This window comes from Rissa tridactyla, chromosome 1, assembly GCF_028500815.1.
Source record: "Rissa tridactyla isolate bRisTri1 chromosome 1, bRisTri1.patW.cur.20221130, whole genome shotgun sequence".
Taxonomy (NCBI): domain Eukaryota; kingdom Metazoa; phylum Chordata; class Aves; order Charadriiformes; family Laridae; genus Rissa; species Rissa tridactyla.
Window position 1 is genome coordinate 203,027,137 of NC_071466.1, and position 124,449 is coordinate 203,151,585.

At 39.4% G+C, this 124,449-nt stretch overlaps 2 protein-coding genes across 5 annotated transcripts; one reads left to right on the forward strand and one right to left on the reverse strand.

Annotated features, from left to right (window-relative positions):
- The first annotated feature begins 11,831 nt into the window (after positions 1-11,831).
- On the forward strand, positions 11,832-80,697 carry LRRK2 (leucine rich repeat kinase 2). The gene is made up of 51 exons (XM_054213252.1): positions 11,832-12,223; positions 12,316-12,401; positions 16,695-16,801; positions 21,234-21,322; positions 23,270-23,404; positions 25,074-25,208; positions 28,613-28,744; positions 31,251-31,370; positions 32,551-32,675; positions 33,205-33,284; positions 34,143-34,249; positions 35,885-36,014; positions 37,167-37,291; positions 38,253-38,383; positions 38,860-39,004; positions 39,310-39,449; positions 40,807-40,935; positions 41,022-41,192; positions 42,750-43,005; positions 43,213-43,401; positions 44,778-44,899; positions 45,675-45,744; positions 46,210-46,430; positions 46,946-47,196; positions 48,467-48,615; positions 50,459-50,552; positions 52,433-52,619; positions 53,015-53,196; positions 53,726-53,955; positions 54,953-55,080; positions 56,172-56,390; positions 57,446-57,647; positions 58,268-58,356; positions 59,328-59,515; positions 60,447-60,601; positions 61,617-61,763; positions 61,917-62,108; positions 62,875-63,021; positions 63,349-63,449; positions 63,626-63,816; positions 64,490-64,650; positions 65,457-65,627; positions 67,524-67,624; positions 68,274-68,468; positions 69,474-69,667; positions 69,952-70,024; positions 70,843-71,027; positions 72,412-72,564; positions 73,292-73,500; positions 76,747-76,821; positions 78,715-80,697. Exons 1-51 carry the CDS (start codon positions 12,061-12,063, stop codon positions 78,834-78,836), a joined length of 7,599 nt encoding a protein of 2,532 aa, XP_054069227.1. The 5' UTR covers positions 11,832-12,060; the 3' UTR covers positions 78,837-80,697.
- An 8,390-nt stretch (positions 80,698-89,087) lies between these two features.
- On the reverse strand, positions 89,088-113,956 carry ERGIC2 (ERGIC and golgi 2). 4 transcript variants are annotated; one of them, XM_054214888.1, is made up of 16 exons: positions 113,783-113,956; positions 112,494-112,649; positions 111,793-111,872; positions 111,253-111,398; positions 108,187-108,295; positions 106,186-106,232; positions 104,917-104,987; positions 103,340-103,380; positions 102,508-102,609; positions 100,936-101,031; positions 99,119-99,174; positions 98,037-98,135; positions 96,693-96,790; positions 92,927-93,089; positions 91,969-92,048; positions 89,088-91,182 (listed from the first exon to the last, which is right to left on the reverse strand). In XM_054214888.1, exons 4-16 carry the CDS (start codon positions 111,356-111,358, stop codon positions 91,117-91,119), a joined length of 1,134 nt encoding a protein of 377 aa, XP_054070863.1. In that variant the 5' UTR covers positions 111,359-111,398; positions 111,793-111,872; positions 112,494-112,649; positions 113,783-113,956; the 3' UTR covers positions 89,088-91,116. The 4 variants fall into 4 exon arrangements, with proteins under 4 accessions (XP_054070863.1, XP_054070873.1, XP_054070856.1 ...); XM_054214898.1 differs by lacking the exon at positions 111,793-111,872; XM_054214881.1 differs by lacking the exons at positions 111,793-111,872; positions 112,494-112,649.
- Positions 113,957-124,449: the final 10,493 nt, after the last annotated feature.

Sequence of the window (124,449 nt, forward strand, 5' to 3'; positions counted from 1 at the left end):
ATCAGAGAAAGGTTAGTAAAAACATACAACCTTCATAACATTTTTTTTTCCACATAAAGGTCAGGATCAGGTTATGTAAACTTAAAACACAGAAGTGAAAGTAACACCTCAACTGTCACAAGCAGTCAGGTCACAACATTCACAGTTCTGTCGGATAAAACGTGCCAATACGAGCAGTTGCCTTCACTGACCGCCTCACAGATTTCACAAGAACAGTCACATTCATAATAAAGATTAGCAACAGAAGGGCAGTATACTTCTCCCAACCCCGCTCCCAGTCCTATCTGTGTAAAGGCAAGAGCAACCTGTGCTGACAACTGCACACAGGAGCAGTTCTATTCTATGTATTCCAAGGCTGGTCAGGCCTTTATCCAGTCAAGTTACCAACGTCTACCAAGACACAGACCTAACAGCTTCTCCAGGCAACCTGCTGTACTGTCTGACTTGTCTCATGGCAAAACAGTTTTTCCTTGTATCCAGACTGAACCTTTCAGTTCAGTTTATGCCTGTTGTCCCTCATCCTCCCACCATGCACCACAGAGCCTAGCTCCATCTCCTCAAAGGTACTGGCAGGCTGCTTGTTAGGTCCTCCCACAGCTGTCTTCTCTGGTCTGAAGAAATTTCTTCAGCCTCTCCAAACTGGGCAGGTCCTCCTAGTCCTTAACCATGTGGTGGCCCAGTGATGAAAACGTATTCCACTTACATGGACATGCTCAGTAAGTTTCCACTATGTGTTCAACAACCTACATGTAATACAAACAGAGAGAACTATTTCATACAGTAAAGGTATGATAACCAAATAATAAGAGGATCCAAGCAAACATCACAATTTCTATTCCAGATGTATAAGAGGAATAGATTATATGGGAACAGGCATATGCAATTGACAGAAAATAAATAATAGCTCATTTAGCCACATTTGTAAGGAGCAGGAATCAAAAAAAAAATCAAATTAGATGCATTATGCAGACAACAGCTTTTTGGCCTCATGTCCTTATAGATCTTTGCTTCTGGATATCACAAAATGGGACTTGAGATTTTTGGGGCTGTACTTTGCCATTTAGGACTCCAGGGTAATTCTTCCTTATTCATAACCTATAACCCCCAGAATATCTGAGAGGGCATTTTGTCATGCTTCGACCAAGTTTGTGTTGCTCACAAACAGTATTCAATAGGAATTTACTTTAGTATGAGCAAGCCACCAGCTGAGAATGAGATATTGAAACCACTGACTGCTTTGGTTGGATCTGCCAGCCTGCTATATGCATCATTTTCCAGAGGAAAAACAACTTTAGTCTAGGAAGATCTCCTCATGTATGCTAAGTATAACTAATGCTCAGTGAATACCTACTGGTAATCTCCAGTAAGATTAAAAAAATAAAATGTTGCATTCTCAATAGTTAAACTCAGCTATCAGTCTCATAAGAAAAATGTTGCAAAGTTACTGCCTCTTCACAGAAGACAAAATGAAAGAAAACCAAAGGTCAAGGAATAACGGAATTGTCAGCAACGCTCTGCTTGGTGAGATGGGGAGCTTACTCGGAATTGTGGCTTCCAGAGGGCTTAAGAGTAGCTGATCATGGCAAACCGCTATAGAAGAAAAGTAAAACACAGTATCACTTAGATTAAAATTTCTTGAGACTCCCACTGCACACATACAGTCAGAACCAAAAGTGCTGAATGAAATCCATATCATATGTGAATCAGCTTCAGAAAGGGTCAGGTCACCCTTGACCATATAGGCAGCTTATTGAAGATTTCCAAGTAGTCAGCTACTGTAAGCATACAGGTTAGTTCATGCAGACAGGTTAGTCAACACTACTTCTGTCTGAAAGAGAAATACTATAGGAAAACATGGGAACTACTATTCCTTCTAGGTCTGATGGCAAAGGACCAAGATCATACACAACTCTCCTGAAAATGCTAAATCAACGTAAAATAGTGTCACAGTCAAATCAATGAAATTGTTTGTAAGATTATTAGGCTACTGTTGATGAATATGCTGAGCAGAGCACATTGCTCCTGTTAGCTTCTACATCTGAGGACAGTAAGGAGGCACAATTCAGAGCAGAAATCAGGTAGTCCCATGATCTGCACTCCCTCATTCCACAGCCCATATACTGCCTTGCTATCACCCCATGCTCTCATGTGCAGGCAGCACTGATGAACTTTCTGCATGTTTTCTGAATTCCTATCCAAATCAACTACTACACAAAGTTAAAAGAAAATTCAATTACAGAAGACTCAAATCTATCATTGCATTCACTTAGGAAGTTTCTATATAGTTCAATGCATCCTTCATTCATGCATAACATTACACTAATTCTGAGAAAGCATAACCATATTCATTATTCATTGGATGATGAGGCCACGGAAATTGTTATATTTAATCAGAAGGCTGGCTGATCTGGACTTACAGCCTGTGTCCAACAATAAATGCTTCGGAGAAAAAGAACAAAAAGCCTTGAGCAAGACTTAGGAAAAACTGACTTAAGATTTATTCCACAAAGCACAAATGTTTAGACTCCAGAAGAAGCTTAACCACTTTAGCTCTCAGAATTCTGAGGAATATCGAGTGCTCCTTTAACTCTGCTACACATTTTCACTGTAAGGCAATGAGTTCTACAGACCCGTTAGGGTATTGTGAAGCCATTATTTCTTTATCATTCATATCACATATCTTGCCTTTCATCGTAGGGCTAGGGTAATGGCTGTGCTTAAGCAAATGAAAATAGGTCACATGCAGAGAAATAGAAGAGTGTCCTGCAGGAGCTGTTGTGTGGCAACAGCACAGGCCACGCTGTTGGAAAAAGTGACAGGAGATCAGAAAAAAAGAAATCGGAGCACTTCTGAGTCACTGTGTGGGTAGGTACTGAGCTAAAGAACTTATGCAAAGAAAGTAATCATTCAATGTTCAGAATCAGGTAACAGTGATTACATGCTATTTACTATTACAATCTGGAAGAATATATGTATTTTTGCTTAGTAGATTCAAGATTGATTGCAAAAGTATTTGTATACCTTCATCTTTGCTAGCACTCTTAGAGGGTTTTTTTGCTCTACACTTTGACTGCTCTCTCACAAGACACTGCCCAAGAGTATGAGTCCAATAAACCATCATGGTAAGAAAATTCCTTGCTGCTTTGCTAAGGCAGATGCTATGTTACTGTTTATGACACTGCCACCGTCAATGCCTAAGCCACACCCCAGTCTGCACTGACTCAGTGCACAAAATGCACAGATGATTCTGGCCACCGTTTTAGCTTCAGTTTAGATGTTTGCATCATTATTATTCAGGTATCACACTGCCCTTAGGAAATACATTGTCCTTTTCAGGGGAGCTCATCTCCAATTCCTTGGGTATCTCTACCAGGTCACTGCAAGGTGTGCACCAGTTCCGCAGAGTGCCTACTTGGGGTACATTTATCAGTACCCTGTGAAAGGAAACAGCTCTGAGGATAAGATGACGCACACAGGTCACAGCCCCAACAAGCACTTTGCATGTAACCACATCAGAGGGGCAGCCACACTACAGCTTGCTCCAGTCCTCCAAACGAATCATGGACTACCTCAAGCCCCACCATACCTTCCTGACACACTGTGGCCAGGCACCACACACGTGCCCACAAAACTGCAAAACATTAGTGACAACCCAGACAAAACAGCAACCAGAAGTTATCTGCAGCCAGTGACCCATGTAAACCTCTGCAGATTCATGACTGATGCGCAAATTAGAATATTCTTGAAGGCGATTTCATTGTGGCTGTCCAAAACCAGTTAGTTGTTTTTCTGAGGAAAAGTTGAACTAATTAAGGACATTCACATTTGCTGAACAACAAGTCAGACTGAAACCTTTGCGTACACCCTAATAAAATTGTTCAAATAGACTAAGATTTGGTTGCCTTTTTTTTTTTTTAGAACACTCAGAACACTCTGCACAAAATTCAAGTCACACCAAAGCATAAGTGCTAAGAGTAACAAAACCCACAGGGATAATTTCTTGCTGCTATTAGGCCTCACACCAACTGTATCACATAAACTGTAACACAATACTAAAGCATCAAATGGCAAAGCACTTCAACTACAGGTGTCCCTAACTGTATAGTACAGTATCAGAGTGCACTGAAGATATTTATTCACGAAAAAGAAAGTTTTAAGTATAGACTTAAAAAAATAGCCTAATCTAAGTGTGATTTTACACTCAAATGAAAGCTAGCTTTGCTAGTCTTTGTCCAGAGTTCATCTGCTGTATTTGTGGTACCACTTCCACAAGCTTTGTACTGATGGGGAAAAGTACTATTATATTCCACACCAGACAAAAAATTCTCATTTTAGGGAAATTGTTAAATGGCCTTAGTGATGCCATTTTCTTTTAGCCTGCTTTGGATGTTATGTTTTCCTCCCATTTAGTTTCCGCAAGATGCCTCTCAAATTCATTCAATTATCAACTCCATCTTTCAAGACTCAGGATACACAGCTGCTACCATTGCTTCCGCTGACACCTACGAAATACAAGATCCAGGAAATCACAAGGTCTTTTGAGCATTTGCAATGAAGTGTATTGACTAGTCAGGCTACAATGAAAACCAATACGCAGGGTACAGGTTACACAATGCTCTGCCTACACAGGCCCATACCTTCTGGGAAGCTACCTGACATAGTCCAGAAGTTGCAACCACCACCATACACATTGGCAGAAAAGTCATATCAGATACAAATAATATTTCCTGGTACTTCCATTCCCCACAGTCCCCTCTCTAGAGAGTGAGGGGGTCTAGTAGCAAGCTACTGAGGAGGAAGTGCAGCAGCAGGCTCTTGGAAGGTATAGATAAGACCGGGCATGACATGCAGGTAGAAGTCATGGCCAAAGAACAGGCCCAGAGGAACACAAGACAGGCCTGGCAGAGGGACAAGACTTACCAGAAGTGGGTTGACACTTCCTGAGCCCGGCTTAGTGGCTGAGCACTCAGGGCCTAATCTTTCCTGTCACACAAACACAGAATGAGGAAGAAACAGAAACCAGAGTTTCCCCACGTTATACACGTAACAACTTAGACTTAACAGTCCAGGAGTATGGCCCCAACATGAACAATTACGGTTTGGTCCATGACAGCCCATTTTACAAGAAAAATGAAATTCAAGCTCACAGGCAAAAAAAAAAAAATCTCTCAACCAATCTAGTCTTCCCTGACTGTTTCAGTTCTGGCCACATCTACAAAAAGAATAGGGAAATGACTACTTGCTTCTTACAGGAAGTTACCCATTCAATAAAGAAGAGACAACAAATATTTCTTGTGTTTTTTTCTGTTACATTTAGAAGGATTTACATCTGCAGGGGTTAAGCTCTTTTCAGCAACAGGCCAGCTGCACCTCAGGCATCCTGTTGCATGGCCCCACTTCAAGTTCTGGATTAGCCTTTCAGCCACATCCATGCATCACCAAGAAGGGAATCTGCTTGACAGATGCCTGGATTCAATGTGAACAAACTCTTACCAGATGCACTACTAATATGATTACTCTCATCCCCATTCCTAAAGATTCACAGACTCCCAAAGCCAGGTGCAATCAGTCCAAAAAGGTAGAGGAGGTCACCAGCTACAACAAAAGCTGCGGGAAGTCAGAGTAGAAAGAGTGGAGTTCAAACACACCAGTTGGAAAATGCAGTCCCACAGCCTGAGACAGACTTCCTAACTATGGCTGTCCCTGAGAACTTGGCCTGACAGCCCTGTCAGCTTTCAGGAGCAACTCAGTCCGGAAACCCCAGAAGCTATAAAAGGGCAGAAGCTAGCAGAATTTGTCTTGCTGACCATTGAGTGAAAACTGCAGGACACCTACCAACTTCAGGAAGCCCCAACTCACCAAGGATCCTTTGGCCCAGCCAGCCAACCTCCTCAGGCTGGTACAAGAGGACCACATGTGTACATGCATGTCTTCCCTCTGAATGTTGTGTATTTTTCCCTTCTACATCAGTCAGCTCAACCAATCAACAAAGCTCAACTGAACATAGATTGTACCTGACCAGTTACTACTTTGGGCAAGAACACTATTAAAAGCCAGAAGCTACATAACTGCAGCTGACCACTCCAAAAACTGAAAAGCACATCTGTTCATAATTCAACATGCCAAGAAGCAGCACAGCCCCTTGGGGGTAGTGTTCAATTTGGTGCGGCCACCAACTCTGTTTCCTCTGGGTTCTTAGACAAAAGAGGCTCATTGCCAACTAATTGAACTAATCTTGCATGCAGCCAAAACTCTTAGTCCTCACCTGTAATTGAAGGAACTCATTGAGTCAATTACTATTAAGACTGGAGTTTAAACAAATAAGATCAAACATTACCACAGACTCACTATTCTACCAGTTAGAGGACATCAGCAGTGGATTCCACTATGGGCAAAACAGATCCACCACCCTAGCCTTTGCTGGTGGTCCAGTCCTGAGAAGCGACTTATGGTAATATATATATGAGGACCTCTCTCACAGAAGCTTCCTGTGACAACACTGGTTCACAAACCTACAGGGAGAAGTGTCTTGAAGTCTTCCATCAAAGCCAGCCATAATGCCTACACAGTCAATAATAGCAGTCCTTGGATGGTGTCCAACATTCTCAGTATGAGCATCCAGGCAACTTTAAAAAATATACCTAACTAAAAATTGATCTGTGAGTAGCAACTGCTAAACCAGAACTACTGACAAAACTGGAATCTCAGCTTTCTCGTATTAGAAAAGCTCTGTTAGATCCTCTCCAAAAGCTCACAATTGTATGCATCTTCACAATCTCAAGGCTTGTATACCTAGCAGATGGAAGATCCATACCTTTGAAGTCTGAATATTAACATTAAAAGCGCTGCTAAAGGATGGCTATACTTCCTGGCCTTTACAGAAAACAGCTTATTTTACAGCAGTACAAAGGGCTGCAACATAGGAGTTACCCACCTCAAAAGCTGACTGTGAATATATAAGTACACTGATTACAAAGAATTTCATACACACAGGATACCATCGTCCTGAGAAACGACTGTGGAGGCATGCAAAGAAATAGTGACAGATTACAAATAGTCATTGGAGTTAGTGAAGAGACAAACATTACAAGAACAACAGCCCTAGAAGTGCGAGCTACCATAGGCACTAATGGGGTCAAGTGAACAATGTAACAGAAGACCTCCACAGTCTTCTAACAGTCAAGTTATATTTCCAAATTTCAGGAAGGAGGAGTTTAAGAGATGGACCTGTTTGAAAGCTAGGGCTGTGGAGTAAAGCACTTTGAGAAGACCCTACCAATAATAACTGGCTAAAGAACCATCAATATCTGTCAGATATGCCTGTTAACAGCTATTCATCTTAGGGCAAATGGTTACACAGTTAAGAGGATTTCCAGGGAGTGGCAGATACAACACAAAGAACTGTAGACATCGCTCAGCCAACAGAGATCTGGGCATGTGTTTTTTCAAAGCATGCGCATAAAACAAGACAACAAGCTATGTCTGATAAAGGGCAGAAGAAGTGGAAGAAACACAATGACGCCCAACAGAGAGAAAGAGAACACATTGTTTAGACTAGTTAAAGATGAGGTGACCCTTTGTTGCGGTCTTCATGGTTAGGCAAGACAAGCCATCCACACTCACTGATGCAGCATTAGAGAGAGTGCAGAAATATAATAAACTTCCAGAACTGAAAAATATTGAAGCCGTGCTCCAGAGGTAAATTCCTTTGCCACTTTTCCCATGGTCTGATAAGAAAGCCATCCAGACAATTACACTTCACTATCAGAGCTCAACCTCTCTACCAGTAATCAATACAAGACTGCTCAGTCTACAACCCCTAATCACTTCTACAAATATTATTGGTATCTTCACCAGATTTTCCCAGGAAAATCTAGGAAAACCGTACTCACCAGGACTGTCTTGTTCTTTCCATTCTCCTGTGGTCTAACTAATTAACACACTACAGAAGACTGTTGGCAAACTCCCAGACTCATGGAGACTTAGCAAAAATCAGCAACCCCTCCAACCAGCCCTCCAGGGAACTACCACCTGCAAAGGAATGAAGCTTGAGAGCCATGTTGCAAGTTTTGGGCTTGAGATGCCTGGATCTCAGGAAGCTGGTTCCTTCATTTACTCAGCCACCTTCTAAACACTAATATCTTTTTTTGTTCTTTACCAACACAAGTGGAAAGAGGAGGAAACATTAACCCAGGCCCCAAGCTGTCTAGCTCAGGAACCTACAATTACTACAAATTATTTACTCAAGGAGCTACAAATGATCCGGCACCATGCCAGCTGTATACAATAGTACGGAACAGGCAGGGAGACTGCAACATTTACTACAAAGGTGGGTAGAAGATACGCGCTGAAGATTTCAGACATCTGTAGTTTCAGGCAGGACTTATCATCATGGTTTTTGTTTACAGTACTGTCTAAGCTGATGCATTAGTATAATTTGTTTTCCCTGTCCTTTGTGCCTTCCACAGGGACACCTGTCATGCATCTGGAAAACAAAAAATAAGATACTATTTGGTATTGACTACCAGCCAAAAAAAAATTCAACAGCTGCGGAATCTTGAAGCAATAAATATAGATTTGACTGCTCAATTTTTATATTGCATAATGCTGCCGAAAGCAGCCCATTGCATACATATGTGATGAAACCAGGCGTAATGCAGAAGTGATTGCACCGAGTACGTGGTCAGACATCAACATTCATACAGTCATTAATATATATAGTGAATCCTAATGATGTTCTGAACATTAAAATTCAGCTTTTATAAAGTGTGTTCAACAGTAGCCTCATTCCAAGTTCTGTACAAGAAAAATGCTCAGTGTGATCAGGCTGCCACTTTTTCACTGAAATTAGGTGACAAATAAGAACAAAGACTTCCTGATGTATGTGGGTTAAAATTACAGTGATCAAGGCAAAAGTCAAACATTCAGGTTGCTTTCTATTCTTTCTACACACCAAATCTCAGTCTTGAAGTTATGTTTAGTATTCCATATAGCTTCACATTACCTCAAGGTGTTCATAAGCTACAGCAGGAAAGCTGTAGTGGCCTAAAACAGTAGGTATCCCATTGATGATGCCACCACCAAGCAGTAAGGACTCAGTTCACTTGAAAAAATGTGTCAGAACTCCAGGGATCTCTGATATTGCGCAATTTTCCAGTTGTGATACGGGAATGCAAAAGCTGGGGGTAGACATATGTTCTTATACATTACCAGACAGAACAATTTATTAGTCTCTGCTATGCTAGCATGTCATGGTATGTCTTTATGTCTGTCCAGATGGCCACACACTACAAATTCCATATTACTTAATGGCTATTAGTAGTCACATCTGAATCTAAGAGGATAAATACAGAATAGTCCAAACTGGGTAGTTAGCTACAGCACCCATTAAAACCAAAAACGGGAAATAACTCTTTTACGCCCAGCCTCAAGAACAAACCAGCTGCTACATGAATCTTGCAGATTTCATGAAAAACATTAAAAGGAAACCTCAAGTGAACACAAGTGCTTGGAAGTGAAAGTCATCTGGAATTTAAAGAGCAACAAGTGAGGTGGAATGACAACAAAATCCCTTGAATACGTAAGTAGGATGTGCTGAAGAAGTTGCAGTTGAGATCTCTTACGAGACTGAAAAGAAATCTTTTGGGAGTATAAATCAAGGTTACGTTTTAGCTCTGATCTTTACTTTCATTTTCCACTTATCTATGTAATATCCTGGCCTTAAGTTTGCTAAGCAGCTGACAGTTGTTTGTGACCGAGTTGACCAGAAACGAACTGAAAGAACACAGAAAAGGCTCTAAAAGCAGCAAGACAGAAACTATTACATGCACATAATCACAAGTAGTCTGCATCCAGCACACAGTTAAAGAACTCAACATATTTCAGTAGAAAGGCCTGGTCTCAAATTTTCTTTAAAGAAATCCACAACTTTTTTACACTTACATTCACTGAAAACTCTAATGCATAACTTGTACTTGTGCTTGTGCTTTCTTATATAAGCCACAATGCCAGGAATTCAAGAGCAACAGTACAGCTGCTGTGCTAAATGCATGAAGCAGCCACAAATTCAGTTTAAGATGAGGATTTCAAAGTTGGTTTAGTATGACTTTATCAATATCACTAGTTGTAACCTACAGCTGACATTTCTGTTCTGTATAAAATATGAAGATTGACCTTTAGAATCTCTCACTGAAGTCTGGTAATGGCTATAGCTTTGCAGATACTGGAGAAAGCTGATTACTGATATAACCTGAAAGACTGTATTTGCATTCACACCATTTGCAAGATAAAAGAATCTTGTCAAAACTGCAGAAAGCAAGCAATGAGGCTTTAAATCTAAAAGTTAAATTTTTAAGTTTTTCTTTGTGCTTGAATTACTGCTTCTGTAAAAAGGAAAAATATCTTTCAAGTGAAACTAATCCATTTAATTCAACGAATTTTTGGTTTAGTCCAGATGTAATGCATTCCACACATCTCAAACTATGAGTCACTATTTCATAAAGCTATTACATTCATATTTGTTTTCCAGTGCTTCAGAGAGAGTGAAACTAGCTCACCATTTAACAAGTGCAGTCCTAGTTAACAGGCTATAATTGGGATGCCAAGACAATAGTTTCTTTGTGCACAAAAACCTAAGAAACACTGAATGATGATGAGAGCTACATACAAGTTTTGAGACCAAAACACCAACAAACCACAGTCAGTTTATGCACGAGCACATGGCTTTAGAGGCATTACTAAACAATGTTTCTTAAAATTTATTTTCATAAATAAATAAATTACCTGTTAGTCAGGTATTTAATGAACATTATGCATGTCTGTCAACCAAACATTGTAATCTAATCAAAACCTTCAAGTATGTCCATGATCCTCCAAAACATCAGACATTTGTCTAACAAAAGTCCAATTCAACTGAAGAGCTTACTCCCTTAAACAATACTTTTATACTTAAGAGGTATATGCAAGTTCTTCATGTAACATATTCCACTGATACTACCTTTCTAACCAATGGTTATTGTAAAAAGTGATTACTAGTCTTTTACCCACACAATGCTGTTTTCGAGGGGCAATGGAGACACGAGAAACATCACCAGACCTCAGAAAGATTGCATCAACCACAAATGAAGCAATGCACACCCACAGCAAGAGAATCTTCTTATCTCCAACCAGCAATCTCTCCCCACAAGGCTCAGAAGGAAATTTGACCTCCAAGTACAACAAAGCACTGTTCTGGTTTTTTTTAAACAAACCCACACACTCAAGTCCACGAGGCCAAAACACTCACCACCCTCAGGGAAAGTGACCTAGAGCTTCACTTCAGCTACCACACAGCACCCTTAAGAGCTCAGCTCCCCCCACATCTTCCCTGGCCCCTCACACACCCACCACACGGGGAAAAGCTGACAGCCCCAAACACCACATGAGGCATGGAGGCAGCTCATCAGCTGAGGACCTAGTCCCTGCCCAGGGAGCTGCACAATGGGTACGTACATCAGCTACAGTTGTTTCCCCTCACCTGCCATAACCAGTAGGGCACTATAAAGCTACATTTCCTTCTTCAGCAACTCAGAAAACACAAGGCAGACTACAAGCTTCCCTCCATCACGCGCGCGCGCACCCACCACCACCCTCACCTCAGGGGGCAGGTCAACCTCCGGGCCCTTTTATAGCACAGGAGTCGACGGGGCGGAACCTAGGCTCCAGTTCCGGCAACTATTGGACAGCTGTGCTGTCAATCACGTGAAACGGGGGAGGGGCCAGCGTGCTTGGCCCCCTTCGCCGAGTGGCGTGTGCGCCCCCTAGGGGTGGCGGCGGGGCGCCCACCCGCCCGTGAGGGCTAGTCAGTCGCGGCGGCCGGGTCCCCGGCGCAGCGAGGCGGGAGGGGCCGGCGGCAGTGGGAAGGGTGACTGGAAGCGGCCGGGTGACGCCGGGCGGGCGGGCGGCTGTGGCAGCGCGGCGCAGCGGCGGGACGGGCCTGCACAGCTCAGTCCTCGTCCCCGCGGGCCGTGCTGGCCGGCGGATGGGGTGAGGCGTTCGCCGCAGAGGGGCAGCGGGTCGGCCATGGCCAGCGCCGGCCCTAAGGAGGGGGAGGCGGCGGCGGCGAGGGAGGAAGAAGCCCTGAGGAAGCTGGTCGTCCGGCTGCAAAACGTCCAGGAGAGGAAGCGCCTGGAGACGCTGGTGCAGACGCTGAGTGACCTGCTGGAGCTGGCGGCCCGGCAGAGCGGTAAGGAGCGGGCGGCCCGGCCGCCTGGCCCGGCCCTGCCCTGCCCCGCCCGCCGCCGGTCGCTAACGCGGCCTGTCTCTGTCCCCTCACAGCTCCCCGGCTCTTCAGCGGCAAAAACGTCCATGTGCCCTTGCTGCTGGTGGTGGACCTGTACCCGGGCGCGGCGGGCGTGCAGCAGGTGAGGCGGCGGCGCTGAGGGGCCGGCTGAGGGCTGCGGCTCCCGAGGGTGAGCCCGGCACCGCGGCCCTTTCACGCAACAAAAGTTACCGCTCAGCTTGCTTATTTCTTTTTAACTTGCCCTCTTCTGGGACGCTGCATGAAGTACTACTGTTGATCTGGAAAAGGGCGCTGTATCCGCTTGCGTTTAAAGGGACAAGTTTTCCAGCTTTTTGCAGATACCACTCGTTACATCTCTGAACGGCAAAAGGCGGCCATGTAGAAAATATAAATTATCCAATGTGAACACAGCATGGTATAGCCTCCTGAGTTACAAATAATGCTATGTAATATATTTTGACGTGTCGATACTAAATTTTGCCGTGGTTAGACAAACTTCTGAAAAGCAGAATTGTATAATATGAGTTCATACATGTGTGTATCCCTATCGTAGAAGGATAGTTGTACTAGCCCAGTTTTTTAAGGGTGAAGAAAAAAACATTTTAGCTAAGAGAAGGTTCTTCAATTTAAGGTTCTGCTTGGCTGCTCTTGTAACAGCATTGGCTCATTTAGACGAGGTGTGGCACTTGCACAATGTGATGTTGTACTTATGGTACAGCTGCCAGACTTGTCATATGAAACAGCTCCTTCCTGGCAGGCATATATTACATTTCTGACTATGTTATGCTTAAAGGATATCTATAAGCTCCAGATTTCTGTGCAATTCACTTGATTATTATTAAGCCCATTTGTATGGTTACAGTATTTTTGGCATCTTTTTACTTTTTTCAATTCAACTGGAAGGCAAAGCATAAATTAAATTGCAAATGTCTCTTAAATAAAAGTATATTTTACAAGATTTTTTGATCCGGTAGACCTTAGCAAGAGGTCAAAGGCATAAAACTCAGATTAAAATATTAATTTGTGTAGTGATTAATCTGGAGTAACAGTGATCTCAGGTTTTCTATGAAGATTAAATACTTGTGCAGAGTCTGAAATTTTAACTTATTTTAGTATTCAATTGTCAAGTCATTAAGAAATACATAAGGATAAATCAGCAGTTATTTTCAGGATAAAGCATATTGTGTGTATAACAATTTACAAAACCACTGCCCAGAAGTTTAGACTAGGAAGTTAAAAATATGAAATCCAACCACAACCAGAAGTAGGTCTGAAGTGACAACACAAGACTCTCAGAAGTGCGTAAGGAAGATAGTGATTATTTAATTTTCATTTTAACCATGTTAAAACACCTCACTCTGGTTTAATACAGAATTTTAAAATCAGTTTTCTCTCTGCCTACATTTGCAGTCTTACAGTGTTTTGGCTTAGAAGTTTTGGAGCTGCTTTGCATTACTACTTTTCATTAAAGTGTGAAATTCATAGCCAGTTCAAAGCTCAAATCCTGTTCCTCGTAAAATGTCATAGGCAGCTCTTCCTTCACATTCAGTTACGATATTTACAAACATCCACAATATGTTAGTAGGGCTCTGTCTTCTTGCTTCATTCACTGTGTTTTGTTTACAGTCTTTGTGAATACATAATTCTCGCTTTATGGCAGTGATGAAGTAATGTAGTCCTGATTTCAGTGCAGTCTCTTTACACTACTAATGAATCTTCACTGAATAAATGGATTAATCAACCTCTTTTGCTTTTGTCATTGTAATAAAATTGACTCATATAAGAGAACAGACACAGTAAGAGACATAGCTAAAGTAAGGATTTGATTTTCTTTCCTTCCCTTCATTAACTGGTTAAAAACCATCATGTTGTGCTGCTGTTCCACTGGCTTGTATGGAGTAAATCTGCTTAATAGATAAATATTGACAGTACCAGTGCAAACTGGACTACAGGCATAAAGCCTGCAAACTTCTTGAGAGGTAGGAAGGTACTGGGCTGGAAAGTCAATAGTGCCTTAAAGTAAAATAGATGTCTTTAATATGATAGTTTCTTTCTGCAGTTACTGGCTGGCAATGATTGGACCAGCTTAGAAACTCTAGAGCAAAATATGTTACACTTGAGTGAAGAGCAGTCAGCAGAGCTTTATTGTCTCACATAGAAGGTGTGACCTAATGTAATATAAATTCATTGCATGCTAGAAATGAAAAGGGTCTGATTTAAAAATAACAGAGTTTCAGTGCTGCCACCAACTGTTTCTGTGTACAGGGACCCCTTTAAGTGTTCATAAGAATGTCTTTGTTTACTCCTTTTTTTTTTTTTCTTTCCCTTTGACCTTTAGGATTTCTGTTATTTAAAAGACCCTTACTTTCTTATGTAATTATTAAACAGATAATAAGCTCTCTGTTATCTCAAGTTGTGATTTTAATATTGTAAAACAGACCACATGTGAGCAGGTCAGATGTTTCCTTCGGTCTTCTCTGGATCCACAGTTCTCGTAAATGTTTTGACAATACTTGGGAGTCAGAACAATCCAAATAAAAATGTTTAATGGAAATATAAATTTAATCAGAAACAGTTTCTATATGAAAAGGAATTGCATACTGTTAAGCTAATTTTCATCAGGTTCTAAATTTTACAAGAACAGTTAGGATGTCATGAAGTGGGACTTTTAAAATCTTTTCTAAGCAACGCACAGTGTATGAATTCATTGTCATCTCTACAGTGTCTTTGCCATGTAGGCTTGAAATTTGTACCTGATTGATTGTCACTGATAAACTCTGTTTTGCTTGGGATATGGAAAATTAGGTAATTAACATATCCTCATGCTCAGGAAGACTGGTGATTGCTAAGACTATTCTGTGTACTTATGTTTAGTCAGGACTCAGTTACAGAGACCGATCTAACCTTCCTGAATGTCCATAGTAATTGGTTTGCAGTCTTATGCAGAGGGAACCAGCTTGCTATCCAAGCAAGAGAAGAGAATGGAAATTGGCTCATGGTCAAGCTCAATCTGGTTGTAATTGTAATTGGCTTAAAACATTTGGGTCTGCAAATCTAAACCAAAACAGAAAAAACCCTACTGCAGATAGCGTGAACTATATAGCCCGTGTAACCAAGTATATGAAAAGTAAAAGCAGAATTCCAGTTCCTAGGGAGCTACATCACTTTTTTCATACTCACCAAAGCCGTCATGAAAGCTGTCTAGATTCAAGCCTATGCTGTTCCTATGGGTGTCTCTACACTACCAGACTTGCAATTTCATGTCTCTAGTCTTGCAGGCTGTAGGGTTACACTTTCCATGAACTTTGCAGTTAAACTCTTCAGAGGTAGCCATTTACATTCCTGTTTTTGGCTGTCCTGTCTTGACCCCTTTGCTTTACATAATACTTCTGCCGAAAACTGATCCAGTTATGCTTATAACTTTTGAGCCATACTTAGATTATCTTCTGTTTTGACCCTATTCTTAAAGCACACAGGCCTACTTCATTATTATTTTTTTTTATATGACCGAGGAAACTTTTATGCCTTGTTTTAATTCCTTTTTGTGAAATCTGCTTCATCTTGACTTTTGACATTTCTCAGTTCACTTCTCTTTCAATACAGCAGGGTTTTCGTGCTCATCAGTTAATTCTTTGTACAGATTTTGCTTACTGCATCCTCACTAAAGCCCATTCAGTCATATCAGCCTGCAGACATTCATAAAAGAGCAGATTTCTCCAATACGGAGACCAAAGAGGAATATTTTTCAGTTTTGGCATCATTTAGAGATGTTTGAAAGTCAAAGAATTTGCACAGGATAGAGCCGGTAGTTATTGAGAACAAATGCATTGTCTTTAATTAATCTTTTATTCCGTGTGATCCCAGAGCTTTCACTGCCTTCATTACCTTTTGAAAGCACACAGTATTGAGGATTGATGTGAGAATATGAAATATATAGTATTGTTTAGGTATCTCATCTCTATTTAAAACATTGAACACCTTTAAAAACCTGTCCTTTCTCCTTACAATTTGCAATTAAATGACAAACTCTTGTGGAAACAGCTGTTCTTCAATAAAGCTGGACTACGTGTAATAGTGCAGTGGTCTTCCCTGGGCCATGATGACATACTATGGATCACATCATATTTTTCTCTCTGTCATCATCTCTTTTAACTGTGTGTCCTTTATCCTCAAGCAGTGCTGAAGGACATTGAGAGTGATGTGTTCCTACAAGCAATGCATTCAGAATCATTAATGTATCTCTTTTACCTCCATCTTTTAACTTTTTATGTCATTTGTCTTGTGTTAATTAATTTTCCCTTATTGATTTAACTAGATAAGTTTTCAGAACATCCGTCTTCCGAAAGCCAAGAATATTAGATGTAAGTTCCAAACAGAATACCTGTTCTAAAATAGCTGCATTTTTGTTTTACAGATGGGCTGGTCACTTCTTTGTAAATTAATAGAAATTTGTCCAAGTACTCTGCAGAACATAGCTCCTAAGGATGTTGGGAAGGACTGGGAAGTACTGGGTGTTCACCAGTAAGTATGTTGTATGCAAAGAGTCTTCCGTAATGCTTGCTTATCATGGCAGCATAGATATGCAATGAAATATAGTTATGTAAAGTTATTACATCAGCTTCTAAATGGTTGAATATTCTTTTGGGTTTCTTCAGCCTTCAGAATGGGAGGCTCACACAAGCAGGGATCTTATCTGTGTGTATAAATACCTGATGGAGAAAGTAAAGGAGATTGAGACAGGCTTTTCTCAGTGGCGCACAGCAACAGGACGAGAAGGAATGGGCACAAATTGAAATATAGGAAATTCCACTTAAACATGAAGAAAAAAACAAGCAAACTTTTGTTTTGAGGTTGATCAAACATGAACAAGTTGCCCGGAGTGGTCGTGAAGTCTGAAGCCTTAGAACTATTCAGAACCTGACTGGACATAGCTCTGAGCAATCAGCTGTAGTTGACCCTGCGGGGGTCAACCTTGAGCAGGGGAGTTGGAATAGGAGACCTCCAGCCGTCCCTGCCAGGCACAGCAATGCTGGGATTCTGTGGTTACCAAGGTCTTCCATTTTAATAGACAGATGCAGTGTTACCTGTATGGTTGTGTGTGTGTGTGTGTTCTTTCCAAATGTGAGGAATTATATCTACAAGCCTAAAGTAGTGTAAAGCAAGAGGAGGGGGTTTTGTCACACCCAATCTTATCATCTAAAAATTAAATGGTGACCCCAGCTACCCGTTGAGGTTGAGTTAATGGACACAATTACCTTCAGAGAGGGTGGTTCATTCTATCTTTTTAGTAAGTTATCCTGGAGCAAATTGTGGTTTGGACTGGCTCGTATCTGTCCATTAACCATCAAGGGAGCCTAAGCAACTGTTTTCTGGATGGCTGTGGTTAGGTGGGATGAAAACCCACATAGGTTAGCTCTATGGTTGTTCCATAGCACAAACGCTAATTGTAGATGTAGGCATGATACAAGTAGGGGTGGTGTTCTCTCACTTGGACAGATTGCCTCATTCAGAGTTGAGAATGACCGCAAGAAGCCACAGCCTTATAACTGCCCTAGTGAATCTGCTTCTGACTTCATAGTCTTCACCATACCCTTCCTTAGAAAGGTTGCTATTGTAAGATCATTTGCATGAAGATGCAGTTTGGTTTTGTGGGGTTTTGTTTGTTTTACAGTGGCTAGAGTACATGGTCAGTGGGTGAATGAACTCCCTTGAAAGAAGCGTTGACAATTTTTGTTAGAAAGCGAAAGTGATTTTGGTTGCTTTTCAGGAGCAAAACATAACTCAGCTGAAGCTGTACAAGCTAGCTGCAATATCTTTGGCAGCTTAAAGGCTTGTGAATCGACTGAGAGTTATTCTGAGAGCTAGAGATATTGCTGTTCATTCTTGGGTCCCAGAAAACTTACTCTTTGGTGCTGAGCTTTCCCAAAACCCTCCCAGAGCCCACACAGTGTGTGCAGTTGAACAAAGCATCCTTTTCAAACTCAAATTTTACTAAAGATCTGTTGATAACATTACTGTACATGATTCCTTCCCACTACCGATATTTTAGCCAGCTGTGTATCCCTGTCAGTTTTCCTTGCTGTGGAAACTTGTTCTTAGTATGGGAGTGGGCTCAGACATTTCTGTCAGTGCCAAAGGCAGAGCAAGCCAGCTAAATTATATCTCAGGTTCCTTGTAGGTGGATTGGACTAGTATTGCAGTGCATCAACACCATAATGAATACATGCTGTTTGCAACAAGGCAGGAAACAGTTATGGTAGATAAGAAAAGATCGGGTTTTTGCAAGAGATTTTCACTTTTGTGTAACTATTTTAGGAGAACAGAAAACTTAAGCTAGAAAAAGCATTTGTTTCTGTCTCTCAACAGTGAGCCAACTTGACCACAATACAGTTGTGTTTACAAACAGTAGTTTGATATTGATATAGGTGTCCTTGACAGACAATGCGATAAATAATTAAATAGTCGCTGTCACTGTGAGGAGAAAGGAAGGAAATGCCTTCAATGTATTTGCATCCTTTCTACAAGCTCAAAGAGACTTCATGAGATGTTTAGTAATCTCTTACATTAAACTCTCAGAGAGTAGATGAGGTTTAAAAAATTTTACATCCTCACTCTTTATTATACTTGAAATGGGAGGGTATATGCAGGGCATTTTCTCCTTGTATTAGACATGCTTTAGTGTGTGATTATTTTACTCTGCAGTATACCGAGCCAGCCCATGTCTTTATGTATCAGCACTTGCCTGAAACAGATCACCCTTTATAAAATGCCCTTTTCCAAAGCAGAGTTACTTCCCCACAGCAGAAATCATGAGCCATTGGTAGACAAGGGAGAGATGTTTAATGGCTTCAGAGTGTTTGATAACTCAGTGAGGTTTTCCATTTATGCAGGGTGTAAGAAGGTCTAAGCCACAGCTACTTATGGGACAAGGAGGTGAAGGAATCTTCACCCCATGTACAGTTTCTGCACATGTATGTACATGCACACACACCTGTAACCACACAATAAAATGCATTAGGAATTCTTAAGACTAGAACACTTTAATCAGGAGGTTAAAGTGGATTTAAGGGTGTCTGTTTAGCTACTCTACCAGCTTGGTTAGGGTGGCTCTGTGTTTTGCTTGATTTGTCACCCTACTACTCAGTCCATACACGTAGGCTGTACGCTGGGTCAAGAATTTACTGCAGGATTGAAAACCCAAATGTCAGCATCTATCCTTGTCTGTGGACTTGTAAGTCCAAAGTGTGCATACAGAAGTTTCAGTGAGGTATCTATACTCAGTTTAAGAAAAAAACCTCTGCATTTAGCTGGATTTTATTTCCCATTCTTAAGACCATCCCACAGAGTATTCTGACTAACCTTAGACTTCAGTAGCGGTTTTGTGTTTATGAGAGTGCAAGTGTGTAAGCAAGTCATGGTTTGTCTGAACAGAAAATATATCTTTTATTGGACTGATACTGTTATAATTTCCTATCTTGCAAAAGGTAATGGATATTATATCTCCCATCAGACTTTGACTGTTATGTGTACTTTGATCATCGTAGCTACAACACTAGCGCTACAACAGAGGAGAAAGAAACTAGCAACATCATAGTACGAGGGGAAAAGAAATAAAACACCGATACATTCATTCTACTTTATAAAGTTTGACTTTAGCAAGGCAAACAACATCATTGCTAGAGCTGGGGAATGAAATTTGGATAAAACTTCAAGTGCTGCTTTTTGTTTTTCAAGACAAGAAAAGTATCTGCTAACATACTGCAACTACTATACAGTCCATTTGTATTAGATATTATATATACAAAGACTGAGATATATTATATATACACGCTTTGAAGATCGTTAAGATTGCAGAGTCAAATTCTCCACAATCATGAAAATAAAAAAAAAGAAGGTTTCTTTAGGGTTTTTTTGTGTTACCCTGTTCATTTTTATTTTGTTTTTAATTACACAGTCTGGGTTTTTTCCTCCTTTTGAGATGTGCTTCATTCAGTGCAAAATCAATGCATATTTATTTTCTGTCGTCATCATTCAGTGTTCAGCCCACTGCTTTATTTACTGTATGTTACTGATACCTTATGTGAACACTGGCCTATTCATTTTCTCCTCAGCTTTTCGTAGTGTTCATCAGTATTGTTTAGAGCTTTTAAAATTTTGTTTATTGAGAAGGTGTTACAGATTTGTGGTAGCTGTTTTACAGATGGTAGTTTGAGCAAAATACGTTAAAAGTATCAACTGAGTTTTGCGTGCCTAGTTTGATACATGCACTGGATTTTTCAGTGTACTTAGCATTGTTTGGCTCTCTGTTTAAAAAGTCAGCTTTGGTTGACTCTGATGAAGCATTTCAGGGGATAGTATCTATGGGTCTCAGTTAGGGCCACCCAGAGAGTAAGGAGTGTGCAATTGGCAGTCTATGACATGGGGTTTTTTAGTGATTTATCCAGCATCACGTAAGTGCTGTCTAGTGGAAACTTAGATAGGATAGAGTTTTTCAAGGTGCTGTTTGAGTTTTTTAGCTGCGATAACTGCTGCTTCTTTTCCAGCAAACCCTTGATCGTTTGCTCTAATTTATCTCTTGCAACAAACAGAACAGTGCCATACTGTCCACAGTCTGCTGCATTCCACAACACTGCTTTCTGTAGAGTAACCCCATCCTGAATGAGACTTGTCCCCTGTAGAATTAACGTATAATTGATTACAAAATCAAAGTAAAATTGATAAATTATACATCATTATTTTAATGAAGTATGAAAATAGTTAAAATGCCAACATTATTTCATTACTAACTTGAAAAACACATAAACTGAAATAAAAGTTTTTGAAAAAAATTAATCAGAAGCTTTTTAAGCTTTTGCTATTTTCTGTATTTTTTAAAGTAAACGTTTGATAAAATTTTGTATATGTTAATATTTCTTCAGCCATAACTCTTTTTTTTTTTTTTTCTTATTTTCAGGCAGATTCTTAAAATGCTTACAGTCCACAAAGGAAATATAAATCTCTCAGTAATAGGACTGAAAGCATTAAATCTACTCCTCATGTCAGGTATTGTATGTTTTACTTTCCTACTTTGTCTAAACCTTTAAAACACAGAACTGTGATATAAAGTGTCTCACTGTACATGCAGGGTCTGATTTTTCTCTTTGTTTTACTCTGTAAAGTCACTTGTCATTTGTACTTGTATACAAAATAACAAGAGTACTGTTTTGCACCTTTTTTACACAGGTAGAAAGGATTCTCCAAATTGCAAGACCGTGAAGAACATGACCAATTAATTTTGCCAAATTGTTATTAGCATAGACACAAATACTCACTGTTAAGTAGATAAGTAAAATAAGTAAGAGTTTATTTTTTCTTACCAAAGTATAAATTTGGCAACATTCTGACTTACTTCCTTTAGTACTGGTTAGTACTTTTGAAAACAGTAAATGATCTCTGACATTATTCTGCTCTGCAGAGACCTGATTTTACCAGGTACTGAGGACTTTTCTCATGATGCTGAAATTCTTGATCTTCTGTTGAAATTAGAGACACCCTAAGGGAGAGATTCTGCTAGTTTTATTCAAGCTACCATATAATATTAGCACAAATTATTGTTAGACTAGGAATGTTTCCATTGATTTTAATGGGCTTTGGAATCAGCCTTATTTACAAACTGAGGATTAAACCTGACTTCAGGTAGTTAAAGCTAATCCAGCCGTCCAAGCTTCTGCTGTAGGCAGTAGGGTGAGACAGGCACTTTCAGAGGATGGCTCATGCTATTCGTTTGTCTATTTTATAAGATCACTTACCCCTTGAACCTGTTTTCCTCTCCCTTTTGATTGTAGAGAGGTCTGGAGGACTAGCTTAAACCAAGTACCTAACTTTGTATCTGCTGCAGTTGGGTAATACAGGTCTTGTTGTAAGGCATTGCACTGTGTGATTAATAATAATAATAGCAAAACCTGACTATTAGTGAGTAACTGTAACCAGCAGCTTCTTTCTTTTATTTGTGAGGTATCATAAAGGGTCCTAAACTGTTGACTATATATTCCAAAACAGTTTATTCCTCACTGCTACTGTTCTCCTCAGCAGTTTATTAACCAAACTTAAATTCTTATTTCAACTACCATACTTCAGAAAAATATATGGAATTTTACCTTGTCAGAAAAATCTCAGTATTCTTTATATGTCTCTAAACTTGAATTGTACTATAGCTGGAGCTGACAGACCAGTGTGAATGCCATGTAGAAAGTTCTTCTCTTTAAAAAAAAAAAAAACCACAAAAAAACCCCCAGCTGCAGCTGAAACACTGGAACAGGCATTATGAATTCTATTGTTATTGCTGTAAGCTTGAAAAATTTTCATGAATATGAATATTTTTGCCTACACATGCTATAGAGAGAGTAATATTTTTTCATAATTTTTTTAATGTCATAAGAGCAACAGTGAGATTGGCTTGTTAGTTCTGTTTCAGGCTGAACAAATGGCTGAGAGAATGAGAACAGGGTTTCTCACTGTTTTTTGATACAGACAGTCTGATTTCGTGGTTTACTGTAGCTGACAGGTACATTTCAAAACCCCTTTTGTTTTCCTCAGGCAGTGTAGTCCTGCCCGCTTTATTCCGTGAACCTTACTTCTTAGTGAAATTTTTCAGCTTGCTATGACTGCAAAAATGGGGCTTTTGGTGGTTTAATTTTCTACCAGTTTAGTGAGTTGAACTGGCTAATTGAGGGATCAGACAATTACCAAAGCAGTGCAAGGTGGGAGGGAAGAGCAGAGAGGAGAAACTGTCTTTTTGGCAGTAATGTTTTAGAACATCTCAGTTTTATTTTAAAGTACTACCTTAGGAGATAACATCTTCATGTGTTATGCAAAAACCTGGATTTGAGTCATCAGAGTAAATTTTAAGGACGGTATTAAAGAATTTTGGATTTAAATGGTTAAGTACAGTGCTTCAATAAAAATGTTGAGAACTAATCAGTGCAACATGTAATCTCTTCTGCTATTCAGACGTTATTGCTTTCCTGCTCTTGGAAGAAGAGGTGGATGTGTTTTCATTGGTATTTAATGCCATGCACACTTTCCCTAAAAATGAAGAGATCCAGCAACATGGATGTAAAGCATTACACACACTTTTTGAGAAAGGTATTTATATCTTTTATTAGATTAGAAAAATGTGTAGGTTGGGAGGGGACTGTAGGTGTTTATTTAACTGTAATAAATGTAATAAATGAATTCTTGCATTCCAAATTCTGTTTTCGGTGTTATATGTGTTAGCACAAAACAGGTTTTCCAAGCAATGTAACAAATCTTCTAAATTAGAGCAACAAATAGGAAATTTTCAAAAAATCAAAATATCTCTCCATTTCTGACTCTAGAGGTAACTGAAAAGATGGGGTTTAATGTTAGTCAGTAACGCTGGAACAGAGAGTAGTGACATTTTATTTTAATTCTCAAAAAACAGGGTTGTTTATTTAAAGACTGGCAAATTTTAGTAACTTGTGAACAATTCCAAAATAAAGCAAAATGTTTGCACTTTAGAAAAACATGTGATTCTTCTTTTAATCATGAGAATGCTAAAATATGAGTACATACATGTATATTCCTGTGTGTCTTCTGAGAAATGGAGTCACCATTTATTGAATTTCTGCAAAATTTTCAGGAACTGCGTGTGTAACGGCCAGAAATCCCACTGTTGTAGCAGCCTTGCTTTGCTTCAAAATAAATATTGAGAAATAACTAGCACTCCTACCAAGTCTGCTGTACTCCTTCGCTTCAAAGATAGTCTCCAATTCTTTAGATTTTTTCTTTCTGGCACCGTTTTATATTGTTTTTTCTAAGTCTTCCTCCCACACGTGTGCCTGGAATTATCTTCTGCATTTCTTTCTCTCTTCTAGTCTCCCTAAATACTTTTGTCCTGGTGTATTTTCTCTTCCATCTCCATAAAGGTCTGAGCTGCTTAGATTTTCTGTGCATGCTTTTTCAAGTGCCTGATTTTTACAGATCTACAGACTGCTCCAGGTACAGACCTGCATACCTTCCTGATGGCAGTGCTAATTTCATAAGTTCTTAGGTTGTCCCTGGCTATTTTTTTCCTGCCTCTGAGCCACCTTGTCAGTTATTGTAATGTGAATGTTTGCCTAGCCTTAGCTTGAACCAGATTCAGAAAACGATTCTGCTCACAAAATGTAAAATGGATTGTTCTTTCTCAACCTGGATCAGTTTCCTTATCTGGTTCATTGCACAGACCTGGTTCATTGCACAGACGTGCAGTTATGTCAGCACAAATGATAGAGGACAGGGATGGAAAAACCTTAAGCCATTATTACAATGAAGGTAAGGTATTATTAAAGCATGGCAGTAGTCTTTATGGAGAGAACTCCATTATAAAAAAAAAAGTTGAGAAGTAAAATAAAATCATGGAGTATGCAAAACGGCATTCTGTCAAATTGTTTTCACTGTATGCTTAGCCTTTCCCTCACTTATATACTGTCTTGGTGAGGGATATCTGAAGTTTATTCTGTGAAAAAGACTAAAAGACTTTTTTTTTAAATGTTGTTTGTTTCATAGGGAAGTATTTAAAAAACTCAGTTACTTAAAGTGTAGACTAGAAAAAGGTCTTTATGAAGTAGCTCAGTTTTTAGTAAAAGGAGTCATAACTGTGAACGGTGTGTATGGAGAATACCTTACTTCTGTGAAACATAGAAAATAAATATAAGGAAACTTGATAAAGACAATTGTCTTTTCTCACATTGTACCAGGATATGAATTATTTCCTCAAAACATACTGTATCTCTCTTGCTTTTCAATTTAGTTCCTGAAGAGCAGCTGACTGAATTTGTTGAAAGCAAAGATCATATGATTATACTGAAAGTATTTAAAGAGTTTCCAGAGAAAGAAGAGGTGATTCTTCCTGCACTGTATTCATTGCATTCCTTAGCTGGTCCAAGTAAGTCCATTATTGGAAGTTATTTTCAACTCCTTATCTCCCATAGCATGCATCAGCTTACCTCAGTTTGCGGTAATCTTTCAGTAATTGTAAAAAATCAGTGAGAACTGGTTTGGAATTGCCAGACAAATTACTTTTCTGTTTTCTTTGGGAAATACTGATTTGTAATTTTTCATGGGAAATTTTCATGTTCAGCCATTCTGATAAAACTGAAATCTCTCATACTGAACAGAAAGAGACTTTCTTCTGCTTGGAGTAAGTGGTAACAAACATGTTCATTATCGTTCTAGCAGTTAAGTTCAGGACCCTGCCCTGTCTTTTTAATGCTTGAAAAATAAGATATATTTATTGACTATTTATTGACTAAACAAATCTTTCAGTAAGTTTGGGTAGCAGGTAAAGAACACCGTCAGCAGAGGCTGTTCCACAAGGGGAAAATCACCCACACAAATCCAGTGGCCAGGGCTGAGAAAAAGTGTCTGGGCTCAGACACCCCACTCTGATCATTCAGTGGTGGCTGCAATGAGGAGCATTGGTAGCACTGCGCACATTATAGAGTCTTACGGTGTCCTCAGGTGTTGTGCAATAAGACTGGAAGAAAATGTCTTCATTATGTCTTGTCTTCTGGTAACAGCAGTCCCTGTTGTGGGCAAGATCAGGTCCTGAGAAATATGGTTGATGATTTGTGTCAATTTGTTGACAGCAATTTGATCTTGTTGACACAGAAAAAGCTCTTGTCAGCTTCCTGCTGCTAGTCACAGCAAAATTGCACAATTTTGGCAAGCATAGAGCAAGGTCCTGCTCTCCATGTGTTCCATGAGGTACATAATGTTGTACTCTTGCAGATGTGGTTGCTCACAAAGCCTTGCTCATACATCCTGTCTGGCTCTATAGGAATCGTGCTGGCCCCATGTATGCCACAAAACAAGAAATAGACTGGTCTGTTCTACATTTCATCAGACTCCAAGCTATATAGTTTCTCGTTCTCAAACTTCTTGCTGTTCCAGTTTGTGCTTAAAAAGTTAAGTGTTCCTTGAGCCAGAAATAATTTTACCCTAGCCCAGAAGTTACTGCCATTTTCTAAGGAATAGGATGCCAGATTGTAAATGCTTTCTAAAATAGTAAATACTTGTAGAAAGCATAACAAGAGAAGGGCATGACAAAGATCTGCTCTAAAGTAGGTATTTATTTTGGGGTTAGCACTCTCGTTTCTGATAAAAAATATTGAAAGTAGACAGAGAAACAGACATAGCTTGCACATGAATGTGCAAAGCTAGGGTACTTTTGCCAGCATTCGTACTCTTGGTCTGTGACATCCCACAATACCTGCAAGAAAATGTATTCCTTTAAGGCCACCATGGAGAAGGTCATTCACTGTAAGTACACACTCTCACTTATCCGCTAGTAAAATGTTTGTCTCCTCATACCCTGAAGTTCAAGTCTCTATTCCAAATGAGTTACATCAAGGATTTGTACCTCACTATACCTTCTTTCACTAATACATATGTAGACTTTGGTCCTGCTCATATGTCATGAGAGATTGAAGGGTAAGAGTTTATTCCAATGCGGTGCAGGAACTCTTTTAAATCTCAGTAGTTTCAATGGAATGAGAAGAGCTTTGCTGCTGACTAGGGGCTGATGGGTCACAGAATGTTAGCTATCTAAATGGTAGTCATTGGCAGCCATTTAGGCTTCTCCTCTGTTTAATGCGGAGAAACAAGCACCTCAAGAGGAAATTTACCTAACCCTAAGAGAGGTATATGTTACAGGTGGGATGAATCACCATACGGAGTCCTCGGATCTCTTCATCAATTGTTGTGAGAACCTAGATGACTAAATTTTGATGGTTAAGATTAAACGAGATCTATTCCACCTCCCCTTCTCTAGCTTGTTCTGGGAACAATTTTAGAATCTTCTAAATATTTTAATATGTTTATAATGTCACCTGTGAAATGATAACTTAATGTGAAGTGATGCAGTACTATTTTGTGGAACATACCTTTAAAAAGGTGTTTTCAGTGGAGAATGACATAAATAAACTGCTGTCATCTTAAAGCATTTTGAATGGTACCTTCCTTCACTATGAAATAGAATGCTTCAGAAATGCTTCCCACTCAGACCTTGCTTTTTCAACTTGCAGAGTGTCATTATTTAATATTCAGATACATATTATTTTGAAGATCTCCTGCTGCTTTGAAAAGACTAATTATCTTTAATAATACAGTTGTGAATATTCCTCTTACGTTGTATAGAGGAAAGCCAAGCTTTTGAAAGAATGATTAAGAAGGTTTGTAGACCTCAGCAGAGTAATGCTAACTCTGTTGGAGTCAGTGACAGCACTCCCTTTCATTTACTGGGGCCAGGATTTTGTCCAAGATTTTTTGGGTTGATATTCTGTCTCACACCCTAGATAGACATACTACAAGGATGCTTTTATACACTGTGTCTTAACTGCCATAATGCTGTTTTGCCTTAAAGTATAGTATGACGGATCGCTCTGTCCTCATTAGGAAAGGATGTATTCTTTTTACTGGCTCATGTGAATGTCTCTTGGTTTCTGTATCTGGCCTGCGTAATAAGCAGTAAATAGGGTGAGGGTGACCAAGCACTGGCACAGGTTGTCCAGAGGCGCTGTGGAATCTCCATCTTTGGAGATACTCAGAAGCCATCTGGCTGCGGTCCTGAGCAGCCTGCTCTAGATGGCCCTGCTTGAGCAGGGGGGTTGTATAAGATGACCTCTTCCAACCTCATCCCTTCTGTGATTCTGTGAAATACAAAATTTGCAACGAATTTCAAAATATTGCAGGAGCATTAGATGAACATTTCTGTACGCTCAGTACACAATAGGCATATGGTAGAACTAATTTAAATTAAAATAATGTGTTGCTAGCCTGCCCCCTAAAAAGAAGGAAAGCTTAGAAGAACATGATTAAATCAATTAAGTTACATTTACTAGCAAAAAACATTTCTAAGTTGTTTCTTAATTGTATGCCCCGGTAATGTTACTGAAATACTGTAAAATGTTTACCTGATCACAGTCATGTTGTAAACATCATTGGTAAGATTGAATTAATATTTATAAAACAATTTGTTCAGCTTTATGAAAAATGTTATATAAGAATAATTTGTGACGAGCTTTCTGTTACATGGCCATGTAAAATGGAACAAATGCACAAATGTTAATACAGACTCTGAACTTAATGACTTATTTCAAAGTGTTGATAGTCATTAATGTCTCCTACGGCAATACCAAGGAAAAAAATGCCATCTTTCTCTCAAGTTGTAAGGCAAAAACTGAAACATAGGCCCAGTTTTCTAAATAAATCTATTTAAATAAAGTCTGAATTAGAATCCAATTAACTTTTTTTTTTCTTACGGAGCGGTTTTTGTTTCTCTTTCTTTAGCCAGCAATGTGGAAGTGCTCATGTCTGGAAATGTTCGCTGCTACAATATTATAGTGGAAATGATGAAAAGCTTCTCCAATAGTGAAACAGTTCAGGAAGTGAGTTGCTGTTTGTTGCATAAGCTTACATTGGGTAAGTTCACAAAGTTTTTTATGGTCAGCTTACTCTGGCTGTGTAAGAGTTGGAGTTATTTGACAGTAAGCGTCACAGGCAACAAGAGAACTACTATTCCAGTTAATCCTCAGGGTGGTGTATAGCTCCATGTCTCTAATGATGTAAACATAGTGAGGTAACACTGGCCACAGTCAATATGGTGTTCTTTTATGTACTTTGGTTGTCTGGGCTTACGTGGGCTAGTGTCACATCAAGAGGAATGATGGTGATTACAAAAAGGGATTTGCTGTGCCTCTTAGCAGCTCTGTACCCTCTCTTGCCACTATAATAAGCTGATCTGAGCAGTTGCCGAGGACCACGTAATAGGAAGTTCGAATGAAAATAAGTAAGTTTTTCCCCCTGCTGCATACAAAAACACTTTGAGTTTTGCCAGAGCAGCTCCCACTCCATGACAGGTTCTTCTTCATCAAGGACTTAGCCAAGGTCTTTCTCATGAGTTAGACTTCCGATTCTTGCAGGTGGTGGCCTGAAGCTACTGCAGATTCTGGTACCAGTGCATGACTCCCCTTAATCAAGTCAGTCCCATTCTTTCACCATCTGTTTCTGCTTCTTCATGCAGATCTTGTAGAAAATACAGATCAAACTTGAGTGCAGCCCAGAGCAACTTCCAGTTCCCCTTCAGAAAGACAAATAAAAATTTCAAGAAAATGTCATGGCCGCTGAGGTGGTATTTGCAGTTTTTTGGCAAGAGGTGATGTTACCCTTGAATGGTTTCCTGTGCAAGGCTGACTGAAGATAGGAAACCAAGCACTTGTGGGGACACAGCAACTCTGTTGACATGCCTTGATCTTGCCTTAAGTGCAACCAGCCTCGTTTCGGTCCCACGTTTGTCATGCACGTATGATGACCAACAAGTAATAGTGGCAGCAAAGCAACCACAAGTTCCATTTCTTCTTTCAGCATAACAGGTGCCCTTCATCTTGATAAGGGGCCAAGTCAGAAGAGTTATGGGAAGAGGTGTCCACAGCACCACACAGTTAAGGAAACAGGTGTGAAATTGCTAGGTGCCCCTGGAACCAGGAATCCAGCCAGTGTGGATTCCCAAATTATTCTGATGGACACTGTCTTCCTAAACCCGTCTTGACTGGCAGTGAAATTGTAAAGTCAGCATCTACTGGCTTCCAAAATCACCATCTTGCTAATCTGGTAATGACTATCCTAGATTTGACTGTCATCAGAATTTTAACTGACTGATACCTGTTTGGCCAGCCACAAGTCCAATGTAATTACTCATCACATAGCCTAAGATTATTAATTTCTGTGAGGTAAGTAACATATTCACAGAAACATACTGTTTCCATTAAAATATGACAAGAAAGAGCAATGCTGATATAACATGACCACACTACTACAGAGTAAGAAAAAAAATACTGTTTCCACTTGTAATAGTTGTTAAGGCCAGGATTTTAGAATGATGAAGCTGGAAAGGACTTGCCTTAAAGTCTGTTCTTAAACATTCTGTTAACTTGGTCTAATCAAACTGAATCATAAAATATTGGGAGAGGTACTTACCTCCCAGTGCTCCAAGTGAAAAATCTAGACTTTGATGGTAGTCAGCACCTGTAGGACTCAGGACCAAAACTAAGCGAAAGAAATGAGGTTAACTTTTCTTCTGTATGTGATTATATTTTTGATGCTAAAATATGTGAGACTTCTTAATTTCATACCTTATCTTTTGAACCTTATCTGAAGGGTTTGAGAAACATCGATACAGATTTTAATTTGACCTTTCACATTGCTAGTGTGATTCTCATTTTTACTCATCAAGAATTAAAAAAACCTGAATATCAAAATAGAAACCATAGCTATCAAACTGTATTTTACAAAGCGAGTGTTGCTGAATTATTTTATGCATAATAACTTGTTTTTACAACAAATGAGAAAGTTATTTTCATTTGCTTGCTTTTTGCAGAATTCCTTGTATTCAAGCTATCATGTAAAACACTGTACAGCCTATGATAAAAGTTATGCTTTAAATGTATTTCTTATCAATAGGTAATTCTTTCTACTATTCCAGAATGTATGTATTCTGTATTTATAATGCTGACCTTGATCTATTTAATGAGGAGGGCATAAACAGGGCAAAACAGGGCTAAACCACTTCCTTGATAGGATAAATCAAATCAGCAGGAATTCAAGACCAGGACAGCATTTGCTTCCGGGCAGGAAGTCTGCAACTAATACACTAACTGTATTTTTCTTATTTTGATGACGATGTGCACTTCATTTTGCATTAAACCTTAGACTTTTGTAAAAATAAACCAAAGAACTTAGATCCCAACTGTTTTTTATCCTTGATCTTTTCTTTCCACAAATAAAACATTGTAGTGTCATGCCCTGTAATAAGAAATCCAACGTTTGCTACAGACCAAGTTTGTGCATTGTGTGCTGAGAAATTTATGTTAAATGCGTGTAAAGCTCTAGATATGTGTTTATATTCATTTAATATCTTATTTATTTTCAGGAAATTTTTTCAATATCCTTGTATTACATAAGGTTCCAGAAGTCATTGTGAAGGCTGTTCAAACATATCCTGAAAATACAAAGTTACAAGCTGCAGCTCTCAGTTGTTTAGCTCTTCTGAGTACGTAAATTCCTTCCTAAATACATAAATAAGTTACTTAATTTGTCTGTCTGCTTGTTAATTTTTTTATACTGTTGCTTTCCTGTAGTCATTCTGAACTCCATTTCTTTAACATGAAAGCCTCTCAGGCAGGATAGCTGTGAGAGAGCTTGATTTCCGACATGCTTACAGTTTGTTTACTGTGATATGTCTGTGTTCGTACCATATGCCTAACACTTTCAGTGTTCAGAGCTGGTAAGTTACGTTGACAGATCTTAACAAAGCAACCAATTTGTTCATAGGCAAATATCGGATAATCCCTACTTAACATAAAATCTCTAGAGATAACAACACTAATTTGATGCTGTGTTTGCCATGTATGACAGTACTCATTATATTGTGGCAGTTGATAGCAAGACCAAATCAATGCACGTGCTTGAGTTCTGAAATCAATTAAAAGATTAAAACTTTTCCTTGAGTGCACTCCAGGTATTATTTTGAAATAGAAGTTAGTTAGCTAGTGGCAAAAAGGTGGGGATCTGATCCTCTTAGTCTTTGAGTAATTGAGTGACTGTTCCATACAAAAGTCAGTAGAAACGCTGTTTCAAACTCCCCAAAAAAGCAAAGATCAGTAGAAATCAATATACACTCCAGTAAGCCTCTGATATTATGGTCAGTGTTGATATACTTTTTTTTTTTCATTAAATGCTGAAAAATCACAGGTATAAAATGATTTCTTTTAAATTACACTGCACTTTCTGGGACCAGATATTTCTCTCTTAACAACTGCCATTTGCGTTTTGTTTTTTAATGGCACTGCTTCAGAGTGTAGATGGATCTGTGATACGTGGTTAATGTGCAAATGAATCACAATTATATTTTATGTCTGTGGTATTCTGTATGTAAATACACCAAAAAAAAAGTAGGTGCAGGTCTTTTCAGAGTCTGAGCATTGACTGATACATAACTATGTACTAATTTACTACACTATAACAAATTATTTCGGTCCCTTTACAACCTTAAAGATGTTTTTCAAATCCGTCACAGAATTTATGTCAAAAGACTTCTCCCTTCCTAGAAAAGGCTAATCCTCCCACTGATTTGTGCACATAGACAGTGTGACCACCTCCACAACTACAGGAAGGTTAAGACATAAGTGTTTTCACAATAACAATTTATTGTAAATATTTTATATTTCAAGCTGAAACAATATTCTTAAACCGAGACTTAGAAGAAAGAAAAGAAGAGGAGGAGGAAGAGAAATTATGCTGGTTGGAAGCATGTTACAGAGCATTAGAACTGCACCGAAAAAACACAGATGTGCTGGTGAGAATTTCTGGATGATGGGGCTATGGAAAGACTGCATTAAATAAAATGTTTAGCAGTATCATTTTCTTTCATATACCCTCAGGCAAACAAGGCCTGGATTAGATTTAGAATAAATCTTACCTTTCTGGCCTTTCTTAGCTTTGTTCACCTCAACTGTTTTCAGTTACTCCTTTGGATCAAATGTAGGTAATTAAGATGAGACTTGTTACCTGAAACTTTGGCCATTGAGAGAATGTTGTTTATTGGTCTCCTCTGTATACAGCAGCAAAACACAACAGAAGAATTAATCTTGGCCTAAAATAGGTTTCAAAATGCAAATCAAATGAAGAGAATGTGGCACATGTTTGTAACTCAGACCTATTCCAGCTATGAAGAATGTGACAAGTACACAAGTTGTTGTATTTCTACATAAAGCACCTTGTCATGAACTAAAAAGCAGTAAAACTATTTAAATTTTTTCATATATTTTTTATATTCTAAAGGCATATTTTCGTGATCCTTTTGTCTCCTCTTCGTTTTTATTTAGGAGGCTGCATGCTGGGCTTTGAAAAATCTGTTTCTGTATCAACGCAACCTTCATGAGAAGATTGGAGATGGAGATAATCAGTCAGTGTTAATATCTTGAACTGTATTTTTGTAAATGAAAAAAATGAAAGCCTACTATTAGGCCATTTGGGGTTTCATGTTTCAGTTCTTTTTATTTTTCTTTCTTGTTGTCTAATATATGATGAAATGCATCAACAACACTTGGGAAAGTTTCTTTCTTGAAAAGTGTGCTAACCTTGACTCAGGCAAAATTGCAAGTGTTTTAATAAAGGGTCAGAACATAGCCTTATAGAGCTAATTTTTAAAGTTCGTAAGGAATTACATCATCAGTTGCAGCAAGGATAGGGAGGATTAAAGAATGTAAGAGTATGGAAAATGGAGAAGATTAAGATATCTAGTAGAATCATAGAATGGTTAGAGTTGGAAGGGACCTTAAAGATCATCTAGTTCCAGTCCTCCTGCTGTGGGCAGAGACACCTCCCACTAGACCAGGTGGAAGTAGTATGGAAAAGCAGTGGTCATTTTCCCACAGATCAGATGAAAGGGTATAGTAGAGGGGGTGCTGTCTCATCAGGGAGAATCTAGTCATGGGTAAGACACAGATTTTCATTTTACTTAAACTATTTCTCAGAGTTGCTTAAAATTTTAATCATTCAAATTTTAGTAAGTGTCTTTTATACCCCTTTGTGGACCTCAGGTCACTTGGAAAGCATGGTTCCAAGTGAATTCAGTGAGATTCAGAGTAGGCTAATTTGCAAAGGACTTTCCATCTTGCTCTAGAAAAATATTAGAAGCCAAATACAATCATCTGAAAATTTAATTATGTCACTTAATACCTTTTTAGGAAATTGAACTACAGTTATGAAGTAACTGCTTTAATATGGTCAATGTGCAGTGATTTGTTTCTCTCTGTGAAAGGTTCCCAATACACAGAGCAGTGATGCTCTCCATGCTGATGCACAGCTCTTCAAAAGAAGTGTTTCAGGCAGCTGCTAGTACCTTGGCAATTTTGTCACAACAAAATGGTAAGGGAATTTAATTATCTTTGCTTTCTAATTCAGCAGAAAGTTATTGCTGTAATATTAAAGAATATTTGATGTGTTGTATGAATACGATGTTCCTCAGAATTAGAATATTATGCAGTTGTGTTTAGTCTGAAAAAGCTATTGTTGGCTAGTATCAGAGAGAGTATGTGGAAGTAAAGAGCTCTTTGCCAGCTTACGTGTTGCAATTGCTATTTTTTGGAGCAGGAGGCATGAAAAGACTGTGTTCTCTTTGTATGCTTGTTTAAACATCACACATTTGAATTTCGTCAAGAGCAGCATTTGTTGAAAATCACGTGAGTAAGGATTACAGCCCAACAGATACCATTTTCTTGCTTAACACAGGGGATTTAAGCAGTCCTGTTGACTTCGGTGAATCAAACCATTTGTAGAAAGTTAAGCATGTGCATAACAGTTTTCAAGATTGCTTTAGTCCTGATCGTGTCCCTAAATATGGCTTCCTAACTTTTTTCAATTTGTAGACCCCCTCAAAATTTTTCAGTGGAGATGTGGACCCCTGGGTAGAGTGTTTAAGCCTACTGACAGTTGGCCTGCTTTTATTAAATACCTTTCTCAGAACCCTTTGAAATTATTATGGACCTCAAGTGATCTGTAGACTGCACATTGAAAACCACTGGCTAGATAGGAGGATAAAGACTAGCAGTTAATTAACGTTCTCTAGGTGAGAAAGCATTGTTTTAACACTAGGTTACTGAGCCATCCAAGTACATAAAACCTAACAATTAAAAGGTTTTATAGTTACTTACGAGTTAAATATGTATCTATATTGAGAAATAGATCTCATAAATTTATGCATAGTGTTATAATATATTATGCCAGGTACTTTCATAACATGTTACTGACAGGTGGGCCTCTGATTCCCTTTGAAAATCTAAAGCAAATTTTCTTTTTCTTTTTTTCATTTTTTTCCCACTAAATGACTGTACTTACACCAGAAATGACAGACATAAAGAAGCTTAGTAAAACCCTCTGGTACAATGCGATATTGCTTGAATTAACCATTTGAAATGAATGTACTGAACTGGGAATGACAAGAATTGGTGGTAGTTACCATGATAAGTAGAATATTTTTATAGCATTCTGAGCTGTATTGGTTACAGTTATAGCTACAACATGTGCTTGGGCATTTGATTTTTTTTTAAACTCAATTAACAAAGTAAATATAAATATAGTTTCATTTTTGAACCCTTATTTTGGAAGTTAGAAGGTTTTTTGAAAATTTTAAATTCTGGCTTTCCTACATGACCACAGAGTGCAATTAAGAGGAAAAATGGTTTAAGAATAAACATTTTTGAAAATAAAAGCAAAGCTGTACATTCTCCTTCCCTTAAGTTAACTTTATGTAAGTAAAATTAGCAAATGTTACTAAACTTATTAGGCATTCAGGAATTATAATGCTTTTGATTAAGCTATACAAACAGAAGTCAGCTTCAGCTCAAATTGTTTCCCATTCTAATTTATGCTTCTATAACATATGTGTCTGGTGAGGAAAAGAATTTTAAAAAGGGGGGAAAAAGGTTAGCAGTTCTGTTTTTGAGAACTATGCATAAAGAGAGAGAGGTTTACTTACAGGATGCTTGCTATTTTGTGTTGTAGTAAATATTAGGAAGACACTTTTGGCTAAAGGAATACATATGAATGTTTTGGATATAATGAGGAAACATCCACATTCTCCTGAAGTGGCTGAAAGTGCCTGCAGAATTCTGAATCATGTTTTCGAAGGAAGGTAATATACTTAGAAATACGTGGCCACTTCCAAAGTGAAGGTTTGTGAGATTCAGTGCTGTAATTGATTACGTTTAAATTATTGACTGTTTCACTGCTACTAAAATTGACCACAGGCTGACAGCCCTGTTCAGGACATTGAATTTCATAAGCCCTGTGGTCAGCTGCCCAGCTGGAGATGTGTAGGGAGCTGCACCTTCTTCCCCTCATGGTTCTTGAGCAGGGAGGTTTGAATAAACTATCATTAGCTGGTGTCCCATCCTGTTAGCCACACTGAATTCCGAGAGCTAAGAAATTTCCCACAATATTAGCTCTGATTGTTAAAATAACATTAATATTACTTTTGTGTTGGCTTTTGCAAATGCTCTAGAACATGACTGTAAACTAAACTTGTGACTCGTAAATACTAGTATACAGGGTGGGAACGTTATTCCAGGTGTCTTGCCAAGTTTTTCCAGCCTTCCCTGAAACCTTTATATATGCTAAGCTGTCTGTGAAAAAATGACAGACTCAAGATATAGTCACAGAATTTCTTATGAATAATTTCATTTTATAAAGAAAAAAATCTCAAAACTTCCATAAACGTGTTCACAGGAAATATTATAAAATGAAAGGAGAAAATAAACTTAAAAATGAATCAGTGGTGCTTGGCTGCTGCCATTTCTAGAGACGCTAATGACAGAGAGATTTTTTTTTTTTCTTCAAGATTAGAACCTAACATGATTGATATTTTTCTCTTTATTCTACAAGTATCTGACAATTTGTCAGTACTTTATGACAGTTGTGGAGCACCAAAGTAAGGAAGATGTGTCTTTTCACATATCCGGACTGGAATCAAAGTGAAAATATGAAGCCACCACTCACCCTGAATGAAATATTTTATTCTCTATGTATGGCTGTTCTGGACTGGATTGAAAATTACTTCTCAGCAGTCTAGAATGGAATTAGTTGCATAGACTGAATTAATGAAGTGGCATGAAAATAATATATTTGCTATAATGAAGAAAAGTACCATAGTTTAGTTTGTATTGCATAGCTCAAGCCAGACTGACAGTGTTCTAAAGGGTTATCTCACAGTATTAATTAAGGAAACAAATACATGTAAAATTTAGAAATGCATTCTCTTTATTTGTTTTATAAACAATATTTTCAGTTTCCCTCATCTGGATATAATGACAGTAGCTGCATCAGAAGTTGTAAAAGCCATGAGGAAACACGAAAAATCACTGTCTGTACAACTGGAAGCACTTCGAGTCCTTTTACAGTTTATGATGCCTGGTAAGTCATCCAAAAATATAATCACTGTGGCATCATACACTGAATCAGAGAATAGAATTAGATAGCTGGGTTTTAGCTCTGAAACTAGTAACTTGGCTAACATTCACATTTTCAGTTTCCTTCTAGTCTTTGAATATAACCTAATACTTCCTTTTTTTTTTCAATAAAGAGCGGGATTAAGACTTGATATGTGTATTCTAACATGTAGGCAAGGCGCTTTTTTTGCGAGCATCCTGGAATTGAGGCCCTTCTAAAGCATAATCAAACAAAGAGAGAGCCAACTGGATGTTGGAACTTGCAGGTTAATTGGGGAATAAAAAGTAATTCATGGGGAAAATAGTAATCAGAACAAATATGAATGCTTGAAGTGACTTTTAAAGGATTTCTGCGTACTTTCTGTAGTGCCACTTGACTGCAAGTGCCAACGGCTACAAGAAAGGTAAATCTGAAAGACCTTTCTATGTTCTTTTGTTTGTACTCATCCTCCACTTACGTCATCTGTGGGTAAAATTTGTCCTGTGATGTGCTGCCAAGTGAGAAAGGGCAACTAGTTTACAACTTCTCTATAGTGTCTCCTTTCCAGAAGGAAGAGGCATTCTGAAGTAGGTATCAGGAACACCATGAAACCCCGTAGCTCAAAAGAGTGAAATATTGCAATGTACCTTAAGCAAAATTCTTTGGCATGATTTTGCATTTTCACGGTAAGCAGTGGGCAAACATATGGTGAAATCATTTCAAAACACAATGTACTCACGCTACAATGTAAATCTAGAGAGACTCCAGTCTCTGTAACTACAGCATTCTGAAAATATTGTAAGTTCTGAAATACGCCCTCTGAATCAGTTGTTGAAACCTGCGTGTTCAATTCAATTGTTATATTGGATTAATAATATTGGGTTAATACTGGGGGGAATATTAAATCTTCTGTTTGCCTGAGGAAGGCTGTTTTCCATTGTTGCAGATACAAAGAATGACCAGAATGGTTCTTCCAGAGATGTGGGAGATGCTGCTTTCGCACTTACAGTAAAAGTCATTAAAAGCCAGTGTCTGTTGGAGGGAACTCATTCTCTGGTGCTTAATGCTTTGAACAGGGTATAGTTAAAGCTTTATTCTAATGAATCTTGTCACTATTTTACACTTGCAGTGGTGAATCATTTGTAAGTTTTAGTTCCACGTTGATTTTCCTATTGATTTGATAGAATTAATCTTAACTCCTGCATTTCATCTATCATTTGTGTTTCCTTCTTACTTTCTGTTCTGGAGTGTATTTGATGATCCTTTATACAGTAACTCTAAAGGATATTTATAAAAGCAAGGCAAATTTTTTTGCAAGCATACACTTTGTTTGTGATTTTTTAATGGACTAGTTTATACATGAAGAGTGTCCTCATACTTACACCTCAGCTACACATAGAACTGAGTGGTTCTTTAATATAATTTCACATACTTTAGGAACAACAACTGCTTGTTCTGAAAGAACAACTTTAAGAACAAGCAACTCTTCTGTTGATGTTGTAAGCAGAAAAAAATTGATCTGATTTTATATTTATATTATATTTCTCCATTAGTTTATTGGAAATCCGAGCATTCAGAAGTGTGGATTAAAACTTCTTGCTTCTGTGTCTGAGTGCACTGGTGCACTAGAAATTTTAACCCAGCAAGGAGCTACTGACACTGTGCTTCACAGCCTCCAGATGTTTCCAGACGAACAAGGTAGGGAAGGTATTTTGTTAGTTGAATGTGAATGATATAGTAGGAGGGGCTGGTGAACCATAGAAGCTGTAACCCATCTATTACACTTGTTAACAGTGGATGTGATGTAGGTTACATGGCAAGAAAAGGCTGCAGTACCACATAGTCCTCAGGTTCACCCACTTTTTAGTTATGCCTGGCCCTGTAATAGCTTATGCAAATAACTTTCTGGAATATTAGTAATATAACACAACTTAGATTGTGGGTTTATTCCACTCAGAATGTCTGAATAATCAACATTATTAACCTTTCTTTTTTACTTCTAGACATACAGTGTTTGGGTTTGAGTCTTCTGCGCTCTTTGATTACAAGAAAGAGTTTATGTATTGCAACTATGCATGTCCTGTCAACAGTTCTAGTTTCTACTCTGCGGAGATTTAAAGAAGTCACTGAAATCCAGATGCATGTACGTGTTATTTCTGCATACAAAGATGGAAGTGAAAGGCAAAATTTTAGAAACTAATTATTTTAATGTAGTTACATTTGAAGTATAATTCCTTATTTTAATTACTTCATTTTGATTTTATTGCAATTACTAGATTAATTTAAGCCTTTAAAATTAAACCAATATGTTCGCTGAAGAGATGGCTTTCTTGGAGGCATATATTCAATCCAGAATACGTAAGCATAGGTTTAGGTGTTTAATACTTCTGAGATCTGCAAACTAGAACAAATTTCTCAGTCATGGTCCATCATTCAGTCTATATCCATTTAATGAAGTAACTGTCATTATAGTACTGATTGCCCTTTTTTGAAAAGTAATAGAAAATAACTTACTTCCCAGCCCTGTCACTAGCAATAAGCCTGGTGTAGGAATGCTGTATTTAAGAAGGATATTACTGGAATACTGTGTCAGACTTCGGGTCTACTTCTGAATGTGGAAGGAGAGTTCTTATTCTGTCTGCAAACACACGTTGAGTCCTCCTTGTGTGAAAGTTCTGTTTCCTCTGCTTCAGAAGCGTTTCCTGTTTGTTGCAAGTTTCATTTTTCTAGCAGAATGGAGCTTGCCTGTGAGATCAGCTTCCTGTGAGAGTCTCCGTACTTCTGTTTCAGATCAATATGGAAATATCACAAGTACAGCCTCCCTTCTTTACTGCTCTTTTCCCCCAACCTTTCCAAGTTTAGCTTAGCAAGCAGTGTGGAGAGAAATCAAAATAATGTGGTGGAATAAGAAAGTTCCTTAAAGTGATATAGTCCCAATTAGGTTTGGACAAAGAGTCCATAATTTACCCAGTGCACCCTTCTAGGTGAACTTTACTTGCAGAATCACAGGATAGTTTTGTATTTCTTTTTAGTTTTTAGATATATCTGTAGAGTTTTTCATTTAGCCTATATATTTTTTCAAATTCAAGGATTACAGAGCAATGCATTGGGATAGGGGATGCATCTTCATCCCATATCCTTAGAAGGAGATTGTTTCCTCTGTATGTTTTCAGGAAATCATGAGTATGTTTGTCACTACCAGGCAGGATGTTGTCAGATATTTTGGTGCATAATTTGGCTTTTCAAAGTGTCAGTTAATATCTGTTTAAGTGGGTCAGCTAAACAAGCGTGAAACTACAGCTATATAACACAGAGACACTAGGTGTTCTGCCTTCTTTCCTGATCTTCTCCAATTTGTGAATTATTGCGTGTTTAAAAGCAGGACAAAAAAAATTAAAGCACATATCTTTTGGTTGAAATTTGATTTTGTTGCATGACCTGTTCTAAAATGACACTTTTTAACACTGTACTTATTTCAATCTTCTTGTTTGCGTTCTTAGGGATTTCATGCAATCTTGTCAATTCTTGGTTTGTCACCTTGTTTTGCAAAGCTGCTGGTACATGAATCATTTGACGCAGTCATTTTCTACCAGATGTCTATGTGTTTCACTGACCAGCGAGATCGACAGGTATCTTTTTTCTTTTGAGAGCTCCACAGCTAAAAAATTGTGGTGCTTTTTTTGTCCTAACTTTCATTGTTTGTCTTCCCATTCAGTTTCAAAGCCTCTGTTGTAGATGCTTTGCTAAAATAGCTGAAAATGATGATTTAAAAAATATGATGCTGGAAAAAGCATGTATTGAGTACAATAGTATTATGGCTGAATGTTTACTTCTACTGGGAGCTGATATTAATAAGAAGACAAAGACAAATTCTTTGATCTATCAGGTAATACATGGAAATATATATAGTTTTATCACTTTAAAATTTGTGTCTTTGGGTTCCTTTTTCTTTTCATGTAAACTTATATTTGGCAGATCACAGCAGCAACACCCTGTGCAATCTAACTGTGACCTAGTGATGGTAACCATTGCTACTCACGGCGACTTCAGACTCAGTCTGATTTTCATTGAAATGCCTGCCACTTTATTGAAGCGCATAGGGTCACTGTCACCTAGAATGTGCCCGCGCTGATGGTTCAATTCTGATGCAAGTTCACTTTAAAGTCCATGCTTTCCAATTGTTTACCCTGTTCACATGCAAACCTGCGTTCAATCAAGTACTGACTTAGCCTTAGCTTTGGAGTATTTTTGAGGAAGAAGACTTAAGCTCAAGCATAGCAAACTCCCCTTATTTTTTCTGAACTAATCAGGCATAGATGGCAAGTCCATGAGAGCCCCGTCCATGAACTGATATTCCAAATTCAGCTCCTTCCAAGCTCTCTGAGGCCAAAATACAGATGGACTAGCAGGCAGCACTGTGCATAGTTAGGCTTCAGTGTGCTTAGTCCCACTCTGTTCTAGACCTGCAAAGATGACTTTTTCCAAAATGCCTGCCCTGGAATGGTGGATTGTTTTACTTTGTGTTCTACTTAAAGATGAATATAGTCATCAGGTTTTGTGCTGATTTAACTGTTCTGGTTAGAATTCTGACTTTTTATCAACATAGCTGAAGTAATAAAACATCTTGGAATGCCTGCAGTGACAGTAGCTGCAAAGAACTTGATCCAGACAGTGGCCACATCCAGAGCATCAACTATTTGAAATACGTTGGTGTCTGAAATAAGGCCATAGGCAAACATCCCATCTGGATTCAGCCATGCCAATGGAGAGGCTGTTCCCACTGGCTTATAAGTGCTCCTTGCTAAATGTGACTGCCTTTAAAATTTTTTTTGAGAAAGAGTGTATATGAGCACGTCTTGAATTTCCTTCAGCGTCAAAGTTTTAAATGGTCCAAGATAACCCCACCAGTACTGCCTGAAGTGAACTTGGAAGTGTTTACTTCTGCTGGCAGAGCTGGCTGGGTGATAATGCACAGCTGATTTTGGAACTGACCAGCCATCCATGGAGTCTGAGGTAGGCAAATCAGTGTTAGTGAAACACAGTGGAAATACTGAAGGAACTGGAAGTATTTCTAAAAAATATTTGTAATATTCACAGTCAAGGCTGTTCTGTGTAGCAATGCGGGCTGAGAGACTGGAAGCAGTAAAGCTGACTGAGGCCAGTGAGCCTGAGTTCCTTAGCACTAGGCAAGGCTTGATGAGTATCACTGTTGTTGCCTGTTCATCTGATATCCAGGCGTTCGTTATATTTTGGGCAGACTTCAGGAAAATGGGAATTGTTACTCAGATGCCTTATGCTCTGAGGGATAGGGAATTGTGTAATTGAAAAAGAGACATGATACTAAAAATACAATTAATCTGAATTTGAGACAAGTCTCTTAATGCCATCTGAGCTGTTGTTTGAGTGCCTCACATAAATTTTTTTCATTGCTTTTGTCTGTTAGGTTTGTGAGAAAGGAAATAATCCTAAATTGGTAGAATTGCTATTAGCCAATGGTGCTCGAGAGCAGGATGTTCGGAGTGCTTTAACCATCAGTATAAAGAGAGGAGATAGTCAAATCATCAGCTTGCTCTTGAAGAGGCTTAGCCTTGATGTCGCCAACAGCAGTATATGTCTTGGAGGATTTGGTATTGGGAGACTAGAACCTTCCTGGCTTATTCCTTTGTTCCCAGATAAACTTACTCCATTAAGAAAACAAAGTGAGTATATACAGAATTTGCTATACAAAATGTGTTAATATCTCTTGATGGTACTATATAAGTATTTTAGATCCAAGACCTTCAGTTGAGGATCTCTTCATAGCATTCAGCTTGTTACAGAAAGACTGCTAATTTCTGTGATTTTTTTTTAAAGCTATTTGGATTTCTTGGAGAATATGCTATCTTTTCAGTTTCTTATACATACAGATGCAGGTTCTGCACTGGCAAGAATGGTGCTTAAATTCCAGATGAAGAATATTTCAGAGGATAGATCAAAAGCCTCCACTGATCTAAACTTCTCTGAAGATGGAGTGGATAAAAACTATGATTGGAATTTCATTTCTGACCCGTTAGTGGACAGTGTTTTTCCTTTGAGTGATGATATTGATAGTGAAGGTAATTGTTTTTCTTTTCTTTTTTCTTTTTATAATCCAAATCTAGTGTAATAGGGCTAGATCGTAGCCATAAATCAATTGTTTATTTGTATTTGAGACAGAAAACTTCCCATGAAAGAAATACTTTTCTCTAAATTTTTTTTTTGTGGTGACATTGGAAAATAGTTTGTGATTAATATGTGCTTTACCTACAAAATTAGGACCTTAAAGCATTTTATTCATTTATGCGCTTAAAATTAGTTCTTCACGCATTCAGTTTCTTATAGAGAAAAAGAGTGGGATTCGTCCAACCGAATTTAGATATTGACTATTTTGATGTCTGTTTCTGAGCTATTCTCAGATGCTGCCTTTAGAGTCAATGGCAAAAACCAAGTGCTCCAAGAGCACAATTTGTCTCATCATGAAGTCAGGTGTATTGTGATCTAGAAACTCCTGTTCCCTGGGTTGTCTGTAAATAAAGCGCGCACAACTATGTCTGGTATAGAGGACTATATTGTCAACAAATAAAGTAGGTGAAACATGCCCTATCCCAAAGGTATCTAATTGATCAGAACATGTAAATGACAAGCCTGGGTTCAGTCCAACATCATTCTTGGTAACCATGTCAGGAAATCTGAATGTCTCTAACTTTTATTCAGATGTCACTGGTGTTTTAGAACTGCTGGATACTTAAAATCATCACAGATGAAGAATTTGAATTTTAGAACCAGAGAATCCTAAGGAATTTTTTTGCTTTTGTTTTGTTCTTTTCCTTTACATCATTCAGCACCATTTTTCATTTCTGTAGGACTGTAGCACAGACACATAATAGGTACTATTAGTTGCCCATATAGAAAAGTTGTTGTCATATGTAAATTATGGTAAAAAAAATACAGGCTTTGCTAACAGGAGTGATTTTAGGAGTTCTAAAAGTAGCTTTGAGAAGGAGAACACTAGATGAGTCCAGACAACCCTATATCACCACAGCCAGAGTGGCGTTTGATGTTTTCATTCCCAATAAATGTGGGAGTGCAAATTTATCTATTAAAATATAAACTTTTTCTATTTTAAAAAGTTATTTACAATGTAGTAGCACAAAGATGTGTTATGAAACATGTGTAATAATCCCAGCCTGCTGGAAATTTTAAATGATAAAGCTTCAATGTAACAAGCTGCAGGTCATATTTGGAGCATGGCAGGTTGGTACGGCCCATGTACTGTAAAACACGTTGACGACATTCTTGGCCTATTGCACACACAATTAACCAGTGAGATCCTGCCAGTATTGATGCTTTTGAAATGTATCTCTCCTTTGTATGTCAGCATCTATATTACAGTTGAATTCTGAGCCACATCTTTAAATAAATTTTCTTACTTATTTTTCCTCCTGTGTACTAGGAAGTGAAGGTTCACTTTTTACAAAAAAGAAGTCCAATTCCATTGCAGTTCCTGACTTATATTGTAGGGAAATGGCATTTCAAAGAGGTTCTCCTACTTTGCCACGACATTCCTACTCTGTGGTAAGTCAGATCCTTACTCATTCCAGGATTCTTGTAAGTCCATCTGTGTTGCCTACAGCAAAATTGTGAATAATCAAGTATTAGGAAAGGTCTTGTAACCGTATGGGCTCTCGTCTCACTGTTGCCATTTAATATTTCCTTCCATTGCTGTCCAAGTACTGTGCTCCAGATCACTGCACAGATGAGAGTTTATTTCAGCAAAGATGTATGATCAATAAAAAGTACACATTCTTGTGAATTGCTCAGATTTCTGGTCTGATGTTCAAATGCAGATACAGAAACCATTGGCCTATTCACAGAGACTTAACTAGCCCTTAGTGAAGCTAATCTTCAGAGTGCTACTGTGGTCAATGACGAGAGACCTATTCCATAAGAAGACGTAAGAGAACAAATCAGTGGAATCAAAGTCAGGTTCCTGCAAGAGGAGCTTGTTGCTTTCCATTGACTGTAAAGGGAAACTAGGGAGACTGGCTTCCCTAGAGAAAGTTATTTTTTGTAATATCCTGCTCCATCCTACTACCCCACCCTACTGAAAGTCATTTTAGGTTGCCAAAAAATGCACTGCTGTTCTTTCATATTGCATGGATCAGTAAGTTTTATAAAGATGTGACCTCTTGTTATTTTTAGTTGCAATGTACAATTTCTTTGTGTTCCCCCTGGAAGTTCTGATAAAAAGAAAGCACGATAAAAAGACATTTACTGAATTCAGATCATTTCAGATATCTGCATATGTCCGTAACTGGTTTTTTTTTTGTTCTCTTCCGGGACTTTCCAGGGACCTGGCTCAGATTATGAACCACTAATGAAACAAAGAAGAAAATTCTTCCCTTCTGATGAATCCCCCAGTAAGTTAATTATACAATTTAACATATATATAACGGCTTTTTCGTCCTTAATGCTTTCACAACTATAGCATGCAAAGATCTTAGTCAGATTATATATTTGTTTACCAAGAGGAGGATACATTCTGGAAATACTACAGTGGACTACAAATAATGCATATGTAGGGATTTTTTTTTTTTCTGGGCTTCACAAATAATTTATGTAGAATCAAACCAGCAATGAAATTTCCTGAGTGCCCTTGTTACCTTTCAAAAGCTATTTCTGTTGTGCAGTGCATAAACATCCATCTCTTCCCTGCTGTCTTATAAATTTCTGTCTCTTAGTATAAGTCTTCATGGATTTGGATCCTAACCAATATCCAAACATTCACTGTCTTCTGCTTCTTTAGATCCCAAGTTGATTGATCTTAATTTTAATTACATGATAAATGAAATCATGCTGTTTTTCCCATGTTTTTGTTTTAATAGAAGGCATCTCAAAATTTTCACCATATATAAGACCATCAGACAGTCTTTCTTCATTGATCTCAGAGAAAGAATATATTAAATCACTAGATCTTTCATCAAATGAGCTGGAGAACATTGATGCCATCAGCCAGAATAGCTGCTTAACTAGTCATCTGGAACATCTTGAGAAACTGGAGCTGCACCAAAATGCTCTTAAAAACATTCCAGAACAACTGTGTGAAGTAATTCTGCATAATTTTATGTAATACAAGTTGAGATTAGTTACAATAAATTGTTTGTCTCTAACAATGTACCCATAACAATGCTACTTATGAATATGGGTGTGTATTTTTGCATGCTTCATACATTCACTCAATTTTCATTCAGTGGATTTATGTTCAGCTAGAAATAAAAGTATTTTTTTTATGGAACTGTTTAAGTCACTTACCGCAGAGAACTGCTTTAGGACATGTTATATTGAGTAACATAATAACGTAAATGGAACCGAGAACTCCAGGCAATTCATATTTGTTAAATTTTTTGAAACTGAGCTAATTAATTTTGAGGAATGTTTTATATTTTATTCTGTAATAGAAATATTATGGGTTACTTTGGTATGATTGCTATTTTCTGCTATTTTTCCTAGTGAGAGAAATATAAGGAAATTAATAAATTGTATAAAATATAACTCAATTTAAAACCTATAAATTAATATTTTCATTTAACTTTCTAAAAACAAATTATCATTTTCTTTCAGAACTTGAAATGCTTGACTTACTTGGATTTGCACAGTAACCGATTTACTTCTTTTCCGACTTATTTACTGAAAATGAATTGTATTGCAACTCTTGATATCTCTCGAAATGACATCGGACCCTCCTTTGCTTTGGATCCAAACCTCAGATGTCCAACTCTAAAGCAACTTAATCTTTCATACAATCAGCTGGTGTGCACTCCTGAATTTCTTACAAATGTTGCTGAAAATCTGGAACAGCTATTGCTAGAAGGGTGAGTAGCATTAGTAAATGGACCGTAGCATAACAAACGTAACGGAAAATAGTATTTGCCATCCAGAGTGATGACTCTTACAGCATGGAAAGGATTGTTTATTCAGCAGTGAAACACTGACATTGTCTTCCAAAAGTGTATATTGCTACAGTTGTCAGTGTTGTACTGCAAAATACAGAATTACAGAATATCTGTGGGCCTTGATAGAATGTAACAGCATTGCAGTTTCAGTAACATACTAAAAATGTTGTAGTTCAGCGATTTTCTGCTGACACTCTGTTCATCCACAGGACTGTGTTGTCTAACGTATTCAGCTAGGTTTTCTGTGTGCAGAATACTTTCCAATTTATTTCGTATTCACCAAAGGTGTTTTGGAAGTATGATTTGTGGAAGTGCATTTATTGGTATGAATATGTTTTAAATGAGAGAAGCAGAGACTATATGTCATTTTTTTTGTTTACCAGCACTTTTTATCATATTTGTTAGTGAGTGAGATACTTCATACCCTTGCAGAATTCTTAAAAATGCTATTATTGATAGCTCTGCAAACTGCAGATGCTGTCTCTTTCATCTCTCATAATTTATTTTAAATAAGGTGGTGATATTTTTTTTACACAGAAGTTCACATAGAATAAAGATAGCAATACATGTAACTAAAACAAGCGTCATTAAATATGTGAATCAAATTTACAAAAGCAATATTTTAAATTCAAAATCCTGTTGCATTTCTTCATTAGCTTTATTTTGAACTTTATTAGCAATATTACCCTTGCAAAACAGTGCTGCATAGTTCTTTTATCTCTGTGTTTTCAGGACCTTTGTCTCTTTCTGTTGTTTTTCTTCCCAGAGTCCATTGTTTGTAATATTACATACTCATCCTGAATTGTATCCCCTATGTGGGATTCCATGCTTTTTTTTTTTTCAGATCGGTAGTCATTCTGTGATGATAATCCTGCGAACACATATCTTTACTAAACAGAACTACTCACAAATGCAACAGCCCTCTTTGTGTGGAATTGTGAGGAAATGACACCTTGTAGTACATTCTGACATTTACTCTCCAAATTATTTGAAAAAATCTTAATATCCATCATGTAACTTCATGTTGCCACATGTACCAGTATTTTTGCTGACTGGTCAGTCTTTATACAGATAAAAGTCTTCCTTTTGTTTACCATTGTAAGGATAACATTGTCAGATCAATACTCTTTCACTTTTTAGCTAATAGTTTCTAAATAAAACATGACTTTTTTTTTTCTTGTTATCATAGAAACAAAATTTCATGCTTATGTTCACCCATATGCTTGAAAGAACTGAAAATTTTAAACATCAGTAAGAACAATATTTCATCCCTTGCTGAGAATGCCCTTGTGGGCTGTACAAAACTGGAGCAGTTCAACGCCAGGATGAATGCTCTTGGTAAGTATCTCTGAAAATAGGATCCACCTTCTAGAAACCATTCCAAGTCACAAAAGTACTCAGCCACCAGTATTTGGAGTCTTGGGAGAACAGAAAAGAACACCATGTATGCTTGTCCTTGTTTATACAGCTCCCTAAGCATCAGCTTTTGATCACTGTTGGAAGGAGTATACTTTCAATGGGGCTTGATGGGCATTTGATCTGACTCAGCGTAACTCGTCTTGTTTTTACCTTTGTAGTGGATGCTATAAAAATGATTGCGTGTACTTGAGATCGTACATACTGTTGGGGAAGTTAGAGGAAATAATTCAAAGTTAGCATGCAAATCTAGTACTAATATAGGTTTAATACTGTACTGAAATACATATCATACAATCATCCTGGCTTGTATTGGAAATAGTGTGGCCAGGAGGAATAGGGAAGTGGTTGTCCCCCTGTACTTGGCACTGGTGAGGCCACACCTTGAATACTGTGTCCAGTTTTGGGCCCCTCACTATGAGAAAGACATCGAGGTCCTGGAGCATGTCCAAAGAAGGGCAACGAAGCTGGTGAGGGGTCTGGAGAACAAGTCTTATGAGGAGCAGTTGAGGGAACTGGGATTGTTTAGCCTGGAGAAAAGGAGGCTGAGGGAAGACCTTATCGCTCTCTGCAGCTACCTGAAAGGAGGTTGTAGCAAGGTGGGTGTCGGTCTCTTTTCCCAAGAAACAAGTTAGAGGATGAGAGGAAATGGCCTCAAGTTGTGCCAGGGGAGGTTTAGATTGGCTATTAGGAAAAACTTCTTCACCAATAGGGTTATGAAGCATTGGAACAGACTCCCCAGGGAAGTGGTTGTGTCACTATCCCTGGAGGTATTTAAAAGACGGGTAGATGTAGCGCATGGGGACATGGTTTAGTGGTGGACTTGGCAGTGTTAGGTTTACAGTTGGACTTGATGATCTGAAAGGTCTTTTCCAAGCTAAATAATTCTATGATTCTAAGTATTATCACACCATATCCAACGTTGTCTTCTGAATAAGATAGGATGTTTGATTCACTTGCCTGAACGCAGGTGTCAATTGAGATGCCCTGAAGTATCCCACTTGGCTTCCAGCTTCTGGTTCAGAAGTAACAGGTCTTCTGTAGCTCCTGTGTTGTATTTCCAAGCCATGTGCAGATAGCTCAGGTACCACAGGGCGGATCACCTTCACTAGAACCCAGTGTTTAAGCAATTTAATTGAGTTCAGAGTGTGTTACAGCGATTTAGCATATTTTATGCAAAGGTGTCAAAATTAATTTACCTATGAAAAATAAAATTACATAAATGAGGTTTTAATGATACTGCAGGAGTTGCTAAGTTATTGTCAGAATTTATTTCGGTCTTCAAGACAAAGTTTTTTGACATTTTGACATAAGGCATTTTGAATTATTGTCACAGTATTTTAGAAGGTAGCTCTTACACCTGCATTAAGCACAGCTGAGCCATTAGAGTCATTTTTATATGCAAAAGACCCATCACTCACTGAGTGAATTATGGGAATGTTATATATACTGGCAATACAGCAAAGTGTAAGTAAGATTATTCCAGGGTTTAATGCCAATATGAGATGAAGTATAATACCATGCAAGGTGATAAAAGCCAATACATTAACTCAGTTCTAAGCTTCTTTCATTTGGGGAGTTTAGTTTTAAATAAGCTTTAGAAAAAAAAATCAGATTCTGCCTTTGGTAGCTTGTACAAAGTCCTGTGTATAGCAGATGATAGACCAACCTTTTAGTCTGTCTTTGATTTTTAGAAAACTCCAGTCTTAAAAATAGTTTAAATAGTTCTGAAAAGTAATAGGATTAACCTCTTTTTCTACTCTAGAAATAATACCTGACTTGTCGTCCAGCATAACAAGCTTAAAATTATCCCAAAATCGTTTTATTAATGTTCCAGAAGCAATTCTTCTTCTACCACAGTAAGTTATTATTTTATTTACTGAAGTTAATGTCAAGTTCTTGATGAAGAAAACCTGATGGCGAGGCCTTTGTTAAGCAGAAAATTCTGCATGTTTTACTGATTTTCAGGAAATCTCTCTTGGTTAAATCCAAAACTTAGTAGCTTTTAATTGAAGACAAATTAGTCACATTTTCTTCATTATTTTGAGAAATTCTGTTCCTCAGATTCAAATCATTGTTATTGAAAATATACTGCTTTGCTGCTGAAGCTGACAATTCTTGCTGAGAAGACCAGAATTAATTTATTATCTTCTTGAAACCAGCAATAAAAAGATACTGGCAATTCTTCCTTTTCAAGAAGTTCTGCAGACTTTTGCCCAAGGCTACTGAGATCAGTTTTTCACTTCCCAAATATCACAAGATATCTATTCTCAAAGAACGACACTTCCTCTAGATGGAATTGTGATAAAGATGCATGTGATATTTATTTTGCTATACCTTCAAGGCATTACTCATGTGAAAATCAGACTTCTGCTTTTTTTTTTTTTTTTTAATAGAAGTTACTGACCTTAACGGGTCACTAGAATCAGATTGTGGAAGGAGTGCTTGAAAAGGATGATCAGATCAGTTACCTGATAGATGTGGGTAGATACGAGTGCTGATGGCACCGTGGGGAGGGCAGATGCACAGATTTGTGAACTTACATTAATCAAATTTGCATAGAGCATGTCATTATTAGCATGCTATTACACTGTTTCAGCATGCAAACGTTTATATTTACAGCAACATATTTAACGGATGTGTTGAAAAAGGCGCACCTTTCAGCTTCTACATCTTCTAGCCCAGACAAGTCAATAAGGAGTTGCATGGAATTTTTTGCGTGCCTCATGTTCCACAGTAACATAAACAGCATATTTGTCCAACAGATGACATACAGAAATTAAATGTTCTTTTTTTATGTAGTTCTTAAATACCTGTGTAGTTGAACTATATAACTTAAGCAGATACATGTATTTACAAACATGTATTGATAGAAACATTCTGATAGAGTGAGATATCCATACCATGTGATGTTAATCTCCTAAGTTAGGAGCAGGAAAGAGAGCAGTTCACATAACCTAGTTTATAAGTGAAATCTGGGGTTCTAGAAAATTGATAATACCAGGAAGTTCCCCATTGTGGTTTTTTTTTAATTTGAAATTTATAAAAAAGCACATGAAAATACATATTAGTATTACGTTAGATTGCAATTAACTTTTTTAACACATTTATTCTAGTAAGTTAGACATTGCACGTAACAGTGTACTCCATGGTCCAGTACTCACCAGGAACTGGAATCCTGAGCTAAACTCTATTCTCTGTTACCTGGATATAAGTGTATATTAACTATACGTTTTACAGTTTAATTACTGAATATTTGCACTACAGGAGTGTGAACCATATTTATCTGTGTCTTCTACTCATCTGAACAGAGCTACGCATGTCTGCAAATCATGGAAAGGAGGAAGGAGACTATTATCACAATACGTACACTTATTTAAAGTCACTCTCTCATTTACTATCTGAAACATTTACACAAAGTACAATGTGGATGTTTATTTTCATGACCAGGCTATTTGATTCACAGACAAATGCACTGAAAGAATGTTATACTGAATCAATCATATGTATTTTCTTATAATTTTTTCTGAGGTAATGAAGACCTGCTTATAAAATCTTAATTACTTTTGCTCGTAGTAGTAATTCTCTATCTTCTTTTTTCTGCATTCCTGTCAGAAAACTGTCTGTTCTGATATCTAATCCATTTGTTTACTTATTAAAAATTAATACAGTTCTAGTTAATCTCAGTTTTATTTTTTTCATTGGCTAATTTTTCTCCTTTTTATTTTCACGGGTTTAGTTTGCGATCAGTAGATTTAAGCCAAAACAAGATCATAAGCCTGCCTGGACCAATGCACTGGAAATCATTAAACCTAAGGGAGCTGTTATTTAATCATAATCAAATAGATGTCTTGGACTTGAGTGAAAAGGCATGTGCGTGGTCTAGGCTAGAAAAGCTACACCTGTCCCACAACAAGTTAAAGGAGGTAAAGTGTAACATTCTACCTAAAGAAAATGAAATTACTTTTCAGTTGAATGCAATTTTTCGATTTCATTTGATTTTCATGTCACCTCTTATATCATTGTAAATTCTATTAGTAAAATGCAATGTAAGTGTAAATAGTATTTCCTGTGAATGAAAATCACCATATTCTATTAAGCTTTTCTGTCTGGCATCTTGTGTCATATAATCAGTTTGTGTAATTAATTCATTGGGGTCCTTTGTCTATTAGTGTTGGATATTAAGCCTGTTCATTAAAAAAAGTTAAACTACAGCAGTAAAAATAATACCTAGTTTTTTTAAAATATTTAATGTATTCATGCTAATACTTTTTTTTTCTTTTTTTTTTTTTAATGTTCCATTAAATGTTCTTTTATTTAGATTCCTCCTCAGATTGGCTTCCTAGAGAACTTGACTTCTCTGGATGTTAGTCATAATCCCGATTTGAGATTCTTTCCAGACGAAATGGGAAGACTGTCCAAAATCTGGGATCTTCCTTTGGAAGGCCTCCATCTTAATTTAGACTTCAAACATGTGGGATGCAAAGCCAGAGACATTATCAGGTTTGTTGCCCTATTGTTCTTGAATATTCTTGTTTTGCTTTCTTGGGATATGCAGTAAGCATTAAGAAAATAACATATCCTTTTGAAAAGACATGCTGGTTTGTCCTGTGAAATTCCAGCATCATATCATATATCGTATGTCATATCATTACATGTCAATACACACATATAAAACAGATTTTAGTGATTTAGACTACAATAGTATTACTTCTTGAATTTGGTGCTTCTATAAACCGTGGAATAAATGGTGCTTACCAATTATTTCTAATATGTTTCTTGTGTTCCCAAGTGCATTGCACAGAGCACATTTTTGGGTAATTACAAAACAAAAAAAAAGGACAAATTCTGAGTTAAGCTTTAACTTTCAAATCATAAATTTGCATAGACTGTTAAAATCCCAGTAATATCAAACAAATATTGAAAATTTTAAGAAAATTGTATGGTTTTAGATTTTTCCTTGGTCTTGAGTTCTGTTGGTATTTTTCTTTATTATACACTTCTGTGAGTTCTGCAAACTTTTTTATGCCAGATTTCTTCAACAACGACTCAAGAAGGCTGTACCTTATAACAGAATGAAGCTCATGATTGTTGGAAACACTGGCAGTGGGAAAACTACCCTGCTACAACAACTAATGAAATGCAAACGAACAGAATTGAGCTCTCCAAAAGCTACAGTAGGCATTGATGTGAAAGATTGGATCATTCAAGGGAAAGGCAAAATGAAGAAAGAGCTTATATTAAATGTGTGGGATTTTGGAGGTATTTCAAGAGTTTATTGTGCTTTATTATTGTCTTCTCTAACATAATACATCACTTAGAGTCAGCCTGTGAAATTTCTACATTGTGGCCAGCAGAATCACGCAAACTTACCTTAAAAGTTAAGTGACCACTTATAAATTAGTGAATTCTGCAAATTGGCAGCTAATCCCTCAAATTTAATATAAAGCCTCAGGAATTTCTCATCACCAAACGTGGTCTGACCACTCTTTTCAATCATAGCAGTGTAGAACTGTCATTTTAGAACAGTAAAAAATGGCTTGTAATCACCAGAAGAATCGTCTTCCACTCAACTCTGTTTCTCCCTTTTATAGTCTGGGTCTCTCAAGGCTCTACAGTATCACTGTTTCATAAGGTCACAGAAAACAAAGCTCTTAGGAGGAGTCTTTGAACTATGGGCTTTTGGAAGACTTTCTAAGTTTGGGGAACTCCAGAAGCACTTCTAAAATTCAGGGGTATTTTAGGCTATAGAAAATTCTTTTTAAACATTGGTCCATGATCATGTAAATACAGTCTGTATCACAACGGATAGGCACAGAATAGCAGCATTCAAGCTGAATGTCCTGCTTCAATTGTGCTTAATCACATGAATTTAGGAGTCTTATTTTAGAGCTGCTGAAAGAATAGGAGAAAGGGAGGGAAGAAGGAAGGAAGGAGTGAGGGAGAAATTCAGTATTGTAGTTCTTAAAGAATCATGACCTTTCAAGCTGTCATTGTAGCAACCATGTTTATCCAGTTGTTAAATCTTACACTTCTTGATTTACATAGTTCAACGTTACACTTCAGTGAATGATCTACCATAGAGTACCTGCCTAAAATTCATAGTTATTACCCATTTCCTGTCAATTTAGATAATTTTCTGTAAGCATTCATTTCATTTGTGGATTAGTGATCTGAGAATAAGTGTTCTCCTGCTTTTTTGTGATCTGAAGATGTTCAATGAGGGAAGTACTAAACAGTGGAAATTTTTTAACATTAGGACAAGAAGAGTTCTACAGTACCCATCCTCATTTTATGACCCAAAGAGCTTTATATCTTGCTGTTTATGATCTCAGCAAAGGACAAGCAGAAGTGGATGCTATGAAGCCATGGCTTTTTAACATCAAGGTAAGCCACAGATATGTACAGAATGGAATTCCTCTTTCCAGAGAGCTTTTGGTGAACAGCAAATTAACTACACGTATTTTTAGAGGGGGAGGAGAAAAGAAGCTCTTCAGCAAATAAAAATAGTAAGACAAAACAAGAGCTGAAATACGTCAGATATTGGATATGAAAATATTTGTAGACATACAAAGACATACATGCCATTGTAGATTCTGGGGAGATCAGAATTTGACTAATTTAAAACTGACTAGATGCTGGTTTGAAACCATGCTGTTAAGCGTATGCTTAGCCTCCTGTTGTTAATAGAGATGATTCCAGGACTATGATAAGGAAATTGGTCTGAGAATCCGCCTATATATTTTTCTTTTGCTCTAAGTATTTTATTTTCCTTTAATGGAATCACCCCATGGTGAGCATTACTTGTCCTTTCCTTTTGTATGATGGTTAGCCATGGCTGGGCAATGCAATTACATAAAGATTTTGTATACCGATCCTGTTTGTTAAACTTGTCTTTTCCTCTTCACCTTGAGCAGTGATACGGGACAGAGGGTTACAGTCAGTTTAGTGTTGGTGAAGACCATTTCTGATGTGTTCTCCTTTGCTATGCAGTACTAGCAGGTGTTTCATCGCTGCACTGTTCTGATGGGAACGAGCACAGTACCCTTTACTTTTTAAGGAAAAATAAAGTTATCCCTCTATTTTACTGACAATGTTATTAATCTGCAAAGCTTGAAATCCAGATCTACACTGCTTCCTTTTAGAAAAAGCTGATTTTTTGGTATTTCTATTTTGAAATTGACTGCTCTCTGTATGTTAAAAAATATGTTTCATATAGGCTGATGCACTTTTATTGCCTTATCCAGTGAAGGCTATTATACGGGATTGCTGTTTGAACTTATTCTGAATAAAGCCATCAAATAGTATTTCAGATTTCAAACTTACTTAAAGAGGTATATTTAAAGAGGAAGAAAGAATTGCTTTTTTCATTGTAATGATTGTTTTGACTAAATTGCGCACTTTTATAAAGGTGGATGTAAAACAGTAACATCAACATTCACTACTGAGTTAATCAGCGGTGTGGATCTTACTAACAGGCTCGAGCTTCAACATCCCCCGTCATTCTTGTCGGCACTCATTTAGATGTTTCTGATGAAATGCAACGTAAGGCCTGCATGACTAAAATTACTAGAGAGCTGTTGAATAAACGAGGTTTCCCAGCAATCCAAGATTATCACTTTGTGAATGCTACGGAAGAATCCGATTCCATTATCAGACTTCGGAAAATCATAATAAAGGAGAGTCTTCACTTCAAGGTAAGCTACATACTATTTGTAATATTGAAAACATCCTAGTTTTACTTAAGTAAATACATTTTTAAACATTAATTAAAGACATAATTAAATACATTTAAATACATTTTTAGTGTGATAGCAAACTCATAAGATCTTACACGTAGCAAAATAATGAAGGAAAATTGCCAGTTTTGTTTTCATTTCATTTTCTACCAAAAAAATCAACTTAGTAAAAATGTCAGCTAAGTTTTGTACCAGTTACATTTTCACAAAGTACTAATGACATTTTTGACACGCAAAAATGCTACATTGCGTTGATGTTTAACTTCTTTGAGAGGAAGGTTACAAACTAAGAATTGGAGATTGTGGGAAAATTGTTTCCCTTTTTACTCAAAAAAAATTACTAGTTCAGCCCCCATGAAGAATGAAAAACCTGTTTTTCAGGTGCAGACTAATACCAAAGGTCAAAGGATGTCTCCAGGAAGGAACTCATGCTCAGGAAACAGGGGCAAAGCACCCGACTGTGTTTCCCTTCAGTGTCACTAACCTGGCCAAACTTATTTCTTCCTCTCCTCTTCTCCACTGACTATCAGCAGTGGAGACGTTTAATTGACCTACTGCCCTTTTCACCCCAGTTTATCTAACGACATGTCTAGAGATATTACAGATTATAAGAGTTATCTTTTTTTTTATTCATTTGCCTATTGTCTTGTGTTAACCTGAGATGTATGACATCATCTGTTCGTACATTGGATATTTTCCTTTTACTTCAAATCAAAGCTTCTCTTTGAACTTCTTAGAAGACATAATTTTTTAATTTTTATGTACATGTAATAAGGAAGTATTTTCTTCTTTGAGTATTCATTTATAGAAAGACATTCGTATTGTAATTCTGAAAGAAGAATTAGTCACATCTAATCACACCTTTCAGAAGCAATGTTAGTCAATAAATGAGTATTCTTGTTCCTTCTGGCTGCTAGTATTGAGTGGACATAACCACATTACATCTTAGTTTTATTGTCTGCATTTCACATGAATAAATAATACATATAAGATTATTATTCTTAATTATACAGATCAGAGATCAACCAGTGGTTGGTCAGCTAATTCCTGACAGCTACCTGGAACTGGAGAAAAGAATTTTAATGGAACGTAAAAATGTCCCAGTTGAATTTCCTGTGATTGATCAGAAACGCTTACTGGAACTGGTACAAGAAAGCCAGTTACAATTGGATGAAAATGAACTCCCTCACGCGATTCACTTTCTAAATGAATCAGGTAGAATATTCTCTTCAATGTATGTTTGTTAGCACTTTGTTGCAAATCTGCAGCAGACAGACCTGTACACATTTTTAAATCTCGCACAGGGTTGCCACAAAGTGTTGAGCTGAAATGCTTAAGCTTGGGTAACAGTTTTATAATCCAGGTTGTTATGTCATAAAGGAATTCCATGATATAAAGGATCATTACTGTAACAATTTATATATCTTACCCCTCCTTGAAAACATCATACCTGATGGTTAGACAGCAGTTTCTGAAGAAAGATGCAGTTGTAATAGCTTGAATAGAGTAGCAGTTAGGCAAATACATGTAACAGCTTATCTTAATGCTGTACAGACTTTGTAAGATTAAATAATAAACCACACCGAGCATAGCTGCTTGGCTAAAACCGAAGTCCGTTTACAAATCTAACAAAACATCTGAAAATAAAGGTAAAGCTGAAGAAACGATGATTGCATTCTACTCTCCTGAGATATTGACATAAATTCAGTAGCTGTATTTATTATTCAAATTGTTCATGTCAAGTCATGTAAGAAAAACAGCCCAGAGAGGGGTGTTTATTTTGCTTAATATGGAGCTTGAGAAATGCATGGCTAATTACAATATTCTTTGTGCAGGTGTACTCCTTCATTTTCAAGACCCAGCACTACAGCTAAGAGATCTGTATTTTGTAGATCCTAAGTGGCTATGTAAAATCATGGCACAGGTTAGACTCTGATTACTTTTTGTATCTATATTCATGGAACTTTTTCCCCTGTCTCAAACCATTGTAATTTATCAGTGGTTCTTCTTCACCATTGCTTAACTGTTTCATGATCTAGAATTTTCTCAGGGCCCAGATTGGTTTACCTGGCTCTTTCTGTTTCCTTTGCTTTCTAGACAACCGTCTGTCTCAGTGGTTCTCTGTTTTTATGCTGTAATGTCCAATATCATTTAAACTACACTGGACACAAAAATACATCTAGAATAGAAAAATGCCAGGGATGCAAGATAATCCTGCAATACATTGTGATAGGTTGAAGTGAAAGCTGGAATTTTGGATTAAAGTAGTAAGAATGGGGGAAGAAGGGTCATTGTATGCTTGGTCCTGACGGCAGAGGAGAGTGATACAGATTCACGTGTTGGGACGGGAGAGTAGCTTAAATGGAAACCATCGCTGATATATTGATCTAGAAACACTTTCAAAATTTTTATATGTACATATTCAGATTTCCTAACCTCTGAAACTTTACCTTTCATTCAGTGCAGGAAATGAGATGGCAAAAATGTAAGTTTGAGCCTTTAAAGCTGGTTGGATTGAGTTAGAAAAGACCTAGAAGATCATGTTGTCAGTACCAGTATGCTTGTGTGAAGTGCTGATATGAAAAATCACTGTACATAGGCTTCTTTCAGAGAACACTTTCACAAATTAACTCATGGAATAAATCTCCATATAATGTGGAGTAGTGAAAGCTACTGAAGAATGGTAGCACGCTAGTGGCTTGGAGAGGTTGAATACTTTCACTGCTGTCGTCTTGCTGGTTAGCATTATGGAAATGTTTGGTTTCGCTGTGAAATGTAGTCCATTTTTTCCCCCTAACCAATAGGCTATCAAATATTTCAGGGGAAAAAAGATTGTCAGGAAAATGCAATCTGATGATGACTGTACACCTGAAATTGTTTCACTTTTTTTGAAAGATTCTGACGGTGAAAGTGGAAGGGTTTTCTAAATATCCTAAGGGAATTGTTAAGCGTTCAGATGTGGAAAAATTCCTTTTAAAGAAGAGCAAGTTTCCTAAGATCTACATGTCACAATACTTCAAGCTTCTGGAAAAGTTTCAGATTGCGTTGCCATTAGGAGAGGATCAGCTACTAATCCCAAGCAGGTAAGCAAAGAACTAAACCCACACATGAGAGCCATAGGGATCAATTGAAATTAAAAGCTCCCATCAGGCTAACTAGTTTAACTGACCATCACAGCTGTTCCGTATATGAAAACATGATACATACTTAGTACACTACATTTTAGTGAACAGTTTCACGGGCATGTTAAGCCAATCTTGTAGCAAATAAAGCTTACATCCTGTTAGCGTGGTGGATAAATGGAATCTATAAATGTTAAAAGGCTTTATGAGGATAATATTTCTTTTATAGTTATGATGCTTTGAGACTGCAGCAGAAAGATTATAATTTAGCTTTACATCATGGTATGCCAGCATTGCGGATATTTATTGCGTTATAAAAGATAACCATGAATTTCTGTAGCCTGTTTGCTTGGAGTGAGAATCACAGTCAAGTTACTCAGAGGCAGTATCTCCTCCAAACAGTCTAGTTATTAAATGTGGTGACAAAAAAGTGTTATGTATTTGAATGCAGTCTTTTTGCTTCATTTGAAGCAGGTGACACAGTTTCTCTGCCTCAGTTACAGATTTCCCTCATGTGTTTAATAATGCTTATTTTGCTTAATGGAGAGAGTGCTGCATGGTTGCATTGGTTGGAGTTTCTACATTCTTCAGAGTCCTGGGATAGATTTGCTCTGAATGGCTTACCTGGCTTATGTGTGTTTCAGGTTTTTATAACATTTACATTTGATATCTAATGATTGTTAGTGAGGTTCTATTGGGTTTAAATTACAGCAGAACTTCACTTTATTACAAACAAGCAGAATCGGAATATACACTATCTGTCTGCTCCCTGATCATTTCAATCATTCATTCATTAATAAATAATGCATTTTACATAATAAATAATGTATGTCATCAATCAGTTTGGATAAAGTACATCATTAAATACTGTCTAATATTTTTATTCTTTCAGTTTGTCTGATCACAGACCTGTTATAGAGCTTCCCCACTGTGAAAATTCAGAAATTATTATCAGGCTTTATGAGATGCCGTACTTTCCGATGGGATTTTGGTCCAGGCTGATCAACAGGTTGCTTGAAATATCACCTTACATGCTGTCAGGAAGAGGTACAAATCTTTATCTTCAAAAGCAAGAGTGAGCATGTTTGCTTTGAATGCCAACATCTGCATTTTAAAGCTCTAATCCCTAATATTGTTTTGCTTTAGCTCATTTCTGGCCAGTTCAGAAATGTGAAAAAAGAACAGTGGACATTTTTGTAACTTAGAAATATCCAGATAGTGCCTGATCTGTACAGTGTTGTGTAAAAGAAATTAAAGGTTGTATGCAGCCTATTTCTCTTTTTCACATGCTAGAGATAGAGGAAATCCTTAAATTTATGCAATATTGCCATTCTCTTCTACAAGGAATACAGGAAAAAGGATATGCCTTCCACACAGAAAACCAAACTGCTTTTCTTCAGATTCATTCCTTTATGAAAGTCTAAAACCTTTGCTTTTATCAGAAGGCAGCGGGGGGAGGGGGAGCATCTTTAATTTTTTCCCAATAACTCTATGCTTTGACATGAGGTCTATCTGCTGAACTTTGCAATTTCATTCATCTTTGTTTTTTTAATGTGTGATTTATGAATACCGGTGACAAGTAAAGTATGAAAAATATGCATTGCTAGACATACAAATGTCATTTATAACTGCCTGGTCTCCTGGCATTTGATTTCCTCCTGAGCACAGGCTTCCATATTCTTAATATTTCACGTATGTGTGATAGAGGGAAAATTTAAATCACTGACTTTTTTTCATATGTTGCCTAGGATATTCTGTATTTGAACCTGAATGTACCTAAGCATTTCTGTAATCCATGCATGCATCACCTGCTGCATGACTTACTGTCTTACCATTAAATATTTAGTTTGTCTTATAGAACTGAACATTAGTTGACGTGCATTCAGCTTTTGTGGAGCTATTCCGTCTGCAAAGTTTTAGCCTTTATTTTATTTTTTATTTGGGTAGGCATAAACCTACAATCATAATTAAATATTTGAAGTACCATAAATTATTCTTCATATTTTAAAATACGACATTCATATTGGAGATCAGATTTTTAATCTTTTTTTGTATTTTCTAGAGCGAGCTCTTCGTCCTAATAGAATGTATTGGAGACAAGGCATCTACTTGAATTGGTCTCCTGAAGCTTATTGTCTAGTGGAATCAGCAGTATTTGACAACAACCCAGACAGTTTTTTGAAAATTACGGCACCTTCTTGCAGAAAAGGTTAATTATTCCTGAGCCTGATTTTTGCTCCAGTTTGATTGCAGCTTGGCATTTTGGTTTGTTGTGCTCTTGCCTTTGGAATGTAGAGTTTAGCTTTGTAATTACAAGTATGGCAGGTTGAGGCTGTAATTTCCCTCTTCTGATTTCTTAAAGGGTGCATCCTTTTGGGGCAAGTTGTGGATCACATAGATTCTCTTATGGAAGAATGGTTTCCAGGTTTGCTGGATATAGATGTATGCGGTGAAGGGGAAACACTGTTGAAGAAATGGGCTCTGTACAGCTTTCAGGATGGTGAAGAACACCAAAAAATACTACTCGATGACTTACTTAAAAAAGCTGAAGAAGGTATATATTTATGCCATTTGAGGTTGTTCAAGGTATACCTGCATGTAGATAAACATTAAACGACATCTCCTTTATAACATTTGTGTACTTCATGTTATTTAAAAATGTTTCATTTCTGTAAGAAATAATTACAGTATGAGTCAAAAGCAACTTGTTATTTTTTCTTACGTAAGAGCTGTTAGTGTAAGTATAGAATATGGGGCAGATTGCAGCTATTCTTTATAGTCATGTATCAGTGGCAATAATGAAAAGAATTGTTTTGTCATAGTAGCGATAATGTAACTTCATTCATGGAACTGAAACCAGCACATAGTAAAACTGATACTAAATCTTTTGATTGGACCACATAGAACAGTAATTTAAAGGGCAATATTCATGATAACATTCTACATACTAAGAGAATTCTTTCTTTTTATAGACAGAAAAATAATCTCTTGGTTAGTTTGGTGTTGTTACATAGCAACGTTTGCTATCACATTTGATTGGTACATATACAGAACCTTGAAAATACTTAAACATGTAAGATACATTAATTTGAATGGCAAACTTAATTAGCGTTCTGTTCCATATGTGTGTGTATGTATGTTTAGGTCTGTGCGTGCTTATGTATATGTATAAACATAAACACACACACGTATGAATTGAATGTTAGGTACATTGATCATATAGACTCACAGAGATCCATGTACCTTTCAGTGCCTTTTGAATGATGACTATCCTTTTTTTCTTTTTTTTTTTTTTCAAATTTCTCATTTATTTTTCCTAGGTGACCTTTTGGTAAATCCAGATCAACCAAGACATACCATTCCAATAGCTCAGATTGCTCCTGATCTGATACTGGCTGATTTGCCTAGAAATATTATGTTGAACAATGATGAGCTGGAATTTGATGAAGCTCCTGAATTTCTCTTGGGTAAGCATTATTTGTTAGGATTTTTTTACAGAGCTTGTGTAAACAAATATGTTGAAGTCAGTTGTGCAACATACGGAAAAAATTTTAGAGATTTCTGTTCTGTGGAAATGTATTTTTTAAGGTATTCTGAATTTCAGGTTATTGAGTTTTGATTTTCCATTAATTTGTGTGCTAGGACACTGGTTTTTATATGTTTATGTTACTGATCATGAAGCTTAACACAGTAGATGATCCACATGTTAAAATTGGACCCTTTCAGCTATTTTTTTGAGAAATAGTTGATATCCCCTTGTTTTTAATATTCTATTCAATTTTATCTTTGAAAAGGTGATGGTGGGTTTGGATCTGTGTACCGTGCATCCTATGGCGGAGAAGAGGTTGCTGTAAAGATTTTCAATAAACATACTTCCCTCAGGCTCCTAAGACAAGTAAGAAATACTGCTTTTTTTTTTCTGTAGTTCTGCTCTTGGAATACCAACCCTAGTGAAGACATTAAAAAGCTTAAGTAAAGTGCAAGACTTCACTCCAAGACATTTCTGAGTTTTCTTCAGAGCTACAGAGGTTATGCTATTTCCAGTATTTCATCTGATTTTACGATTTACAGGAGCTTGCAGTGCTTTGTCACCTCCATCACCCCAGTTTAGTGTCTCTGCTGGCTGCTGCAATCCGTCCCCGGATGTTGGTGATGGAATTAGCCCTTAAAGGATCTCTCGATCGTTTGCTTCAACAAGACAATGCAAGTTTAACTAGAACACTTCAGCACAGGATAGCTCTACACGTAGCTGATGGCTTAAGGTAAATGTGACTTCTGTGTTGCTGCAAAAGCAGGATACAGCTGCAAGTAGAATATACTGCAAATGAAAAGCTTATCTTTCCTTTTATCTCAAGTAGAGTATTCCCTGGGTCAGACAAATGCTTGTATTTTTATGATTGATTATCTGATACATAACACAAACTTTTGTTACCTGTTTTTTTTCTGCTAACAAGCGTTGCTCATATAAGTAGAGAAATAGAGAAATCGATGGAATTTCGATGTGGCTGTCGATTTCTTATTAAAATGTCAAAGAAATTAGTTTAGTGCATTTTTAAAGTTCAGAAAGTCCATGAATGTGCTCAGGAGCTGTTGAAGTGTGACCGTAAAACCACAAAACCTGCAAAGGAGCTCAGGGACCAGTGAAGCTTAAACTTCTAAGATTCACTTTTCAAACTGCCAGTGACTCTTCAGATACAACTTGGTACTAAAATACTGCAATGTTTATGTGCCAGTAAATAGTATTTCAGAACAATTCTAAAGTCAGTACCCAGTAAGGTGGTGTCATGTTGGTATTGTAATGTTTGACATTTTTTAACACAATATTTAACATTTGAAAGTAAAATTTACTGTTGCGGGAATAATGCATTCAGTGTGTGTGTATGGATGCATCCCTGAATTAGGAATGCTTTCAGTACACACTTTTTTGATTAACAGGTACCTGCATTCAGCAATGATCATCTACCGTGATTTAAAGCCTCACAACGTGTTACTCTTTACCCTGTATCCCAATTCAGCTGTTATTGCAAAAATAGCTGACTATGGCATTGCCCAGTATTGTTGCCGAATGGGAATAAAAACCTCTGAAGGCACACCAGGTATGGAAAAATGCTTTGTTTTACAGTGCATTATGTCAAAAAATAGCTAGAAGTAACTCAAATCTATACTCCAGTCAAAATCATGAAATATAGTCCTAATCCTATTACAAGTTATGATGCCAGATTTATACCTCTTGGCCTTTCTGCCTGTTCATGTTTTAACCCCTTTTAGAAGAATCAAGGAGCATACTCTTTAGAATCAATAAGTTCTCTTTAAAAAGAGAACAAATTAAATTGCAAGCATTAATTATGATTTTTTCTGTCTTGTTTTAGTATGGTTATCGTGATACTGAAATTATACTGCTAAAATTATTTGTTGTTTTAATTTTCATTAAGGCATAGGTAGGTCTTAATTTTTTTTTAAAGGCAATAAATGCCTGCACTGTTCCCTGACTTTAGAGAGAACATATTACTATCTATTTTAAAGCACGGAACAATTTAACAACTTTGAAAATTGTCTTTATGTCTTGGAAACTTTGTCTGAGGGTGTGACTTCAAGTGTTAAATGTTAGGCCTTCAGTGAGGACTGCAGACTTGCCTTTCGTTTTCAATATTCATTGCTAAATGAATTATTTTATGTGTAATGGTGCAGGAGCTCTGTAACTAATGTACTGTCCCCTTCCTTTATACTGATTGCTGATATTTTTGGAGGTTTGCCACATGCAAACTATTGCCAGCCCAGAAATAGTGTGCCATTTTGGTGTACTTCCTGTGACATTTTCATCAATAAGTGTTTGCTCTTAAAAGGATAAAGAAGGCATCAGCTTGGTATGAATCACAACTATTAATAAATGATTTATTTGCAGGATTTCGAGCACCGGAGGTTGCCAGAGGAAATGTTATTTACAATCAGCAAGCTGATGTTTATTCATTTGGCTTGCTGCTTTATGACATTTTAACCGGAGGAGGTAGAATAATGGAAGGCTTGAAGTTTCCAAATGAATTTGATGAATTAGCAATACAAGGAAAGTTGCCAGGTATGCCGTGTTTCTTAAAGTTTTAACATGAAAGTGTGTCATTTGTCCTGCCTCCTCTGAAAATAACACCTCTCAAGTTTTATGTTGTATCTGGCAGTGATCTGAGGAGGAGACTAAATAATAGAAATTTTTAGAAGCTTCTCCTAATTTCACATGGACTGGAAATAGTGAGAAATAGGCATCTATTCAACATCACATTGGTTATAATTTCATTGCAATTTCAAAGCAACTGTCTGGTTCACTTTTTAAAGAAACAGAGGTTTTGTATACTTGGGACTTTATCCAGACCTAGGGAAAAAGGATGTTGCTGAAGGTACCTTCTAATGCCATGTCTGGACTTGACCCTTACATATTACTGTGATATCATGCACTAAGATAAACACAATTTCCCTTGTGTTCTTTGATCATGATACATTACGGTAAAAAATCCATTATAGAGAAGCTACATATCTTAAAATCTTTTTTAAAAAAAACAAAACAAACTCAAAATCATCTTTTTTTTTTTTTATTTTAAAAAAAAAGTGCCACTCCCTTGAAAGAGCAGCCACCCCTAAAGGTTTTAAATAGGGAATTCCCTTTTAACTTGTCAAGAGTGTGAAGTCCCTGCCCAGCTATGTAAAGTTCTTCATATTCAATTTGCATTACAATATGTAGTTGTTGGCTGCTGTAAGGAAGATTAAACAGGTTCTCAGGCTGGACATGGTGTAGTCTTCTTGACAGTGTAACTCAGTATTTGGCAATTTCTGTGTAAAGAGCTGTTGAAGTTTTATCGTACTACAAGCTTAATGCGTGGCATTCTTATTTATTGCCCTGCAATATTGGATATACTCATGAAACATTCTTTAAGACTGAAAAGTCACTCCATCTAGGAAAGGGCAGCAACTGTACCACTTAATCTGGCATGGCTTGTCCATTAGGAGAGACAGAGAGTTCATACATCCTCTACTCATTAAAGAGAATAGTCCAATTCATAGCTCAGACAGTTTAAAACCCCTCCCTAAAGAGGCCGTCCCAAGAACTGAAGACTAAGAATCTCTTGAGTGCAGCTGTCTATCTGGCTGTTTCCTGTATTATAAGCCCTATGAAATAATCAGAAGTATTAGTTTCTGGAGGTAGTACAGTTCCATCTGTGCACATGCTCATCATTTATCTATTTCCACCAAAAAAGGGGCTGACTGAGGTCACAGTAAACAGTGCCTATCGTTTGCTGAACAGGATATGTTCATTTGCAAGTATTTATCATTAATGTTACCTCTGTCTGATGTAGGACTGGAATATCAGCTGTGGATTATGATGAACTAAAAGGAAATGCAATACAGGCGCCGTTATTCATGGGTGATTTGTTCTTAGAGAGGTCAGCGCCTGTAGTCGTAAGATACATATTCAAAGCACTGAGTGGAAATTTAAACTTCCCATATCTCATAAATGCTATATAGAGTTGTTTGTCTAAATTGCTATACATTTTATTGCAAGTTCATCTGTATTCCATATACTTCTGGCGAAACACAGAAGAGTTAAACGTGGAGAAAAATGTTCACAGGAATTGAAAAAACTGCAGACTGAAATGACGTGCCCTTTAATGGTCAGCATTAGTCAAAACACAACTCACACATATTTGTGATTCAGTCCCAGGTATAGGAACATTAAAAAAAAGTTAAGGCAAACCCCATTTGCTTTAACTGCTTTTAATGACAAGGGTTCTAGCTCTAGCATTTCGTGCTGTAGCATTTAATGGCAGATGAGCGATTCCAAGCTGTTCATGCTGACATTTTACCTAACAGTATGGTATTTCTTAGAGCAACTCTGTAAGAAATTAGATGAATTCTTAAAATAAGAAGAAAGTTATTCAGAACTCCCATTTCTGAACTAAAGAAGTTATCTAATTTTACATTTTAGATCCTGTCAAAGAATATGGGTGTGCCCCCTGGCCTAAAGTTGAAAATTTAATTAAAAAGTGTTTGAAGGAAAACCCTCAGGAACGGCCAACATCTTCCCAGGTATTACTTAGTGTATTTATTTGTATTTTTGAGATAGATGAAGCTGTTGTGCTTTCTGAAAAGGAATGGAACGTTTTAGTTAGTAAGAGGCACAGGTTTCTTCTTTTCTGGAACTGAAACAGCCATGCAATATTGCCTGCTCTTGCCATCCAGGATAAACTGTTCCATTCAAATCTACCAGCCATTTATTCTAGCCTGCTGTTTTTCCCTGTTTTGCTGTATAGTTATTGTAAAGAAACAGGATTTGGATTACTTCATGGTCTTTACCAGAGCTATGCAAAAAGGACTTTGCTATTTAGTACCAAAGTGGTTAGCCTACACTGTTCCATGCATGTGAGAGGAGGAACAGCACTGTGGATCCGAAACCTACTGGCTGTTACCACACATCGTGTTGCCCTTTGAAATGGGTGAAGTTTTCAAACATGCCCTAACCCCATTGACTTCCTGAAATTTTAACAGAGAAATGAGTGTCAATGTAAAGCTGCTCAGTGCACAAAGATTGCTCATTAATAGTGGTAATACAAATGAGCAGACCTGCTGAGATACTGTGTCCATATTCCATAAAACATTGTTATCCGTTGCTTGTTATGTATTTCTCACTGTACAAGCCATTGTTATTACCATCTGCATGCTGTGGCTTTCTTTGTAGGTTTATGAGATCTTGAATTCAGCAGAGCTTATCTGTTTGATGAGGTATGTTTCAATACCCAGCACGTCCACAGCAGAGTGCATGGTAGCTGCCAATCAAAGCTGCAAGAAGGCAGGAGTCTGGATAGGCAATGGGAATACAGAAAAAGCACAGCTTTCATTTGTTAACCTAAATACAGATGGACACACTTGTGAGGTATGTGGGAAAGTTGCCATTTAAGCTAATTTTTTGGCACCCAGATGTATTTCAGACAAAGTAATTGCATTTTAACAGCAGGATACTACTTTTGGAGAGCTAAGCTTTGAGAGAACAAAGATTTCTCATAAGTGAGTCATCATTGTACCCATGAAATGAAGCAGAAACGGCAGTCGCTTTTTCCTCTCTTCCTGCCATCCAGCCTGAACTTTCTCATAGTACAGTCTCTCCACTACTAGGTTCCTTTCTTCCACTCAGATGGAAGTGATTTCTAGCACGGAGGCTAGAACAAGGAGTAATAATTATACAGCCCTTTGTATCTCTACATCCCATAACAATCCAGCTAGTCTCTTAATGATTCCTGTCTTCCCATGGATGCTACCTCATTGTGTCACTTTGGGTGATACCCTCCATCTCTTTTCATTTGTTTTTTGTACCATTTGCCTGTGCCATCAGAAAAGGGAAAATGTTTTACCCAGGCTTGATGTGCTGTGATGAACATGTATGCCAGAACTGAGTGTGAGTCATCATCAAAGTTGTTTAACTGCCATCTGTTGACCATGATACACTTGAATTGGCAGCTTTGGTATAAATGATATGGCTTCTTTTTCTAAAACTAAAATGAGAAAAAGAAGTATTAGACCAGTAATTTTATTGTTAGCAATTATACTGAACTTATATTGCAGTGTGGTTCCATTTGCTTAGTTCTCTGATGGCTTTGAGACCTTCATTAGAACAGAGAGAGACAATATTTTTTTCAGCATTCAGCATAGAGATTTTCCTGTGTACTGCTTCAGGGGTCCTTCCCAGTGCTTTGGAGATAGATGGCACAGTTGAAGATGTATTCTGCTAAAAGAGAATTAGATTTCTTAATGGGGAGGTTAGGTCTTGGGTTTGTCCAGGGTCCAAGCAGATTTTTATTTTATTTTTCTTACCATCAATTTACTAGCATTTACTGTTACTGAAATCATAAACAGGTTGTTTTTCTCTTTTTTTCTGACTCAGGATATTGCGGATAGTAAAATTTTAAGTTTGACCTTAGTGACCCTTCCTACTGAGAAAGAAAACTGGATTGTAGCAGGAACCCAGTCTGGTTCTCTGTGGGCAGTTAACACAGAAGAAGAAACAAGAAGGCACCGTCTGCAGAAAATGTCAGATTCCATCACTTGTTTGTACTGTAATTCTCTTTCAAAGCAAAGGTATAAATGAATCAAATATTTTGGGTTACATTTTGAAAATATGACTAAACAGAGATGTTCAGAAAATGACATCTGTACACTCATGCAGTTTTGTTCAGATATCTGCTTATTTCGCTTACATTTTCACTTTAATTTTGCACCCAGTGTAACTACATTCCTGACCACAGGTAGTTGTATTAGCTTTTAGGTTTCAATGAAACTCTTGAAATACCAGAGGCTACTTATTTAATTTTTTCTTACCTGATTAAGGCATTTCTAGAATTCATTATTTTATTTTATTTCAGCAAACAGAAGAATTTCTTCTTGGTAGGCACAGCTGATGGCAGACTGGCAGTTTTTGAAGACAGAGCAGTAAAGGTAGACTTGTTCTTTGCTGTCTGTTCTACAAAATGATATCAGCTATATGTAAAGTAACTACCAACAGTAGCTTAATTTCATGCAGCTTATTTTTTAATTGCTTCTCTGAAACTAAAAATAAATTTCTACTGCAGTCTTAGAGGAACTGTACATGTTTTACAATATCTGTTTTAACCAATAGAGTTAAGACGGGAAAATTATTTCTCATTATAGGACTTTGAAAGGCCTGGCAAACTGACTAGCGAGTGACATTAATGGCTGTTATAAAGAATATTCTAACAGTATTCATCTCTTTTATTTATTGCTGTTATAGCTCCTTTTTCTTTTTGTTCACGCTGAATTTTCTTAGGAAAAAAGAAAAAAAAAAGACAATATTGTTTGGATTTTCTGTAGGTCGGAGTTCTGCTCACAGAACAGATAAAGAAATGCTGGGAGCTGCTTATACCAGCTGGTTCCTGAGGGTTATGCAGGGTTCCTGAGGGTTCCTGACCGTATGCAGCCTAGAGCAGTTATGGAGTTGCAATGTATTGCAGAACTCGAATGTGGTCCAGTGTGGGATGTCTCCACGGTGACTTTCCCTCCGGTTCTTGAACTGTGCCAGGGGTTGCAGAAAGTATCAGTCCCAGCTCTGTCCTGCTTCTGCTCACACAGGCAGTTTCTGTGAGACACCAGTTTCTAACATGGTGGAAAGGTACCATAATGGTTCAGAAAATCTGGCTGTGTAAATTGAATTCAGCAGACTGTGGGGCCTTGTTTTAACAGTTTCTGAGTGTCTGTGTACTCCTTATTTCTCATGGAGAGTATACTTTTTCTTGCAGTGTAAGGGTGCAACACCTTTGAAGATACTAACTATAGGAGATGTTAGCACACCGCTGATGTGCTTAAATGAATCCTCATACTTATCTGAAAAGAATATAATCTGGGGAGGCTGTGGAACAAAGATCATTGCCTTAACTAGTGATTTTTCTGTTCAAAAGCTCATTGAAACAAAGACAAGTCAACTGTAAGTTCTTTTTATAAGTGATGTTAATTGGCTCTTTCGTTGTTTTCATTAAAGATTTCTGGCAGTACTTTGATGTAACGTCTTGTTCTAGAGCTCATTCTTTGAGTTCTCTTGTTTCCGTTCTTTTCCTTCCCCAATACAGATGGAATACAGTGTGCATTAAAATAAGATCAGTGAGTAGTATTTAAAGTATGTATTGCTGCTTTTAAACAAGGAATATGCATTTTTACTATATAAAGGATTTATGAAGTCAGTATCTCTTCAGAAAATGTATAAATGCAACTGATCATTTTTTCTCCCCCAGTTGCATTTGTCCAGGCCCTGGTTACTTTATTTAGAATTATTCACGCATACTTTGCATAGCGTTTGTCCTTAAATGTTTGTCAGTATGATATGTGTGCGTATCTTTGCCCTTTATAGTTCAGTCATGTATGATTGCTGACTTCTCATTATTTAGAAATTGAAGACTGCAGGTTTTGGTGTGTTTGAGCAAATCCTGCTCTGAAGTTAAGGGGAGTTTTCCCTGAGCAGGGAAAACAGTGTTTGATTTTATGCTAGTAGAGATCATTATTTTGGGAAATTACTTTTCTTTAGAAAATAATGTGTCAATATAAAGCGAGAAACCAAAATGTCAGTAAAATGCAGTTCAATGGCAAGATGCAAAATATGTCACAGGAGTAATCTGAGCTTTGTGGAGGCAAAACTGTATATAGTTTTGAAAATAAAGTTGTCAAAAACAAGTAACGTTAGGGAAAGTAGCGGTGTTACCGAGTGTCTGCTATCAGGCACGGGTGATTTTGAGCTGTTCTTTGAGATGAATTGAAGAGTCAGTGAAATAAGCTAATGCTGTTCAATTGATACATGCAGGCACAGAGCTGGCATGAGAGACAAATTCGTATATAGAGGAAAATAGCCAAAAAGGCTGTCAGCTGAAGTAAAACAAGAGCAGAGCGGGGTGAACTAAATCTCACTGCTGCTTTTTAGGCTTACTTATCTTTGTGTTGAGTGACCCTTTATGGCCTGTGGGCCCTGTAAGAACTATTGAGTGTCTCCAAACATTGAAAGAGTGGCAGGAGAAAGGTGGAGTTTGCCCTGCTGTGATGTGAGCATATGTGATTTGAGCAGACAAATGGGGAAGACTTATTAATAGGTTTTGGGCATTAATGTGCCTTTGGGGATATCATCAGCATAACTCCATTACAGTGAGAATTTATGTCGAACTGTAGGAAGATTATAGCAAACCCTTTCAGTTGCATCCTAGCACAGTTTGGTTTTAAGGCTGAATGATTCTGTAAGAGTTAGAGGGAAGCTAATCCCACTCAATAGTCAAGTTTTTCTACTAGATTTTTTCTGTGTATCTAACTGGAGTTCTTTTCTCATCTAGGTTCTGTCATAATGCTTACAGCGATGCAAATATTATTTCAATAGCAATAGACAAATCCATCTACTTGGCAAAGAAAAACAGCCATTTTGTGGAAATCTGGGACAAGAAGACAGAAAAACTTTCAGAACTAATTGACTGTGCACATTTTCTTAAGTAAGTATTTCCGATTGATGGCCATAGAAAGCTGAATGTCAGATTGCCTTCTCTAGCATAGTACCTTTACCTGCTGGAGGTAAGGGATTTGCCCCATTCTTTGGGCAAATGTGGAATTCCTTTCCTCTCTTTTGGCCTGGAACTTCAGAATATCCCATACAGAATCTCAGTTTTTTAAGACCCTTAATATATTTCACAATTTGTCTATGACGTTGAGAAGATTCATTTAACAATGCTCGAGAAAGAAGGAAGTTTTTGCTGTCCTTCAGGTACTAGTGCTTTTGCACCCAGTTACTTCCTGCATCCCCTGAATGTCTTCTCTCTCCAATGCACAGATTCAGTAGGAGACAGAATTTTAATAGCAGTGACTGTGATTTTCATTTGCATTTAAATTGTTGCTCTCCCTTAATGTGCCACGTCCATTTCATTTTCATGGCGAGGTGAGGAGCAGCTCTATGTGTGCTCCTCCCACTTTGCAGTGACATTATTGCCCTGCAGACTAGGAGAGACCAGAGAAGTATACCTGCCTTTAAAGGTCTTTTGAAGCAGACCAGCTGGGTCTTAGAAGTCCAGGAGCTTTCATCCCAGTTTGTTTCAAGTCAGTCAGCTGATTAGCATGAGATTTTTGCAGCTTCTCGTTTAAAAGGCTGGTATTGAGAGAGTCAATTTAGCAGTTGTGGAGTAGTGTGCTGCCAGATTTTAATACAAATTTTCTCCGTGCTTATAGGGACAAAGTGGAAAAACTAAATAAGGAATCAAAACATAAACTGGCTTATTCTGGAAGAGTGAAGACAATTTGCCTGCAGAAAAATACTGCACTGTGGATAGGGACAGGAGGAGGACATATCTTGCTGCTTGATTTATCAACACGTCGTCCTGTACGAGTTATAGACAACTTCTGTGATTCTGTCAGAGTCATGATCACAGCTCAGCTAGGTGAGTACAACCATCACATGATGAGTATTTTGAAACCAGTGCCAAGTTTAGGGTTGCTGTCTGCTGTTTGACGTGGTGTTCCAGGAACAGATTAGCATTTTCTGTGGTTTGTTCATTCATTCTATTCCACTGCTGTCATCTTCAGTCAATGTCAGACGCTCCGGTGTTAGCTGAATACCAGCGGGCTGTCATACCTGTGCCCACATCAAGCAGCTCTCCCCCAGCTTGTCACTGAGCAGCACATGAACACCCCCTGCCGTGCCATGCTTCAGCACAGCTCTCACCATCTTCTGTCCGATAGTCTTCATCTTCATCTGTGTCTGCCTGTCTTCTTTCTCCAGCTTAAGTTAAGCTTCTGGCTTCTCTCTCTGTGGAGCTTGTTAGGTTTTAATAATTTTCCCTTAATTGCTTATTGCCTAGTTTTCTTCTCCCATCCTTATTCAGGAATGGTTCTTTTAGATTTGAGTCACAGGCAGATCACAGCAAAGCTGGGAAAGTGCGGCACACTTGGACTCAGGGTGCAGACTTGAATGTACGTGCTGTTCCGGTCCCCAGGGCCAGTTGCTTTGAACTGCTGTGGGACAACAGTAGTTGTGGGTTTTCAGTGGTAATTACAAACAGCCAGAGGTCCGTAGTTGAGTATGGGGCGCTTCTTGGCTGATGTAACTTCCTTCACCTGTGCACTTTCCTGCATCTCTCCCAAAAGTAGTAAAGGCCATACCAACTCAAGAGTTCATGGTACTGCAGTGGTGGGTATGCTTAAAATACATGTTACTTCAAGAAGTACTCTGTGGCACAACATGTGGATTCCCATTGCCTTCCTCTGTGCTTTGAAAAAAACTCTGGAGTTCCCTTGTCAGTGTGATTGAAAGTGTGTTTGCTGTCAAAAAAAGACTGAAGCTGTTGTTGTGGACTCAGAAGCACGCTGCAATCCTGCTAACAAACTTCATAGCTGCAGGCTGTGGATGTTTTCTCGTTACCATCATGAACTTAATGTGGGGACTGTTTTTTCCTTTCTGGCACCAGAAGTATCCATAGACCACAGTTAGCTCATCGTGCTGACAATGCTGTATGAATCAAAAGAACCTCCATCTTCCTCTGACTTGCCTTTCCCTGAGACAGCAAGTTTGTAGAGTCTGTTTGGTCCTCAGCTTTTAAGAGTGTCAGCTGTAGAGTCCAGATTCACTAGCACAGTATTTTCAGTCCTTGTAGTCCTGATAGATGAAATATTAGTAATATAAAGGGACATTTTATTTTTAGCATTTTGTAAAGAACAGTTACTATGAAAACAAAATTTCAGCCTCACTTATTACTGTAATTGATAGAGAAAGTATACTGTATAGAATAATACAGTGTGATTTAAAAAGCCTGGAGTCTCATAGTCTTTGTTTCTAGTCACCTTAACATTTTAAATCAAAATTTTACGTGTAGAAAAGTTAATATTTCAGGAGAAAGAGTTTAGCTGCTTTTGCACAAATCTCAAGAATGGCAAGTAAGACTGACACATGCAGTTTGATGTGTACTTTCTTCTTTTGATCATTTTTCCCAGCAATTATTTATAAGCGCTGGGTTTTTTCCTAAATTCAAAGACTTTGTTTTTACTGGGGATTTTACAGAATCAGTGAAAAAGCCACTGAGGCTGCTGAGCAATTCTTTGGTAGTAACACATTGCTTGCGTGAAATGAGAGAAGATAGAGGGAAATATTTTTGTATTAAATAGTTTAATTTAAGATTAAAATATATAATGTCAGTCAGATGTAAATATTTCATGGAAAAGCGATTGCCAGACTTTGAGACATCAATTTTATCTGTAGCTGATCTATGAATACGGAAATATAATGTCTTTTTCTAATTCTGTCACCTAACACATTGACGTATAATAGACAGGAGACTTATCGTAGAGAATGATTTATATGTAATATCTGTAGTTCATTTTGCAAGTGAAAATTTAGACTTCTGTATAGTAAGAAAGGACCCTAGTCTGAATAAGAAACATGATTTACGTTCCAGTCACATTTGTAAGGAATACGTATAGGACTGGTTGCAGAAAAAAATTGAAGTGATGAAAAATCTGAGCATGGAAGATGTGTGTGGTTCCCACCAGCCCTCATCTGCCATCAGCAGATTTGCATCAGCATCAAAGGAGAATACACTGCAGATTTCCACAGGGCAGGAACAATCTCTCTCTCCCTTGCAGAGGTCCCGGGGGAACCCCTAGAAACGTTTGATTATTCAGGAGGAATGTATCATGGGGGACACGCTGCAGCGTGGTCACACAAAACTTCCAAGACTGTGGCTTTCACAGTAAGCCATACTCAGTCTATTTATACTCCAGAAACCGAGCCCCTCCTCATCTTTTCCCTGGGGGAGTGTGTAAGACTTCCTGTGTGGGGAGGTGTGGGGCACAGCTGGGCTGTCTGCGCATGGAGGGCTAGTTCCTTCCCTGGCCCAATCTGTGACTCAGGAAGCGAGGTCCTGTGTTCCTCTGCTAGCGTACGGCCAAGGGTCACTGCCCTCCTTGTGCTGCCAGGGGGACAGGGGGCTGCTGTGGCAGGAGAACATGTAACAGCTTCCATCTTGTCTTGCAAGACGTTCATACACATGTTCTTGTTGGGAATGAGTGGGAAGTTGATATTGAAACACTGGCACATTGAACTCATCCTTCTGTGGTCCAACCACTCCTATCTTCCTAGTCTTCTTTTTTTTTTTTTTGCATTATTCAGTAGGCACCTTCCTACGATCCATTGCCTATTTCTACTTCCCTACTAACTGTCCTTTCCTACATGCCATCATTAGTTCAGAACACTTTTAATTAGTTTGTATCAATCATATGTGGTTATTTTGGTTTTTCCATAACCAAACTGATCACCACCACTTTCTGTTTCTGCCATGCGCTGGGGACCCCATTTGCAGCCCATCCCTTCGCTGTGATACCTGTTTCCTGTGACTCTGCTGCCTCTGCTTGTGCTGTATAACGGGGAGCTTTGCTCTTAGGCTCGTTCAACAGGCCGGTTGGCGCGGTGCTCCTGCCTTTGAACCCTGAGAAACCCCTACATTAAACAGAGACATGAATTATATTGTTTTCACGTCTGGGTTTTTCATGGTTAGTGATTCTGAATAAAGGGTCCAGTTGACTGAACTCTGCTTTCTGTCTTCTTAGTGGCATGAGGTTATCTACTCTCTCTGTCCTTAAATTACAAAGTTCCCATTAAAATTAAAATTTGATAATGTATTTCTTTGAAAAAGGGAGTCTCAAGAATGCGGTCCTGGTTTTGGGATATTGCTATAAAAGTGACACCGAAGACAACAAATATCACAAAGGTACCTGAACTGTATTTTATTAATTTGTATTATTAGTGGAGTAGACACTGTTATGTTTGACTACCCACTAAGAGTGAACAGTTGACGATCATTATTTGATAGAATTTTTGGAACGTCATTATTAGTTTTTGTTGTCTTTTGCATTTCTGGGCTCCATACCAACTAACAGTAACTTCCAAAAACGGATTAGAGGAAGCCACTATTTGAAGTATATAATATAATTTGCTGGAAAACTGTATTTGGGGAATAAATAAATGTCATTGTCTAATTGGAGAATGTATCAAATGGATTTCCAGAGGGGTCTGTGCTAGGCCGGGAATCCTCAGTGTTTCCCTGAATGATGTGGATGAAGGAATAGTGAATGTGCTTTTCAGATTTGCAGACAATTCTCAGCTAAGACAAAGCCACAAGCACACTGGAGGGCAGGATTAGAATTCAAAATGACCTTGACAAATACAACAAATGGTCTGGAAGGAAACAGGATACAATTCAGTGAGGACAAATGCAAGACTTTTTACTTAATTAGGAGTGATCCGTTGTACCAAGGTGAGGAAATGATCAGCTTAAGCAGCAGTGCTGCAGAAAAAGGGTTATAATTGATCGGAGGCTGAACACGAGTCAGCCGTGTCACGTTGGTGCAGAAGAGGCAAACACCGTTCTCACACCGATCAAAAAGTGGCATCTCTGAGACATGAGCTAGTTCTTACGCTCGGCTGAGTGCTGATACGGCCTCTGCTGGAGCAGCGTATCCATTTGGGACATTGATGAATGATCGGGACTGTTAGGAATAGTCCAGAGGAGAAAAATGCAACCTGGGAGGAAATGCTACAGGAATTTAAGTTGGTTAATATAAATAAAGCTTAGAGAGGATATGATAATAGGCTTCAAATATGGAAATAAAGAGGAAGGGAATAAAGACTTTCTACATATTTCCTATGGACAGGATAAGGACTAACCAGTTTCTCTTGCAGCAAGGGAGATTTAGGTTAGACATCAGGAAAAGCTTCCTGACAATTAGGATAGTGAAGTGCTGGAATAGCAGGATAGAAAATCTCTGTCTTTGGTTTTTTCTAAGAACAGTTACCGCTGATGCTCTGATCGATGCCCTTCACCTTTGTCTTATCCCAGTTTCAGTGACTCCTAAAAATGTGGCAATGGCAGTATAAAGTTGAGGGTGGCAAGAGTAGATGAGATGACTGTTTGGAGTAAAGTAAGAATCAAACTTATAGTAGTGGGTTTTATAATCTGATATTCCCTGATTATTACCATAAGAACAACTATTTTAGCCTTTGTATTGTATTTAAGAGTGCCATTAACTATACAGAGAGGAATCAGAGACTCCCAGAAACCCTGGGGCCTTAGGTTGTGAGCCCTTATTCGTGCAAGTGTTCTCCATTACCCTTATTCCCCTAAAAGCAATGCAAGTTCTCCATCAATAGAGAGTTCTTTGGATGAAGGGAGATTGAAGAAGTGACCTTTTTCCAGTATGTTCACTGCCTGATGAAATCAGTTGTCATTTTTAGTTTACAGTGAATGGGGTTCGGGTCTTGTAAGCGTTTAGGGTGTATCTGCCCGGGAAAACACAGGTAAAATTTTGTGCAGAAACCTCAGCACTATCTGTAGCTCAGGTCAGTACCTTTGGCCCACAGGCACCAGAAAAGGTTTTTCAAGTGCTTTTAAGTGGTATACTCTAAGTTTAGGAACTGGAATCCAAATCATTGTGCAAGTACTTGCAAGTACTTGTCTTACAGGTCCTACGCATCATGCTTCATTGCGGCAACTTATGAGTAATTAAAAAATAAGCAGATAAGTAAAACCAATTCTAATTATGCAGTAATTCTTCTCTGTTGCAGTTTTGCAGTTTTCAATTTTTTAAATTTTTTTTTTTTCCAGAATTACAATCCTGCGTGTCAGTGTGGGACATCAACCTGCCCCATGAAGTGCAAAACCTGAAGAAACACATAGAAATGAGACAGGAATTAGCAGAAAAAATGAAGAGTTTTTCTTTGGACTGAAAAGTCGCCCTGCAAGTGCCATTCTCTCTTTAGTCTTCCGTCCTAGCTTACTGTGCAATATTTATAGCTTCTTGTTGCTGGGGGTTTTAATCGAAAAGCAGGAATAAAACTGCCACGAGAAGTGCAGTTGGTATCCATAGGATAACAAGAAATAAGTTATTTGTAATATCTGAAAGGACAGAAAACTATTGAGAATTTCTGAATCTGAAGCATTACTGTGCATCTGTTTACTCGGGAAGTTCTTCTCTCAGCAGCTATGGCTCAACTTCAGTATAACATCGTTCATCCGGGTTTTGATCCCGGTTAAATTGGGACTGAGCCGGGATGGCTCTTATTTACTTCATTATCTCTACTGAGCTGACGCTGTAATAAGCAGCAAAGTTTAAGCCTCTGTGTGTTTATTGCAGTTTGCATGTATGAGTTTGCTCTGATGATTCATGTTTTAGTAACAAGTCAGAGCTCATGACCCCGAGTATATGAAAGAAGACGTTGTATCTTCTATAATAACAGTGTTTAAAGGAACATATAATGACTACATTACTCCTTGGAAACAACAAGCAGAATAGTCTTTATTTCTCCCATGAATTCTTGACATTTTTTCATTATAATCAGAAAAAAAAAAAGTTGTGCTACAATAATAAAATAGCTCCGAATTCAAAATTGAAATACACCGACAGACTTCTGCAAGTTGATGTCCTCTTGCAGTACTGCAGTCTGCCTTGTCCTAGGAGGTGTAGTCACATCCTTAGCAACATTCGGATGGGGCTTTGAGCAACCTGGTCTAGTGGGAGGCGTCCCTGCCCGGGGCAGGGAGTTGGAACTAGATGATCTTTAAGGTCCTTCCAACCCGAAGCATTCTGTGGTTCTGTTATTACCATTCCCGTGTGTCTGTTGCACAGCTCACTTGGAAAAGCCAAGAGAAAGCACAGGCTGAAAGCTCTGCTCTAAATGCTGCTACAACTCGTACCACAAAGGAAGCAGCGCGCTGCTGTAGCCAGACCACTGGTTCTTCATCCAACTTGCTGGTTTGCTTATCTCAATCTAAAAAAAAACACCAAAGGGAACTTTCGTTTTGATATTTATAATGTGCGGAGTTTCCACTTATTCTGGTTTTACTTTATAGTGTTATTTTAGGGGTAAGCAGGGGAACCTTGAGGAGTGTAAGAATTGGCTACCTCTTGCATCTAACTACAAGAATTGGTTGCCACACATCTTCATTCCAGAGATGGCTCTTACTGCTCTCTGGCTATGAGTCCGAGCTGCTGCTTCCAGCCTGCGCTGACCTGCTCTAAGTGCCTGCCTTATTTCTGTCCATCAAAAGACAGATGTCGTTTCCTTTTTTTGATACCAAAAAGAATCTATAGGATGCTCCTGAAATCTCAAGGAGTGGAGTATCCAGAGCCATTCCTGAGTTTATTTCTATAGAGTTGAACAAGGTAGAGCAACCAAAAAGTTCTCAGTTCCATTCTTACAGTTTTGGAGAAATTACATACTTGGACAACAGCATTTATTGTGTCCAACTGTGTCATTGTGCTATTTTCTGCCATTTGTTGAGTGCGTACTCAGGATTCCTTTCAGATAGGCACCCCAGTTTTTATGTATTCTTGTATTCTGCATACTGAGAGTAGTTTGCTATTTATATGGGATTTTATAACTCAAAAATATATATTATCTATAGTGAATACTTTTTTAAAAAATAAAATATATGTATTGTGATTATGTTTATTTATAAGTAATGTTGAGATGTATGCCTTAAACCTTTTTATTAAAACTGTGCTTTGTTAATAACATAGTCCCCTTTCTGATTGCTGAATTTCCAAGGAGGAGCAGTTTTTGTGGAGCTTAATCCCTCACCTCAGGGTGACGCAAGGTCCCGGTTCTGTGGGTTGTGTTGACACAGCTGTGTTCCCACTCCTTCCATGTCTCTCGGTGCACGTCTTGAGCCCTTTTCCTTTCCCCAGTTTGTCGTCTACTTGGTGCTCCTTGCAAGTGCTCCTCGCAGCCTTTCCCAGAGGTGGCAGGTGACCTTTACCCAGTGCTGTCCTTGTGGTCATTGGTCACCTCTGCCAGGATTCTCCGGAAAAGGACGATCCATAGACTGACTCCGGCCAACATGGTGGGTATTACAGGGAGAGCAAAGAACAAAAAACCAATAGCAACCAAACGAAAGACAGGAGATTATTACAAACCTGACTAAATTGGCCACTGTTGAATTATCAGTGGTGAGAGGGTGCAATTCTGTAACAGCAGTAACTCACTGTGACTATTTCGGAACGCAGCCCTCGTTCATATGGAGCACAGTGATCCAGCTGCATCCTCCCCAGATACTTTTTTTTGTACTGCAAGAAGAGAGTTGAAGACCACGCGTTGGTGCTTCTTGTTATTCTTTGCCGTTTGATACAGCCTGGAGTTGTATCTCCGGCCATTCTGAGCCCTGTTCAGCTCATGCGCAGCCGCCTGTCTGCCGAGCGTGGCTTTTCTTGGAGAGAACAGCGACAGGGCATTCCCTGGCGAATGAAGTGGACAGCCCTCAGCATCCGCCTGGTTCCTGCCTGGGGGAAAGCTCTGCAAGGAGGTGGCTGCAAAATGGTTTGGCCAGGAGCTGACAGGCAGTAAGTGTGCAAGTCCAGTTTGGGAGCACGCAGGGACTGGTGTCCCCTTCCCAGCGGGGACGTGCCACCAAGGGGAAGAGCAGTACTTCGTGTAGCAACCATTTAAACCTGCGCTATAAGGAAACCTTTCCCAGAACTGTCTCTACTGACAAACTATAAGGAAAGATGAAAAAAAACCAAGATTCATGACTTTCTGTGTTCCCTCTGGCTTTAGCGGAGCTGTTTGGAAGCCAGTAGGATGTGATCACACAAGACTATAAGCTCTACCAGACGTAGCACTTATCGTGTAAACTTAGGATAACATCCAGCACCTGAAAAGAGAGAGAGAGCCCTTACTTCAAAAAACAGCCTGTGTGCTTATGGGCACCAAGCAGGATGGTGTGGCTGCGCCGTAACACCTGAGCTGGAACTTGTAATTAACCCCACGCTCCTCAGAACTGGCTACTGGGGTTTAGACCCAAGGACAAGACCAAGCTGCATGCTTGACTAGGTGTTGATTTTAATTTTTTTTAAGTATCTTTCCCCCTCCATCGACTTTAATTAGAGTCATTGTTTTTATTGGTTGCTTGCTCTGACATAGAGCTGGTTCATCTGTGCGTTAATTTTGACCTTATTTCTTTCACAAGCAGTTCCTGGTTAATCCCACTGCAAACAAGTGCTACAGCCTGGCTTCATGGACTTTCTGTATTATGTCCTGGCCTTCCTCTTACCCTGAAATCTCATACTGCCTCGCGCGTCCCTAATTATTATCTTATTACTGCTTCACGTACCACTTTGGGGCAAAACTGGGACGTGTAATGGAGGAGAGGGAAGGAGGCCTCCTGGGTGCTAGTTAATCCCCAAACATGGGCATTTGTCATTCCTGCCGCTTAATAACCATACCCATCAAATAAGCAAGACAAATAATGCATTTCATCATGAGTTCTTCAGATACCAGAGACATGAGAACATAAGGGGAAAGAATGAGGCTCAGCAAACGAGGAAAAGAATGACATTTGTGTTTTTCTATCAGTCTTTCAAGGAGAAAAGTGTATGAAAAAATTCTTTTTCTCACTTATTTTCTGGCCTTTAAGTCATTATTAAAAAAAAAAAATAACTCTGAAAACAGCTCCCGGTACCTGTCTTAAGAGAACCAAATTTTCTGATCAGAACTGGCAGTTGTTCTGGTTTTTTCTGTCTGCATTAGTTCTTCACCCCTGTTAGGAACTCAGCCCAGGACTGCACCGACCTGCGCAGTAGCTTTATATAAAACCTCCTTCCAGGCCTTTGAACGAGCGTCACTAAGAATCACACGTACTGGCTGGCCAATGTACCATTTTGTGAACTTTTCCAAACCTTCCCCCGCCCCCAGTTAGGTAGGCATGTATCTTTATAATAATTTTCTTAATACCTAAATAGTCACCTGAGAGCTGAGAATCGTACTTATTGCATACCTATATTTTAAAATTCAGGATTTTAAGAGGGGGAACAACCCCCCAACCCCCCCAGCTGTATTATTGCTGTATTAGCAAAGGGAAGCCCATTTTAGCAAAAATTCAGAGGCCAATGCAAGTGAAGTTCCCAGCGCTCAGTTTCGAGAGCGCTCATGGCTGGGTTCCTGAGCTGGGCACCTACGGTATGAAGACACCTCGGGAAGACTCCTGAATGCTTACGCTAGGTCCTGGTCAATTCAATAACAAAATTACAAGAATTATCAAATTGCGAAAAAACATTTTTCCCCTGCAGTGACCTCCCGGTGACCGGTCCCTACCCCTGACGTGGTTTATTTGGACTGAGCAGTAAACTGGAATTATTTTTAAGAAGTTATTTAAAATTACCATACACCCATAGGTCAACAACAAAAAAGTAGTTTTTTTAAAATTAACCTAATACAATTCTACTAAAACCAAAATGTAAGTAAAAGCAAGTTAAGGCCTTCTTTTTTTCCCTTTTCTTTTGCGTTGCTTTGATTTTCTTGCAGCCTGAGAAGGCAGCAGGTGAATACTGTCAGGTTAGTTAAGCCCCGCCGTTACTCCCTCCAAAGCCCGTCACTAATTAGTGAGAAGAGACTTAAAAATCAATGTTATATCTCTAGTGTAGGTAATTATTTACTTCACTTCCACCACAGCCCATTAGCATCAATGACCTGAAAAGTTAAAACGGACAGAAAAGGGGAAAGGAATTAAAATCTTCTGTGGCAATTGCAGTGTTTTGCCTTTTCTGCACCGTTTTTCACTGCCTTTTGCCGTGCTTTTCCCATGTCACCTCCTGGCGCTGGCACAGCTGTGCCTGGCATATGGAGGGGGGTCTTTGCTGTGGTGGGCTTTGACCCCGCTCCCATCCAGAGGAGAAGCACAAGCACCATTTTGCGGCGGAAAAACCAGAACAGGAAAAAACACAACTGTCTTCCTGCCGAAGGACACCAAGGAGGGGAGGCCAGCGGGCTGGCAGCGTAACTAGTCACAGAGGGAATGGAGAAGCCTTGGGCTCCCCCGCAGGCCCTGGGTCAGCCCGACACGGTGACAGGAGCACGGTGGCTCGCAGGGTCACACATCCCCAGCATCGCCACCTCCTCCCTGCTCCAGGTTTCGGCAGCTCCGTCAGAGCCCAGCCCGCGCAGGACCATCTCTCCCTGAGGATGCAGCATGGCGGGACAAGACTTGACTTTGTAGAAAGCAAGTGATACAGCGGCAACAGAAACACCGGGCTCTTTGCTCTGCAAATACATTAGATTTAGTTCATTGATGCTCAATTCTGCTTTTCTTGCCTTGACATCTCCGCTGTCTCCTTGAAAACATCTGTTCTGTGCAGAGCGGAAAGATCCGCCCCCGGCTGGGCTCCTGGGCTCTGCCGTTTGGACTTTAAATCAACAGAGCTGAGGCTCAGAAACGTCGACTTTGCACCATTATCATCAGAGGTCACAATAAAAAATTTTTATTTTAAAAGCTGCATAAGCGCTCGCAGAACCATGAGCCCTTGGAAGAGCAGCAGCAACATCTGCAGCTTGCGAAGCAGCGGGCGGGTTGGTTCGGTGTGGCAGAGCTGCCAAAAGATGCGCAGTGGCTTCCCCACGGCCGTCCCCACCACGGCCACCCTCCCTGGCCCCTGCTCCCTGACCTCTGGCCAAGCACAAATCCGCAGCCACCGAGAAAGAGGATGGGAAGGGAAACACCAGTTCAGTTCTTCTCAGTAAAGGCTGTGCGGGGCTGAGGGACATCGAGCCCAGACGTCTGCTCCAGCACAACGGCGTTCGCAGGGGCTGGCGAGACACAGGGCAGCCACGACCTGCGCCCGGCAGCACCCGTCCCCCAGCAACCTCCTCCCAGGGGGGTGCCCCAGGCTCCGGTACGGGCCCATCCTGCTGGGCTCCTGCCCCTGCCCCTCTCCGTGGGGCTGGGAAGCGACAGGTCTGTGCACGGCTGCCAGGAAACCACCACTGAACCCCATCGGGTTTGGGCGAGACCTTACCCAAATGTAAGGGGAAGCCAGTTCTGCACACTAACAATTTTCTTACATTATTGTAAGCGTTTCCTGATGAACACCCAACATAAATCTCATGTAAATTTTGCCATTTTGAAGCCCACTGCTCAAACTCGGGTCTCTGCTGAGCTATGTCCACAGGTGGGCAAAGTGAACAGTGGGGCCAATGCCCCAGCGCTCGGCCAAGGGGGTGCTGACCCCAGGGGGGCTCCATTTGGACCCGTGGTTCATTATCCAGATCCAAGAGAGGCCACCTCGCCTATCAGAACAAGCCACCAGAGCTCAGACACCAGCCCCACAGCCCTCCTCTCTGCAGGGGAGCCATCCACGCAACGGGGCTGAGCCCTTCCTCCACCCCAGCCAGGCTCTCCTTGGCCCTGGAGAGGAGCAGGAACGGTCCTTCCTGGGGGAGATCAGAAAGCCGCCAGCTTGCCCAAATCCAGGCCCCAATATAGGGACAACAGATAGGGAAGCTCATCACCAGCTATTTTTAGCTCTGCTCCGCTTCACCTATCCACTTTTTCTCCAGTTAAAGGTTTTATCCTGGACAAACTTTGCTTTCTAGTTTAAAAGCCCTTTGGGCTCTGACCATGTCAGCTTTGACCAGTACCTGTGGAGATGCACAGGCATCGCCAAGACCTCAGAAGAACAAAGCACAAAGTTGCTGTTGCTACTCAGTTGCCCCATCACTGCTGAAAGACAGAACTAACAGCGTCCCAGTAACACTGGAGGACCCATCATTCTCTGCCCTGTAGGAAAAGCCACAGGACCAAATGTGGGAGCTCCCTGGCTCCAGCAGAAGCTCTCACAGACCCGCACACCATGAGGCAGCACGTTGCCACAGCCCAGCAACACACAGCCACCCCCCCGCCTCGCTTTGCCCGCGGTGAGGGTCCTGCACAGCAGCCACAGCCTGCCTGTGGCTCCAGCCCACCCATGGGGCTCCCTGGGGAATGGCTTTTGTGACACCTCCAGTCTGCGATGGCGCAGGGAGGGACACGGGCACAGCAGCCGGGAGGAGCTCTGCTCACCCCGAGCCTGCCTGGCACCGGTTTGCAGTCACCTCTTGCCCCTACAGCAGGGCCCTCCTGAGCTCGGGTCCTGGCTTTCTGTTTTTCACACCTCTCCTTGCTGGTCCTGGGGCTCTGACATTTCTATTTATATACACGACGTAAAAATAGACAACAAACGAGCCACAATGAGATTTTGCTTGAGTTCTGGCATGTCAAAGGCAGGGAGAGGCGGGTGTTGGCAGAGCGTGCCCTCAGCTCTCCCCCAGGACAGCCCTAAAGGTTTCTGCTTTAATGAGCTTATGGACCGGCTCGCAGAAAATTCTTCTGGAAGACAGGAAAAGGTGACACTGCCTTGTTCCTGGGCCAGCAGCAACCAGAAATGCTTTGGAAAGGACAGTAAGCCATGGCAAAAGGAAAAGATTTCGTATCATTTTAACGAGACCAGCTGAAATGCATGCCGGTGCTCCAGCGAGGGGTGCAAGGGCAGAGGTGGACAGCCTACAACACCAAACCTTTGCCAGGGCCCCGAAGGAGCAGGCAGACTCTCTTAAGGCTTCTTGAAGCATTAACTACTGTATGTTAAGTACATATGCAGGCAAGGATATTTTCTCTAAACAACAAACCACCAGCAAGGCCAAATGCTAGACACGATTTGCATTAACTGAGTGTTGGTAGGAAAAAAACAAACCCTGTCTTTACGAGAAGTAACTCTGCAAATAAGCACCAATCCGAGTACGTGATGCGTATAGATGTATCCTCCCACACCCCCACCTTCTGGGGTGCCTTTTAAAAAACAGATGGAGATATTTGCGAGTATCCCCAAACAAGCTGTTTTCATTTAGTATCTCCCAGAAAAACGCTGTGGCGCTTGGTTACCTCTGAAGATATAGAGGGCAGGGAGTTTTAGTATCATCAATGCCACCAGGAATGTGACCAAGGTGATCACATGCTTCCTGCTTCAGTTACTGCATCAGTAACGCGTTATACAAGACGTCCTTAGTACCGGATCTTCTCGCAGAGAACTAGATAGCAAAATGACAAGGCAACAGCTGCCTCCCTGACCTTGGTTTTGTCTGTACAGTTAATCACAGCTGCATTTATACCAAATATACATTTGCCTCTGACCGTTCCTAAGCAACTATGCCGACTGCTTAGGGCTCAGTTTGTCACATCAGTCCCTGAAAATCTTAAGAGGATCTCAGGGAGAGCAAGGCAGAGGATGGGCAGTCTTTGTCCAGCCCCAGCAGGACTGACTCCACCAGAACATCTCCCCATCCCACCATGGGCCACCCCACGGACACAAACAGGCACCCAGGGCAGAGTCGGTCAGAAAGGCCAGGCGCTGCACCCACAGCACTGGTCCCCAGTGGCGTGCTTTTGAGATGGAAAGAGCTGAATTTTCTTTCAAACTCAAGTTACCTATTTCTAGGATGAGAATTCCATGGGAGGGAACAGCAGCTTGGTTTTGCTTTTTTAAAGAAAGTCTGCTACATTAGTTAACCCAATCCCTCTCCTCCTACAGACACACATACATTTCTTCCTCACCTCCCTGCCAGCGAGAGCCCCAAAACACCTGCTAGAAAAGTCAGGGGGGAAGAGTGAAAAGAGCCTGAAGTAGGAAATTTCCATCCATACACCCACTTCACTCTCTTCTCCTGGTCTGTCCTGCAATAGGCACCAATACACACAGCAGAGAAGGTGGTAAGAAAGATGGAGCAACAGGCAGCGCAAAGACAGCGGCCACAACACGCAGTAGGATCCACCACAGCCAGACTTCCACAGTCTCCCCCCTCACACTGTTCTCCTACACCCACCACAGCACATCTCACACAGCTCAAGAGCACAGCACATCACTCAGCTAGAAGACAGCATTATTATAAGTTACGTGAATTTACCCCTTACATCAGCTCATGATCAATTTTTCTGCCCGAAGAATTCTCTCTCACAACTGTGGGTTTTGACCCCATCTTCGGTTTTTACCCTGCTGGCTTGCTTCTGCTGCCTTCTCCGCAGAACAGCCCTGCACGGCCTCCCCTGCCCACTGAACATCTCGCCCCGTCTTCTGCCGTACCATAAAGCAAGCAATCGCCCTCCCTGAACTCCTGCAGGTGCCACGGCTGGCTACATCCTCACTGTTTCTTTCTCTAATTAGAAATATTTTGTGAAACACATGCAGAAACACAGTAGTGAAGCGTTTGTCATCTTAACTCAGAGCATTTACAGCAACTTCTCGTTCAATTCTGGCTCACAGGTGATGGGGCTGCAGGTGCTCTGTCCTGTTAAAAACCCAGCTCAGTGTTCCCTCTTGAGCCCTAAAAACAACAGTTACTTGAGAAATATGGGTTACTTGAGCTCCCATGCCCTCCCCACCTCTCAGGGCTGGCACTGGCCTTCTGTGACACTGAGGTGCCTTTCAAGGGAGCCGGGGACAGCCACACTCAGGCACAGCACCCCAGGTCTTGGCTTGGAGGCAGTCAAGGCGACCGCCCTCCTGCCAACACAACCTGAGAGCACAGCTGCAGCAGACCAAAACCCAAACCATCCCAGCTGGAAGCAGGGAAGACTTTTTGTCCAGAAGGACAGCTGAGGTGGACGTGGGGAGCCAGAACAGCCTGCAAGCAGCATGCAAGTGCGTTATTAAGGTTAAAAATTTCTTCCCCGGCGTTCTGTCCCTGCAACATCACGTAAGAGACAAAGATAAAAATACATATTTTTGACCATCTTTCCTGATCCAGAAAATGGTGTTTTTCATCTACCATCCCCCCTTTCAGAAAATACACATCACATCAACACCAGGGTTTCTGTTTCCCTTGGGACACCCATTCCTTTCATTTTTCCATACTATACTCACTTTTACACAATGTAAATACACAGAGCCAAAAGAAGTCACTGCAATAAACTCCTGTGTTCTCTGGAACACCCTTGCACATGCTGGTTAAGCTAACGACAACGTGTGGTACAAGGCTGACGTGGTACTAGCAGTAACAACCAAACCCTTCTGTGTAGAGAGAAAGCAAACAGCACAGCCACAGGTTCAGCTGATCCTGTATTCACTCCACAATGCAGCATCTCACATCTGGAAGTCGATCCCAAGTTTTCTTCCATTAGCACCCAGCCATCACACAAGCTTTGCTCTAGACATAACAACAGGAATACCCCACACAGGATTTAAGACACACCAAACCGCTTGGCTCTTTTATGTGAGAATAGAAAATAACATTTAAGTTCTGGTACATAAAGTCAACCAAGATCAGAATCTCCCATCAGTAAGTACAGTCTGTTCCAGGCAGAGAAGAAACGAGTGTTAGGACAAAGCCCAAAGCAGAACCAGTCCGAGCAGAAGTAGGGAAGAAACCTCAGAAGGAAAAGTCAAAGAGAAATGGGAACAAAAAATTTACAGCTTTTGATTTTCTTGTTCACCAAGGACAAGAGTTTCTCAAATTGCTGGAGTTTTAACCAGTGTTAAAAAAAAAAAAAAAAACCAAAAAAAAACCCACAAAAGATAAAACCGCAGACCTGGCTGTCAACCCCAAGGACCTGGCTTCCTTGAATTTCTTTCTCAACCATTGAACTGAACAAAGGTCCTTCCATATTTCCCAGATTTTATTTACTATTTCATATAACTTCTCAGTTTAGGAAGCCCTTTGCTTTGCATAGCAAATCACTTACATTATTTACACTGTGCTCATCACCAAGATCCAAGCGTCCTGTAAAGTACATTAACAGACGTCAGCAAAACCTGACAATGCCACAGAGATTTTTATTTTTCCATAATTAGTCCTCTCAATTATAATATTCATCCCATAATGAGTAAGGCCAGGGTCAGCATCATCTCCTAATATATTATTAAATCAGTTTTGCTGAGAAGGAATCCTATTATTAATTTTTTACCCTGGTGGAGTAACTGTCTAACTACAGGCGTACACCAGTAGTTCAGCAGTGACAGGATGTTTAGTTTCTCAAAGCACCATCTGCATTAATGACATTCATTCTCAGTAGCATATTTACAATATAAAACTGATATTGCTCTCTTCATTTATTTTACAAAAACCTTCATGAACAATAAGGATTAGTTCTGCAGACCCCTTCTCATCATCTGTCTGCAGCAAAATGATTCCAATTCCCTGAAGTCACCTACTACCAACTCCACCACTCCCTGCCTGGGCTAACAGACCTCCCAACTGCCCCGAGCTCCACGTTTCTGTAGTATTTAGCTGAACCAGAGCAAGGCAGCTTCTTGCTCTTTTGTATCCCCATCTCCAGGATTTACATACCATGGCTTACATACTAGCAGCAGGGGTACAACGAAGGTTCCATCTTTACCAAGAAAGAGGCGTACAAAGATTTCCTGATCTTTTGCTAGGGAGTTTTGCCTTTTCTCAAAACTACAGTCAAATGCCTTATTTAAAAGGCTTCTTATTCCAAGTCAAAAAACTGTGCACACTGGAGCCCATTCTCAGAGTCCTTGGGCACTTCCACATCAACACCAGAAGCGATATTCTCATTGTTGGCAAAGCGGCTGTGTGAAAACACAGAGGAACTCCACTGCTCCGCATTATGTTTCTTCCACTAAGGAATGGTGGGACTACAGAAAGGCAGCAGCTACGACCAACATTATGGCTTGGGCTCCACCTTACTCCCTGAGTTCTCTCTCATCTCCCTCTTCAGAATTTTCTAGGATCGCTCCCCACCTGTAAGAATACCATCTTAGCCCCTGGCCCCACCATTTCAAAAGAACAAGAAAACCCAAACGGCAGCCTGTACACCCAAGAGAAACCCCAGCTCTATGACTGTCCCTCTTTGCCTGCTGCCTGGCTCTTCCACACATCCCACTCGTACTCTTTTCTCCTTGGAGCCTTCCCAGGCACAGAACCAAGAGCACTAAGATGCTTCAGTGGCCAACGGCAGTCATCACAAAGACGTTCAGCTTGATCGTGAATACCGTACTGGCAGCAACACTCCTTTAATCTCCAGAAGATGGTCCACCTCAGTGGTCTCACAATCTCCTAGGACTCCATGTGCACTTAGAAAGACAAAAAATTACACAAACTGTTTTGTTGGTGGTTTTTTTTGTTTTGTGAAGGCTTCGGTTTTTGCTGCCCATCAGCACTGTCTCAGCATATTGCACAATGTTTTCTTTATTACAAAAAAATGTCTTCTGTATCAGGCAGGAAGAAAGAAAGTTTTCTCAGGAGGCTAATGCGTACTATTGTCTGTACTTAGAGGTAAGTGGTTGCTTGTGTGGCCATCAGGAAGTGGGACCTAGTCAAATAAAAACACAGTGTTATTAATTGGCTTGTCCAGAAATGGAGTCTCCCCTCCCTCCCCCAAAATATGCACTACTTTATTCTTGGGCATTTCTTGTATGCCTTTTGCCTGCTCTCCCAAACAAAAATTACACAAATCTGCTTGCCTTCCCGTCTCTCCCCCCACTCACGTAACTTTGCCAGCTGGCAAACTTTAACCAAATGTGAGAGAAAGGTAGAAGTCTTAAAGGCTACCTACAGGCTTAAACGGGAAAAATAAAAGTAAGATAAAAATCAAGCAGTTCCTAAAGGAGCAATCCTATTGATGCCCAGTGAAGGCAAAAGTAAAGACTGCTCAGCTCTTTCACGCTGCTTGGCAGTAGCCTGCAGGCTAATCAGTAGCAACACTGAAGTCCTGCAGCACACAGCGCCTCTTCTTCGGTCAACAGGCCAAGCAGAAGAATAATATGTGAGGGAGACTAGCGAGGCCTGGGAAAACATGTCATTTTTGTAGTAACATGAAAATAAAAAGAATATAGTAAGGACAACAGATGGAATGTAGCAGAGAAACCTCTAAGAGGCTTGGTTTCATTAATTCAGCTTCTTAGAAAACACCTTGCTCCCTTACACGTTAGGTTTCCCAACTATTTTTAAAAGCTGTTGAATCTCTGCTCATATGTATGTCAAAGGGAGAGTTTATTGCAAGCATCTTAAACTCTGCTGGGACCAAGTCCCACAGTTGTTCTTGTCATCCACGCTCACGTAGCTGTACCACTTATTTAATACTGAAAGTTTTTCTTACCGATGTGGATTTGGAAGAGCCCAGTCTGAAACGGCAAAAAATAACTTCTGCTACAAATCTTCCAAAGCCATGTAAAATTCCTGCAATGTCAAATGATTCGAATTGTCACAAGTAGTAAAACCGTAGTATTTACAGAAGTATTACAACAAAACTCTACACTATACTTACAAGGAATACAGTGCAGTAAATCGGTATGTAAAACACTGAGAAATGAACATAAAAAAGGAAACATCAAGGGCGGGGGGAATTCTAACGTTCTGAAATGCATCAATAAAAGCAAAACCAAATCTATTCAAGCAAACGCAATTGCCTCTGCCCAGCTTTCATGTGTGAAAATACACTCTGTGGGACAAAAATATCTACTTTGAAAGAGAGCTCTTAGTTCAAGGTCTCTTTACTATGCTCTCTTCAACTGAAAGCCAAGAAAAGTAGTAACTTGTAATCAAGATACCTTATTATGTCTTGACTACTAAGTGAATCGTCTTTTCAACTTAGTTTATTTTCTTTAAAGGAGCAAATCTCGCAGTACATTGACAAGTTATGCAAGGAAAATCTTCCCAATTACTTCAGATGGAAATTTTATCTCAACTTTTGGCACTGATTTAGCACTGGATCCCAACTATAGGAAATACACAGAATATCAGAAGTCAGTGTGTGTGTATACATGTGTGTGTATATATGTTATCTATATCTACCTCCTTGCTTTTTCAGAAGTAAATAAACTATGCCAGAGTTACCAAAAAGGAATCAACAGGCCCTCAGAACAGCACAAATGGTATACTGGCACACAAAAAATGAGTAGCTTTCATTGCACATTTCAGTGCACACAAATGGCCGTTTAGTCTTAAACCTGCCAGAGGTTCAGGAATTCCCTGTAATTTATCCATACTATAATCACCATAAACAAAAAAACCCCCCGAAGCTAGTAGAACTTAAGAGGGAAAGCACTGATAGTTACCTGTAGTTGAAAAAATTCCACCAATAATGCCACAGAGCCTCACTAAGAACTGCCAAAAAGGCATGTGTTCTTCTGTCACCGTCACCATAAGTGAACTGATATCATATTTCATGAATATTCCTGACACCCCGTGGCTGCCAGCTGCATGGTTAATTACTCTTTCCTGAAAGAAGAGAGAGAAAAATTAGTTGCTTATTAGTCACAAGGAAAATAATACTAATAGATGTGATGACAAAGAGCTACTTAATCAGAGTTAGCAATCAACAGAAGACCAGGGAACACCAAAATAACTTTGGTCAGTACCTTTTAAAAGTCAAACATCATTAAATAACAATTTACTTTCCTGGTCACTGGTCTTCTGTGTTGCACATCAGTGCTCACTGTCTGGCCCTGGTACTATCCTCTTGAGATTTGTTTACATGATCCTTTAAACAAGGACGTTTATAATTAAGCTGCTTTTGGTACCTCTAAGTGGGTAAGTGCCACAGTCTTAGTCTATCCAGTGAACTCGACTGCACTGGTATAACACAGTCCTCCAGCTCTTTCTACTTTATGCGCTGCTATTAATCACTTAAATCAGGATGAGACCTTCAGGAGACATTTAGGTTGTTGAACAGCCTTAGCTATGGCAGTTTTCCCAGAGGGTGTTTGTAAATCTACATCTGAATACTGCATTTAAGACTCATGAGGCTTCATCCTCCTTCCTTGGAGCATATCTCTAGATTCACATGCCACAGAAGATTTAATTGCTGGTTCTTAAAAGTATCAGGGAAGACCCTAAACTAGAGCATATCATAATGGAAATCAGAAGCTTAAGTTAAATTAGACCAATGCCTTTTTTTTTTTTTTCCCCTTCAGGGCATACTTACACATAGGTCACAATCCATTACTTTGATAGAAAAGAAATAAAAGGAAAAAGATCAAAATCTCAAAATTTCTGAGGTCTGAAAACTGAATACCAATATCAAGCTTCTTTTCAAAATTTTTGTCAGTCATCTCATTTCAGACAACAGTCACACAGCAAGAAATACACCTCGATAAAAATAATAACTAACTCACCATGACTACTCTAAACATACCAGAGTCCACAGTCCTAATCCAAGAACTTCTATAGTTTCTTCTTATTTACCCAAATTCTTAAACCAAAAGATCCCAAAGGGAAGAGTGTGGCTGATACAAATCTCTACTTTTTAAAAAAGGTTTCAGAAGAAAAAAGCTCAACACAATCTTAAGTTTCCTTCAAAAGTCTGCTACCATTTTGTTGTTAGTGAAAGCTGTTGATAAATGCACTGCCAGGTAAGTCTGGCTGAAAATATACAAGGGCAGCAGAAAAGAACATAACTGACTGAAGACAAACTCAGCCATGTCTAGGCTAATAAGAGTAGAGAAGACAGACAAGCAAGACTGAACAGAAAAGCAATATATCACAGCTCCACTTCACCTGTAGATTTAACAGTCTGTGCTCAAAAACCATGCAGAATATAGCACAAAATAAAAAGCAGACTATCTCTTTGAAATACAGATTAGGCAACTTCTCCAGTCAGCTAAAGCTGACATAAACCATACTGCTTCTTTTGCTACCAAACCAAAGTAAAAAGGAAGGCAAAATAACGTATCAGTTATGACACCAGGTCACAGAAACTCTGCAATGCTTAAATAAATAAACAAAAACCAACCCAAAAGAGTACAGAATGCTTTCTGTATTTCAAGAGCATGACAACATTCAGCATTAGAGGACGGACGATCAGGGACGCTAAGAAGGAAGAGAAGACTGAAGGTAGTTAAACAGAACCTTGCCATTGGCAAGGGACAAAAAAATTATTTTCTTGTTTGTTTTTCCTCTACTGTTTCCCTAAGCCTTATTGGTCTTTTGAAGTCAAATGGGGAAAAAAGAATACGAAGTTAAACAGAATGCCCAAAACTCCACCCTCAAAAGATACAGAATTCTTTTTCCGCAAACCCTTTTGGTCTGCTTCTAGCTTCTATTGCTGCACATAATTTAACTGTTGGTTGCCAAAACCATGAGATCTCAGGCATCAGATCTCAGGTATCAGCGAAGCCTCATTAAATCTTTTTAGTGTAGATAAACACAGTGTATCAAACATCAACAACAGTGGAAATGATTCTGCCCACACCTTTTAAACTGTGCTTCACAGTCTGTTCACCACTGGCAACTAAACCTCATTGTATTCAAGTTTTAGCTGTGGCGAGCTGGCCACCTTCTTCCAGGTCTGCATACTCTTATAAAATAAATGCACTAAGTTGTTCAGTGTTAACTGTTCTTAATAGCTTTTCCCAGCTCATCTGCTAGGGGTATTTGTTTTCCAAAGATAAACACAAACAAGCTTTACAGGCAACAGGCCTACCTACTGAGAGAGCAAGCATGTAATGCCACCTTACCTCCATATTCACAACTTTTTCTCCTAAGCAACCTGTGACTGTGTTGCAACTTTCATAAAAAAAATACATCCCCCCAAGAAAATAAAAGAGCTAACTAAGACTGCACAGTTAATTGATAGAAACCATCTCTACAGCAGGAGGAAAATTTAATACAAGATGAAAAAAAAATGCAATAAAGAGCAAGATAAGCAGTTGACTGATGCCCAGAAGTTTAAGGAGTGCCTTCGTTGCAGAGAAAACATGAAGCAGATTGCTAGACCAGCAGGAGATGGGAGTATATTGCATTATGAAATTCCTCTTCATTCCTCTCTTTGCTCCAGTTTTCATGAGTTTTAGAATGAATCTTTCCCTTCAGCAGTCTGCATGTCCCAAGTTGACCCCTAAGATACCACCTCTATCCTACTTCCCCTAGCTATATATTTTTCAGAAGCACAGCATGGAATCATGAGGAAATAAAGATTTTTCTCCCTTGGAGAACACCACAAACTGTATTACAGTGAACTGCTATGAAATCTCCGAATTTCCTTTCAGCCCAAGGCTTCCTTCTTAACTCTTGTTTTATCTGTCATTTTTAATTAAACTTTTTGCAAAGATTTTTTTCTTTAGCTTTTGAATAAAAGATCAAAACAGAGTTCAGTATCTGGAAATAAGACATGTAACTGGTACACACGAGGCCTTTTCCTTATTTACAGCAGTCTTTAAAATTAGTACCTTATGATTTGCCCATGTACTATGTTACAATAACTACGTTCTGTATGGATTCAGAATTAAAAGCCTCTCCAAGCCCATAAGTGGAAGCTCTCTAGCCTGGACAGTAATTGAAGTTGGTGGTTCCACAAAGGTTACACAAGAGAGCTGAGAGACAGAGAAGCTTTCTGTGTGATTAGTTTTTCATACAAACTATCTTTGTTTCCATTTCTAACACTCCACAATCAAGTTCATGACATTCATGTGAGCTGTGTTTTTTGGTTTGCTTCCCACATGGACAAAAAGCTAAAGGTGGATTAAGCATTTGTAAAGCTACACACAAGATTACAGACCAAAAAGATTAGAGAGTTTCACCACCACCACTATTAACATCCAGTGAACTGGAAATGACTGGATATCTATTATTAACTCTAGTATTAGAGTCCAGATCTACAGATGCAAAACACTAATGCAAGAAGTCAGCACGTGTCACCAAGCATATATATTTTAGCATCAGTATTACATTATTTACAGATAAATCCAGTGCATCTTCTACAAGTCTCTTCACACTAGAGCTTTCAAAACCACGGTACAACTCTCTGTTTCCACATTTGAGCTTCTGTTAAGAACAACCACTGTTTGATTTTTCTCCGCACAGTTTTCTCTTACTTCTACTTACTCTTTCTGTCACTGAAAACTGATGAGTTTCTGCTGAAATTTTATACGTATGGAGTTTGGTTGGCACAATTGTGATAAAATATTGGAACATCTGGTTGTCTAGAAGAAAACAAATCTCACTGTTGAATTATGTACAGAGTGAAAGACCATCTGAGACATTCACAAATAAATCAAACCAATAATACTTAAAACAGTTAATCAGCTAAGCCGTTTACACTAGGGACATTCTTCAAGGAGTCACAGCACTGACAAGACTATTTCAGCACCATTTGCACAAACAACGTTAGTTTCCATGGGCAAGGCCTATGTCACATTTGTACTCAGAGAAATTTACATTTTACTTATGTAATGAAAAGATTCATTAAGGTCAGGCCACTCAAAGCTTCAAGTGAAATGCATAGATAGTGTTTTCCAGGACACTAGAACCGAACAAGTTTTACACAGTCAAATTCTGCATGATACACACATCTCAACAGTGCTTTGAATAGATTTTAGCCATTGAATTGTCTATACAATGCTGGAAGCCCTTCTAAACTGGTTACAGTTTTTCTCTTGATTAGACAGACTTCTAGAGAATTCTTCTAGAGCAATCAGCGTGCTTACATATTTATGATTGTCTGTCTTCGTGCAGTTCCCTAAGAGAACAAACACTGATAGACTGAAACAGTTAGTTTCAACAATCCTACACCCTTCTGGCTGGAACAGCCAACGGACCGACTGACTTTGAGACAACAGCAGCTTTAGAAGATTCTGGGGATCGCTCTCATAGGGAATGCAAGTCAGAGGATGAGGCATAGGTAGCTCTGTAAATTAGGTTACTAAACTCCTTTATTTATATCCGAGGAAACAAAGTGATATACAAACCCTTTCTGTAGTAGCCTCACAAAATACACTGTGGAAGTGACAAACCAAATACAGGAATAGAATCCAAGACTCCTGATGCCATTTTTTAAAAACCAAATCAGACTTATTTTTCCCCATTCCCATTATGACAACAATCAGATCTATGAATTGCTGCAAAATTCTCTGCAATATGTTCAGACGTACTGTAACTTCAACATAACACAATATGTTCAGACGTACTGTAACTTCAACATAACACAAATCTGGAAGAAACTGCAAATCAACTTCAGTGAAACAGCGAAGTACAGCAATACTGATATTAAAAAGAAATCGTCCACTTAAGATGCCATGTAGATAGCTGAACACTGCATTGCCCACTACCAAATGTAGCAGGACATGTTGTTTGTAAATCACAACATTCATGAAACATGATAATATTTTAGATGTAATTATTGGAAAAAATATAAAAACCAAGACGCTTTTTTAAACACACAGCACTTACGATCTGATGCTATTTTTTCTGTTCCATCCAAAGGATTAATAATTCCTGGAATAAGCTCTCCAAATGACAAATGATCTATTCTGTGAGAGAAGTTATAGGCTGAAAGACAACACAGAGGAATGAAAAAACAATTTAAAACTATGAGATTCTGTACTCTTTTCAGAGAAAGAGATGCACCCACTTCTCACATTGGAAAATGCCTTATTTAGAGTATTTCAAACAGTGGCGTGCATTTCATTGGATTTATGCCTGTGACTATATCAACAGATGTACATGTTTCAAACAAAACTCAAATCCAAAATACTTAACAAAGAAATTCAATTTCTCTAGAAAAGAACTTCTAAAACAAATCCTAACTCTATCTGAATCAACCCTGGAGTTGAAGAGAGTTAACATTTCATGACAGAAAATTTCTAGTTGGCCTAATACAGAAGTTATTCTACAGTTCAGGTTCTTGTATGTAACAGCATTAAAGAGGAAAAATTCATAAATGAAATGTACAGAGGAAGCGTAAGGCAACTACCAAGTTACTACATTGCCTGATTTTGCAAAGATATTTAAACTCTGTAATATTATACGCTTGTGTTGACATAAATTCATGGGCAGACATTTGGAGGTTTAACGAACACCAAGTTCATTTTTCACAGTACGCTACTTTTGCCTCACACTAAGTACGGCTGCAACACGCATTTAGTATCTGGACTCGCAACCTAAAAATGAAGTTTCTAAGGACAAAGGTCAGAAACGTTTAACCTTATAAAAACAGATTTTGCAGGAAATAGGTAGCTTGGACAGAAATACGGGAATTTCGTATGGTATCTCTGTTACAACAAAATACGTCCAAGATTCCTGTTATCATTACTGTAGAAGCAACCTACAGGTAATACTAATAGTGTTAAACGTATGAAAGGAAGTCACTACTGAGTAATAACATTGCAAAGAATATTCTTCACTTTCTTCTACAATGCAATTGCCCAGCTAGAACATCTTTACAACAGCAAGTTACATTAACATATGAATTAGGAGACAGCAGTCTGAACAAAATGATACTCGTTTGTACGGAGATGATAGAAATAACTTACACTCGTGGCTTACAAGGGCTGCCAAGTGTGCATGGCCTCGAGGGTGTGGTATTGCCCTAGAGAAAACAACATATGTTTTATGAAAAATTTGTTTAATGAATCCACACAAAAGACACAGTTTTCCTAAACAGAACTATGTAGAAAAATTACCTCTCCCCCTCTATTTCAATAAATACGTTTTTATATATATATATTAAAAAAATATGTGCATATATATAACATAGATGTTTAAATATATAAAATATATATGTTTTACAAAGTTTTATCTATATAAAAATCATGTGTATCTATATTAAAAAAAACAACAAACATGACATTTTTATTATCGCCAAGCACAGAAAGACTCAATGACAAGGTACGGGAACATTAGACTCATGAAAACCCTCTTACACAAAATTAGTGTCTTGCATTTTTAGAAATGTCAAACACACATCAAGTCACTAGGCTACTAGAAGAGCCACCAAGGCCTATCACATGAAAATCTGCTGAACTGCTCGAGTGACTAACGAAAACTTTACTGTACTTGATTTATGGATAAGCAAGTTAACTATGCTCTGTATTTGCTTCCTGACTAAGCAAGTTAACTTCAGGTTTGGACACTTGTTTGTAGACCTGCCAGGAAAGTACAATGCAGAGACTGGTAACAGCACGAAGAAGGGGAAAAAAAGTGCAACTCTGTCTGGAAAGTAAAACAGTCTCTCAGACACACTTCATCCCTACCAGTCCCACCAATAATGCTGGAAATTTCCCTATTAGCTTGAGGTAAATCATTACCAAATACATGTAAGTTTTGGAGAAACAGAAGGTGAAGAAAGACAATGAGATCAGTCAAGATAGGACTACAATAAATAACCAGGCATAAGGTACAGAGGCAGACAGTGAGAAAAGCCATTAAAAAAAATCTACAAGAAGAGAAAGAGCAACTTAACAGAACTACAAATGTAATGATGAGCAAAAGGAAACAAAGGAAAGCAAAAGATTACTCAGGGTTGCAGAAGTAGAGACAGGAAGAGAGAATTGATGGCAGTACAGATGAAAGGCTCTGCTCTGAAAAGGGCTTAAGAAGTTGGACGTCTAGGGGTAAATCAGAAGAGGTGGTACAAGACCAGACAGAATGATATTTGGAGAAATACCCATATAAAGACAGCAGCTGGAATTACATGTCGATAAATTAGAGAGTACAGACTGCATGCTAAGATCTCTGGTGACAGATGTGACAGGAAGGCAAGCGAGGACAGCAAAGCTGGAGAGCACAGAGAAAAGCGAACACAAGTTTGTATGCAGCATATATAAGCTAATACCATTGCCAAAGCGTATCAGAAAGTCTCTCCTCAAATCAAGATGAACTGGCATTTAGCTCCCTAACTATGGTTCTATAACTATGTTATCTCAGCACTGAAATGGCACATATCTACACCTCATCCATGTTAGTCAACTGTGTACTAAGAGAAAGGAGAAGTTTGGACAGGCCTAAAGAATGGAGGCTAGCACAAGCAGTCCACTCTACATCATACACTTACAGGGGACCTATTTTCAAGAGTTTTCACCCTGTAAAACACTGTAATTCATAACCACTACATTGCATGCAATAATGCACTGCATTGTTTTAGTAACTTATGAAGAAATTTGGTTTTAACTGTGCAAGAAGAGATACCACATGGAAAATAATACCAAGTGTGTGTATGGGAAGGTTAATAAAAACCATTCATTAACTCACAAGTGTAAAAACATAGACACACATACACGTGCATGTACTATATATAATGTAGAAGTCAGTTATTTTCATTTATTGTTTTCAGGAATTGAACAGAACATACTTGCCCACAGTTATGTGAAAGTTCCCTGCCACTTTATTGACGTAGAGATGACCGTGAATTCTACATGCATCTGGAGACTGTAATGAATTATCTTCCCTGTTTAAACAAAAACAACATAAAGGGTACTTGAGAATATTCACTAACAGAAATAACAGCAGTACAGTTAGATTTCTTTTTCCTAGCAGAAAGATACAGCATTATCATCTACCACTCCTTATTGTATTCTTCTGGAATTATAGCAGGGATGTTGGAAGTGAAGGAGTCTAATAAAGGTCAGTCTGATGAAACCAGTAAGCTTTGTTCATACTTGTATTCAGAGATCCGGCCTACAAAGCTAACTTACGACACCTGAACATGTGAACAGAAAACATAAGACTGTAAGTATATCTTGCTGCCCTGGGGATTTTTTTTTCCCCAATTACTTCTACCAAAAATGGTTTGTTGGGAAACTTTTAATGCTACAGTGAACATCACAAAATGTATTAGTCACATGAACAACACCGTAGCAAGAACAGCTTTTAACATTTATTTTTTATGAAACCTTCCTCTTCCCACGTTTGTTGGGGTGTCCACAACTCAAAACGTATCTAAATCTACTCCTTAAACACATCTCAAGCATAAATACCATCTCACATACCGCACTAACAAGTATCACAGAGGCACAGAAGGACTTAATGACTCTGAAGACACCAACTAAATGAGAAAAAATATTTTTGAGCCCTCTTTAGCCTTGTCTTAGGAAGAAAGGATGTATTTGGTCCTCAAACAGGGAAATTACAACATGGAACGTGCATACAGGATTTTTGGTGTTTGTTTTGTTTTATTTATGGCTTGCTTGTGTAGAGGTTTTTTGTTTGTTTGTTTTTAAGGGGAAAAGAATTTCAGCTTTCATGTAGAAAGTGTTTTCCGGGGGGGCGTGGCTAGGAGATAAAATCACATAGCAGCTAGATTCAGGCAGACAAAGCCTCCTATGCATTAGCCTCTAAGCATTTTGTGCGTAGCTGGAATAAAGTGTAAAGAGCATGGTTTCTCCACACAATTTTAACAGTGCTGTCTTAGACCAGGGCATTTACTAACAAAACGCATTTTTATTCAAAGGTTGATTCTTTTAAAACCGTAAAGTATTAAGTCACAGCTAATAGCAGGACTCCTTTTTTTTTAAAGTTGCTAGACAGAAAGATATTCTTCCATTAAAAAAAGGACTCTTGTTTAGTATTGCTTTGGCATTACTAATTCACATTAAAAAGGAAGCATCAGATAAAATGGACTAAAAAGGTGTATGCATATATTTATGTGTGTGTCTGTATTATGTATACATATATACCTATAAATACACACACAAAACCTGTAAACCTTCTCCAGGTTGGAAAACCCAGAGGTTTTCATGAAACAACAGCTCTCCAAAGCAAGTATTGAGTATACTAATTTAAAATGCAATAAAAAGCAGTAAGGTCTTCTATTCTTACAACCTTATCTTCGGGGGGGCAGAATCATAGCCACAATAAAATGTGAAGTCTAATTAAATAGGGCATGGAGAGCGGAATGACAACACAACAAAGCAATTTTTCTTACCGTGGTGGCAGTGCTGTAGAAGCACTTTTAAAAGCACTTTTGAATATCACATCTTGAAGAGAGTGCTCTTCCTGCAGCCTACTCTGAATTAGCTGCAGCATCCTACAGATTACACAGACAAGTGTGAAAGCATGCAACAGTAAAACAAAAAATAACTTGACAATTAATTATCAGCTTCAGTTGCAGGTTATAAATCAAGAAGTTAGTAAGGTTCGTGTCAGTATTAAAGTGGTACAATAAACTTTGAGAATGATATTTTATACAGAGCTTAAAGCTCTGGTGTTCACAGCAGCGTGTTACTAAAATACCAAAACTGGCCACATAACCTGGCTTCACGTTCTATTACAAGATTATTAGTATAGTGATCACACATATAACCAAGCTATTCCAGTTTAAATGATAAACAGCGCATCAATTATATGAGGTTACATGAAAGTCCCAAACTCATTTGCTTTTGCAAGAACATGCCAATTTGTTACTATGGTTCAGCTTTGACATTTAGATATCAAGCTATCTGCGTTACGCGTCTGAACCTGTAATTATAACTTGTGCTACCAAGCATTCGTTTGGAAACATAAATTGAGTCCATCTTGGCTTGCAACTGCATGACCCAATTCCACAAATAAGTCCAAAGCCAATTTTTTACATAACAGAACTCTCAAATCATGAGAAAAGCAAAGTAAATGAATATCTTTTCACAGGTTTGCACTCTTAAATTACAAGCATGAGCTGTTAGACCCAAGGCATAGTTGTGTCACGTGACTCTGGTGTACCTCAAAGCCACTTCCAGTACAAATAATACAAACCATAGGCACGCATCTCAGTGCTTTACCTTTGCCATTCCTTTTGTTGTGGGCTGAGATCAAATACTACCTGAAACAAAAATAACACATCTAATAAAACACGCAGGAACCACTGAAGTCCCATCCATGAAACCCAGAAGAGAACTGGGGAGTGGGAAGTTACAATCAACTTCACACTTGGTACCACATACTCAAGTTTATGAAAGGACTTCGCACTTTAACACATTTAGTGTTCAAGTATGGAAATTTCTGTCCCTCTCCCCCCAGAATTATTCACTTGTTTGCATTTATAACTTCAGCATCTTTTCCTAAAGCTCTCATAACTCGAGTCATCAGTCTCTGCCCTTCTAGCCTTTGACTAACATGGGCTAGAAGAAGCAGTGAGTGTCCGTTTAATTCTAGTTGATATAACTGACATACATGGTTTTGATGCAAACAGCAATGAAACACGCAGAGAAGCAATCTTTGAAAACAAGGGTCCAGGTGCACAAGGGTGCAGATTGTTTATTTCTGGGGTCATCCCACACTGCGTACTTCTTTAAGACAAGCTACGAGGTCTGCTATACTTCAACCAGGACAATAATATCACCAGTAACATCTGTGCACAGAATTCAAATCTATGTGTTAACACTGACATACTCCAGACAGTAAATTCAATTGCAATTAATGCTCAAACCTAGCCAGAGCTATGGCCCAAAGAGATCAAGTACAGGAAGTTTCCTCTTTCTAGGATTATAATCACTGGGGCAACTGCTAGCATGCAGCAGCTACAGCAGCGCAGAGATGCCTGTCCAGACAAGAGGAAATGTTTCAAGGAGAACACACAAAAACAAGCTCCTTCCCCTTCCCGAGCATGTCCTTCCATTCAGCCATCTCCTCCTACTCACACACAAGTAGGAATTTGAACAAAACTGTTATAATTTAGATTATCATTCAGTTATTAGAGAATGCAATAATTACAGCAGAAAGCTACATTCTCTAATAGGTTTTCTGTAAATTATAAATTACTTTCATACAGCATAATTACTTCAAAGCTTATCGTGCCATCAAAACCATTTGAAGAACACAGACTTACACAGTTACAGAGCCTTCAGTTCACAATACAGAAATTAAAAAGACACTAACACAATTTACGATCTTTAATGCCATTCCACATTATAAGGATATCATGGAGACTTTCTACCCCTTTTTAGAATCACAGTATTCTTCTAGTTTAAAAGCAATTACATCAATTCTCTTTTTATGAGAGCTCTGATAGTTTTCCTTCCATATCAAATACTGTTAGCACTTATCCCTAGAATTTGCACATGTAAAAATAACTAGCTGTAGAAATCACTAGCTTGTTAAGAAGCACTGATCCAGGAGTCTGCTATATTCAAATCTGCTGTATTTGCAGAGAGTGAACACACAGAAATTCCAACGCTAGCCTTTTTCCCTAGCAGATTCCTGGAGTAAGCACTGCAGACCTCACTCAAGGATCAGACAATACTTGGGAAGGCTCTGTGCAGCTCAACTGCGGGATAAAAAATACAAGCAAGCCCAGCAGTGCTCCACATCAAGTAAAGAGCAAACTGCTTTTTAAATAAAAAGGGAAGAATCAACTTACTGGTTCATAGATTAGCCCATCTGCGGAGGCGACCATTGTTTCTGCTAAATCCAGAACATCAGCCCCCACATCTATTTTAAACAGGGAGAAAAATATTAAGAGTCATACAGATGATCATAAATAAAAAAAAGGTTCAAGTTAAAATGAAGTTTCACAGTACAGTGGCAAACTTTCAGTATAAGTTTACTGTTCCCTGTTAACAAAGTCCAAACCAAAAGAAAAACAAACCTCGCAAGAAGCAGATTACTGGGAGGTAGGGGGAAACCACAGAATCCTACTTTCGACCTATCCTATCAGAGTATCATCAACTGATGCACAGTGACAAGAAACACACTTTTCAGATTTGCAATATTTTCTCACTGATGTAACACCTTCAGAGATGTATGAACCACATACACAAGCTTTCTAGGATCTGCTGTGCATAAGTATTTTTTCCCTGTTTCATAAGCACTGAATCCGAACCAAGTCTAGTCAAAACAGAGGATAAAGTTTTATTTCTCAAATTAAAAAAAAAAAAAAACCCAAACACAATTTTCAATATTTTTTATGCTAACTGGAAAACAATTGAAAAAAACCCAAATTTTAAGAGTTAGAAGGGATGACTTACGAATTAATACTTGTGAGACAAACACAAATTGTATGGTATTGATGTACCTTACAATTAACGCAAGGTTTAACCTAGACAAAAAAAGTCAGTCTTGAAGATCTGCTTGCATTCCTGGTAGAAGTAGTATTCTCTCTCTCTTTCTCAGTCCAGGACAACCAAAGCCAGACCATACAAATAATGGTTCATTACCCAAATGATGTCAAAAGAATAGTAAGCATTGTCTTTAAAAGGGAAGGCATCTGTCTGTTCATCAGGAGGATGAAATTACCTGATGCTTCCAGTATTGTTCAACAAAAGACCAGGTTTATATTTGCCAAGTTCATAAATAAATAAAAGTTGTGATAAATTCCTACTGCTGAGTTGTGTCTCACAATGAGCTTTTAGAATATTCCAGCTAGAGAAAGAGTGGAACAACAGGATCCCTTTTTTGCTGACAGGCAAAACAAAGTTCTGAGATGCGAATGAGATGGCATAAATGCATTTCTTCACATCTACCAGTTCTTTCAGTGAGTCATATGCCATCCAGATCACTACATACCATCAAGATCAGAAGAAACCTCCCTGTTAGAATATTTTGAACAATATCCAACTGTATTGCAAGTAAATGCACGTTCTGAAGAGCTTTTAAAGTGTTTCAAAACTTTCACTGATGGAATACTTACATTGACACCTCATGGCAACTGTAATATCAATATTGATTCTTAACTTACTGGAAAGAAAAAAAAAGAGGCAAAAAGACAGTAAGTAACATTGAGTACACGTATTACTAAAATTCTCAGATTACTTGCAGAAACAGTCAAATAACAAAATTTACACCAATAAACTTAAGCTGTTTAAAATTTGGGTGAACCAAGATGGACTTCTAATTATTAAAGCTTTGATGATCGCTTGTAACTTAAGAGATAAAAGCATCAGATTCCCCTGTTGAATTTTACTATGAAAGTTTTAAGATACTTTTTGGAAATACTCTTGACCCAAGAGTTTGTCACACTTATTAAGAATATATAGGTTTCAATATTTTACACACTTTTTTTCCCACACAACTACAACGGTGCAATAAATTCCACAGAATGCAGTGGATCAGGACAACGTAGGAGTTACAAATTTAAACTAAGTAAATACTTGAGCACCTTCCTCCTGTTTTGTCCTTAAGACAGGCCATAGTATTTCCAATCCCAATCAGAATTCCTCAGGACAGTGAGATTTGGGATCGGACTGAGAAGTTGCTAAAAACGGTTCCCAGAAAATGCTGCCATGTCATAAAGATCGTTGGTTTTGCTAGCACTGCTTCTTCAAAATGCCTTTGATGTTAAGATCTTTATCCTGAATGTTTCCACAACAAGGGGCAGTAAAACATAGTTCTTCCCACCAGAGCAAAAAAAAAAAAAAAAAAAAAAAACCAACAACAAACCAAACACCCCCCAAAAAAATTTATGACACCGAAAGTGTGACTGTGTGGCATTCCCCAATATTCTGGGCATTTCCTATTGGTTTTTGTGTTAGTTTCACACAGTCCTATCACCTCCAGGGAGGTTCTTCTGGGAACTTCGCTGACCACAAACAAATCACATAAGGGATTCAACATTGGCTCAACTTGGGATCAGATATAGTCAGTAGACAGGAGAAAAGCAATTAAAGTGATACCAATCTCCATTGGCTTAAATTGTCACAGAACCCCAGGCTGAGTGATTAGCTCACAATCAAACTAGAAAATCTGCAGCAGGACATCTCCGAAGTCCCATAATAGTCTCTTAACCACCAGACTGTCCTTCCCATGTGATAGCTTCACTAGGGTAAGGACCCACACTAGCAAAGATCTAAGTGTGAAACTCCCATCTGTCTGAATGGATTTACTCCAACTTGAGTTTTTGCTGCATCTCCCTTAAATTTCTCATATTTTTTATTTTTTCATTACAGAAACCTTTGGTATTTCTGACATACAAGACATCCAATTAACAGATGTATCTTTAGCTTGTTACCACAGCAACTAGTCAAACAGCTTTTAAAGTTGTTTCAGTTCCAGATGCATGATATTTAAAGGTGTTCAGTGCCCAAAATCTCCATTAACTTCACACGGACTCATGGGTGCCTGATCACCTCATGAAGAAGGGTGAACGCAGTCCAGACAAGCACATGAAACCAACCACAAATATACCTTCAGCCAATCTTGGAGGCCGTAACTGTAGACAAGATCAGTAGCAATTTCTAGATAACGTAGTCAAAGTTTTTAAGGTTCACCTCCAGCAGCACAAAGTATAATGGCAATATACTAACTGTAGAAACTAGAGTAAGCATCATGTGAATCTGGTGGGTTTACATAGCTGATGTAAACCCACTGATTTACATATCCTAATATAATTACAAGCTGATGTACATATTACAGTGTCCTCTGAATTGTTAGCAAATAATTTCTCAAGGGACTCCACCAGCAAACCTACACTATTTTGACTTCTTCATTGCAGAAATCTCTATTTCTCTTCTTCACAGATTCCAGAAAATAAAAAACTCAAATGAACAGAAGAAAAGATTCAAGTCCCTTTAGTATTTCATTTTTAATTTCAATCATAAATTGCTTGCAAGTCACATGAACATTTCAAATCTATTCTTTCCTGAAATAAACCTAATTTAAATTTTTAAAAGGAATTCTAATGGATAAAAATTACCTAGTAAAATCCTTGTCTACTTCATATTCATATTTCATCCATGTGTCCCGATACACCGTGAACTCCATTACAGTCAGGAAAGCTATCGTTGTAAATGCTATCAGAGAAACTGAGTGGTCAAAAGAGGAAAAAAAAAAAGTTTATATTGTGAGAAATATTATTCAGAAACAGCAGAACAAAATTCTAACATTCCAGAATCTGAGCATTACCAGTGCCATACTGGTATCTTTGATTTACAAATCCATAAGCTGCTTTTAGAAAAATGTTTTCACATCTACAGTATTTGCTTTTATTTAGGAGGAGGAAAGAACAAGTCCTACCTTTGCATCAAGAATGAACTTTTTACATTAAGTACAGTCAAATACTAGAATGATGGGGAGGCTGTGAAATCCCTATGCAGAAGATTTAAGAACAGGCTAGATCCTCCTCCGCATATAGAACAAAATGCCCGCAAATCACTGTCAGGGATGGTCTAGGCAAACTCAATCCTAAATTCAAGCATGAAAGGAGAAGGTGCACCCTGAAGTCCCTGTAAGCCTCCACTTGTCCAAAACCTAAGTTTTTATAACAATTTTTTTTATATCTAGTTTTAGAGCCAAGAAGCTAGCAATATACCACATCCCTAGAAGCGTTCAAGGCCAGGATGGATGGAGCTTTGAGCAACCTGGTCTAGTGGAAGGTGTCCCTGCCCACAGCAGGGTGGTTGGAACCAGATGATCTTTAAGGTCTCTTCCAACTCTAACCATTCTGTGATTCTATAAATACACATTATATGCACTGTCCAGTTAGAAGAAGGTGTGCTGATTATATTACTTGTGTATAGCTGTACAGTCAGGACTCCTACCCTAATATTTCAAACAGTTCTCCCTCTGGTGATAAGTAACATGTAGCCATCGCCTCTACCAACAGCTAAATAAGTGAAGAACTGGTTTGAAATTATTCTTAGGAAGAAAACTAAATGGTATGTTTTCATGGTATATGTGCCTCGCTTATCTCCAAAGTAGCCTATTCATCACGTTTGCAAAACTGTACAAAATATTAAATCACAGCTTTTGTTAAGTTGAAAAAAACTTCAGTTATATAGAATAGTAATGATTTGTACAGCTTGACAGTATACGTTTTCCATCCGCATGCTGTGGAGTATTTCTATGGAGTCTGTGAAGTGCAACTTGAGAAAAAACAAGCCCGTCGTTGATAGGCTTCAATTCCTACACAGCGGTCTACAGCGCAGGGGCAGCAGCCGGGACATGAAGGCACTGAACTACGGGATTAGAAAATAAAACAGTGTCTGCAGCATTGACTATCGCGTTGAACAGCAACGTTTCAAGTTCTAGCTTTCAGCTGAAGCTATGTAACGATCACATATATGAAGACCTTCAGGTCAATGCATAGCGTGAAAGCAGATGCACTAATCAGTTAACTACTCCGGCTAACAATTTCCTTTTGGAGGCCAGTAGGCCAGACTCACCCTAGCTATGCAATAGGAAAGCTGGAGCCTTACTATCTATCCAAACGCGAGGAAACAATTAGAGCTGTAGCTGCTTTCTGGGTAAATCCGAGGAAAGGTATTCATGGATCTGAACAGGAAAACGAAGTCTTGTAGAATTTCCAAAGACAGATCCTCTTTTCTGAATGCTCTCCCAGCCCCAGAGCTGGAGTCTCAGCCCATTTGAGAGACTGGTACTTCTTTTCCAATGGGTTTTAAGGCACTGAAAGTCCGAAAATAGAGTCTTGCTATGTTTTGTATCCCTATCACATCAGAAAATAAGCCTGGCACTTTAATGCTGAATGAAATGGGAATACTATATTAAAATTTTAGAATGGCATAGAATATTATCAATTATAAGGTTATGGGATAAACCAAAGAATGCTAAAATAACTTCTGGTGTTGAGAAATCTTTAAGGCACCCTTCACCGAAGTGACGTTCTCATGAAGGATGGCGCTATACTATAAAACAAGTAATTTTTAAGCATTTAATGTTTTTCTAAGAACTACAACATAGAAACTACTCATTTGCTTTCTCAGGAACTGGAACTAACATTAGCAAAAACTTATTTAATCAGCTCTCCAAGATTATTTTATATATATTAATCCTCTAATCATTAACAGCGCAATTCAGGAAACATATCAAAGTAATACAGATCCTTGTGATATTTACTTCTACACAAGTGGCGTAATGACTTCAGAGGCTTATCTGTAGATTGTAATTGCTTCTTGTACTTTTTATTCAACTGAGTTTCAGACATAATTGCACATGAGAGAGACTTTTGTCCTCCACTTCAAACTAACTGCTAGCAGTTTCCTATCTAACTGCAAACAATTTCAATAGATGAAGTCACCGTCTCCAGATCAGGCTACCTCTAACCCAACCCAACTTAGAGGTGCAATTTTCTGTTCAGATACATATAGAAAAGGTACTTCTTACAGCTATGCTTTTTGAGAGAAGCTCAAGTGACTAATAAGGACAGTACAAGCACATGCCCTGGAGTAAAGTGTTTAGTTCTTCAAAGGGCTTTCCTTACTCTTACAATCAACTACACCTTCAAAACAAAAAGCTTTAGAGAGCTGCTCTTCATCCTGGTGCTTAACTTAGTCAGCTCTTAGACATCTCTGGAGAATGTTTTTCATCTTTTATGAAAGCACAGAGCTGAATCCAGCCTGCATTTCAGCTCATGCTAACACAGTCTCACACAGAAACCTGACAAGGAGAAAAGGACTTAGTGAGACAACAAATGAAAAAGTTATTATGGCCTTGGCACAGCGCACTTCCAGTTGTAATTGGTTAGAAGTTTTTACAGTGAACCTTAAAATTGGTTTGAGTCTCACCTGTTCTACACAAAAATCTCCCTTGCAATGAGTGATGAATGCATCTATTTGGATAAGATACTATACCTTTACTTAAAGGAAGCTCTGTCAATCCACGAAAGAAATCAAGAAACCAATTTTGGCTAGTTTCAAATGAACACAGATGCCTGCCTTCCTCCTATTGAAGCTTCTATTCCCAAAGCATGCTAGAGTGAACTAAGAGCCAACATGAATCACGTCAGCATCTCAATAAGGCCTACCTGTGCCTCCGCTCACTGAAGTCTCCACATAGCTTTCAGGAACCTTTGGAAAGGCATCCAATTCTTTCATCAAATTCAGGGTCTTCTTCCGATTCAGTCGCCTCATCTTCAGCACACTCCTCTACTTCCTCCTTCATATATTCCCTCTGATTTGAGAATAAATCATTGTGATTAAAATACACAAGCAGTATTACTCAAACCGACTGGCTATAATCAAAATGCAATAATAAGGCAATAAAATCTAACAAATATGTTTTAAAGAAACACATGCTAGACAACTGGATGGTCACTCTTGCTTCAAGATAACTGTTAAAATCATCCCGGACACTGCTGCTTACATTCCAACCACATCCAGCATATTCACCATTTAATTACTATGACTACTACGACTAATTTCTTTCTCGATTAAATTCTTATTGGTATTGAATATACTGAATTTTAAATAAAAAACAAAAACAAACAACCAAACCCTCAGTCCTGAAGTAAGCTTGCTAAACAGACCTGCCAATGCAAGGAAGTCACTGACTTAGCAGGGAATACCTAATAGGCTGCATAAACTCGGGTGGGTGTCAAACTGCACTGGGCTCCTGTATTCAGCCAATGTGGACACATGTTATAGGCTAAAGGGGGAAAAAAAAAAAAGCATCTCACATTTTCACAGCTGTAGAATTTTATTGCCATAATAAAATTAACAATTTCCCCTCTATAAAAATTCCACCCGAAGCAAATTATGTATCAAATCCTAGCTCCATCCTTCGGAATCCTTTTCGTTCATGACATGAGCTCTGCTCTTCTTGGAGTCGTTGATACATGAAGCAGCAGGATGCTGAGAGAAGCAGCCTGCCCAGGAAATACTGTCTTAAACTGTTTCCAAAACATGCAAATATTCTCACAACCCAGTCCCGCCATTACGCTGCGTGTTTTAACAAGCTGGCACTGCTGTTTTCCTTCTGAGGGAATGCTGCACTTTGACCAGAATTTCTGAAGCTACGAAAATCATCGTGCGTTTACTGTATTCTAAGAATACATCATATTATCGTCCCCTATTTAAAGGCACTAAGGCAGGCAAGCTAGCCTACACTGCCAACGTGCGAGACGATCCTCATCATCGTCTTGTAGAAAAATCTGTTAACTCATCTCCCCTCTTTCACGAGCAAGTCAAGTCTCCAGCATGTCCTAGTGAAATTACTTAACAGCTATTCCCTGCTCTGCCCCTCCCTGGTGCTGAGCAGGCTTCATACCGTGCAATAACAAAGGAGTAGGCTTTACTGGAAAGGGAAATTCACACATGAAGAATCACGATCTATGCCTGCAATTTCCTCACTACGCAAATTCGCTTTCGATCTTAGTGAGAAGATACAGACTCTGCACTTGGCGGAAGCATCAGTCAAGTCAGCCTGCAGAGACAAACAAAATGATTCTCTATGTGTTGCAGAGGATTCAAAGAAACCACAGTTAAAGTGGGCAGAGAAGATAGGTGCTGGAACAGGATTTCAGTTATATAGCTTCAAAACAAACAAAAAAAAAAAAATCAGGGAAGCAAGGTCCTGTCCTTACTACACTACATAATTGTGCTTTAAAGAACTACCTCAACTCCACTCAGAGTAGCTTAAGGAGAAGTCGGATAACTTAGGAGCAGATATGGCAAAGCAGCTGCTTGGACACAATGACTGGAGCCATAACATTCCTTAGCCCAGAGGAAACACCAGACAGGCTTGCCTGCTGTCCTGCACTGGAGACAGCACTGAAGTCAACTTAGCATGGGTTCATTTTCCACATGTCTTCTCTGCCACCACGTGTATAGGAGCACACCATAAAGAGGTACAAGATAAACCTAGAGAATCTGAGAGCACTTTACCAAGAAACTTTCTAAGTCATCCTGCATCAGTGAGTATGCAGATTTTTGTAATCTAGCTAGAAGTATCCGAGTTGTTCATCTGTTTCTTTAATCCCACTTATACAGACCTGGGACAGACAGCTGATACCTCCCCCCTGCCCATCTCACCACGCGCGCCTCAGAAACACCAAGTATAAAATTTGGAATCCACTGCTACAAAAGTAAAGTATTACAAATACAACAGCTCTTATTATTATTACAAGCTAAAAAAAAAAAGAAAAAGCATCGCGTAAACGTCACTCAAGTCCAGAGCGACAGCAACTCCGACACACCGGAGGGGCTCGGGCAGTCGCCGCTTGCTCGGACAACTTGGAAGCGACGCCGTTATCGGCGCCGGTGGGCGTCCGACCATCCTGTCCCACACCCGCGGAGCGGACCCACGCCGGAATCCCCTCCCGGGGGCCTCACACCGCCGCCGGCCGACCCCCACGCTGCTGCCCAGGTCGAGGGAGGCCCCGGGAGGCGGCGGTCAGATCGGAGCCCACATGCCCGTGCGGGCTGCCGCCGCCGCCCTGAGGCGGGCGCAGGCCCGCAGCCCGGCACCGGGCAGCCACGGGACGGGACAGGCCACGCCGCGGGACGGGACGGGACGGGACAGGCCGCGCCGGCCGCCTCTCCCCCGCCCTCCCCTACCTCTTGCTTCTCTCGCCGTTACCCAGCGCGGCGGGGGAGGCCGGAGAAGGGAGGGGAACCGCAACGCCGTGCTCGGCGCCTGCCTCCCTGACCATGGCAGCGCCCGGGGCAGGCTGGCTCCGCCACCGACACCCGGCGGCGGCGGCAGGCACAGGCCGACGGGAGCGGCAGCCCGCGCGCATGCTCGCCGCCTCACGGGCATGCGCCGCCCGCGGCAGCGCGGCACCGGCTCAGCGGCAAGGAAGAGGCGAAAACACGCGCGTTTAGGGAGAAATGGCTGTTGTTCCCCGCCTGCGCGGCGCGGAGAGGCCCGCAGCGGATCCCTCAGGTGTCTCGGGACCCGCGGTCTCCTGCGGCGCGTCCTCAGTGTCATCACTGCGCTACAGCCCGGCTGGCAGCGGCGATACTGTTGTAGAGGCTTTGGATATAAAAGCAGGTAATGCATGAGAAGAGGCAGTATCTTCTCTTAGCTTAACTAGGAGCGGAAGGGCTTTAAGACATTGGGCTATAACAGTGGGGAAAAGGCAGATGTTAAGCTCACGAGCCAGTCTTCAGATCTGAAGCGAAAAAAAGTAAGAGAGCTCATTTGTGCCCCAAATACCTGTTCTTTTCCCTGTGTTGGTGGAGCCAATATAAAGGCGCTGCCTCTCACCACAGACCTTACCCCCTTAGTAACAGCACTGTTAGTTTATCTCCAGATGTTTTCCTTACAACTCTTTCTCCTCTATGCCGGCATCCCCTGTAGTCTTTACAACTATGCTGCTACCAAAACAGACTTACAAAGTCAATTATGAGGTTATATTATGTGACTGCCACCATGCCTGCAAGTTCACGAGTAGCTGAGCCAACGTAAACATCATCCTGCAGCCAAAAGGCGAGCTCTCCGATACCTTTGGGAAGTACTAACATCTTAGGTGACACTAAAATTATTCAAGGAGAAGTACTCCATATAAGATTTTTTAAAAATAATTAAAAAAATTATACCAAACATTTATATTGATAGATCAGAAAGGACAGAGACTGAAGACTCCAGTAATTTTTGATAATGAGGTAAGCAAGTAAAACCCACACCCCAGAAACACAGTGATGAATTTCACAGCATTAGTACAGATTGTCTCTTTTTCGTGCTTTAGAGGAAAAAGTAGATCCATGACAAAAGAGTCTTAAGTAGCATGCCAGAGTATATACAATTTGAAGAAAACAAATCTTTGTCTGGTTATCTACAGCATTTGAGCACGAAAGGAACCTGAAAATGACAAAGTTGTATTTTTGGCTTTTTAGGGATAGGCAGACAGTGGGTTTCAAGGAAGGAAAGAAGACAGCAACACGCTGATGTTGCCACTGAGTTATGATCAGTCTGTTTTGATCATTTTGGCAACTATAACAATAACTGGATCAGAGAGTCAGAAAGGAAAAGGGGGTGAGAGAACGATACCAGAAGAGATAAGTAACTAGGCCAAAAATACGTTTATCTGTGCATGCGTTCCCTCATCTCAGAAAGCGCAGACAGCTTTAGGTACAGCACTGAAAGTTCTTATATTGATGTGCCAATGGTTGTAGGGTATAATTCAGCAGCCAGAGATTTTGCTGGCTAAGCCCTATTTTCCCTTGAAATGCTCTCAGCACTGGGGCCTGGAAAGAGCAACCGATACATCTGGTTATTAGCTGTGCATCAGAGATGCTCAACAGATGTTCTCACAGGCTGTGAACTAAAGCAATCCAATCTGCTCACAGACAAAAATGGTTTTGGCGTTAGTGCTCAGTGCCGCATTGAGATGCCTCTTACAGAGAAGTGGCATGGGACAGAACTGCTTGCAGCTTTGCACCATTACAGTCGTATTTTTAACTACAGATGTCTCTATAGGATTTTACAAGAGAAAACGCAGTAATCATTTTTCAGAAATTAAGAAAAATTGAGAAAATTATATAGCGCATTACACTGACATTATATATTTGACTGTACTGTGCTAAAGCGACGCAACAGTGATCATACTGCATCCATCACGTACCAGACTATTCCAGTTCAAACTGTGCTCCTTTCCTTATGCCCCTGCGTGTTCGTTTTCTGCTCTCCCGATCACACCTCAGTGGTGGCAGCCTATGAGCACCTGCCTGAAGGGAGCAGGGAAGGAGGAAAAACCCAGCTGCCACGCAGGCGAGCCAAGGGGCTGGCCCGCTGCTGCTGCTGCTTTATACACATTTGTTTCACTACGGTATTTAACAAGATCCCAAAGCACCCTGAGACTTAAGTGCAGTCATCTATGTAAAAATACAGCTGCCTTGCCAAAAACCCCAGCACTTCTTAACACTGATGATTTATGAAGTCCCTTGATGTGTGCAAAGAGGGGAAACCACATAAGATGTCTCATATCTGTACAGTTTAGCAAACCACAAATGAAGCAGGACAGAAAGAAAAAGAAAAAAAATCCCAGGAATATTAGGCTACGAAGGATGTTGATATCAAAGTAACGGAGAAGACGGTAGACCAAACAAGAGGAGAAAACGTAAACACGCACAGATTCCCCACCTGCGCTTCAACACACTTCAGCGTCGACATGCTGGAAACCATATGTGATACACACAATTAAAAACCTGGCTAAAGTGTTTTGAGACTAAACCCAGGCCGTTTTCTGCCGCTACAGTCGCCTGCACAGGTGTTTCACGACGGCTTGAAAAGGCACTTTGAAACCGTTCAGCGAGAAAGGGGCCGGGTCGCAGGAGCGCCCGGGGGTCGCTGGCAGCGGGGGTGGAAGCAGCGGGGATGGAAGCAGCGCGGAGGGGGTGAGGCGAGGCGGGGGTTGGGGAGGGTGGGGGAAAACAGCCGCTTTACCGGAACGTGGAGGCATCGAGGTGGCATTTAGGCAGGAGAAGGAAATGCAGGTGCAGAAGAGCACATATGGAGATGAGGGGGTGGGAGTGGCGGGAAAGGGGGTGGAGGGGAAGAAAATCAGTTCTGGGGGCCGGGCGGTGAGGACTGCAGGGACTGGGAGGGGTAGAGGGCGAGGGTGGCGGCCACCAAGGGACAGTGAAGGCGTTGAGGGGCGAGAGTAAGGGAGAGCGGGTCCCGGAGCAGCCGCCGGACACCACAGAGCGGCGATGGCGGCGGGAGGTCCCCGCGGCCAATGGGAAGGAACCACGCTCGCAGGAACCAGAGCGGAGAGGCAGCCGGAAGGGGGCGCCGCCTCCTGTTGAACCCTCGCCGGGCGCTGCCGTCGCTGACCCGCATTGGCTGCGTGCGCCCTGTGCCCGGTGAGAGCCGCGGGCCCTCTCGGAGCTGGCTGATCTGCGCTCCCGCCGTTTCCGCCTTTTACCTCAGGGGCGGCTGCTCCTGACGCCTTTTTGCCTCAGGTAGCGGAGCTGTTCGATCACAGAGGGATTTCGGCCTTTGTGCGTCCCCCGTTTTAGCGGATGCTTAAAACCGGTTATTATAGTCACAGGTTGCCACGGATCTGTGTCTCCTGCCGGTGAAGTAGCCCCGTGCCGGCCTGCCCGGCGCAGGGCTGGCGGTCGCCGCCGGGCCTGAGGCGGTCGCCAGCCCTTCCCGCGGCCAGAGGTGCGGCTTCCTTGTCCAAAACCTGGACAGTCACGTCCCTCCATGTGTAGGAGTTTGGTTGTGGTGGTATTTGTTCACAGTCTCCCGTTTTTGTGGTGCATCTGTTGCTGGTTTAAATAAAAACAGGAGGGGCACGAAAGGAGGCCTTGGTCTCTGTTCTTCTACATCGTTTTTTTCAACTCGGTCCCACTCTGGTCTTTTGAGAAATCCTTTTTAAAATGATCATTGTGAAAATTTCTTTTCATAGGGTCTCAGACAGCAGACCAGTTCACTGAAAGGAAAAATATGTTAAAGCTACTTACCTTATTTACCATTAATTCATTGTGTAAACAGGATCACTGCTGTACAGAAAAAACACTTTTAATACGTAATCCAAAATTATTTACTTCTACAGATCTTTTTAAAGAGAAATTAATCCTAATTCTTCTTTTGAATATTTCTGTGACTTAGCTAACATTTAGAATTCAATTTATACAGCTGCTTCATAAGCCTCATACTTCACTCACAGAGGAGCTGGCATAAGTACTGTAGCCGAGTAAAGCACTCTAAAAGCTGCGGTTAAAAATATTGTGGTGTAATCTTGTTGGTTTTCTTCTTTTTACGAGGAATTTAAATTGCTTGGTGTAGACAGATAACTGATGCGAAGTTGTGTCTTTCATTCAGGGGAGATTTGCTGTATGTTGTTGATAGATTGTATGGTGTGTGTGGGGAGGAAGGGAACATCAGTCACTGAGCTGAATTCCTGTCTAGATTACAAATGTCAGGTTAGTAATAAATCCTGATCTGTCACCACTTGGCTATTTTTAGTAATTAGATCATGATTACAAAGCAGAAATATTTTTATAATTGATTAAGTTACATGAAAACACTAATCCTTTCGCATAATGGCTTCTTGAATCGTCTAAACATTCAGCATAAGACCAGCAAGTATCAGGAGGCAAAGATACTTACACTAGCATATATTGTGACCTTCAGTATTTCTTTAATTTTAGTGTTCTGTTTTCCATTCTTTGGAACACAGTTTTCTTGGGAAAAGCACATGAACATTAATAAATAGGTTTCTCAAAGTTTCTTTGAAGTTGCATTCACAAAAAAACATATTTTTTACTCCTTTGCTACAAGTTTGCTGTGTCCCAGCATAAAGCTTATTCTTGAAAAGTGTTACTGGTCTTAAAACCCTGGATGGTAGGAAGGATTTGGGCTTCTGCAGGGCTACCTGGTTGAGAACAGTGTTAGCTGGCGCAGTGTGGGGGTATGAACGATTTGCCTTTGACAGAGGAAAAGGCGTTGTCCCAAAGCAGGGTCACTTACCCAGTGTGCAAGATGCCAATGTACACAGCATTGCTATTTGTTAATTGTGTAAAAGACACTGAAGTCTTTTTCACGTATTGTGAGAGATTTGGATAAGCCTTATGTGAGCTGATGTTGGTACTAGGATATATTCATAAATAACAAGTTTGACATGGTCTTACTAATATTTTATCAAAGTTTTTCAAGTTGTCATGACCCTTGTGGTATTAAAAATATACTAGTAGCATGCATGTAAGTTGATGCTTAATCAGCAGAACAAGGTTCCTCAAACTTATTGTGAAATCTGTGTAGGTAAGTATGCATGTTTGACTGTTTGGGCATTACAAGAAATAAATCTTTAGAGTTTTCTTGAAAATTATTCCTTTGATGTTCTGCCAGGCCAAACAGGTTTTAAGAAAATATTGGCAAATTGCTAGAGAGGTTTTGCTCTATAAGAGTATTGTTTTGATTTTAATGATACAGAACACTAACTCCATGTTTTGGTGTTTGTTTTTTTTTATTTTACCATGCCTCTTGCTTTCTGTAACAATTTGAGTATGCTTGGTGAGAGCTGAACCTAGCAAAAATAACAACTGTTAATAATTAAGTTTTATCCAGTCTAAGTGTAATCTGGTAAACACTAGGGTTTCAATTAATTTTCAGGACACTTCTGCAAGGCAATCTGAAAGGGTCAGGATACTCTTACATGAGCACCTCAACATGCCCAGTAGGTCCAGTGCATCCCATCTCTTTAAACAGACGTTGTATTTCTGCACAGACCTGCTCACGCAGTGAATGGAGGCCCTGTGGACAGGCCTGTTTTTTCTCAGCCTCTGTTCCTGCATGACAATACTTTTTTTCCAAACTCCTAGCACACAGCACTTCTTTCATGTCCATCTGACTAAGCCACAACTTCCAGCTACAACTTCTGACATCTTCTCTGTAATCCCCTGCCCATCTCTCTTCACATCTTCCTAGCCCATTCCATGTCCCTAGGAGTACCTGTGGACCTTCTCAAAACATTACATCTTTTCCCTGCCAGGGTACCTGAATCAGCTGCTTCTCTTCCCACTGCCACCCTCTCAATCCCCAGCTTCAAACTGACCCTGGCTTCTCCAAAGCTCTGATCCTTTTCTACCCTGTTTTCTGTTGCAGGCTGCTTACCCTTCAAGATACAGCAGAGACTCTGAAATGCCGTCTGGCTCGGTGTTCACAGACACCTTCTGCCTTAACTCCACTGCAGGGAGCTCAGGGTAATGGTCACAAACTATCTGGTGAGAAAGGATGGGCAACGTGTGAGCAAACCGATTGCAGTTGAAATGCGCTTCGTGCAGATGGTCAGCAAGGGAAAGATTCCTTCCTGCCACCTTCTGCCAAAAAGCAACTGCTTCAATAATGGTGTTCGAAAGCAAGAGGTATTTCCTTCTCTCCAGGTTTGTTGCTGGCATTTTCTGTACTTGGCTGGGTTTCCATCATACCCAGCTGCTCCTGCCTAGTGATGACACCACTTCCCTTCCTTATGACAAGGTGAGATCAGGAAAGTGAAGGCATTAATTTTTCTGCTTTCTCCCATCTGGTGCAATTAAGTACTTGAGAGGAAGATAAAGCAGAGGTTATATATTCTTCATCCTGGACAAATTATATAAAACTGTGCACCAGTTCCCAACTTGCTGGCATGCAGTGTTGTTACTGTACTGTTGTGACGTTGGTTATATTGTTAGGGTCCAGACGAAATCTAATCATTCCCCTCATTTATTTTGTGTGTGACTTATGCATGATGCTTCCTGTGTTTGTACAGGTTCCAGATGTTACAGAATAGACACAGATAAAATTAAAAAGCTGATAGCCAGCCATCATTCTGTCATACTTTTAGGTAATTAACATGTATATGTTGATAGATTTAAATACTCCCCAGAAGCCTTTGTAGTAAACTTCATTTGGGACTGAAAATGGAGACTCTCCAAAATGTCAGTTTAGCTGTTTATGTTGCCAAATTAGGCAAAAGAAGGTATGTTGTCATGGTTTTCACTTCAGTAGAGTTGACTTTCTTACTAGCGGCTGGTATAGTGCTATGTTTTGGGTTTGGGATGGGAATACTGTTGATAGCCCACTACTGATTTTGGTTGTTGCTAAGCAGTCAAGGCGTTTTCTGCTCCTCACACTGCTCTGCCAGTGATTAGGCTGCGAGTGCACAAAGAGTTGCAAGGGGGTACATCCAGGATGGCTGACCCCAACTGACCAAAGGTGTATTCTATGCCATATGACATCATTCTCAGCATATAAAGCTGGGGGGGAAAGAAGGAAGGGGGGAACGTTTGGAGTGATGGTGTTTGTCTTCCCAAGCAACTATTACACTTGATGGAGCCCTACTTTCCTGGGGATGGCTGAACACCTGCCTGCTGATGGGAAGTAGTGAAAGAATTCCTTGTTTTGCTTTGCTTGCCTGCACAGCTTTTGCTTTACTTATTAAACTGTCTTTATCTCAAACCAGAAGTTTTCTCAATTTTACCCTTCCGATTCTCTTCCCCATCCCACTGTGGGGGGAGTGAGCAAGCGGCTGCATGGTGTTTTTTTGCCAGCTGAGGCTGAACCACAACATACGTCTAGCTGTTCTAACGCCTGTCTGCTCTGTGCTTGCTGTCTTCTGCAACCAGGGACCTCATGGGTGACCACAGGAGAGGGGCTGTGTGAGAGTGCTGTTCTGGTGACAGCCAGACACCACGTGTATTACAGGTGTTGCTGACTACAGATGGAAAATGTCAGATTTCCCAGTTTGACCGTGCAGACCTTTCTGTTTCTGCAGCTTCCTGAACCTTTATTAATTTCAGTTTAAACAGACTTTTTCAGATTTCTAATGATTTTGTGCTACTTTTTTTTTCAAGTTATATGAGAAAGAAACCATTTCTTCCAGTCAACAAAATAATGAGAGAGAAAAGTGATTCTTTTTCAGTCCATCTCACTTTTACTAACTAAAATTAACTAAATGAACCAAAATTATTTTATTCCAGGTCAATCTAAAACATAATATTTAAATTTTCAGTTCTTGTAAAAAGTAAGGGGAAACTATGAGGGCAGACTTCTTTCATTTGAGACCCATAGTTTGGGTGCTCCCCAGGATGGTGGAAGAGCTGGTATCACTTTGTGCTTCCAACCGGAGGACCAGAGCCAGTGGCTCCCATGGGAGCTCTCTAACCATTGGGCTTTGGTGGCTGGGCAGGGGATGCTCTTGCTGCTGCTGCTGCTGCTGTTGTCCTCCAGAAAACACATTTTTCTCTCCACTGTTTTCTGTCCTCAAACTGAAGCTGCAATCCTTCTGTCTGTCAGGTTCTCCTCCCAGCGGTCTCAGTTCCCTAGGGTTTTTTGGGAGCTTGTGGAATTGACTGTTTTCCCTTTGTTCTTTAAAATGTAATCTCCTGGGTTTTGATTTTTGTTTGTTTCCCCCCCCAAAAAAACAAACTAACCCAAACATAAACCTTAGTTCTCAAACAGACTACAGTATGGAAGGTTTCTGCATTGGTAACAAAACATTTCTAAGCCAGTAGGCCACAAAGGTTCCTCAGGGGCTAGAGAGCTCTGAGGATAATTCCTATCTGAGCTCAGGATAATTTCTAAACATCAATTTAACCTTTGCAGAAGAATTTGCTATAACCTAGAGAAAAATACTTAGGATAATTTAGGCTGACAGGTATGGAAAAATCTAGTAACAGGGATTTAAAACAGAACACTGCCACAAATTTTGTGTGAATGAAAATAGGACAGTCTTTTCTTGGCACTTTCAACAGTACAGATACCATTAGCAGAATAAGAGCGCTGTTATGTGCTATTAACAGGTGCTGTGGTGGGAAAAGCTTTCCACTGAGAAGATTCATTATTTTATGTTTCAGGGGAGTGGCTGTCATGGAAAAGCTGTTGCTGTTATCCTAGCTCTGTATATATTGTCCTCATACAAATTGTATTTTAAAGCTATAGTAGAGTTTTAATCCCTGGTTTACTAAGAAGTTTCTTTGGTCTTTGTTTGCCAAAATATAGCTTGATATTTTAAAACAAAGTATGATTGACTCTTTAAAAGCATGTAGGTAAATCTAATTCAACAACTGCTCTTCATGCTGCTCAAGTCAATTTGTTGGCAGAGCTGGAAGTTCTGTACCCTCTAGCCTGTGTTGTATGTACTTTACAATTTTTGTTTTCTTAAAGAAAGCAATTGAACAAATGTCTTTAAAAAAAATCTTTGGTCAAATTGTCTCTAAAAATAGACATTTTTTTTAATAATGTGAAGCACCTTGGCTTTAATGGCTTGAAAAGAGCATCAGTTTTCTGAGACGCAAATCTTTCCATGTACCTAAAATAGTGAGATGTGCAAAGCAAATATTTGCTTTCAAAAATCTTTTCCAGTTTTCTTATTTGCAGACACTTTAGATTATTCCTGATAAAGTCATCAATATAAATATAGCTTCTCTTAACTCCTGCAAGTCTGATACAACTCTCCCTTTTTAGTGGACTCCCTGTTTTAGAAGAGAAAACTTGCACGGTTAATTCCTACAGTTGTGCGGTTTATGTATATAGCCTACAGTGCTTCCATTAAAGCCTCAAAATGCAGTTTTCTCCTCATAATCATGGAGGAAACTTGTATGCGGACTTAATGGGGCTGAATAAAGCCGGGACCCAGAGACTGTGCTCGGGAGGGTAAATCTGCTTTCCTTGATGTACTTTCCATTCGTTCCCCTGTGGTAGGTCAGTGGGGACACAGCAGAACACCCCGGGCAGCTGTTGGTGACAACACCACGTAGGAGCAAATACTCCAGGCTGAAGCACTTCTTCAGTCTGGGTCTTTGTTAGTGTCTCAAAATCTGTAGCAGAGCCAACACAGGTTCTCCAAACAGCTGTGGAAATGTTGCTGTGTGCAAGAAAAGAGCAGGGCATGCCAAGGGAGGAGAGTTATTTGTGGCTCCCCAGGCTGGGCGTTGCTTTGTGTTCCCGCCTGGAAGGCAGCCTTCATCAGGGGGACGCCAGTTCCATGGGGTTTTGCAGTTTATTATTCAAGTACAATAAATCATCACTAAAAAAATATACCTAAAAGCTCACCATAGCTGTCATGACAATGTACAAAACAATATGGCTGTGCTGATCTAACAGTTCTCCACTGCTGGTGCTCTAGCTTCAGCCTTTGTCCACATACCTGGCATCCGTACTACTGTGTCTCTGATCCCATGTGGCATGGTCCTACGCCATCTGGACACACCAGCCAGAGCTGGATACTGGTAATGGGTTTTGTCAATACACCCAAGGCTTGATAAAGGGTGAAGCAGGCTTGGGGTTCATCCAGGAGGTCTAGTTGGGAGGGAAGCAGAGGGAGAGGGGCCAGAGGCAGCCCTGGAGACCAGACTGCAACACCTTGTGGAGGTTAGAAAAGCTCTTTTGCTTCCTTTTCCTCATACATGTCTTCAGTTGTTTCTTGCTGAACATGTTCCTTTTCTTTTTTTCTTTCTAGTTCCCTCTGCTGTGTTTTCATGCACAATAATCCGTTTTTTCAATTGAATTAAGGGAGAAGAATTTTTTCTAATTATTAGGCCAATAAGCAATGAAAAGTGTAAAATTTCAAGCACTTTAGTTTATTGATGTGAGAAGGTTCCTAGAAACAACCTTGTCCAATTGTACTGCATGAACTCACCAATTCTGAGTAAACTAACATTAGATCACAACAAAGTACCCGACAGACTTTTCATCCTACCAGTTGCACTGCCAGCTTGGAAGTATCAGGACCTTAAGAAATAACAGGAAATGTTCTATCTTGAATATATATGTCTTGAATAGCACTTTGAAAATC

Coding starts and splice junctions, on each gene's coding strand:
- LRRK2 (XM_054213252.1), top strand. CDS start 12,061: ATGGCCAGCGCCGGCCCTAAGGAGGGGGAGGCGGCGGCGGCGAGGGAG. Junction 61,764..61,916: donor GGCACCTTCTTGCAGAAAAG/GTTAATTATTCC, acceptor GATTTCTTAAAG/GGTGCATCCTTTTGGGGCAA. Junction 73,501..76,746: donor CATGATCACAGCTCAGCTAG/GTGAGTACAACC, acceptor TCTTTGAAAAAG/GGAGTCTCAAGAATGCGGTC.
- ERGIC2 (XM_054214881.1), bottom strand. CDS start 111,358: ATGAGGCGACTGAATCGGAAGAAGACCCTGAATTTGATGAAAGAATTG. Junction 101,032..102,507: donor TCTACAGCACTGCCACCACG/GTAAGAAAAATT, acceptor TTGTTTAAACAG/GGAAGATAATTCATTACAGT. Junction 96,791..98,036: donor AGAAAAAATAGCATCAGATC/GTAAGTGCTGTG, acceptor GTTTTCTTCTAG/ACAACCAGATGTTCCAATAT.